Source organism: Pholis gunnellus (assembly GCF_910591455.1).
Source record: "Pholis gunnellus genome assembly, chromosome: 16".
Classification (NCBI taxonomy): domain Eukaryota; kingdom Metazoa; phylum Chordata; class Actinopteri; order Perciformes; family Pholidae; genus Pholis; species Pholis gunnellus.
This window is the reverse complement of record NC_136543.1, coordinates 17,837,476-17,981,654: the sequence shown is the minus strand read 5'-3', so window position 1 is coordinate 17,981,654 and position 144,179 is coordinate 17,837,476. Positions and strand designations below refer to the sequence as shown.

At 42.3% G+C, this 144,179-nt stretch overlaps 5 protein-coding genes across 8 annotated transcripts; 4 read left to right on the top strand and 1 right to left on the bottom strand.

Annotated features, from left to right (window-relative positions):
• Positions 1–26,159: 26,159 nt before the first annotated feature.
• LOC306708285 (CMP-N-acetylneuraminate-beta-galactosamide-alpha-2,3-sialyltransferase 1-like) lies at positions 26,160–45,121 on the top strand (the record flags this gene model as incomplete). The annotated part of the gene is made up of 6 exons (XM_079176087.1): positions 26,160–26,450; positions 28,637–28,830; positions 40,409–40,588; positions 42,651–42,696; positions 43,552–43,671; positions 43,887–45,121. 6 exons carry the CDS (start codon positions 26,160–26,162, stop codon positions 44,058–44,060), a joined length of 1,005 nt encoding a protein of 334 aa, XP_079032213.1. The 3' UTR covers positions 44,061–45,121.
• A 4,078-nt stretch (positions 45,122–49,199) lies between these two features.
• Positions 49,200–57,224, top strand: parp10 (poly(ADP-ribose) polymerase family member 10). The gene is made up of 11 exons (XM_079176384.1): positions 49,200–49,306; positions 50,166–50,341; positions 50,680–50,928; positions 51,036–51,266; positions 51,358–52,385; positions 52,517–52,729; positions 54,234–54,360; positions 54,433–55,434; positions 55,893–56,026; positions 56,104–56,278; positions 56,371–57,224. Exons 2-11 carry the CDS (start codon positions 50,167–50,169, stop codon positions 56,667–56,669), a joined length of 3,633 nt encoding a protein of 1,210 aa, XP_079032510.1. The 5' UTR covers positions 49,200–49,306; position 50,166; the 3' UTR covers positions 56,670–57,224.
• Positions 57,225–58,329: 1,105 nt separating this feature from the next.
• cpsf1 (cleavage and polyadenylation specific factor 1) lies at positions 58,330–69,612 on the top strand. Of its 2 annotated transcripts, none has more exons than XM_079175974.1 (38): positions 58,330–58,469; positions 59,186–59,351; positions 59,444–59,471; positions 59,581–59,714; positions 59,810–59,890; positions 59,995–60,146; positions 60,404–60,550; positions 60,656–60,795; positions 60,910–61,020; positions 61,133–61,226; positions 61,314–61,401; positions 61,738–61,884; positions 62,029–62,080; positions 62,172–62,245; positions 62,334–62,408; positions 62,497–62,577; positions 62,875–62,970; positions 63,054–63,254; positions 63,419–63,560; positions 63,666–63,844; positions 64,263–64,405; positions 64,508–64,682; positions 64,795–65,001; positions 65,090–65,179; positions 65,267–65,413; positions 65,516–65,668; positions 65,862–65,978; positions 66,264–66,354; positions 66,807–66,891; positions 67,141–67,282; positions 67,526–67,678; positions 67,767–67,943; positions 68,088–68,154; positions 68,234–68,281; positions 68,363–68,518; positions 68,913–69,042; positions 69,140–69,278; positions 69,356–69,612. In XM_079175974.1, exons 2-38 carry the CDS (start codon positions 59,208–59,210, stop codon positions 69,401–69,403), a joined length of 4,434 nt encoding a protein of 1,477 aa, XP_079032100.1. In that variant the 5' UTR covers positions 58,330–58,469; positions 59,186–59,207; the 3' UTR covers positions 69,404–69,612. The 2 variants fall into 2 exon arrangements, with proteins under 2 accessions (XP_079032100.1, XP_079032101.1); XM_079175975.1 differs by having other exon boundaries at positions 58,341–58,381.
• On the bottom strand, positions 69,606–76,081 carry adck5 (aarF domain containing kinase 5). Of its 2 annotated transcripts, XM_079175977.1 has the most exons (15): positions 75,962–76,081; positions 74,679–74,770; positions 74,448–74,597; positions 73,980–74,055; positions 73,449–73,649; positions 73,219–73,359; positions 72,929–73,042; positions 72,663–72,794; positions 72,485–72,568; positions 72,294–72,375; positions 71,723–71,801; positions 71,551–71,642; positions 71,217–71,469; positions 70,455–70,571; positions 69,606–70,373 (listed from the first exon to the last, which is right to left on the bottom strand). In XM_079175977.1, the coding sequence occupies exons 1-15, from the start codon at positions 75,983–75,985 to the stop codon at positions 70,271–70,273; spliced, it is 1,740 nt and encodes a 579-aa protein (XP_079032103.1). In that variant the 5' UTR covers positions 75,986–76,081; the 3' UTR covers positions 69,606–70,270. The 2 variants fall into 2 exon arrangements, with proteins under 2 accessions (XP_079032103.1, XP_079032104.1); XM_079175978.1 differs by lacking the exons at positions 74,679–74,770; positions 75,962–76,081 and having other exon boundaries at positions 73,449–73,644; positions 74,448–74,485.
• Positions 76,082–78,243: 2,162 nt separating this feature from the next.
• ctdp1 (CTD (carboxy-terminal domain, RNA polymerase II, polypeptide A) phosphatase, subunit 1) lies at positions 78,244–129,074 on the top strand. Of its 2 annotated transcripts, none has more exons than XM_079176453.1 (13): positions 78,244–78,450; positions 79,512–79,595; positions 80,331–80,424; positions 80,828–80,956; positions 81,436–81,586; positions 82,953–83,043; positions 83,484–83,650; positions 87,920–88,981; positions 90,741–90,882; positions 91,002–91,217; positions 93,587–93,740; positions 103,723–103,937; positions 127,338–129,074. In XM_079176453.1, the coding sequence occupies exons 2-13, from the start codon at positions 79,555–79,557 to the stop codon at positions 127,528–127,530; spliced, it is 2,655 nt and encodes an 884-aa protein (XP_079032579.1). In that variant the 5' UTR covers positions 78,244–78,450; positions 79,512–79,554; the 3' UTR covers positions 127,531–129,074. The 2 variants fall into 2 exon arrangements, with proteins under 2 accessions (XP_079032579.1, XP_079032578.1); XM_079176452.1 differs by having other exon boundaries at positions 78,341–78,450; positions 87,923–88,981.
• Positions 129,075–144,179: the final 15,105 nt, after the last annotated feature.

The following is a 144,179-nucleotide window of genomic DNA, read 5'->3' as shown; positions in this document are numbered from 1 at the left end:
GTTGGCTTCTATAATGGTTATGAATAATTACCGTCTTCAGTAATTCTGTAATCAGCATTGGAAGTACATCTGGCTGGCGTCTGTGTGGATACACCATGAATATCAGAAGTCTACAGGCTCTGTCTAATTTTCTACTTGTTATTGCCTCGAAGGCTGAAATGAAAACCTATTAAATCAAACTTGATTTTTTTTTTCCTTCGTTTGGATTTGCCAAAGTAATGAGCTAAAGGTAATAATGACAGCAGCTAATTTCTGACAATCTATTAAAAATGAAAAATGAAACCTCGCTGCACCTTTTGCTTCGATAACAACTGCGACCTTATTGGATAAGTTTCTACTATCTGAGTACATCTGAATCTAGGATTTGTCCCCAGTTGCGCTCTTCAGACTGAGCGGGTTTCTCTATGCACACTTCTCTTTGGATCAATCCACAGAGTTTGTACCAATGTAAAAGTCCACGATAAAGTAGAGTTGTTTAGATACCAATACCAGTATCGGGAATACCTCCCAACACATTCTAAAATGCTGGATTGGCACCGATTTCAATATCACGTTATCATGTAATCTTATCTGCTCATTCATGCCACACAGGAACAACATGTATCACCAGATTCCTGCACCCAGACCGATCGCTACTGCACATGCGCGACTCTCAACAGAGATGAGAAATATGCGACCGATCGCCCGTTAGCTACTTCCATCAGCACATCCACAGTACTGATCGTGTTGGCGGAGAGTGTAACGTCAGCAGAATGTCAGCAATTTGTCAATATTTTACATACAGTTAAAGGAAAGTTCTAAGGCATTCATTCTCTGTATGTATTTGTTGATGTTTGACAAAAGGTTTAACCAGAGCCAGGCCATATAACAATGGCAGCAATCATATCACATCCATACAGCTGTAAATAATAGATAGATAGATAGATATTTTTTTTTTTCCAATGCACAAATAAAGGTATTGAAATCGGTATCGGGAAGAAAAAAAATAGTATCAGAACATCTCCAGGATAACCTTTTGTCTCAGTTGGTGGTTGCTTCGGCCGTTGGCTTTGGTCCGCTGTCAAGTTGAAAGATTGGAATTCTTCTTTGACTTGAACATTGTGTTTTTGTTCCAGAGGGCAGTGGATTTTTCCCCCAAAATATCTTGGTATTTGGATCCATTTATCTTCCCCTCTATCCCGACCACAGCCCCTGCCCAGCCTTGTAGCACGATACAGCACCAGCACACTTAATGAATACCAGTGTCATTTACAGTTAGTGATCGATTACTGGAGCCTTTTCTTTCCCCCAATAATTATGCAATGCATGCTATTTTTGAATCTCTATTAGTTCTGCATGTAATCGTTCATTTGTTAGCCCACCCACCTATTCACTCACTTTGCAAGGATTGTGTCCTTAGGGGTCATTTGGCATTGAAACTTCTTCATGCCACACTGGACCGGGATCCTTCACTCAGCTCCTCTTTGCAACACTGCTGAGCTGTGCAGGGTGATTGGTGTCAGTGGCATTGTGTGTCCTTGTTTAAACATGTCTTCATTTATCATTATGCAGTAGCTTCAGAGCCAGAGTATCTGTTTCCAGTCTTTATACTACTAGTTAATGTTAACATGCTTTCTTGTTATTTATTCTCATACTGTATCTGAAAATACCTATTCACCCTCTGTCTGACACGCTCCGTACGAGCCGTGTGTATTTCTACACGGATCGAGCTTCTTGATACTTTAACAGTATTTATATTAGCACTCACTTTTTACAAATATGTTAAATCAGGACTCCAGAGCTGTGAAGCAGTCAGACGTGGCACTGTGTGAAGCTAACGCTAACGTTAGCCCCAGCAGCAACTTATCAGCAGGATTTTAATAGAATAATAGTAATAGAATGATACATTATAAAATGGAAAACAATCAATTCAAAAACTCAATTTAAATCGCAGTATTGGCTCCATATCAAATCCTTCGGAAATTAAAACCAGAAAGTTCAAACTAGTCCGACCCAACACGCCTTTCCGTGTCAGTTCGAGATGCCGAGTGCACCTTCTTTTATAATTAAGATGTACTGGATTTTATTTTTAGGGAGTCTGTCTTGCCACCTGACCGCACAGCCCAGAAACCATGCAAACATATAAATGAGCTTTTATATCCACAGAGTGGGAAGACTCCAGCACACAGTGCGTACTGCGGTTGTTAATATTGCTGCTGGCCTCTTTGCTTCCCCGGTGAGCTGCTCTCTGCAGTCATTCATCTCAGATGAACCTCCTGATCTCGCTGAGATCCTGCTGCTGTATCACCTCCAGTGTGTGATTACAGTTTTCATTGTGTTTCAGGCTGTGTTAACTGACTGGGAATCTTCTTATTTCCCCTCTTTTAATCTTAGCCTTTTCAATCACAGCATATTTAAAATTTATGAAGCCCTAATTTTAATTAACAAATGTAGGACCAACAGTTAAGAACCACAAATTACAGTGTAATTTTGGTGTACTTTAAAGAGGTACCATAAATTACTAATGAGCCCCAGTAAAAAACAAAGAAGAGCTACAGTGGATTTAGAGGTACATGACACTATCATTACCTGGATGAATAAGAGAGACCGCTCAAATGTTTCTCCTCGCCAAACACCCACCGTATATCACAATAATGTAGTTATTGTGGTTTTCTTTATTCAAAATGTACTACTTCAAATACAGGGTACCTGATAAATGACTGGGTTAAAGACATGAAAACATGAAGCCTTGGCTAGACTGGAAAATGTAAAAAGTTATGTTTTACATATAGTAACATTTACCTTAACACTGAGGCACAATAATGTAGTTTTGAGGTGCAATATTTAGAAGTACTATACATTCTCAAATACTACATGCCATTTATTTACCTCACCTCGCCTAACTGCAGAGAGAACCAGGTGTTGGTTTGAACACAATCTCATATTAGAAGTCCAATTTCTCCAAGTACATCTCATCTTATTTTATTAAGAGGCCTCACTGCTCTCTGATCTGCTCCTGTTTTAATTTCCTGTTGATGCTTTTTTGTCTTTTATTTTTGATAAATTAAAGATAATGTACTGACAGCACTAATTCCAACACTAAATGTAAAAGCAGATAAGTGAGTGAAAACAGTGTTTTTAATAAAAAAGAGAACCTCAGAGCAGCACGCTGTTGAATTCATGGCCGGCTCAACCTGTCCAACACATTCTCACTCCCAACTTTTCAAATACTGCAGCTTGGTCAGAGCTCCTGAGCTTGAGCCTATGAGGCTCCACAAACCCGTGTCAATATAGACGCTTGTTACGTGCATGCACATGTCTTTCCAAAATAAACCTCCTTCTTCACAGGAAGTTAGTTTAGGCAACAAAACTACTTTCACGTCAACAGGTCGGATCCTTATGCGGGACGAGTTAGTTGAAAGCGCAGTGCATTGCGTACAGACACTTAAGGGTGCTTCCATGCGTCTGTATCAGACACCAAGGGGTGCTGACCAAGATCTGTTTTTCATAATAATGATAATAATCATAAACTATATTTGTATTGCACCTTTCACATAAAGAAATGCAGCACAACGTGCTTTAAAATAAAGGAAAACTTCAGACTTACTAAACGTAAAGTTGACGTTAAATTTAAAGTTTGACGTCTTACGCACAATTGAATCAAACACAGACACCTAACCATTTCCAGCTGGGCGCAAATTCAGTCCAGGTCTCGATTACACTGAAATAAGCATTTTCCAGCCATTGGAACGTCTTCCCGGGGGCGTAACCTCACAGCAGGTCTTAGCTGTGTCGAGTACAGACAGAAAATTGCCCCAGCAACAAACCACCAGTGTGACGCTGTGGGGATTCTCAGAACACAAGACTTGAAGGGTTGGGAGTGAGAACGAGTTGACCTTTCACACAATGTCTACACAGCAAGCGTATACTGAAGGCAGCACATTAGTAGAACAGTATAGCAGCTTCAGTGCTCCGTCCGTTTCTACACAGGACGCCAAGAAACTGTGCTGCTGGCCCCCTTTTGAACCCCCCCCCCCACCTGAAACAGAGCAATGTGTAATAACAGTCCCCTTTAATAACTCCATATTCCCAGCACAGCACTTGTTGCATGTCAAATTAAATGTTATGAATACCTCATTAATAATGTATAATACAGACAAAGCATGAGGTAATAATGCAGGATATTGAACTTTAGTGGTGCAAATTCTCCCCCATAAACAGCTGCTGCCTTTATTTGCTTGTTCCGGACACAAACAAATGAAGGGCATCCCTAAGACTCTGCTGAGCATTTTAAGTTGTCCACACGAAATACAACTTAATCAAAATCAAATGTGGAATCAATATTACTTAGTGAGAGGTTTAGCATATTTATCATGTAAATGCCGGCGGTATACGGGCTGGATGTGTGGAGATTGAGAATACTGTTGGAAGTCCAGTTTTTCACCATAAAACCTGAATCCAGTGAGTGAAGGGTTAAATTTGCTGCTGGTGATGTTCCTCCACCTTTGATTCACCGCCACACTCACCCATGGAGCTTCACAGCGTGACAAACTTCATCTCATTTCTTACAAATGGAAGCAAAAACTAGTGCTTTTCAGACAAGTTTTCATTTTCATTGATCAAACCGCTGGATTTGTCTGTGAAGCTGGTGTTACAGATGTAGCTATCAAAGCGGTGCTGCCGAACAGGAACACAGAGGGAAGGAAATGAAACAGACCTCACCTCACCTCCAGGTAATCAAATGACCCGAGTCCTGAGGAGAGAAAACTGTTTCTTCCCTGTTGGATCCAGTAAAGATGTGAATTGTACACATAACTTTCTCATCATTCAAGTAAACACACAAACCCTTTGTCAGATTAGGCCTCGCCATCTCATAGGGGCTAGTAATCATCTTAAAGGATAATACCACCATTATGGAGTTTTTCCTCATCTCCGGTGACTAGTGACGATTGAACCTATTTCATTTTATTGCTCCCATCGCCTCCCGAGCCCATCAAAGGACACTGTGGAGACGAAATATTCTGTACATATCCACCAGAGTGATTGTGATGAAAGTAAGCACAATGGGAATTACCAGTCAGTGGAGCTTTTCCTGACCGCGCAGCGCTGATATTCTCAGATAGGGTGAGTTGCTGTTTCATGATATATAATGATAACTGTGACAATTAATCCATTGACCTTGATGGAATCAGTCCCGCATCGACATGCAGAAGATGCATGGGGCTGGCTGAATCAAAAGAATTTCTTTTGTTCAATGCAGATAAAAAAAATCCCTGAAAAGTGCTACATATTTTATATCCGCTCATATTGTGGATAAATAAAAGCCTCTAATACATGAGTGCTTATCTATGAGCACCTTCTGCTCCCATCAGGTTTCCCCTCTTTTAAATCTTAGATTTCCCCTCTTTTGATTAATCCCCCCGTCTGTGATTGACTCTTACGATGCTGGTTGTAATATCTTCTATCAAAACACAAAGCTAATATAAAACAAAGCTGTCCCTCGAGGTTCAATTCCAATTCAAGGTCAGAAATTTGGGTCAGCTGTCCTGTTGTCAGAGCAGTTCTGCAATATGATTTCCCACATGGCCAAAATATTGTCCAACTTTTTTTTATTAACTGTAGCCACATTCTTCAGGGGTTCTAGTTGCCAAACCCTATTTATCTTAATAACCCTAATTTCCATACTTAAACCATCCCATAACCATGTACAGACGTTTTCTCGTCCGGCCATATGGTTGTAAGTGAAGTTAATTTTAGCAGCTTTCATAGAGCCAGATCAAAAAGTGCTTCACAAGAATACAAATGATAAAAAAAGACCATAAAACAGTTTAAGAAACAAACAATAACACATAAGCAACAACAGTCCTTAAAAACACTCACAACAAACACACGTGCAGCACAAGACAAAGGACAGATTAGAAAAGTGAGTCATAATTAGCTTTTTAAAGCAGCAACCCATCGAACGTTCCCGCGGTGCCGGAGCCACCGCTTCAAAGGCACCTTTAGTTTTCAGTCGAGCTCGAGGGTTCAACCAGTAAGCCCGGTCAGAAGACCGAAGTGACCCGCCGGTGATTTATGGATGGAGCAGGTCAGAGATGTACACAGTTTCCTCTCCATGCAGGACTCTGTATGTGAAAACAAAATCCTTAAAATCAATCCTGAACTTGATGGGAAGCCAGCTTAAAAAGGATAGAAATGCATTATGCGAGTAGTGAACTATAGTGAGCTTCTATGAATATTATTGGATTTCACATGCATTATTATACATGTTGTGGCAGACTGCTGTGATACAAATACAGCTGAAATTGCTGCAGAATGGACTTCCTTGTCTGTGTCTGTCCAACATCTTTTAGGTCTAGTTTTCTTTTTTTTCCTCTTGTATTCCGTTCAAAAAAGGATTGCTGCGCTCTTCTTTGTCTCGACAATGTTTTTGTTGAATAATCAATGCACAAAATCAGTGGTTCCGTGTTTACGTTCAGTACAAGCATAGAACAATTAACATCATTGTCCTTGCAGAAAGGGTGATTAAAACGTGCAGTGAGTTAAACAATAAGGCTCGCAATATTCCGTAATTTCATTTTTCATCATTATATTACAACAATGAGAAGACCAAAACATTGTTGCGTCAGTCTGTCAATACTTTCCGACTTTCCCAGCATGCCTTTGGTTCTCAGTCCAAAGCCCATTGTTTCCTACTCAAGATGTAAATCATTAAGAAAAGTCACAAATATATGGTTGTTGTTTTTTTGTCCTAAAACAGTGAGACATACATAGTAAATATACAGTATACATAGGGCTGATTTTAAAAAGTGTGTGTGTGTGTGTGTGTGTGTGTGTGTGTGTGTGTGTGTGTGTGTGTCCAGGTAATAAAGGAACTTGTCGCAGTGCAACTAGTGGCTCATTTCAAAGGTTTTTTGGCACGGAGGAATGAGGTTTTGGATACACAATACTTTATATTACCCAACTTGTCCAGTGTACACGGTGAATAAAAGGGCCTGTCTATAGATGTTGTGTTCCATTATTTATTTTTTTAAATGTATTTTAGTGTAATTTAAAACAAACACAAATCGAGTGCCGCTAATCAACGCAGGGTGGTTGGATGTTCAGGCAAGAGCAAGAATCACTCATCAAGATTCAACCTCTTCGTCTTTGATGCCAGAGACAGAGAAACTAAAATGTAATTGATTAACTTACTTGGCCAGAAAATAAATTGCTTCTACACATTCTCATTAATACAGAGTGTCTTAACTAATGAACAGCGTAGTCATCCATCAGAATCTCTCAAATGTTCCTGTCGCCGCTGGCCACAAGGCGAGCGTTAACGATGCTCAGACACACACTACTGTTTTGATCCTTTATTTTCACACGCATGAGGCATGATCACAAACATCGCTCCGTGATCAAAGCCTGTCAAATGCTCCCTTTGGCCCATGTCGTCTTATTGATCAGTGGTACGGGATGTGCATGGCTGCACGCACCGAGTGGTTTGAAGTGTGTGAACCTTTTCTGGCTGATTCACAATGTAAAATCACAGTAAACGTCATTGTGGTTGATATTTTAGGAGGACAGGATTTCTGACAAGGGAACTAAAACGTAGAAGGTACACATATTATTTTTAACTTTTTCGCACCGGCATGTATCACTGTGAAGCTTAGGCTGCTCGGGACTGAAAACCTATACATACAAACAAACAGTAGACGTTACATTCAAAAAGTATCCCCAGTTCCTTTTGGAGCTGTATGAAAAGTTAATGCGAGTGGAAGGGTAGGCTGAGAGGCAGGCTATTCTTCAAAAAACTGGAGAGCAGCCTCAGAGGGTTCCTGTTGGAACCTTCAGAGGCCCCCAAGAAAACCTTTGAAGTGCCCTAAAGGCACCCTATACTTATTTAGAGTACACTGAGGGGTCCGTTGACTCAGAATACGAGCTCCAGGAAGGTACGGCATGTCAAACAGAGATTGCCGACAGAAAATGGAAAATACATTTCCCTGCTAAATATTAAAACCGTCTTCTCCAGAGGATGAGACCTGCACTTGGAGCTGATATTATGTCACGGAAAAGAAATTCCCCTGTGTAGCTCAAAGGTAGATTATGTAAGATTTATGTGAAATAGCACCCCCTGCAGGCAGAGCACAGAGTGACGAATCAAAATCAAAACCAAGACGGCCTCCCACTCTGTGCTCTACATTTATCTCAAGGACAGGACGCAGGAGCTGAGATCTCTTAACACGTTAGTCTGCATGTCCCTCGGCATCACTTTCTACCTCTATGTTCAGAGCCCTCAGACTTTAAGACGACCAAGCTTTATACTATTTGTGTGATCTTTATCTGTTATCTGGAGTTTTGTTTGGGTTTTTCTGTTTGTTGTGTGTTATTCCTTTTCTCATGTTATTAATTTATGTTAAGTCTTCACTCCTCGTGTGTTTTACTTCTCTTTGTGTGTTTCCCGCCTCTTTGATTTTCCACAACGGCCGTCATTTACTCACCTGCCCCTGATTTTGCCGTTAGTCTACCCTGTTTATATACTCCCTCGTTTTCCATGTTCCTCTGCCAGAGTGTCTTTTTTTCATCCCTGTGTGTTCATCGCTTTCCCAGTGTTGGTTTTTTGGTATATGGAGTCTAGCTTTGTCTTCTGGTTTTTGGGTCATTGCCATCTCCTTTCCTGTTTTTGTTTGCTGTTTGTAACTGATTACCTGTTTGACCACCTGCCTCCAGTGAGGATCTGGCCTTTTTTTGACCTTGTGTCCTGTGTCTGCTATTTAGTCTCTGTTCAACCCAGACGTTTTACGGGTTTTGCAGTAAATACGTGGTCATAAAGTCATAAAACACCTCCTAAACATTAACGCAACTTTAAAAAATAGACTTTTCATGTTGCAAAATCAGGTCGAATACCTGCCAAACATAAGGACATTCCCATCAGCCTCTACTGTACTCTTGTGTTTCCTGCTGAGTAGTTTGCATTTCTAGCACGCTAACACACTAAACCAATGTGAACATTTTAGTACACCTGCTACACACCAGCCTGTTACCACTGTCACTGTGAGCATGTTACCATGCTTACATTAGCATTTAGCTATACAGCTAAATGCTAAATGAGGTATTTTTTGATATCCGGGGCTGGAGGAAAAGCATAATAGAACTGCCTTGTGAAGTCAACTCTGTGCACTGTTGTAATGAAGGTGACGTGTGTTCCATACATGCACTAAATCAATAAATAATATCAATAATAATAAATAAATGTCAACAACATTTGGTACACAAGAAGGTAATTACCCAGAGGGGATTAGAGCAGTGCTTATTAGTCTGTTTGATAAGACAGGGGAATTGAAAAAGCAGTATTGTAGTTATTGTAAATAACAGACACATGTAGTTTATATATGTATGTTTTGATTATGATTGACATTTACAGCCAGTCTACAGTGTTAGCAAGCTCATCGTAACAATGCAGTACTCATTTATTATGAACACAGTTTAGATATACAGTTGATTTATAATATTTCACAATCATTTGTCAGCTTTCATAAGCATACAGAACAGAATACCCTTTCATCTGGATGGAAGATTTTAATGTTTTTAAACCTATTTGAGAATTTTATTTGAGGAAAAAGTACACAGTGTCATCATAAAGCTCTGCTCTGAACTGAGCACTTTGAAATATTAAAAGAACGAGAAAAGTGAATCAAGGATATAAAAGCAGACATATTACTTAGTCAAAACCAAGTAACACGAACAAACTCGCTGTTCGTCATGAATAATTTTGTGAGCCAAAGTAATGGGACATTTGTGCAATAAGTAAAAGGAGTGTGTTGGATAGAAGTGTGTAAAAAGCGCGCTGGTCTTCTGCACATGAAACATTTAAATGACCTTTTTTAAGGTATCAGCCCAGTCCTGATCTCCCATTTTAGGAGAGATGTGTCTGCCAAAAAAAGAGCTCTGGAGAAATCAAACGAGTATAAATGTATCCTGTAACCTCCGCTCACAGTCCCATAGCTCAGCCAAAAAAAGTGTTCTGTTTGCACATTTCCTTGTGCTGCGGAATGAAATACATTTATTTGACTTTTGGTTTGACATTTATGCAAAGTGGTCTGTCTGAGCCGACTGGAGGTTTCAGGAAATTTAGGAGAAAAGAGAAGGCAGAAATATTCCTCCTCTCCACACGGGCTGAAGTGTCTCACTTTGTGGCACTTGCTTGTTATTCTTCTAATCGGTAGTTATTGATAAGATGGTCTTAGTACCAGAAGTGCTTCCAACTTCCTAATGGTATGAAATGTCACACCAGCTCCTTTTAGATTTGAGAATTTTTAATGTTTTTATTAAAAGTGTGAAATTTCTTCGTCGCTTATTGATGACAAAGCTATTAATCGGGTTTGTGTTTCACAGCATTTGATCAAATATGAATCCAGTATTGAATGTCAACACATTGGAATTCTTTTGAATTTGTTATCAAATCCATGTAGGTTCAGCTCTCAACATGGGTGTGTTGTAGCTGTCCTTGTGTTGACAAAACATGTGCTTGATGATGCACAGCAGTGCAGGCGACCAGTGAAAATACCTGGAATTTAATTTAGTTCTTGGAACTCGTCTCCAAAGCGAGTGGAAAACCATAGAAACAAACCCAGAAAGCATGAAAACGGCTACACATTTTATTGTGTTAGGTTTCTGCAGTGGAGAAGGAGCTATGATTGATTTCAATTGCAAAGCTGTACCGAAGGAAAGCTGAAGGTATCAAATATCAGTGTATTGGAACAAAAGAAAATGTGCAGAAAACGTATTGGTTGTGAAGTTTTATGATGTAAACAGAGGAAAAAGAAACAGTGTGCAAGCCAGCTGTATCGAGTCCTTCAGTAGATTTATACAAACACAGCATTGGATTAGTGGGAATCAATGTGATTTCTAATCCATTGACTTGATTCTCTAATGGGTTCATGTAATTGATGTAAAGGTCTGAAAGGACGAAGCAGCTAGAAAAGCAGCTTTCCCAAGAATTGATCTTCTTTTATTTACACATTTATTTTAGTATTTGTATCTGATCCTTGTGTGATAAGATGACGACACAATATTTATTTTGTACGTATAGTGAGTTGCATAAATCAAAAGGGTAAAAAATTGCATTGATGTGTGAATATTGTGAATATAATTAGGAACGCACCGATCCGACGTTTTCCATCCCGATACAGATACCCGAGCCTATACAGACTACCTACTTTACTAACTTTTTAAAACAAAAAATAACAAATACATACATAGATATAAATGTACCGAATAATTCTTTATTAAAATGATGGTATCTAATACCAGATAGACCGATTATCGCCAGTACCCGATCCAGCTATTTGGGTCAGCTTTGGGCTGACATCTGTATCGGGCGCATCTCTAATTACAATGGAATGCTTACTCTAATTAAGCTAATCAGATAAAGACATCTAAATGTAACATTGCTGCTCTTCCTTTATCAGGTTAGCATTGATTATTTGAGTGTGCGTAAATCCACTCAGTGACTGTAGAATAGTGGTGCATTTCTCCAGGACCATGCCAGACCCCTCTTGAGACTCTCTCTGGACCCCCCCCCCCCCCCCCCCCCCCCCGCCAGTTTGCCTTCCAGGCTCGTCCCCACGTTGCTCCACAGTTCTTCCTCCCATTAAGATGACTGTGATAGCACTGCGCGGATCATTTTGGTTTCTCCCTGTGCCTCTAACAGCATACGGCTGCTGTGCAGGGGGATAAGCCGTGGGCGATGCAGGTGGATGTTCCTGCAGTGAGCTGGATTACAGGCTATCTTGCCAACGGGGGGGGGGGGGGCAGTTGGCACCATTCCAGGGGCCACCTCACAGCGCTGTCCGGTTATCTCTTCTTTGTCTTCTTATCTCCGGTTTGTCTTCTTATCACCTTGTCCTGCCTTAAAGACAGACACCGGAGAAGCCTCACATACAGGACATGACAGTAATGAGAACAATAGTGACTTCATGAGACATCTTGTGTATATTCATATTCGCCCTCCAGGTTGCACGATGTCAAAACAGTTTGAACCAATCCATTGAAGCGGTAATTAAATGTTTGACTGTCTTCTTTAATGTCTGCTGTCTGTGGGATTCCTCTGCATATGTCTCTGAGGTGGCACCAAGCCTCCTGATAAGAGAACACGTTTGAGGAAGGAGTCACTTTGTAGAGACCAAGTGACTTCTCACTCAATATTTGAGTTGCCGTTTGGAAAGAAACCTCAATGGTGAAGCAGCGTTGTAAGCAGCAGACAGAGGATGTCACAGCTCTGCCCTAACGTGCATACATAGCGGAGTATTTACTTAGACTCTACTGACCTTTTTTGGGCAGTGAAGCGTCGGATTGCATTTGTCTTTATTTACTTGAGGACCACAGAGATGTTTTGCGCCAGCAAAATGAAAGAAAATCGGCACTCAAAACTGTGCTTGCAATACATATTTCGAGGCGTTGTTGTTCAGAGGCACAAAATATGAAAGGTGGGTAAATGCATCACAGTGTACCCAGCCACCGCACCGCATGTATCACCGCAGGCTGAACACTGTCGGAAAATTGTACGACTGAGAGAAGCAGGTGTAAATATCTGTTGTTGTATGAAATATACTTAGGGAGAAAATAATATTCTGAAATAGTGTGAGAGACAACAGCAACAATCTCGTCAAAGGAGTTTAAAGGTTTCACCAAAAGAAATTTCTCAAATACAGTATAACCTTGAGTTTCGTTGCTTTATGTCTCTTTGTAGGTGTTTTGTGTCTTTGTGGTTGTTTTATTTCCCTTTGTTTTCCTTCTGTTTTGTAGTTTTGTTTCTTTTTGTTTGTTTCTCGTGTCTTTGTAGGCGTTCACATCTTTTTTTTACATTTTTCGGCGTATCTCAGTGGTCTCTTTGTGGCTTTGCCTTTTTAACTAAGCTCTTTCCTACAAGAAATGTTAACAGCAGCAACAGTGTCTGATACAACCCGGCATCAGGTCTTCTTTAATAGCCCTGCGGCTGGGCATCTTAAGTCTGACAAACTTATTTGAAAAAATTGTAGAAACACAAAAGCCCCTCACTGTAATTTCTGACAAGCTTAGTAATTACCCCCCATTGTCGGAGTTAAAGAGCTAGTAGTTAAAAGATGCTTCTGCATGTCAGCTTCAACATATACTAAACCCCCAGAGGGTCCTAATCATGCTCATTATCGACTTTTATCCTCTGGCTTTACACATGCAGCAGGGTAATAATTAACGCACTTATTACACGTTTCAATTGGTCCTCCCCTAACACCAAATATTCTACTTGCGCTGCAACTGTGGATTTTCACTGAGGCCAGAGTACTTCAGGCAGAATCACTTTTTATTTTATCGATTTGAGGGCATTTTTGATGTGTCAGGAGTTTGAGTTTGATTGCCAAATACCTGGAGAGGCTTTACGAATTTTTATACGTGTAAGCACAATATGGTTTGAGGCTGTAGTGAAGAGGTGAGAGTTTGTGTAGTTTGGAGAAACTTTTTGTATTTTTCAAACTGCATCAGTGAAGGCTATTCCATGCTATGCCAGTGTAGAGATGCATTTGTTTCTCACGTCTTCTTTAATGATGCAGGAAATTATTCATTATTCATCACTGAAATTATGAATGACAAGAAACCTACATTAGCCTTTACATTTAAGAGCCTTTGGCATGAGCCACTTTTAATAAATCTTACTTCATTCATCGTCCAGTTTACATCTAAGCTACTGACTTTGAGAAGTAAGTCTTATTCTGGGAAACATGTACTCATCTATAGTATAAAATGACCGTAACATGTCAGTGGTGGGTTATTAAGTTTATTGATCAATATCAAGAGTTCATTTGTATAGACTGATCCGCTGAATGCATGTGTTGTGCCATTACTGCTATGGCGACATGAGCACCTTTTCTCTAACAAAGCAGAGATGGTTGGTTTGCCACCTCTGAAAGATATGTGAATGTGGAAGTACTTCGCTCACATTAGTGTGGATTTAGTTATCACACAGGCCTCGTGGGGGAAATAACAGTGCAGAAGTGGAAGTGCTGTGGAGTTATTAGAGGAATGAATGAGCAGCAACTAGAGGACCACAATAGAAATAAGTTATCCTTTAACTTCAGTGTGTTATCCTCGACATATTAAATGTGTATATATGTTGCTGTGTATGATGTTTTATATAAATATATATATATAAATAGATATATAGATAGATAGATATGTCAAATAAATCATGGAGGAATTATTTTCTTTCAATGCAATTAATGATTTTTTGTATTTTCATTGGATGAAATACAAATTCATTAAGAATCTGAACATTTACTCAAGTTTGCTACTTAAGAACAATGTTGAGGTACATTACTGTCATGTGTGATGAAGAAACTAAGCACATATTCTCCATTTAGTTTTCAATCAAGACTATTGTTAGAGCAGCTGATTAACAGCACAGCCTATCACAACTGGACTAAATTCAGAAATACATTTTCTAGATTATAATTCATAGTTACTAACATTTTTTTACAGTCAAATGGCGTGCAATGACTATATTATCAAGATAACATAATCCTTTGTTAGATGTACAGCGGGGACATTTGCAGGATTACAGTAGCAAAGTGGCCAGTGCAACAACAGTAAAAAATAAAAACAAAACAAGTATAATAAGTATCAAACAGTAGAGATATAATAAATAAAATAGAATATAATCAGACTGAGTGGTTGGATACACATTATTGCAAATATGAGGTAGGAAATATGAAGTGTTATATAACATCCTGGACATCTTATTATCCAGACAAATGTGTTGGCGTAAAAAGTGAAATCCTTTGCATACATTGCAGTTGTGTAACATTGAAATGCCACCGCAACAATGCCAGCTTGTTTACTTCCTCCTCAACCCAGAGTGGTTTAAAGGGTGGGGGGGGGGGGGAAGATGCTATATTGTTGCTGTCGATAAAAATGCCACACTAATGTAGTTAATGCAGTGTTCATCAGATCCTGACTAACAGACTGTATTACTTACTGACACAGACGGATCCCACCACTTACTGCTCCCAGCACTGCCGCCATGCTGGGACTGAAACAAACTAGCTGTTGGTTCATTTCGGACACACCGCCAGAAGGCTCCGAGTCCGTCCAACAGCCCACATGGCGGCCCCGCTCACGACTACTTGGGGGGGTGTTCACATTATTAACAACCTGCAGTGGTCCGATAACACTGTGGCAATAGATTAAACTGGGCACTGCTGGCTGTTCTTAGTGAGCATGGCTCACGTTATTTAATGCAGCCTGTCTTAATCCCACACACTGTCACTGAAAAGTAGGCCAAAAAGTCCATCTGGTCCCTACACATTTACACTTCTTATACTTGTACTTCTTCAATGTATTAAGTTCTGGAACTTTTAAAAACGTTTTTTGAGGTCCTTTTGACGGGGTGAGTGAAAAAAAGAGCATAAAAAAAAATATCTAATGTGCCTCTTTTGAGAATAAGCAACAATCAGTTGAACGTGATTTCTCAAGACATATAGTAGATCTTAATTGGCCCCTTAACCATTGTATGGTTTTTATCAATTTCTCTTGGGGACCAGTAATTTGTAACAGCACTGATTGAAAATATCTCCTCCCACTCAAGCCTCTACGCTGTCTCCCCCGTCCCTCCCTCCTCTGTTCCTGGCACACATCACGCATTTTCATGACAAGAGACGAGGACGCCAGTTAACAGGCCGAACGTTCTAGCGAACAGCATGCAAAGTACTGCGACTGTAATAGCAATTGCATTTTTTGGTTCAAGAGCTTGGACACGCACACCTATTTCTATAAATCCATAAGTGATAGAAAGTCTGTGATTTTAAGTAGCTGCTCCCTACAGCAAGTTCTCGAATCGAAAAACTGGCATTTCACTTGAGGCAATGTTCTACGAGGGAATATTTGAGTGAGAAGCCAAAACGTTTTTTTGCATGCGCTCCAATTTGGCATTTCAAATTGCTTTTGCCGCCGTTGTCGCTCATGCAAACTCGTCTGTTTCACATTAAAAGCTGTTCAGCTGGCAGAATACTTTCCCTGGTCTTTTGTTGTGAAACATACGCAGGAAGTGTTGCAGCTATACCCATTAACACATTATGGCAACATTTAATTGGTTAGAGTTTGTAAATCATGAGGTAGAAAATTATATCGGTGTTAAAAAAGCAAATGTAGCTTTCAGTTTCAATTTTCAATTTTATTTGCAGAGCCCGATGTCACGGCCAATCTGTCAACATATGACATCCTCTATCTTTGGCCCCTCACACTGGTTATGTAAAAGCCCCTCTCCCATGATGGGCAGAAGAAGTGCAATAGATGTCATATGTACAGAATGATTTATTCCCTTATTTACTCCTCAACTTTTACACACGGCCAGCCTGCATTTTCTCAAGCCCATAATAGTCAATATTTCAGCCTGGATTAAAGAGGTGGACCGACCTATGGACGGACCGACATTTCCATCCCCAGAGCCACACCTCTAGCGGGGCTGAAAAAAAAATAACAAATCAAAGGTCGAATGCGTGGCTGAAAGCTGCACAGAGGTGTAGATTGGTGTGGGTAATTGGGTTCAGTAGTATTAGCAACCCTTTCACATTGCATGATTCAATATCAGTATAAAAGGTAGATCTTTCACCATTACGGCTCAGATGCGCTGCTCACTTATGGCACCGTCTTCCACTGCAGAGCTGCGTGTAGGTTGGGAGAGAAGATTGGGATCATTGGGGGCAGGTATTCTTTGTTCCAGAACAGAGCACAAGCCAGAAAGTGAGCTGTGAAAGCCAGAAATGTCAGCGTCGTCGAGTCATTGGTATTGATCAGCAAAGATATCAATACCCTGCAGATATTATGGTCAGAGGGCTGATTGTATCTGTAACTGTCAGCTGAAGCCTTTCGAGGTTGCTTTCCTGATAAGCTTGTTCACCCGACCAACAAAATAGACAGTTCAATTCGTGAGCTTTTTTTTTTCTGATCTGCTGTCCCTGTGGTTCGGCTTTGGGTACGTTCAGGCAACAAAAACTTCCTGGTTAAGGTTATAAGGGCAAATCATGGTCATGGTTCAAAGACACCATTAATGAGTGTTTGTAGAAGACGTGATGCAAACACTTTGTACCAGCCACCCAGATCCAGACACTCTTAATTGTCCTACCACTATAAGGACATCCCACCACTTCCTGCTGCCGCTCAGTACCACATGTAAACATAGCTCCTTTTAAGTTGGAACAAACAACCAATGCTGTCGTTCTCGGGAGAGGACGGTCTGCTTTTCATGTTTTTCTTGACAGAAGTGGGTTTTTTTCTTTTTTTCAAAATGCAGAAGTGGATCTGGAACAAGATCAGATACGGACTTGAACTCCTCAGTGGATCTGACTGACATTGGTGGGAAATTCATTCAGCACAGCAGAAAGGATGATGTACTGTAGTGACAGATCCGCCATCCCGGCAGATGTCAGAATAATGATTGTCAGAAATTGAACAAAGAGAGTGTCCTTATGCCATGTAGTCGAATAAGACCGCTTGCACAAGGAAACGATTGTCTCCTAGTTGTGTGCTAAATCTGTGAAATCCTTGGAGGATCCTTTCACACTGAAAGCCATGTTGTTGCCATGTGTAGTCACCCTTCAGTGCACAAGCAGCTTTGCCCCTCTGATCTCCATAGCTCATATTTTCACATCTGCATAAAGAAGAAAATCGCTCCGGTGTAAAAACTGCTACAAAAAACCTGAAAGTAAAGAATCATCAGCATCACGGTAGACATATTTATGTCGACGAAATGCAAATGGACTGTTTTATTTCATTCGAGGTTTCCCAAACCTTCCCCCGGTGCTCATGATTAATGGGGCCGACGCTGCCTTTTTGGATGGAAAACTTCCCTGACAAAACACATTAATACTATAAAGACCTGTTTTACATTCTCTTCCTGGCTACAGCTAGCTATCAGTGGAAGTGCAGGAAAAAACATTTGTCTGCATGCAAAATGACCTCATCACAAAATGGAGACAGAGATGAAGAAACTGAAGAGAAAAAGAAAATCGCCAGCATCACGGGAACACGGATTCTGTGCTGACAAATGCGCAAATGGACTACCCATTTCATTTCATCGGAGGCATCCCACATCTTCCGCTTTGTTAATGATTAATGGGACAGACGTCTCATTTTGGACGGGGAACGTGCCTGACAACGCACATCAATAATCAGAGCTGCTTAACATTCTGTTCACCTTGCTATCCGTGCAAGTGCAGGAAAGAAAACATTTGACTTCATGCGGAATGGTTGGGGGTTTTCCAGTCCAAAGAAAACATCAAAACCAATTTTCAGGGGAGGCTGGAGCTGCAAGCTACCTGTTAGTTTGATTTTATTACATCGGGGGCTTTTCCTATCTGAAAATCTGATACTGAGCTGGGAAGAGCAATTGGTTTGTACAAACTGTGCCGTTTACCTCCATTCATGTGTGGTGGTTTCATTACCATATTCATGTATTTTGTTCTGTTTTTTGCTGTAGGCCTGAACAATATAAGGAAAATATCTAACTATGATTTTTTCGGGCTGATGTTGCCATTTCACTTGCAATAATTTGTTTTATGATTTAGGCCGGTAGTTGTAGTCAACATTGTATTAAGCATGATATGATTCATATCCAATATTATCACAAGCTCTTCCTGCAGAATCAGATGAACTATAGCGCATGGAAAACAAGCAAACTCGCCTTTTAGTTTTTATTAGCAAAACTAACCAAATTAGCGCACGTTAAATATATATCATTAGTGGTATAATCAGTAATATACAAATATAACATGACAACCAGAAGTGGTGTTATATATGTATTGATAACAGCCATTTGGCAGGTTATAAAGGTTGGTAAGTCACATCTAAATGCTTTGATATGGCTGACGACAAAATGATCTTGTTTATATTTAAGAGGTCAGACTTTTAAAATGTTATTACTGTAAAATGTGTCTGTCATACCCTGAAAGGAGAATTTTTCCAACTCCAAAGAACACATAGTATCACACAGCCATGAAATAGGGGAAGAGGGCAACGGTTTCTTCCACAATAAAAGTACCTCATGATACATTTGACAGCTCTGCAGACGGACTGCACCATGAAGGTCCAAATTCAGAGTTTTCAGGGTGAAAAGCTTAAAACAGTAAAATATGAGATGCTTAAGTTTAACTGGAAGATTCCAACATTTACGCTCCTCAACTGCCGACATCTGTATTTTCACTGAATCTCAATCTGTCGTCAACACCTGTGCTACGAATGATGGCCTATTGTTGAGATCATCATCATTATCATACATTCAAATCCAAAAAAAGATCTTTTGCAGCAGGCCGCAAATTTGCAAAAGACATGATAAGCACATTTTCAACATGTCGATTCTTGTAAATACTGATCAGATTAAAAAAACCAAATAGAGGAGAAAGGACAAAGCCCTGCAGTGAGCCATACAAATTGATTCAGATACTCAACTATTTATAACTACTGTCTGAGTCCTGGTAGTGAGAAATCTACTAATCCATCATTCTGATGAGTTGATAATCTAAATGGAAATAAGATGCACCGGATTTGCATTGAGGTTGCATTGTCCTCAAAAAGAAGTCAACAAAAAGTAATCCTACAAATGTGCTGTTTTGTTCTAAATGTTCACGTACAGAGTTCAGAATAATATAGCTGACACACAAATAGAGAGCTGGTTCAGTTAAATCCATAATTTTTGATTCAACAATTTTCTGCAGAGTTTTCATTACTAGTGATGTTAATGCTATGGGCCGCAAGTCATTGAGGATTTTAGGTTTACTGATCTTCGGTATTGGAATGATGTTAAAATTCTTCCTCGGAGTCTAAGGAGAGCTGGAATAGTCTTTGAAATGCATCACTCAGATCATCAGCACAGTCTCCTAATGTCCTTCCACATATTCCATCTGGTCCTTTAGCTTTGTTCACTTTGATCCCTTTCGATTTGATTTGATAGTGAGTCAGAGCTGGGGGGAATTGTTCGGCATCATAGTGGGAAGGTTCATCTCAGACTGCGGTGCTCTGTGCTCGTATTCAGTGAATCCAGTCGGATGTGAATAAGAAGCTTCACGGGGAGTCAACACACCGGGGAAACTTTATTGCTCCTGGCAACTGCAGGTACATGGATGGGCGTGACAGACGTGACAAATAAGAGTCCGCGGTAATCAGTGGAAAACATGATGAGAGAACGTCTAAGTGGGTGGATTATACAATTTAGCAATAACAAAGTTGGAGATATAATAAGCTGCTGAGGACGAGGACACGGAGAGCATTTCTTCCCCCACACATGTTGCCATGCACTAGTGACTAATGGATGAGTGTGTCATCAAAGTCCACATGAGATTACATGTCCAACACATGCTATGGACATGCAGTCAAACTATTTTCCATCCATGAACGTCCATGAAATTTAACACACACATTCGTGTTCCCCTCAGGATGAATTGTAATGACTTTTGTGATGATGGTGTACATGGTGAACATTACACCTCCTTAACATCTGCATGTTAGCATGCTAACATCTGCATGTTAGCATGCTAACATCAGTATTGGGCTGAGAGTATAGCGCTGTGCCTGAGTACAGCCTCAAAGGGCCACTAGCTTGGCTTAAGACTCGCCTCATTCGAGAACTGGATAGGGAAGGCGGGGTGATTTTAATCCTGTCCGAAGCACAAATGCGGGTAATCTTTCACCCCATCACTATTAATTACAGCCGCAATTACCTACTAGACTCACTGGCTCTCCTTCAATTGTATCCCTTTTTTCTGCATGAAGAGCCGCTTGTTCTTCTTCTTTGCTTCTCTTTTTTTAAATCAGCTCGGTGTTCATTTTTTTGTGTGGAATTTAAGTAACCAGAAATGTTTTTTCTCAATGGTCTCTCAATACCTATACTAAAAACCAAAATCTTTGGGGGGGGGGGGGGGGGGGGGGGGGGACTATTTTCAGCTGCGGATTAATACACATTTAGTGCACTGGTCAGTATTTACAGCAGCGGTTAATTGGTGTACGTGCAATTAACTTAAAATAAAGTACAGTGTCCATGTTCATCGTAATGAATGCAACCTGCTTAACCTTACCATGTTAGCGCTGTCATTGTGAACGTGTTGCAGGCTAGCGTTAGCATTAAGCTCAAATAACCACTGTGCAAAGTAAGAGACAATACTGCTGTTTGGTCTTCTCAAGGGATTTATTGACAATAAGAAACATATCTTACTCTTTAACAAATAGAAGGTTAGAGTGCCTGCAGTGGTTTCCAGCCTTCATGTCAAAAGCAAATGGTGACTTTTGTTCAGTCAGTGTTTTTGATGATAAAGGGCAGCTTGTTCTCTCTGATGACCTGTGTGAGGATGCTGGTCACATACTCAAATCAGGACGTATAAACATCAATTGCTAGAAAAGCACATGCCAGTTTGAAAAAAATGTATAAATAACACATTGCTGCCGGGCAAAAATGAACCCGCTCACCTTCAAAATGTCAGGACACGGAGAAAACCGCTACATTTTAAATTTGACCACTCTGCATCTCCTATTTTGTCCTCTGGATTTTGAAAAGGTTTCATGAAACCAGGGGTCACACGCTGTTTCCAGCCCTCTGAGAACCATGTATAAAAGCATAAAAATCAAAAGACTGATGTTTGATGTTTTCTTTTTACTGTTACCATGGTTTTAGCTTCTCAATTTGAAGAGCACATAAAGTACTGGTGGATACTGTGTTTTCATATAATCCACCTTCAGTTTAATAAACTACATCTGACGACTGACGATCGGTGAACTGACTTTGGAGACCTTCCTCCATATATTTAAATCTTGTGAGAAGACCTCGCCCCCACCCCTTTCAATCTCTCAATGAGCCTAGAATCCTCTTTATGTGCTCGAGCAAGAACTGAAAGTCAATATCTGTGAAAATGAAAAACTCTCCGTCAAAGCCAGAGACTAGATTCATAGATGTGATGCCATCGAATGTGAAATCTGGAGCTTTTTCATTTTTTATTCCCTGAGTGATATTTTTAGTTATGGAGAGGAAATTTCACAGAAAGTCCCTCTGGATTTCGTGTGTGTTGCCTTTAACATCTCTTCTTATTCATCCCGTCTGGTGCAGTTTCAGCTATAAAAGAGATTCTTTGACATAATATTCTTCATGTTAAGAAAGTGGACTGTTAATCTCCTTTAATTTTACATGAATGGTTTCTAAGGCCCTTTTTTTTTACACAGAATACGTCACATGTCTGGCTATCATCTGTCTCAGTAATGTCTATTTTGTTACACCAGTGCACAAGCTCTGGGTAGACTTTAAACTGGGACTCTCATTTGCTCACATGCTGCATGTAAAGTATTTTTTTGATATTCCTAAATTCATTCATGAATGACCATTTAAATAAAAAAGGAGGGAGACCACTGGTCTTATTATTCATGCAAGGTCTCTTTTTACTTTTTGCGTCTTTTGCTTTACACAAGGGAAAACTATTTTAAATAGACCGATCTAACAAGAGAAGATGATCCTCAACCACTTAAAATGGGCTCACTCGTGCTCTGTGGTGCATTACTGATTTTAGTTTAATAGATGATAATTGGGACGTACGTTAATAGAGTGTTCTTGACAACAAGCCGTGCATTTAATTTCTCTCTGTGCGTGTTTTACCTCGTGCTGCTGCCGTCGTGACTTTTAAGCAAAAGTTACTCAGGCGCTTATGAAGACGTGACGCTGACATGTTGAATCGCCGTCTCATCTGTGTACTGAGGGGCATGTTTGTGTCAAGTGTCAGCGTTATTTCTTGGAGAGCATGCTCTCTCGGCTCAGCGGAGATACCTTTATCAGGCTGTATAATGCAAGTACATAGGAGTCTTCAAAACTGCAGAATTTTATTTCTTAAATTGCTCTCAAGAAGCACAGCTAAGCCGGGGAGAAAAACAATTTCCACACAACAGAAAAAAGGAAAACACTGTAACTACACTACTGCAAAGTTGATGACTGCTCAAAACTGAAGATTACAGGGTGAAAATCACAGCTCACACACTGCTGCTTGCCACCCCCTCTCTTTCTCCCTCCCTCCCTCCCCTCTGAAGTGTGAACAGACGCTTTGCTGTCTCAGTTTAGCGAACTTTGATCAGCGCGGGGTTGCCAGCCTTCACTCGGACAAGGTCGCGGGGAACGAGATGATGGCCGGCGCGTTGTCAAAAGTGGGGAGTCGCCACCTGTTTGAGAATATATTCTGCTCGCCCTCACAGCTACCTGAACCCTTAATGCCACGGGGCTTCACGATGATTGAGTCAACAGCCTTCTGTATAGACATAGGCCTATTCATTGAAGTGTCTATTATAAGTGTCCCCAGGTGTTCTTGTCAACCTTCCTGCAGACAATAACCAACCTTGGGCTGCATGCAAATCCGCTGTGAGTTACGGAGCTCCAAACAGCAGACGGGATCCCTCATAAGCCTTCCTGCGCATTGGCCTGTGTCAGTGCTGCTGATAAACGGCTGTCCGGTTTGTTTTTCTGCTCTGATAGGGAGAATGAAATCAACAGCAAGCTTTGTCGCTGCGCAGTCTTTCTCAGTCTTAACTCCAATCCTCTTTGCTTCCCTCCAGGGTGGAATTTGAATGACCTGATCAATTTCTAATCAGGAAAGACTCACAGCCTCTCTCTCATAGTAATGGACCTTCCCACAAATCTGTTATATGGAGGGCTCACTCAGAAATTGTTGAGAGCAAAGGGGCAGGTATGCTTGTTCATATTTCCTCACGTGTGGCGATAATAGCACTTTACCTCCAGCGTGGATCTGCCCTTAGCTAAATATATAGAAGTATTTGTGGAATCCTAAACACAGCTGCACATCAGAATGAAACCGGGCCCTGTTTAAAGGCAGCGAGAGGTGGCCTTTTCATGTTGAAAATGAAACCCCGGGAGGTCCGCCTGCTTTGTCAGTCATGAAAAGCCGGTGTCTGAATGAAAAATAACACTCCCCTGCTCTGTTTTATTCTGGGAATTTTGTCTCCAGCGGGTTACTGACTAACCGTAAATATGCTCTGTGGTCGTCGAACATGGTTTAAAGCAGTGGTTCCCGACTTCTTTTGTCAGACGTCACATGAACTCAAGTACATCGCAGACGTTATGTTCCAAATGTCTATTTTCAACTGGTTTCAAACTGGATGCTATTTAACACCATTTAATATATACAAGTGGATATTGTTGCAGTAATCTTTTCATACAGTTAGACTGTCAGTGTTAAGGTTGGTCAAGTTTGCATTTACTGCCTTGGAGTTGCAGAAGCGGAACGTTTCTTTAAGTAGTATACAGCGTTCAGTATCCATCGCTTTTAGACGGGGCGTGGCCGGAGGTATTATGTTTTTGGTTTGTCCGTCTGGTCTATTCTCATTAACATATATCTCAGGGACACCTGGAGAGAATTTCTTCTAATTTGGCACAAACATCCGCTTCCTCTCAAGGATGAACTGATAGATGTTGGTGTTCAAAGGTCACCGTGACCTCACAAAACAGGTTTTCTCACAATAATTTATATGCTAATTATGACAATGTCACACAAATGTCTGATTGGATAAAAGGATGAAGTGATGACATTTTAAACAGGCACGGCTGTAAACTGCAACTTGGCAGAGGCATACAACCACGAGCGGAAAGTGTGTTCACACTGAATAAGCAGCCAGTGTCGGGAAAATAACATTAGCAAGATATCTCAATACCGCTTTATCCAGAATTCAAAATGAGTAAAATAAGAGCTGACAGAAAGCAAGAACATGAATGAGATCATAGCGACTACAGTTCACAACATCTCGCCTCATAGACACTCATCATTGATCAAATTAATTCACAAAAAAACGTTGCAAAAGGTATCATGTGATATTGTAATATATTGTTAGGCTGTGTGTAAGTTGCCCACAGGCCTTATTTGTGGCCAATAACTTGAATGTGGTAATAGTCTAAAGTGTTAAAGAAATGTTTTGGATTATATGTTTTTAGTTGTTACACACCACGCCCTTCATTATGGAAATGACTTTTACGAGAACAAAACTTTTATTTCCATGCAAGGTCATCGTATTCAACCTGTTGCATGGGTAAATAATGCAAATGTGATGAAAACATTTTTTACCCTCGATTTTCACTCCAAAGTACGCCTGACCTCATCTAGCGGTTAATCATTAAAATGTTAGCTCAGCATACCTTTAGGGGTCAAAGTTACCCTCCACAAACATTAAAAAGGTTCATATTAAACGCTCGCTAGAGAGGTAGAATAACAGCTTTTTCCAAGTTCCACCAGTGAAACACACAAAAAAGTTAAATAAATGAATAAAAACTCTTTTAAATGAACCGTTTTTACATTTTAATTGGATGCATATGAAGTGTAAACTATTTCTCTATAATGTGCACTTATAAGAATGAATTTGAGTTTGACACAATGACTCACTCTGGTGTGGTCAATGACTTGTGCATTTAGACTCTCATTTTATCTCACTTAAAAGCTGTTTCTAGTTATTGACATTTCCTGAACATGGGAGGGCTGTCGCTTGTTCTTTCTTTCCAGGAGAACTGCAATCATTTCCACAATCAATCCATACAATTGTGTGCGTTTGATTGTGGTTATAAGAGCTTAGAGACTTCAACACGTCCTGTGTAATTTGGCTTGAAGAAAAACAGAGCAATAAACAAAGCTCTAATAGCGACACAGTCCATGGTGATGCGCAGAAAATAGTAGTGTGATGTTACAGAAACATAAACAGTTTCATCTTGGAGCTGCTCGTACTGTGAAAATACAAGACTAGTGTTAGAATTTACACTCCCTTTTGTATTTAAAGTTAAACCGTTTTTGAGCCACAAGCTGTTTATTTTCTGTCTCTCACAGCATGTGTGTCATAAAAAACGTCCTTTTATTTGCATTCCAGGTGGATCATTAAAGAATGGAGGTCACACGAGTCACTCACTTCTCCGAGTCAACATCTGAGCAGTCAGTAAAAACTGTCTGCATCTGCATCTAACCGGGAGCCGTCAAACCGACAGAATCCGTGGATTTACCTTCCTTTTGGATTTTGCAAAGAAGCCACATCGATGAATTTCATTATGGACATTCATGAACCCGATCCTGTGTTGTCTGCATAAGAACAGGATATGCTCATCGGACAGCAGTGATATATTTGATCCCGGCCCATTGATTTTGACTGTGACAAACATGTCTCTCCCCAAGCGGAGGAAAATCAGGACTTTTGCGCTGCTGTTTTGCATCATTACATTTACAACATTCCTGTTCAGTTACACTTTCAGGGACCCGTCGGTCTACTTCTTCAAGCACGCTTTTCGCCTGTCGGATAACTTTTTCTCCAAAGGACTTTGTGCCTGCCAGCAGTGCATGACGGAGGTGGAGGACGACCCCTGGTTTGCTGAGCGCTTCAATCAGTCCAACCACCCTCTGATGACCAGGGAGAACAGCGTCCTCTCTGACGAAACCTTTAAATGGTGGCAGGTAAGACTCTGGGGATGTGTTCGGGGGGATTTGAGTTGCTATTCCACAGAAGATTAAAAGAAAGGAAAAAAAAAAACATGCACATTCAGCTTCTGAGAGCAGACGAGGTGCTGAAAAGTCAGATCATGAATAAAGAACAGAGATCACACGCTGCTGTACTGCTCCTAAGAAGTGTTTGTTTTCTCCACATCGATTGTTTTGAATCCAAAGGATCTCAACCACGATCAAGTTGTGAAGGAAACTCCCACGCACAATTTGTTCTCATTTAACAAGGGAGATGGTGGAAATGGAAAGTGTTGTTTACTCTCCCCATCTTTTCCCACATCTATAGACCAACAGAGATATTTTCCATCATGACTTGAAGCAATTGGTGTATAAGCATAGATGTTACCATAACTATTTACTATCGTTCTTCCTGAATTAATGTAACTACGCTGCAAACATGATGCAAATATGCCCCTTCTGCTTATTATGCGATTACAAAGAGTAGGTGTGGATATGTTATAACAGCCTCTGGATTTCACGTGACTAGCGTTTGATTGCAACCAGAGGAGTCGCCCCCTGCTGGCTCTTAGAAAGAATGCAGGTTTAAGGCACTTCCCGCATTGGCTTCCCTCTTCAGGTTGCCGTCTGGTATGAATAGTTTTGATGCGAAATATTCTCAGGCGAGTATTTCAAAGTTTCCCTTATTCATCAAGCACCCGTTGTGTGTGAAGGCCGTTATGCATTTATGCTAGATATGGAGCTATATGTCCAGCGTGGTATTAGCTTATTTTAGCATAAAGACCTGTCCAAAGGGAGCAAAATACACTTATCAGCATTCTAGACTAATGTCCATCTATAAACTCCAATCGTGACACTGCAGTCGGGGGAGGAATTGTTGTTCAGTTGTCTCTTCTTCTTTCATGATGGATTTGGTCACCGGTGTGATTAATAGCTGCTCGGGTGAAAAACATTTGGATTCAAAGTGACTGACGCAAAACACCTGGTATCTACTTTTCTAACACATTTCCTCTTATCTAACTCGCTCCACTGGAGACATCTTAATGGATGTAATGACACCTGCAGTTGGCCAATCATCCACAGGGACCATAACACACTACCAACATAAAAAACCAATCCAGAAGTATTAAATACAATAGCTGTTTAAGTGTTTTATGGAAGCTTCCATGTTCCAATCCACTGATGTAAATTGAATTCACGTCAGCTGTATAATTTATTACGTATAGCCTTAATTTAATTCTCTCTCTCTATATATATACTGTACTTTCTGTACGCCCCATTATTAGAGAACAGCTCTATAAATTAGAAAAGCCTATTCATAAAATTTATGTCACACAATTATCCTACCTTTGTCTGGAAGGCATCCAGTGCCTTAGGCTTTCCCACATTCGCCTCACACCATGTCCAATTAGAGGCAAGAACAGAAAAATTACTGCAAGGTTGCCTCTTGTCACTGCTCATTTCAGGAGATGCTTCTCACCAGCAGCTTGATGAGGCAAGTGTCACATATCAACGGTTGCCCGGCCAGATGGTTCGGGCAGCGTTGCTGCCAGGCAAGGGCATGACCTCCAGGCGGACCCGGGTTCTTTCCTCCGAGGGGATGTCGGGGCTTACGTGCCACACGGCTAAATGTAATTTCCGTAGAGGAGAGTTTCGAATTAGGCAGAAAATGTTATTGGGTAATATTGGTTTTTTTTGAAGATTTATACAAAAGTAGAGTTTAGCCTCACGATTGAAAGTCATATTTCTATAAATGATATCTTATTGCCCATAATTAGTGCGGAAGCAAATGAAAAAAATCTTCCCCAGAATTGTATTGTCAAGGAGAAAACCCCTTCACTGTCGTACTTAACGCATGAGTCACTAAAACTCTGCATTGAAACTCACGAGAGATTGCAGAACATTCTGTATCCGTTCAGCGTCTCCAGCTGCCACAGCACAATATATAACAGTCTACAGTGCACACACACATTCCTGCATTTATTTTCTGTCTCTCCGAGTTGAAAGCCACCAGAAGAAGGCCATGCCAAAAGAGCCCCCGCAGACGGAGCTAAGCCGCCCCTGAGGTTATTTCAGAAATGTGCTCGGTGTCTCGGGCTCCGCTGCCCTTGTTCAATCACTTCAACTTAAAGTGGCCCTGGAGCCGTGGCTCTCTCTGAGGTCTGTCTCTGCTGTGTCACCAGTGGTTGCAGTCAGAGAGGCAGCCGGCCAACTTCTCTGACGTCGTGGAGGAGCTGTTCCAAGTCATCCCTGATGAGGTGCTGTACATGGACGCCAGCCCCAAGCGCTGCAGGACCTGCGCCGTGGTGGGGAACTCCGGGAACCTGAAGGGGGCCCAGTACGGCAGCCTCATCGACCACTGTGATTTCATCATACGGTCAGTTAACACTCTCCCTGAGCGTTCAGACCATCGCTCAGGGAGATTTACAAAAAAACACAGTTGCACCGTTACATGAATACAGAAAAATTGGAGAAATCTCAGTCAAAAATGTCTGTGGTTGGGGTTGACCTCAGCATTTCTAAAATCCTGGATATGGTCCTGCTCTCATGTTCCAGGGAAAAATGTGTGTGTACACAACTACAGCAAGCACAGCAGGTCAAAAGTGAACTTGAAAATAGTTCTGTAAACGGTGATACATGTTTACAATACATGTTGAGCACCTTCAACCTGGAGTTTATAGAAAAATAAGACCCAATTGGTTAAAACCGCACATGCAACTACTGATTATTTTCATTATTGATTGATCTGCTGATGAGATTATTTGATTAATCATTCAGCATATCCAATGTCAGGTGTATAGTGAAAAATGGTAGAACTCAACCTGACATGAAATACTTGTTCTATTGGAACTACAAACCACAACACAACGATATTCAGTTTACTGTCTCAAAATTGTGGAAAAAAAGCAAATATTAACGTTTAAGCAATTTTAGCATTTTTTGGCTTTACTTTCTGAAACAATTAATAGACCTGAATTAGAGAGAGAGGGGGACTGACATGCAACATTGTCCCCGGGACACTGTTATCACAGTGCATGCATCTTAACCACTACGCCACTTGATACTGAGCTTCAAGTGACTGGACTCATTCTTCACTCATAAGCTTTAACTTGAAAGTTTAAGGTGCTTTTATTTTTTTCCGTCTCCTGCAGCACTGATCGGTTCTGAAACAAATACGTGAACAAATCAGCTGCAACGTTTCCATCACATTATATGCATTCAGCAATGTTTATTGATCGGCAGACAAACGCAGAAAAAAATAATCTTTTTCCCTGAATGTTGCTCACTGTGTAGCATCCACGTCTCTGTTCTCCACTCTCATTGATTTCTGCCACTCCACAGCATGCGCTCAGACATTCACACTCGATACAACATTTTGAAAATTATGTTGACAAAGAAATGGATAAAAACAACAGAGTTTGAGTATTCAAATGTCGGTGCCTTAGGGCAGCAGGGAACAAGAGAGGAGTGTGTAGCTCCCTGTAATCTGTTACACCAATTGCAGCTCTGCAGAGAATGAATTGGAAAAGATGGAAAACACGACAAGGAGATTTTCTGAAGGGGTGGTGGTTGTGCTCTCTGCTGCAGATTAAAGCCGTTGGCTTTATGATAAAAAAATTAAGCTAATTTGGACCTCAAAGGGTAAACAAGCATTCTCGCTCAGACTTTTATCCAATACCTCCAAGTCACAGATTTGAGTCTTGGCCGTCTTTTTGCAGGTTTAGTCTGAATAAATACTGATCTGCAGGGGTGGAATATGCAAATTCCTAAAGACGGGATTGGTATTGTTCTTTGAATATTATATAATTTTGGACAATGTTACTGTCTGCTGTCGTAAATAAAAATCACAGCAGCCTCCTAACATTATTTCTGCACAGAATGGATGATGTAAATGCTTGAAGAAGATGGACGATAGAAAATAACACTCATTTTTAAGCTAAATGTATTAAGTCAATGACAGTGATAGGCTATCAGTTCAGAAATGACATGGGAACACAGTCTGGTGAGTGTGTACAGAGACTGAAAACCAATGCCTTTCATACATCCATAATGCAATTCGCCCAGAATCCTCTAAAGCCTCCTTTTTAGACCATTATGAATATTAAATGGCATCGGCCTATCAGCTAAAGCCTCTTGTTTGCTCAGCAGATTGCAGTGGTAAAATAGATTTGAATCATAAAGAGAGCCTTTTCATCCGCCTGACAAAAATAAGCTTGATGGAATTTTCATAATGATGTTTCAATATTGTTTGAAGCACTTATAAAACAAAGTCATCATAAATTAGATTTGAATTATGCTTTAGTTCTTCTCGGACATACTCATTGACAAGCGGGGAAACTTAAAAGTACACATCATAACCATTTACAGTTTGTATTTGATTGCAGATAATAAAAAAAAGTTCATTTTAGACACTGATGCTTTTATCTACTAAATGTGAAAATATGTGCAGCTAACTTTTTATGGAGTTGAAGGCACAGAGGTAGTGGATTCACACTTCATCTCTCCTGTAGTTCGGACACACAGGGGAGATAAGGAAGAACAGTTTGGTCTAAACAACAAACACAACTGGCCACGTAGGCGCTGGTCTCGCATCGTGATCAATTAAGTGTAATGGAAAGTGCAACTTCAAGGCGAGGGGCATAATAAAACTATAATTGTGTGTAAATATGTCATGAATAACACAGCAGAAACACATTTGATTTGATTTAAATGATGCAACTTAATGGAAAAGACAAAAACAACAAAGATGTGAGCGCTAAGTGGCACAGATAATATTTATAATAAAACCGCATTTGGATGATGTTAAAAAGTGTTACTTTCGTTTAGGAAAACTATAATGGAAAATGTTCATTGACGGGCTTATTTTTCACATTGAAAACGAGATCAACTGAGTAATAAGTAACCTTTGACTACGGGAATTAGCATGAAATATAACATCGCCTTGTTAAATAGTAAATGGTAGCCGCCGATCTTCTGATTGGAAGACGACCCGGTCTACCTCTAAGCCACAGCTGCCCCATTAGGCTTCGTTACATAACATTTTTAACCAAACCACCATTTTTTTTCTTAACCTAACCAAGTAGTTTAAATTGATGACGTGTGTTGAAAACTCATTAAATCACTTTTTCGCGAGCAGTAATTTCAGACATCTAATAAAAGCGTGTGCATTGTGGGATTGTTAGCAGAAAGTTGTGTTTGTGCCACGGACACAGCTTTTTCCCGTTCCATTGTGGGAATTTTAAAAGGTAACGAAGGTGTTGCTTAAAGATCACAGTGAAATAATTCCCCACTCTCTCTCGGACACAGTGGCGGAGGGAGGGGTTAAAACGTCAAAACCAGGCGCTAAGTTGACACTGGATACCGTAGTTTGAGTCTGAGGGTGTGGGAGCTGAGACTGTCACTGTAGCCTAACCTTTTTTTCCGAGTGACAGAAGATTCTGTTCAGATTGATGACAAATGGGCTTCATGGTGAAGCGACTGACACGAATATCTTATCAAGAGAGTAACCTGAGCGCGACTTAAATATCCGAAAGCAAATTCCACGCAGTATTCTTGCATGGCTCTTATTTCATCACAGCGTGGCTCTTGTCAACCTGCTGTGATATGTTGCCTCTGTACAAAGCCACATTACTGCACTTATCTCCTCGCCAGCCCCCCCACCCCTCCCGCTGTGACAGCAGCATGCCATTGTCTACCAATTCAATTACGGGATGGCAGGAGACAAGAGTTATTCTTTGCCATTAGCAGAATAGTTTCCTGCAGGAACATGGTTGGAAATATGCCGTATTCGTTTTTATTTATTCCAGCCTGAGCATCACATTTGGAGTCATAGTCTTGAGCGAAAAGGTCACTCTAGCTTCGCCGAAACAAGCAGTGGAACACTACGGTGAATGCATATTTCACAAAACAAAAGGCCAGCTCTCCAGAATACATCTTTATAAAAAAAAAAACGCTGGTCCCTCCAAAATCCAGAAAAATCTTGCATAATCACTCACATCTCTTTTGAACACATGATCACACTCTCTCAGTGCCTGTTGTTTGCTCCGTGGCACAACAGCATATTTTATTTGAAAAAGGAGGAGGCTGTCTCGGATATGTGATTGTCTCATCATTCATATTTACTCTGTTGAATTGAGGATCAGCCAAGCTTATATTCTATGCTATGATGTAAGCCCTTGCAAAAGACTTCATTAAGATGGATCTTAAAGCCAGCAGGTGTAATCGGTAGGCACATCATATTTGTGACTCAAAAATCCCTGTTTGAAATTGGCTCTGAAGCCGAGATTTTCACACAACTAATACGCACGCTTTCTAGCTTTACCTGTCTTTTTAATTTGCCTCGTAACTGGTAATGGTGTTCCGTTTCTCTGTGAGTGTGTTATTACCACACCTCCTGAGGGCCCACGGATGACCAGAACACTCCTCACAACAAGTGCCTCTTACCCATCAACAACCTCTGACTGAGGACACAAAAGCTGCACTTTGTGATCATCAGCGCCCAAAAGCTTAAGCAGAGCTTGCGTATTGAAAGCTTGTTTTTGCATTATTCCTGCTTGTTGTTTTAGTATAGTGCTTTCAACGATCCATCATCACTAAAATGTCCAATTAAGACTTCATTTTTTCTGTGTGTTCAATCCACTCTGCAATCAATGCCGTCCTTTGTTCAGCGAACCTATTTGTTATTGTGACACAAATAGCAAATGGAGTTCAGGGGCTTGATTGCCACTTGGGCTACCTAAGCTATGAATGAGTGTCAGGGCGCTGCAAGGGACTTAAGAGCATCAATCAAATGCCTATTTTGTGACATGAATTCGGATGCCTGCCATTTTTATTTGTAGGTTGTTTGTGCAGTCTATTGTCTAGAATGTAACTTGGCTCTTTGTCTGAATGCCCTAGTACAGATCATTTTTATTTCTTCTTATTGTTGATGGGGGGACAGAGTGAAATGTTGTGTGCATAAAAGATTTTTTTTTCAAACCACACAGAGTGAAACAAGAATAAAACCTTGACGTTATTGGCAGTGAATGATTCCTCCTGCAGCAAATTTCATTATTTCAACTGTTTGGAATGTGACGAGCTGGATTCCGAGGGTTAACGGGGGTCCCGGCATATTTACAAACGCCATGAGTTTTGATTTGTAGTTCACTAGACACATGTATTGTAGAGAGCGACAGTCGCTGCAAGCAGAAGGTTTGCAGAAATGGCTTTTGTTAGACGTGTAATACTGAAGAGGACGAGATAGCTGAGCTTTTCTCCAACCTGCTTCATGTTGTCTTTACTGTGCACAATCTGCAAAAGCGTTTGAAAGTTGTTGAAAGGCATGCTAGCATCAATAACTCTGGCTGCTTTGATAAGCCTGATTCCTTGCAAACGCAACATTTCAGAAGTCAACTATTTGCTCAAGAAAAATGTACTCAAACTGGGCCGAATAGCTTTTGTTCAGCTTTGGCATTCATTCCTCCTTTCAGGTCTACCGAAGAAAACAATAAACCATCTACAATTCATTTCAAATTCTGCTGCCCGAGTAACTAAGACCAAAAGGAGAGTACATATTACATTTTAACATTTACATATGTCAAATCTTTACGCCGGTTACCTGTTAGTTTTCGTATTGATTTTAAAGTCCTTGTACTAGTTCATTAGGCACTACATGGCCTTGCACCAGACTACCTCTCAGAGATGCTTTCAGTTTATGAACCAGTGAGGCTCCTCACATCCTCTGGTGTGAGGGGCCTGAGAGGAGCTGAAAATATGTTTTAAATAATATTTTTAAACAGAAACTCCATTCATTCAGTCTTACTTTTATGTAGTGTTTTATAATTTAATGTTTTTTTTATTATTGTTGTTTATTATGTCTGATTTTATACGGTGTCTTTTTTATGCTGTGGTTTTAGTATGAATACATTCAATTTATTTCTTTATTTCTTTACTTTTTCACTGTTTTACCATGATCCATTTATTCAGTCTTGTATTATATTTATTTATTTATTTATTTTTATTAATTTGGTGTGCATTAGTCTCCTCCTCTTCTCTAGACTTCTCGTCTTCATATCGTCACTCATCTGTAAAGCACCTTGAACTGCGTTTGATTAGTTTGAAAGGAGCTATTTCAATTAAACTTGTTTGATTGATTGTTTTTTTTTAAATACCAAAGTTTAGCCAATTTACAATAATAATGTTTTCATTCATACTTTTAAGTCAAACCAAAGAGGAGAGCACAAACTGTGTGCGTGCACAATTACCCACCTGCTCGTTAAGTAAATGCTTAACGAGTGTGATGCAGAAGATAACGAGCCTGAGCACTCGCTACATGCCCCCTCATTGTGCCCGATGAGGGCTCCTTTAAGCCGTGGTGAGGGTTTGGCATGTGCGTTTTAATTAAGACACTTCTGCATTGGCTTCACTTTTCAGAACTGAAGGTTGCTGCCTGGGTTTGCTCTCCCAACTCTTCACTATTAGATCAATAATTGATATTTACCTACAGGACTACGGAGCTAGGCTGCTGGTATTTCAACAGTCTGCACATACAAACCCGGATGGATAATGTCAGCGGTTCGTTTCAGGACAACTGCAAGCCATCTAAAGCTTCATGGCAGAGTACCACGCTGTTCTCAAAACAACCTTGAGTGCCACATTGCAAGTTCAGTATTCGCCTTCTTATAATTACAAAGCCCGGAGCTTTAAAACCCCACCTGAGACTCTGTGCCTTCATCTCGTTTGGTGATGTTGCCTCATTCTGGCCCCACTGCCTCACCTACCTAATACAAAATGTACAGAGTGTTCATTCCTCATCATGATTATTAGTCAGCTGGAACTGCAAAGGCTTTTTGAAAATGTACACACACTCGGGCTTACACAGGAGAGCAGCGAACTAGTGAGACTGTGAAAGAAATGAGACAGTGCTGAAATGCCGCTGACCTTTAAAGTGTTAGATGGCTATTACACGCTGCGTGAGCCGGCTGCACCTTGAAGCATGGGTACAGCTTTAACCATTTTGAGGACAAATGAATAATAATTAGACAATGTCCAACTGCCTGCTGGCAGACAAACAGCCTTGACATTAAATATGCCATTAATCAAGTATCAGCATCACAGTCTAACTTTTTTCACTTTTCAAGAAGAAGACAAAAAAGATGAGACTTTCCCAGAGAGTTTGCCATTTTGCTTCTTTGCATCAAAATATGTTTCCATCGGTGGCGGACTTGTTGGACCGCGCAAACACAGCCTCCCTTTTTCATTCCTTTAACCACCTTCTTTTAAAGGTCGGGCGTTGCGATGTTTTCACATATACAAAAAAACCTGCTGATATCCGAGTCCTTCACTATGCTTTAAAGTAGGTGTGTTTCTCCTTTCAAACAGAAATGTGGGCTTTATTTTTGGGCATTCATCTTTACTTCAGTGTTGCAAACTATTGGTTATTGGATTTTGTACAACGCACAGAGCTGGTCGTAAACAGGAAAGAGGCCTTGTGTTGCAAAGTGCCATAAAAAAGACGCATATTCCGAATGCGCTGTATACATGTCCAGAGAATGCTCCTAAAACCAGAATAATATCGGCATGTCGCACATTAATTGGAAAATGCTCCATTCGGAATAATACTTTAAAATATCCAAACTGAATATGATCTTTACATGAGCCATATCAAATTCAGAATATTATCATATTCAGAATAATAGTGGAATATGAGCGTGTAAACAAAGTCATTGTTAGTGGAAGAGGTGTTTCTCTTCTAAACGTTTGTGTGTGGTCGTGAACAGTAAGGTCAGTTAGTCATCCGTTAGTGCTCACAGCAGCAGCATGCATTTAAAACTACTTATCACGACATTGGAGTTTAATTAGATTTTAATTGTTCTTGTAACATTCACCAGAGCATTAGAAATGCTTTGGAGATAATGGTTGATCATTTTTCACATTTTTGAGACTTCCCCAAACACAAACTTTTGTTGTTTTTTCGGGGGAAACCCAGGTCTTTACTTAAGGGCTCCCCTGTAATTTTGAACTCCGTTTTATGTTATCTGTAAATAACGAAGCACGGCGAGGCCTGATGCCAGCGCAATCAACCAAGAATCGCTTAGACATCCCAGCAGCAGCCCATAATTAGGCCCACGGCAGCCTGTTACACAAGTGATACATTGATGTGGAATCTGATAAACAAATAAAATACCTGCCTCTGTGATGTTTCATTCGTGCATTTTCTTCAGTTACCTGAAGTGGAGTCATTGATGTTTTTTTGGTGGAGTCCATCATGCAGAGTCCTGCTCACTCACTGATGTTCAGACAAAGCAGTGCACCTGTTTGCAGTGAAAAGCTTCAACAAAAAATCTCATTCATCAATCAATCAATGCTGTTCAACTTTGCTCATTTCAGCCCGTTGATTGATGCAGAAAGTTCTGGCACTTTATACGTGTGGCCTCCCTGCAGCCGTGCTACAAATTCACTTGTCAAGATATCTGCCATCGGTAAAAAGACCTCCACTCTGAATTTCACTGAGCCATCTGCTCTGGTTTCATGGTTTCCCTGGGAAGGTGCTGCAGACCCTTTATGATTTGTTTTTCACACCTATTATCACAGATAAGAGAGCCACATCAAAATCTTTACGTGAGCTTGTATTTGACATGCACAACATATCGATCCTAATAATCCCACTAAATGTCCAAATCATTCCTCATCTCACATTCCTGGCTATTTGCAAAAAAGCCTGTGTTTCCAGCGCATGAGCAAACCATCTTGTTGTTGAGATGGGCTTTTCAAACGCTCAATACATCTGCCCCAGTTTGTTTCAAGTCCATCTGGTACACATTTGCAGCGCCAGGGACGAGTTACAGCAGAAGTTGAATATTGATTAGGCCAATCTGAAATATTCGCCGCCTTAGAACAGTTGACACCGCACGCCCCCGCAAGATTAAGTGAAGGAGCAGCCCACTGAATCCACTTAACAACCAGAGTTTACTTCTTGAGTGCCCTTACAGACTTGCATTTTTATAGCGTTGACCCCTGCAGTGAGTAATTGCAAGAGCCATGCAGTTTGGTACAGATCCCCTGGGGAGCTTTTGAGGAACACGAAAAAATGGGTAAAATATTCAAAGGCTGTGAATGACAATTTTGAGCTGTTCAACGTTAGAAAAGTGCCCTACATTTTTTAAGTTGCTGTGTAAGATGTCAAATGGGACATAGTTTGGTCATAAGTCACAGTCGAAGAAGATAATAAGGTATATTGTTGTTTTGCTGAGAAGATTGCGTAAAGCTCAAGACCAAAGGTAACAAAGACAAGTAACAAAGTAACGTGGTGTTAAAGTAGGTTATCTCTGAATGTGCTGAGGATGCAGTCTGTGTTTTTTAATGGTAGTTTTTCTTCCCCATAATGCTCACAGTAGCCTGCTGGGGCATCAGGAAGTTCAGGAAGACTCCCAAACAGCCGATCCTTTCCAGGCAGAACCAGCCATTAGTCTCAGAGTTTATATTTGATCATTTCTGATGTCAGTAGTTACTGTATGGGGCTCCGATAACTTGAGAACCGTTCATGCGATTTACTTCAGACTTAGCATACACTTGCTGGAGACTTAAAAGATATGCAGTGAGGAAGTTGGTGCAATTTGGACACGCGACACGTCCAATATTAAGATATTTCTAGTAAACGAGCGGTGGCGCTCTGGGCAACAGCGGGGGCTGAGTGGAGGATGTGTGTGGTCTCACACTCGATGGGCAGCTATCATTGGAGAAACATTGATCATATAGTTAAGACAATGAAGGAACATTAGAGGAAGAGGAATATTGTGCATTAGAAGAAGTCGTCATGTGTAGTATTTTACCGGACTTTTGTTTGTCTTGAAAATGTCCTGAAAGAGATTGCTATGTGTTACATGCCTTGTTTTATAGGTTGTGTTTTGTGATGTGTAGGCACCAGAAAAAGTAGCTGCTACCTTCGAGGCAGCTAGCGGGGATCCAAATAAAGAATGTGCTGCAGAAGTGATGAATTCTGCACATTATGCTCTTTGATATGTGGCATGGTGTTCCTCTGCGCTCGCTGCTGTCCTTTTTCATCCGCCCTGGACGACAGGGATCCATTTGGTGTGCAATTCTTGAATTCCCAGAAGCTATAGTTACCATTTAGAGAGAAATCCACCATCGTAGTCCTGTCAAAAACTGTTCTTTTCTATTGAGATATTGCACCATAAACCCTCTTGCCAATACTTCTCTTCATCCATACGTTGCAGTTTTAGTCTAAAGCAACACGCAGCAGTGGCAAAACCTGGTTCTTCTTTCCTGAACAGTTTACGGAGAAATTGTTATTAACTGTAAACTCATATCTCATAGTCATGGACTATTTATTGCCTTTATACGCGCACTGTGAATATAGAAGTCAAGTATCGAAAGCTTTATAAAGACACAAAGGTTGAATATCCTGTACAATTGGTTTGGCTGCAAAATATTTACTCAGATGAAGATTTTCTTTTAAGACGTTTAGAACATATTTTGCCTCCTGTGTAAAATCCTCAGATATATTAATAGTGCTTAGTGTTGACAATGCAAATAGTGAACGATGATAGTCACGTCAGCTCTGATCGTGGGCGTGCCAAGTTACAAAATTTCGGAGGTGCACGACGCGCAGGCCGTGAAACGTCATTACGTTTGTGATGTGTTTACATATTTATATTTATATGTATTACTTATTTTAAGCATAACCATTATGTTTTATCCTAAAAACTAATGTTTGTTTTGTTGCAGCAAGTCATTTTACACGTTATGTGACAAACACGTAATGCACCGTTTGGATGTCGTGGTCATTTCACATATTTCTGTGTGATCACCTTGATATATCAGTGTAGTGTTTAAAAAAAAGAAAGAAAATGCAGGTTCAATAAGCACTTGGTAAAATATAACTATATGGAGTCTTTTCTTATCCAAACCCAGTCCAAGGAGAGAGGGTGTCGCAAATTAACGACACATTTAAAAACTATTTTTTTGACTTGATTGATGAAATACAACCATATCTTCCTTCTTATTATTTGATGTAACTCAATGGTTTATCTCATGGCGCAAGAGCTGCAAAAAGTTGTTTATCATTAGCATGAAGCACAACAGTCAACCCTAGAGTTCTTCCCCCATTTCCCCCAAAACCAGATCCATTTAAATCTCATTTCACTTTGATTTTATTTGCCCGAGTCTGTCTTTTAGTTTCAGTTTTCTGTCCAAATGCGCAAGGTCATCTTAACCCAAGAGGCGACATCTTATACATCATTATATATCTCACACGTTGCAACATGAAATAGCACCAAAAAAAATCTCATCAGCTGTGAGACAGCCCAGACACAAAGTGCTTCTTGCAGGAGGTTGTTTGTGAGTCTCGACAGGCTGAAAATGTCAAGTTGTTATATATCTGTCATCTCAATCAGTAATGAGGAGTGTGGTATTGCTCAGACTGGAGCGCCCCAAACAGATGATGCTAGTCACATGGGGGGGGGGGGTCCGCTTCATGGTTTCTCTTCTCTGTGTCACTTCCTTCCGCTGACCGACACCAACTGCCACTGTCAAGCCACTGTATATTGCAGCCAATTACTGCTCCCGAGTGTGTATTGTTGGACATAATAATAGGGACGCCTTGCCTATAGCTTGCCAAGCGGTAATTGTTGAGCTCTAAATGGACACTGGATTGTTCTGAATTGCTGTTTGTATTTCCAAAAACATGTTGAAGGAGGACACATTGGGCTTTTTGTCTTTGTACGTTTTTGTATTTATATTTTTATCTCCAAATTGTAATCATGGCTGGTTTCCCGTGGTCTCGGTGCCATGTGGATTAGTACAACAAAAGGCCAGATGTTTCCCATCTTTGTAACATGTGGGTGAAATAAACCTCAGTTTGAACTTCCCTGGAAAGGATAAAGATAGATAGAGAAGATTTTTTCTTTTTAAAAAGCTTGGAAACATAACAATCTCTGTTTCTTTTGTCCCCGCAGAATGAACCAGGGGCCCACCTCTGGTTTTGAAGAGGATGTGGGCACCAGAACAACACACCATGTCATGTATCCAGAAAGTGCCATAGACCTGGACAACACCACCAGTCTGGTGCTGATCCCCTTCAAGACTCTGGATCTGCAGTGGATCATTAGTGCTCTGACCACGGGCACCATTAAACAGTAAGAGTACTTATCGGTTGTTAAAGCGGCACTAATCAATATTTTTATATGAAGAATGGATGAAATGACTGTGTAATGTGAAAGGGGATGAATCCGCAAAGAATTATCACTCGAGTCTGCAGTTCCCCTAAGCCCTACGGAGCTTTTTAGCGTTTTTTTGCTCATTATTTTGGTTTAATGGCCCGCAATTCATTAACCTCATTTCAAGCCACAACAGACAGCTGTTTTCAGCAAAAAAATATCTATCTATCCACCGTACGCTATAGCTTCCCAGTACCAAACTAAAGAAGTGAGCAACTAGCTGGTGAAACAGTCTTAAAAGAAAAATGAATATTGGACTTTGCTCTGTGTCTGCTGAATGTGTAAAAAGCAACTTAGATCATATTGCATCAACCTAATGAGGTGATTATGTGTCAATGTTGTTACAGCTCAGTAAAAAATGCTAAAAAATTACATTTTATGAAAAAGGCAAATATTTTACCATAGACATTTAAGGAAATAACACAGGCAAGAAGTAAAATATGAAAAGAAAAGACAACAACATTATTAAAGGAATGGTTTGATGCCTGAAGTCCAAAATTCATAGCAATGTATTAAGACATCTATTATTCCACGGTGTTAATTTTTCTTTTTTACTTACCCGACACAGATCTCAAACAAGATGCTCTTTCATTTTTATTTAATTACTTCCAAATAAATAAAATTAAAATATACATGCTTCATTTACCGCATCATTTCTCAATTAAATCAGAGTTCAATAACTGTCCTAGAAATGTAAGAGGCTTGAACGCATTACGATGCATCATGTGTTGCGCTCCCTAATCCATTTACTCTCTCCAAATACCGGATTGTCACAACAACACTCCCTCAGTATTCCTATTTGTCAGATTGCCACAACATGGATAATCACTCAAAGTTAATCTTCCAGTAAATTTCACCTTCAGCTGCTTCATTCTCAATGACCCATAATCATTAGTTTCATTACTGGACAGCCCCAAAAAAAAAAGGAAAGAAAAGAAATGAAGCTGCTGCCAAGAACTCGAACAAGCCAACGTGTTGGAAAGTAGAAGGACGAGTAGATCCAAACAAATGTTTCTGTTGTCTTCCAACTCTGCCAAAGCAAATCATTCTGCATCATTACATTTCTCTTCGCTGGCAGTAATGTCAGCATTAGCCCAGCCGATCTTAACTGAGTGTTGGAAATCATTCTGTTACATTTTCTATTCTTGTTAAATAGAACGAGGCTCACAGGACCGACCGAAATCCTGAAATTTAAGCACTTCTCTGAGCAAAAATGCCAAGCCTGTGTGTGTTGAACGGTGCACATTTGAACATTATGGTGTATAATGTTGTGTGTAGTACAATGCCACAGACACAAGCTAGGCCATTTTCATATTCACTCACCACAAAATGTAGAGGAATTGGCTGGACTGCTATATTGTACATATTTCCAAACGGCATTAAAACCTCTGCATAATCTTTGAATTTTAATGAGCCACAGTGCTGCGATGGCAATAGCCTTGATAAAAAAAAAAAAACATACTTTAATTGGAAACATTTGTCTGGATTGTATCTCACAGTGTAATTATTACTTTTCACTTCAGTCATTAGTATGCCATCCCTTTGCATTTCCTACAAAGGCGGCACAGGCGCGGTGTAGAATTTACCTTGACTTTGTTTGATTGTTTTTACAGCTTCTTCCTTCAGTTTTGCCGATGAAAATGTTCATATGCAAACCGAATGTGGACACAAAGAGCCTCCCCCATTTTCATGTTGTAATTCTGCAGCGTCTTCAACACCCTGGAACGACAAACAAGCGATGAACGATGCAAAATTGCAAAAGTTTGACAGCGAGCATACGCATGTGTTACTGTGATGACGCCGGGCATTTGCTTTTAGACATTAAATCAAACCCACGGACGCTCATACTGTGATTGTGGATTTGATAACAGTGATTGCAGACAAATAAGCAGAGTAGTGTTTAGCAAAAACAACATTTGAGGGATTTTCAAGGCAACACAAAGCCCATAATTTAAGTTCCTGTTTTGTTCTTGTGTTACAGCACATATACAGCTGTTGTGTCCAGGATAAAGGCAAACAAAGATAAGGTGAGTCATACAGAGGGTTTTAACACTTACACTGACTGTGATTTTTGAAAATCTCATTCCTAATTACTGTGTACTGACGCCAGTCTTGTGGGTATTTCCAGGTGTGGAAGGTAGCTAAGTACATTTACTCAAGTATTGTACATGACAATTTAGAGGTACTTGTTCTTTTTACTACTACTAGTTACTCTTCAGATTAAGATTTTACATGAAAAACATGGGATGAACTTTTAGAATATGACGCCGTGCAACTCACCGACAGCATGCAGATTACAAAGTGAAGTAATATTATCCAATAAATCAATGTATTATTAATAGTGTACTCTGAAATGAATACTTTTACTTTGCTACTTGAGTACATTTTGCAGGTAACACTTTCATCCTTTAACTAGAGTAACATTTGTGAAGGACTTCTACTTGTAATGGACTTTTTAGATTGTGATATTTGTACTGTTACTTGAGAGAAGGATCTGTGTACTTTCACCACCGTGTTTTTCTCTTCGCCGAGTGGTATGCACAGTATACCGCACAGCGGCCAGTGACACATTGCTTTAATGTGCCATGAGGGGGGTCAAATAAGATCGACATACCATTAGTCAAAGTGACTTTTCACAAAGAATCAGCTTGTAAAAAACAAGAGTGGTACACCATTGGTATATGCTGGTGAAAAGTGGTATCTGCCAGTGAGCAGGAGTGTCATAGTGTTTTTAAGTGCCATTAGAACAGCCGCAGAGCAGTGACATACCACTTACAATTGGTGTTTGCCACTAAAACAAGATACAATACAGAGTTATAATCTTTTTCTCCCCTTTCACTAAATTACAAATGAGTAAAGAAATCCGTCCGACTTTCTTGCAGGTGTTGATTTACAGTCCAACGTTTTTGAAATACGTCTACGAGTCTTGGCTTGAAGGTCATGGACGATATCCTTCCACTGGCTTCCTCAGCTTAATGCTGGCTATCCACATATGTGATGAAGTAAGTTGAGCCACTGTACTACGAACACAACCGTGACAAACAAGAGCCGCTTGAATTTCCTCAGTAGAGTGAGATGACTTTCTACATCGCTCTTCCAGAACACTGCAATGTGTTTGGAAAAAAATAAGGAATCTGAACTGATATGAAAAATCAAACAAAATCCCGCGCGGTTGATGTTTTTCTGACATGGTGCTTTTGTTCCTCGTCTGCTCCAGGTCAGTGTGTTTGGATTCGGTGCAGACCAGTACGGAAACTGGCACCACTACTGGGAGGAGAACCATTTGGCTGGAGCTTTCCGGCACACGGGAGTCCATGATGGAGATCACGAATATAATGTCACCCTGCAGCTGGCAGACAAGCACAAGATCCAAATGTTTAGAGGCAGATGATACCGAGCCCATGTGTGCAGAGGGATGACCACCAAACAAACCTCAGCAGCCGTTCAAATGTTTATTTTTCATTCGCCTCACGCTGGAACAAGAGTGCTTTTGTCATGATTGAGAAAGACGTTGACACATGAACTCTTCTGGTCCGCCCCGTTTCCTTTACGTCCCCCGATTGAAATGCTATTGACAGATTGATTGATAGAGCTTCACTCTCTGCTCCGTGTGCCCAGATGAAGACAATGAGCAGGCCATGAACAAGACAAAAGCGCCGCCGTTTGTTTACGTTACCCCCGAATGAAACGTGTCATGTGTCATGCTGTACATGAACAGCTTTTGTACTATTGTATGTGCATACTCTTTGAGTTATTGGCTATTTACTAGCATTGTGGTCCCCTTAAGCTTTGTATGTTTATGGTCACTGACAATAGATAGGATCTGCTGACAGCAAGACAAAGTGCCATGGAAACTCTGTCGCTGTATAGACAAAGCAAAGAAGTATTTTGGAAGCCGTTTACATCCATGTTTACAGATAACAAAAACGTAAAGGCATTTTAATTATCCTCTTGACTATACTGTAAATATCACTTCATGTTAACTTTCCACCATAATGGCAGATATAACAATCAGCTCTTTTGTTGTCAGGCTGAATGAATCTGACTAAATTCTCCTAAACTACCTGCACTACAGAACCGCCACCTCCACTTTGAAATTTGAAAAAACATATGAAAAGTTATTCAAATTGTCATATTTCATTTATTCAGGGGTTTGTTCTATTATATTTCTGTGCATTTTATTTCTCAACATTATGGTCAGAAATTTTTCTTTACTTTTTTTTGTTCACCTACAATATACTGAGTCTAAAAATACTGAAATCAGACCATCTAAAACACACCTTGCATACATTTAAGTGTGTCAGTATTATTAACTTGTTTATTCAATAATCCAAAATTCAATAGAAAAATCAAATTGTTTTTTTTGTCGATGCTAACTTTCGTGGTTGGGCTTCAAAAAAAGTGTCATTACTGCAGCACTCTACTGGGACACAGCCTGCTAGATCTTTTTTTGTGACCTACTAAATAGTATAGGTATTGGAACTTGGTCTTGTATTAAATTGTTGAATTTAAAATCCCTCCACAAATGTCCCAGAAAAAGCGTTGAGGTCATGCTCTAAACAACCTCAGTACTGCCCTAATTACCAATGAGCCTCCAGTATTACTACAGCAGAACATACGAACTGCAGCCGCAGCGATCAGCACTGTGTGGAAGCAGTGTCAAAGGTCGCATTCAAGAAATGTAGGATCACAGATTACTTATGTTGACATCATTTTAACAACATGGCTCGTTACATAGTAAAACATTGTTTTGGGGCTGATTGTTGGAATGTCCACTAGCCCTAAAGGGCTCTATTACTGGAGACCTGCAGCAAGAGATGGCTTAATCAGTGTTGTATAGGTGTCACACAAACACCAGGTTCTTTGTTGAACAACAAGTTATTGTCGAAGCTTTAAACGTTCATCATTTATCACGAAAACTAGACATGTGATACAGCCTATACAGGGGTGCCTTATCATTAAAATCCATTCTGCACATTTCTGATGTACATTGTGACATATTATTAATAAAAAGTAGGTTTTAAGTGCCTTTAATGGGAGGTTTTTACCATCACAATGCACTGTATTTTCATTATTTTCATTTGTATTACTAAATTTCTTTGCAACCTTTAAAAGTGTGTTATTATTGTGTATATAGTGTCAATTTTAAAGGAACAGTGTGTATCATTTAGAAATGTAGAAGAGTATGCTTTTCTTTAGCGTGTGATCACCTGAAAAAAAGAATCGTTGTGTTTTCCTTAGAACGAGCCGTTTATATTCCCATACGAAGCGGGTCCTCTTCCCGGAGCTGGTCACCATGTTCTACAGTAGCCCAGAAGGGACAAACCAAACGCTGGCTCTCAATAGGGCCATTTTCAAATGTTCTCGTCGTCCACCTTAGTTTTTCTACACGCTTGGTAGGCGGGAGGACAATCAGTTGGTTGCAGTCTGCAACCTCACCTTTAGCTGCCACCAAATCCTGCACACTGCATCTTTAAAGCGTCATACGCATGAAACATAACATATAACCACTTCAGTAATTGTCAGTAGGATTGTATAGCATGTGCCACAGAACAAAATGTTGGGTTGGCAACGTATCTGGCTCTGCAGTTTTGACGAAACACAGCTATGATTGTCCAGGCTTTGAATCATTAGCTGCATTTGCGGCTGTAGATGTGTGAATGAAAAGTGTTGTAGATGTGTGAATGCTTCATTACTTATACTTTTCACCCAAGAATCTCTGATCTGAAACATTGTAACTCTTGTCAGGAATTCAGCTTGGTGTGAGCCGTGATTTGCTCCGTGTGCCTTGAAACATAATGGGACATTTGCCGCGTTCAGTGTCTTTATGATGTTTTTCCTCTCCATGTGAGAGCAGACTGATGCCACAATATTTGTTCAATTCAAATTTGACAGCCACCTTAGACGACAGTGAGTGGCGTACATCTGTTCTGCAGGGGACACTGTCACCTAGTGGACAAGATCATGTATCAGCATTAACGTCACTTGATTTGTCCATTATAAGACCGATGCGATGCTAAAGCAATAACAGACACTTTTAAAACTTCAAACATTACAGTCTGTCACACACCTGTGTCTGATCTTCAATTCCATCCAGTTGAGGTTTACATTGTTGTATAGTTATATAAAACCCAACCAAGCAGCACCTTTTATAAAAATTAACATTTTTATTTCCGTTGTGTAATTTCTCACTTTCAGGTCATTGATACTAACTTGTGTGGGAGGGAGGGATAATGAAAAACATGCATTGTTCAGTTATTCAGTTGTCAGTGAACTCCCACAATACAGAAACACATCAATTGAGTTTTTTGCAAAAATATTTTAAAAGGACAGGGAGACTTATTAATAGATAATAATACAACATCTAAATATATATATATATATATATATGCATACACACGTGTTGTGGGAAGCTGTAATAAAGATGGCTGTAGCTTGTACAGTATTCAGACTGGTATACACAGACCCAATTATTTAATTTGATGATTTAATAAAAGAGAAATACAAATGACATAACATTTCAGTGGTTCTCAACAGCATAATAATTGTTTATAAACATCAATATGTTTTGCCTTCGGGCAACCACTTTGAACTCATTTCTCTTTCTGCTGTTGGGAATATTGTGTTTCCTCTTCTCGATATTCATGTCATCTCCATCATTTAAACTGTGTTCGTTTAAAGGATGAAATCAGAAACATGTTCATTTGTCCACTATAATTAGAGAGGCGGTGTCGAGTGCCCCCCTCTATGTGGTAAGTTTCTTTCATCCACCATTACACACTACAACTAATAGACTTGTAATAGAAATGTGTGAATACCAGCAGGTTCTTGTGGTTAATTTCTCTTATTCCCATTTAATATTCATGATTTCTTTATTTTTCAGAAATAATCTATATTAAACACATGATGAGATACCATGGGGATGTAACACGAAATATAAATAGTGAATGGTAAACTGTGCTTCAGCAGGATGTTTGACTTTTAAATTGAAAGCTTAAATGAGATTAACATTTTAAGTTGTTATCCCTGCAGACTTGGCCCTGCGTGCTGCTACACACTTCTTTGCTGTTTTTGCTTCATTATGAAGCAGCTCAGCGTAGCACAGCTTGACTTCACAGTACAGCTGTTTTGAGGCTGCTGTGGGAGAAACGTGTTCCTTTTCACAAATTAGTATAATTAGTGCGGTTGCTGAATCAGAGATCAGACTTCTTATTAATTCTTTATCCTTTTTTTTCAATTTTTAATCCGCTAGATATATTTATATAGTTGAGTAGACAGCACAAACTTTTTTCTAACATGAAAACTTATAATGATGACAAGTTAAAGAACGCATTGAAGGCTATATGGAGTTCCATTGACTCACGCTGTTGAAGCTCAGCCTTTATGTACACGTTGCATTAACATTTCAAAATGCTCAGCTTGGCCTACTGATTATGTATAAGCTCATAACAATGGCATGGAAAGATAATGAAAGCATTGACTTATATGGAGGCTGCTCAGCCACTATTTTATTTATATCTCAGCTCGTGTTTTAGAACACACTCCATACTCCGCGTGGCACATGAATCAATCATACACAGGCCAATTACTTATTTTCAACAGAACAGGACATTCCCTGACATCACACCTCAGAATAAAGAAATAAATAACTTGCTTCAGTGTGATTGGTGGTTTTACATACTTCCAATTCACAGTTATGTTCTTGGCACTCAATAAAGGTACCTCCAGTACCTCTGTTATGTGCCATATATCTCCTTATGCAGATCTTAACCAAAATGACAATGAATCTAAGCGGACTTCCACTTCTTTCATTTTCAATTTGTTCTTTAATTAACACTTTTCCAGAACCCTTGAATAAATCCCATATCCCTAAAGACTGTACATACGCCACTTATAATGAAAACATTTATAATTTATGAGATATAATAGTTGCATTACAGCATATATATTGGGTCTCATTCAGTCTGAGAACTCACTCATAAGATACACAATGCAAACTCTATTGAAGTTAACATTCAGTATGGAGAACTCATCATCATCAAGCACGTATAAGCTCATAATCAAATGCTGTATGATGTCGTGCATGGAAGTCTATTGGACTTGCAGCCATAATTATATAGAAAGTCAAATAAACCCCTCACAGACTTTGAGGCGTGCTCCTGCAAAGTCCGTGAGGGTTTAGGGCTGTCCCACTGTCAAATCGTCGAGTGTTTGAGGACTTTGTGAACCCTTTTTGTAAGTCCACATTTTTGCAGACTTTGCCCTCGTGAACTACCCACAATTCATAGCAATGTGACCTTAAATATAGGGCTTTAGGGGATGACATTTGGGATTGGACCAACCATTTACCAGGTGACCCTGAGGGTTCAAGGTTTAAGGCTTTAGGGGGTGACATCGGGATTGGGCCAACGATTTACCAGGTGACCCCAGAAAGTCCCTGAGGGTTCAGGGTTTAAGGCCTTTGGGGGGTACATTGTGATCGGGAACCTTGAATATCGGTGCGTTCCCCTTTAAATCGAGCCGCCAATGACGTCATCGTCTGCCCGACAAGCAGCACAACACGGAAGTCCTCCGCCTCTCGTTCTACCCGTTTGTCGCGGAACGACTTTATGAGCCAATGTTTTCCTTGTAGCCCAAGTAAGTAATGCTCCAACAAACCTTGCATATCGTTAGCGAGATGTATATTATTATTCAGAGAATAAATATCATGTGTGGACAAACGCACAAGAGCTTCCGTGTTTTAAAACATGGCAGCTGTAGCTACTAGCTAACTTTCTAGTTTCACTTTCTAGCTTAACGATAGCAAAGAGCAGACGCGAGCTTCGGGCAAACTACACGCAGTAGAAGAACAATAGACGAAGAATAGGTGACTCTATTTGGTAAACAGTTGAAGTGGAATGTATCTTCAATGCACCACCATTACATGCTACATGTCATAGTGTGACGTTAGCTGTTGTAGAGGCCGAGCTTCCTGTCGTGTGCGTGTGTGTGTGTGTGTGTGTGTGTGTGTGTGTGTGTATGTGTGTGTGCCTTAATCTATCACAACAGGTTTAACTCTGTCCCCTTAAACACATTTAAAAATGGAAATGTGTTTGTTGCTTGTTGAAATGTTGTTTTGCTGTAAATTTGTTTTAAATGGTAACATTCTGTTTAACTGCTTATAGATAACACAGAAACTTACTTATACTCTTGTGTGGCAGTCTATACGAATGTTATAAAGTTCATTTGAGTCAAATGCAATGTCTTATTATTTATTACAAAATAAAACACCTAATTTTCCAAATATATATTTCCTAAATGTATTATAAAATACAGTATTGATATATATAAGATGATGACTTGACCTGGATATTCGTTGTATCACCTTTACACCTGAGATATTGGCAGTTGTCCCCAGAGGCCACATTGTCGTCAGACAGATGTGTTCCAGGATTGGTCTGACCCAAACCCAAAGATGATAAACGATGTGTTTACATGCGTTTCATATTTTTTTCAGAATGCCTGTTGAAAGCCCGGAGGAGCGGACGGTGGAGGTGCTGGCGCTGCCGGCAGTCGTGGATGAGGAGCTGCTGTTTCTGTACTTTGAGAATAAGCGGCGCTCTGGGGGGGGTCCACTCGTCTCTGTGGAGAAGAACGGTGACCGCGCCATACTGCTGTTTGAAGAGGCAGAAGGCAAGTGGCAACATAAGGGTATTTGTCGGGGGAATTTTTAGCAAATATGTGCATAAATATTTGTGATTTGATGACATTAGCTGCTTCAAAATGTCCAATTTCTAACAAAGTAACATCAACAAACAATATCACAGTCAACACTGGTAGTCTGCACTTGTGAAAGGTAGAATATTTACAGTATCACAACTTCTTTATACAGCCTTAAGGAGAAACAAAGCATGACTGTGCGAATAAGAAGTTCTAATTCTAGACGATTAATGGAAACCGTGTCTCAATTTGTCATTAAAGCACCGTATGCTAATTCTGCCTTTTTATTTCTGTTGGGATCACGTTGACAGCTGCAGCCAGAGTGCTGTCTAAAGGGCACCACGTTCTGCACAATGTCGAGCTGAGTGTGAGAAAGCCGGCCTCGAGGGACCGATGTAGACTGCTGCTGCTGCTGCGGGGGATCAACCCCAACACCAGCACGGAGATGATCGAGCTTTATGTGGAGAACATGATGGGCTTGAACATGCCTGACTACACCCTGTATCCCTCGCCCGGGAGAGATTTCATCCTCATTCAGCTCAGTCAACCCCTCTCAAAAGGTGTACTAAACACACACGGTTTCCTTTTTGCTTCTGTGCTTCCAAATATTCAGGTTGTCATCTTCTTTCATTGCATTGTTTAATATGTTTTATTTTGTTTTTGGTAGATTTCCAAAACCTTAGTGCTAGAATCTCCAAGAGGAAACTTGATGGGGCCGAGGTAACTCTCGAAGAGACCGAGCCGACTGACTCCGTGTTAGTGGAGAACCTGCAACCCAGCACATCTCCAGACCTGCTCACTTTGTACTTTGAGAGCGTCCGAGGTGGGAATCAGAAGGTGAAGGACGTCACGATGCTTTCAGCTGGTACAGCCAAGGTGTCCTTTGTCAATTATGAATGTAAGTTTGTATTATACAACCTTTTTAAAACTCTTTTTGTTTCGTCATAGTTTTCTTTAATAACCAAAATGTCTGTATTTCCTTCTAACAGCGGTGGGCCCTACTCTTGACCACCCGCACAAGCTGGACGATGCTGATCTCGTCGTGAGACCGTACTTCGACTTCCTCTTACCCACAGAAAGTTTAGCGTCACAGGACTCTGGAACTGGAAGCCAAGATATGACTGAGAGAAACTCTGAGGATATTCAGATGCAGACCAGTCCTCCCATGGTGGTCCATGCAGACAGCCAGTCCTCCTCTCATGTGGCCTCAACGCCTCTTGCTGCCCCTGAAGCAGTAGAGGAGGAGGCGGCGGCGGCGGCAGAGGAAGTCATGGAGGAGCAAACGGAGGAGGAAGAAACACCATCGAGCCATATTCCTATTGCTGACCCAGTAAAGCTTGCTTTGTTTCAACTTAGCACCTTTCGACGAGACACTGAACATGCTCACCCGAATCTCACCATCCAAATCCAAGACAATGGCGTGCACATTGCGGGGACCGACAGACAAAAGGTCGAGCAGATAAGACACGCCATCTTGGACTGTTTTGTCAAAATGGCTAAGACTCGTCTCACCCTCGAGCCAGAACAGGCTCAGCTCCTCGCAAGAGAAGACGTAAAACAGCATCTACTGCAAACTATGACTCGAACTGGGTCACCTGCCATGTACACCGTATCAGACTGTAACGTTGTTTTAACCTCCCTATGCCAGAACTCTGCCGACCAGGCGTGTAGCTTTTTAAAATCCCAGCTGTGTCACCTCAGCATACCGGTGGACGCGGAGTACGAGTGCATGTTGTACTGCAGGGAGTGGTCCGAGTTCCTGCAGGCTCTGGGTTTCTCCACCGTAAAGGTGTCGGAACAAGCCGGGAATATTGATGTGTTCACTCTGAAGGGGATGGAGAGCGAGAAGCAGATGGCAATCATGGAGTTTCTTACGACACCCATCGAAAGGGAGACGGTCATCAATATGGAGCCGGGCATGCTGAAATACATCCAGATCCATTGTCATCAGCTGTTGGCTGACATGGACCAGGTGTCTATTTTTCCTCTGGAAGCAGAGGACGTTTGTGGGTTAAAGGTATGCGATGCACCAGTATCACATGTCCAAGCAGAGTAAGCAGCAGTGGTTTGATGCCACTGGTGATTGCTCTTCAAGCTACTGTCTCCTTCATTTCTGTTGCCGTTTTAACGTTGTTTTTCACCCGATAGCTCCATGGCCACGCTACTGCTTGTCAAATGGCCGAGGAGGTGCTGCGAGGTGTCGTGTCCTCTATCTGCACCAGAACCATCACAGTAAATGTCCCAGGAGTGACCAGGTTTTTAAACGAGAAGGAGTGCAAGAGCATCCTGAAGGAGATGGAGACAAAGTTTACGGTCTATATCAACCCAAAGCACGTGCCCTGGGAATACCTGCCGCACCAGGTAACGTAACGATGGAGCAGAGCGGAGCTTTTCCTCGTGTGTTGTGTCCTGTTTTATTCATATACCTCCACACTTCCTCTCAGTTAGCCAGTCAAACCAGTTGTCAGTCATCTTGACACGCAGACTTGAGGCCAGGTGCAGCACAGCCTGAGGCTGAGTTTACAGCATACACAAGGCAGAAGTGAACCACTGATGTTTGAGGTCTTACTGCTCGTTGCCAGCCTCGGCTCAGTTGTCACACACACACGTATGAAAAACAATGTTTGTGTTCAAAATGTTTTGTTAAGATCAGGCTAACTGGTGCGATTAAGTCATTACTGCACATCCGAGGCAAACATCAGATAGTGTGTTACATGCTGTGTTATATAAATTAAAAAAACATACTTGTAGTTTCAGACCATTAACTGCACTACTGCTGGCTATTCTCCAAAGCACAACCATTTGTAAGATTGATGGATTGATGCATTTTCGGACGCTCCAGTCATGAGAATTTTGCTTTGAAACAATTTGCTTTAGAGAGCACAGAGTTTGGTTTTCCTTTGTCACAGTAATAACATGAGGAGTGGTGACTGGTGGGGGGGTAACCACCATATTTACATAATGTTTTTCCATTTTTGCTTATTGTTTCTGGGATTGATTGTTCTGCCAATGTGATGCTTTTCTGCAGCTTAGCCTCCAGTCTTATCATAGCTTGACAGATGTTCCTTGCAATCACCAACAAGGGAGAATTTTCAGAACACTTCCTTCTTACCACACAATGAAAATGTAAATTTGATAAAAGTTAGTGTTGGGGATGCCGCCAGCCAATAAACAAGCTTGAGAACGGTGACAATCAGCGGGAAGGTAGAAATGAACCCTAAAACTTGGTCATAAATTATGAAGTAAAGTATTCTCAGTTAGATATGTTAATTTCTACCGTACAGAAATATTGTATAATGCAGGTATGGTTAGTATCGAGTCAGAATGTTAACTATAACTTAATAAAAGGGTCAATTTGCCACCTTTTTATGTGGATATCCATTCAGTGCTGATGGTAATTGTAATCCACTGAATAGATAAATTCCCGTGTGTGTGTGTGTGTGTGTGTGTGTGTGTGTGTGTGTGTGTGTGTGTGTGTGTGTGTGTGTGTGTGTGTGTGTGTGTGTGTGTGTGTGTGTGTGTGTGTGTGTGTGTGTGTGTGTGTGTGTGTGTGTGTGTGTGTTATATTGACTGATCTGAAAGCAGTGATTTCGCTACGTCGAATAAATAAACAGAATAAACTCTCAAAACGTTAATGAAGGAAATATTGAGGTAGATAAGAACAAGGACGTTTTTGAACGCCATTGATCCCCACAGAACGAACACACTTTGCAGCTGCGCCCCAGAGACACCGAGAACATCTGTAACAACTGGAGGCGTTCTTCACACTATACAGTATACCGAACTCGGATCAGTAGAGATAGTGTAGAAGTGTGAATTATTTCAGGTTTCCTGCTACAGAAATAATGTATTTGTTTTATTCCAGGACATTTTTCAAACTGCATGGAACATGATGTCCCACAGCAACTTCCAGAAAAGTCCTGTGGATGATTCTCCACAGGACTTAAAATCTGATTCAATGCAGACTGATCATAATGGAACTGCAGACAAAGGTAATATCTCTGTCTGCTTTTATGTCCCGTATTTCTGTGCAGCTTTAAACAGTCTGTTGACCTCTTTCGTAGGCCTTTTAGAGGAGGCGAAGAGAATCGTCTCAGCCGTCGATGAAGGAATCGAGAAGGGGGCGACCAATTCCGACCGACCCGATGACATGGACGACGTGGACCTGTACACAGCAGAGGGACCTACCAGCCTGACGGACCAGGACTCTTCTGTGATGGTCGTGGATGACTCCCAGCTCTCGGCTGAAGGGAACACCACAAGTGGGTCACTCCCGCTGAACGACGGAGCGCTCGGCCTTTCTAGCGCCCTCGAAGAAGAGGCCCAAATGTCTCTAGCCATCCAGTACTCCATGGAGTCCAGTCATTGGTCCCAGGAGGAGGAGGAGGAACAACTGCAGCAAGCCTTGGAGCTATCCAAGACAATGATCCAACACAAGGCCTCTTCTAGCAGTGACAAGAGCCCCAAGGTGGCGAAGGGCGCAGATGTTTCCTTACAGGACGCCATCAAGGCAGCCAACACCATACAGATGCTCGTGTACGCCGGCTATAACTGCGACCTGATTCGGGTGGACATAGCCTTCGGGAAGAAGGTCAGCCAGAGGCAGGTCGAGGAGAAACTGGAGCACAGGTGTGTGAAGAACATGTCCGAGTACCACAGGAAGTGCCTGGAGATGATCAAGAGGAAGCACGCAGTCGAGATCCAAATTCAGGGCACCATCATCGCCGTTTCCGGCTTCAAGGACTACGTGACCGGAGGAGTGTGTGACTTGAAGCTGCTGCTGGAGAAAATGTCCAGTTCCATATCCGACCGGGACATCCTGAGGACGGTCCAGTGGGTGTATCACGACCCGGCCTCTTCAGACACGACGCCCTATTCGCCCGATGCCACCGTGTTCATCGAGAACGCTTTGAGGATGAGGCTGAAAACGGTCGACATCTTGCTGGACAATCAGCCCCACATCATCAACTTTGAGAAGATGCAGGAGTACAACATAGCTTCAGGGAAAGCTGTGAAAGTGTCCAGGAAGCTGCCCGAATTAGGGGATTTGGATGCTGATGTACCAGGTAAAGAGAACTCTACAGTGTTCTTGTGCTTTATGGAGGATTCTTCTGTGTATTTATTTAACAAGATTATGAGACAAGAATATATCTGAATGCACCATTATGTTAAAGAAAGCTAACGCAGACAGCATGCTTCTACCTTCACAACGGTATTTTTGTTTTTGATTGCAAGTCTCTTGCATCTTGAATAATTGTGTCCTTGACATTTTGTGTCATTTAGTGATTTCTCTCTAAACTTGCCAGCTGAATTTGTTGCTCTCATCTAGCTCGCTGCTCCATTTTATTTATTTAAATAACAGTATCATTTCTTAATGTATTCAGTTATATTTTTCACCCGTAGGATCATCTTTTACTGCTTTTTTTCTAAATGTCTCTGTGGATAATTCATATGAATTATAAAATTAACAAAATCTAATCCAACAACTCAATTCAGTGATGATGTCTAAACCCTTTTTTATCAGAAGAGGAATATTCTCTGCTGTCACATCTGCCCGAAGCGACCAAAGTCGACGAGGAATCCGACGAATTTCAGAACGTGGTGAAGAGTTTCTATGAGACCATACAGGAATACCACAGCAAAATCAGAATCATAAAGGTGATTTAAAAAAAAAAAAAAACAGCATCTTTTGCAACACATAGTTTGTCTGTAATAACACTAACATCCCCCACCAGGTGGAGAAGCTCATGAATCGACTGCTGTACAATCAGTACAAGTTGAAGAAGGCGAGCGTGCTGCAGCGCGCCACGTATCCGCAGGTTGAACAGACTCTCTATCACGGCACAAGTGAGACGTGTGTGAAAGAGATCTGCGTTCACGGGTTCAACAGAAGCTTCTGTGGAAAGAACGGTATGTTTGTGATGCCGCTGTTCTCTTGTCTGACCCACTTTTAGCTCGTCTCGGGTGTCGATTTCTGACGTCTTTGTTTTTCTTCCACGCAGCCACCGTCTTCGGTCAGGGCGTGTATTTTGCTGTCAACTCGGCGCTGTCTGTCCAGGAGCAGTATTCCCCCCCAAATGCGGACGGGTACAAGTACATCTTTGTGTCAAAGGTTCTAACGGGAGACTACACCAAAGGCTGCCATTCGATGAAGACGGCCCCGCTGAAGGAGACGGACGGCATCCCCCTCCGATACGACAGCGTGACCGACGACATCACCAAGCCGGGGATGTTCGTCATCTTCAACGATACGCAAGCGTTTCCTGAATATCTCATTACGTGCCAGAGAATCCACCGCTGAGGAAACGGACGAGTCGTCATTTTATAACCATAAATCTGGTTTATAAAGGGCTAATTATTATTATAATTATAGTGACTTCTTTTTCATGTTTGAAATGTCATCAAGCACTGCTTTTGAATGTTTGATGAGTGGCTCCGCCTTCAGTTCTTCAGTTTAGTCAAGTCTGATCAAGAGAAGCTCATTTTAATTAATTAACAATTAATTTGGTACCACACACTCAAATGATGGTTCTCTTTGCTTAGACTCGCAAGCATCCAAAATATGTTGTATTTATGATTTAGAAATCTAACATTAATGATTTGCCGCACGATTTTCCTTCATACAGAAAATGCGGATCAAACAAAGGTTTGGATATGTAATTCTTTAGTCTGCTGACAACGCTGGATGTGCTGCTGTGTAACCGTTTCCACCAATGCTAATTCTTTCCCCCAATCATTAGTTTGTGCACATAAAAAGTTTGATACAAACAAAATTATGATATGTATTGTTTTGGGGTTTCTGGGGTTTGAGTTTCCCTGAAGTTACTCTGAAGTGTTCAGGTTATTCTTAGTTATATGAGAAGAGATTCAAGTCCACTGCTGCACCTAAAACAAAATGTGATTACAAATCAATAACCATGTTTACAAAAAGATCAATTAGGCCTTGTTGAAAATTACTACAATTATATATATTTTTTTCTAAGCTACTTATACATGTTGTAAATGTTAAGCCTTACATAACTGTCAGTCTAGCCCACTGCACTTAAGAGACATATGTATTCTTATTTAAATAAAACAGAATAATCTGAGTTAGTACATGTGATGGGTCTTGATGCCCTGTTCCTTACTGCGGTAAACCGGCTGCATTTGCTGCCATCATTTGATTTGATGAATGTGCCTTTTTGACTCCGTTTGTATTAGTGAAGCGCTTTGATCATAAATCTTTGAGTATTGTTATGTCTGTGTGACTTCTGCCGGGCAGTATATTTACCAAAGATCTTTTCTTTTTTTTTATTACAAATTCTGTAAAATCATTTTGTTTTTTAGAAAACAAAGACATTGCAGTCTAAAGAAAGATCATTATTATTTTAAAGAAAAATAAAGCTTCTTCTAATGAGATACAATTAGGTGTTTCTTTGGGGGGAAATTTAGGGATCAGACATTTGTGAGCTTTAACTAAATGAAAACACACTAAATCTCTGACTAGGATTTTGGTTTGGTTAAACATTTTAATTAATCACTAGATGTCCATATATATAATTCTTTATACTTACTTTGTATTAATTTGCATCACCCTGTTAATTGTTTTCTATATGTAGAATTGTAACTGATTCTTAAAAGGATTGTAACAGAAGAGACAGTGAAATGTATCATTTAAAGAGTAATTTCTGTATGTTTTTTTCCTTTTGCTAAATTGCAGCAAACAACCAGAGATTAAACTACATTTTACTAAAAACATGCCAATAATTTGTGTGACCTGAGACTATCCTAATGTCGCCTTCTTATTTTAAAGATATTGGAAGAAATTAATATCGATTCCCTTTCTTTAAAATGGGCAATCATCAACTGATGGAGTTCAGCGCCTGAACTGTAGGGAGCAGCAGTACACCTCGGAGCAGCTAGTCTGCCGGAAATGAAAGGGATGAAGAAGACTGCGACACCATAACGACAACTAACTGACCCAACCATCCAACTAACGGCTAGCGTACCTGGCTCTTGGACAAGCTAGCTTAAGTTAGTAAACCCACAAACTATGACACCCTAAATGTTAACAGAAGAAGGGACAATAAAGCTTCAGAATCTTATAACGTGTTTGATATAGGTACGTTGACTAGTTTGATTCACGATTTGCAAAAAAAAACATGCCAAAAAAAAAATATTGTCAGGTGCACGCGCTGTGCTATGCTAGCTAATATTCTAGCTAGAAATGGGAAACATTCGCGCGTTGCTAACATAGCTAACGAATTTTACGTTACATTCGTTATCAAAGGATAACTTGGTGGAGGCACGCTGGTCACAACAAGTAACAGCATGGCTGAATGGGCTAACGCTACTAGCATGCGTCATTAAATAGACGTTAGCTATCAGGGGAAGCTAATTATCTAAGCTAGCTGCCAAAACTTAGCGCTTCCTTTTTGTTAATTATTCGCTACCTAGCGTTTGTTTATGATGGGAGCAAATCTTCACATTAATGGTATGGATTCATATAGAAGTACTGTGTTAAATAACCCCAGATAAAACCATTAAATGTAGATATATATGCAGTCTCAGAGGGACGATAACGTAAATTACAACCATGCATTGACTACAAAATAAAGCACTACTTTATTGATGGGGGCGTGTAATATTACATTTTGCATGTAGGTCATTTAAAGCAAAATATCAGTATCAGCCATTGTTTCACGCTGCTAGCCAGTTTCATTTGGAGGGTTGGAGCACAAATGTTGGGTTTATATTGTAAATATGGGTTTATTTATTGGACAGGGGCTCTCAAAAGTGATGTTAAGAGATCTTAACATGCCTGTTCTCACCTGTCAGATGCTGAGGTAATCCTTTCAGGATGTATGCTGTGTACAGACAAGCACACACACCCACTGCAGTGGAGTTCTCCGTCTACTGCAACTTTATATCCAGCAAGGAGAAGAATTTAGTTGTTGCTGGGACATCTCAACTTTACGTCTACAGGATTATTCACGATGTGGAGGTAACTATAAGTCTGTTTCATTGTGCCACGTTTTTAAATACAAGCATTAACAGCTTTTTGTGATGTGTGTAACATCTATGTCGTCATTTCAGAGCACGTCGAAGGCTGACAAGTCTTCAGGTATGTGTAGACGTCACACTCAAAGTACACATTTTACTGTGAATTCATGATATCAACTTAAATGAGTGCATTTTTGGTCCAACGGCATTCTCTCCTCCTCCTCCTACAGATTCTAAATCTCGTAAGGAGAAGCTGGAGCAGGTGGCATCCTTTTCTCTCTTCGGCAATATTATGTCCATGGCCAGTGTGCAGCTTGTGGGAGCCAACAGAGACGCTCTCCTTCTCAGTTTCAAAGATGCCAAGGTATCATTGTCGAAGCAGCGCACTGCCCAACAACATTTTAAAACTGCTTAAAGTTGTGTTTGAGTTAATTGTGGTTGTGTTTGTTCCCTTACCAGTTGTCTGTAGTGGAGTACGACCCCGGCACACACGACCTCAAGACTCTGTCCCTCCATTACTTTGAGGAGCCAGAGCTCAGAGTATGTGCGGCAGCATTATCTGTCTAAATTGGAGTTAATGTTGACATACACAAGTGAACTAATTGTTAAGCTAATTTTCAACTCTTTTTTTTTTACACTTTCAGGATGGTTTTGTACAGAATGTACATATTCCCATTGTCCGTGTAGATCCAGAGAATCGCTGTGCTGTAATGCTCGTTTATGGCACCCAGCTCGTGGTGCTGCCATTCAGGAAGGACACTCTGACTGATGAACAGGAGGGTGGAGTTGGAGAAGGGTACGCCTGCTGTCCACTATACATTCTGCTCATGAATGTCTTCTAGAGTCTGGTTGGCCCTTGTGTCACAAAACCTAAACATAAACTGCTATTTGATTAAAAAAAGTCCACCGTAATCTTGCTGCTGTTAAAGTTTACACAGACCGTAGTTATCTAACCATATCTGACATGAATGGATATTGTTTTAATTATTACTACACACGTGTATGTGTAATGGTCTAACTGCGAGCACTTCTGTCTTTGTATCTCATCTACAGACCTAAATCCAGCTTCCTACCCAGCTACATAATTGACGTCCGCGAGCTGGACGAGAAGCTGCTCAACATCGTCGACATGAAGTTCCTCCACGGCTACTACGAGCCCACGTTGCTCATCCTGTTTGAGCCCAACCAGACATGGCCCGGGTCAGTCCACCACGTTATCAGCTTTAACCACCACTTTTATGTTGTTTTACTCAACCAGTTGCTGTTTGCTATAAATATGGCCATGTTTTGTTTTGATTCTGCCAGGCGCGTGGCTGTGCGCCAGGACACTTGTAGCATCGTTGCCATCTCCCTCAACATAATGCAGAAGGTGCATCCTGTCATCTGGTCCCTCAGTAATCTGCCTTTTGACTGTACGCAGGTCATGCCTGTTCCCAAGCCAATCGGTGAGCTCAGGGAATTCTCTCTTTTGTCACTGTTTATGAATAGTGTGGTCACTTAAGTGTACACTCTAGTGTTGGCGTTGTAGCGTCTTTGCTCACATATCAAATCTTTCCCAGGTGGTGTGGTGGTGTTTGCTGTGAATTCATTGCTGTATCTGAACCAGAGCGTTCCACCATATGGAGTTTCTCTCAACTCTCAGACGAATGGGACCACAGCGTTCCCTCTGCGTAAGCATTACCACACGTATACTTGTGACTCTTGATATCTGGCCTCGTTACGTTGCATATCACTTGATACTCTGTGAAGCTCATCCCTGGATGACGTGTGTTGGTTTCCCAGGTGTACAGGATGAAGTGAAGATCTCACTAGACTGCTCCCAGTCTGACTTTATTGCCTACGACAAGATGGTCATCTCTTTGAAAGGAGGAGAAATGTGAGTCATTGTAATCGCCACAAGAATGAACATAAACAATGGTGTCAGTTGACGATTCTTCACTGACTGACTGTTGTCGTCTTGCAGTTACGTGTTGACCCTCATAACCGACGGCATGAGAAGTGTCCGGGCTTTCCACTTTGACAAAGCTGCTGCTAGCGTCCTGACAACCTGCGTAAGTTCTGCCCGTAACTCTTCCACAGTGGTCTGAGACAGGAAGTATCTTAAACAAATAGTCTTTTATGTTTCTGTGGACAAACACAACACAAAAGGCTGGAGGGATTATGGTTTGACTGACAGGGTTTGGAAAACTAAGACCAGCACTTTAAAGATTAAAGCTGCCAAATGCCACAGAATAACTTCAGACTTTACCCAAAACCCGCAGGTAGTTTCTTATCTCTGGCTGACCTTTTAGGGTGTGAAGTAAATCCTGAATATCTCTTAGTCTGTCAGTCTTCAGGGGATTTAGAATAGAAACTGATATTTCACGCTCCCGGCTCGCCTCCTCCAGATGGTGACCATGGAGCCCGGCTACATTTTCCTGGGTTCCCGCCTCGGCAACTCGCTGCTCCTGAAGTACACGGAGAAACTTCAGGAGACGCCACCGGAGGAGGGCAACGATGACCTGGAAAGAGAAGAGAAGGATCAAGATAAACCGGTACGTTTGTGAGTTTGACAAAGCCTTTTGTCATAAAGTATCGTTGAAATGCCATCTTTCTTTTCACTTGAGTTATGTTTGTGTAGCTGCAGCTACTTCGGTGTCGTCTCGTCTATAAACTAAATCACCGCTGATAATTTCCAGGAAGAACCACCAAGCAAAAAGAAGAGAGTAGAATCTTCCACCAACTGGACGGGTATGTTCCAAATAGATTTTTCATTTGTGCCAGAAATATATATGTGTGTGTCTGAAAATCTGTGTTTCACTGAACTTCTGTGTTTTGTCAGATGAGGTGGATGAGATTGAAGTGTACGGAAGTGAGGCCCAGTCAGGCACCCAGCTGGCCACATACTCCTTTGAGGTAAAAAGGGGAAAAATAAAAGCTTAAATTGCTTTTTCTATAAAAGCTTGTCTGTGTGGAGGATGATTGATTATCTGTGTACATGCAGGTGTGTGATAGCATACTCAACATTGGACCTTGTGCAAATGCCTCCATGGGTGAACCTGCATTCTTGTCTGAAGAGGTATGCACATCAAAACACTTTCTAGCGTTCCTCATTGGTAGATGTGTTTCGTGTTTAGTGGTTTCTGACTCGGATGTTCATATTACAGTTCCAGAACAACCCGGAGCCTGACCTGGAGGTCGTGGTGTGCTCTGGCTACGGCAAGAACGGTGCGCTGTCTGTACTCCAGGTAAGTTCTCCCCCTGATGTCATGTGTTGTTTCAAAGCATGTGCACCTGGTCAGGTGTAAGCACGATGGATGTTACTGCCTCAGGTCCAGTGATGGTGCTACAGTGGAGTCTCAGATCAGATCACAGCTCTTAAATGCTTTTGGGATTCATAGCACCAGCATGTGTGGTATATGTATATATATATATATATATATATATGTATATGTGTGTGTGTGTGTGTGTGTGTGTGTGTGTGTGTGTATGGATACCGTATACTATCTGCTTACATCTGCTGCTTACTTCCATTCTGTTCTCAGAGGAGCATCCGACCCCAGGTAGTCACTACGTTTGAGCTGCCGGGTTGCCACGACATGTGGACGGTCATCTCAAATGAAGTCAAGGAAGACAAAAAAGTACGTTTCTTTTCTGCTGAACAGCCGCACGTTTTCAATGTTTATGTTCTGTTACAGTAAGATGTTTCTTGCTCCTCTCTCAGGCAGCAAAAAGCGACGGATCCGAGGACGGGGCAGAGACCGAGACCGGCGAGGATGGTGAAGAGGGAGAAAAGGACAAGGAAGAGAAGGAGGATGAGGAGGAGAAAGAGGAGAAAGAGGAGGAGGAGAAGACAGAGCCTCCTCTGGAGGATGATACGAAGAAGCACGGCTTTCTCATTCTGAGCAGAGAGGATTCGACCATGGTGAGAAACACACGTCATTACACGTCTTAATGTCCAGCCATTTTCTTTTGAACAGATGCAGAGATATACGTTTTCAATAGAAATAAGATGTTACGGGGAAAACAAAACCTATTTATTATGCAATTTGGATGATAGCTTATGTAACTCGATGTGTTTTTGTGCAGATCCTCCAGACAGGTCAGGAGATCATGGAGCTGGACACCAGTGGCTTTGCTACCCAAGGACCGACTGTGTTTGCTGGAAACATCGGAGACAACAAGTACATCATTCAAGTCTCCCCCATGGGTATCCGGCTACTGGAAGGAGGTAACAAAGGATAAGAACGTTAGGTTGTTGCAGTAGCAAACTGGTGTAAAGTAGTAAACTAAATCCTGTTTTCACTGACACATTCTCTGTCAATTGTGCTTTCAGTGACACAGCTCCACTTCATCCCTGTGGACTTGGGCTCTCCCATAGTGCATTGCTCCGTGGCGGACCCTTTCGTGGTCATCATGACTGCAGACGGGGTTGTCACCATGTTTGCACTGAAGACCGACACATACATGGGGAAGACTCACCGCCTGGCCCTGCAGAAACCACAGATCCCCACTGTGAGTAAATCCTCCTCATCAGTCAAATACACACCCTGGTGGACAGACTGCAGCTGTTGGGGTAGAGCATAAATCCCGTTCCTTCCATGTTAGCGGATGGGAGCTGGGCCAAACAGATATAATGCTTAGTTGTTGTTTCTTTCTAGCCAAACTGCTACCGTGGGCGCTAACGTAGCAGCTAAGTGGCTCACACTAACAAGCTGTAGTCATGTGACTTGCTCAGGCAGATGTTTGGATGGGCCTCTGATACTTTATACTCAGTCTATGTGCTAAAGTCTCTGGTGCTGCAGTTTCACTAGTATCACTCGGTTCACTTCTGAGCAACATGCAAATGCACAGCAGTATTACACTCCATCATTTAGAAACTACAGTCATGAAACACTCATTAACATGTTTAAAACCGCCTCCCAATCAACAGCAATCACGCGTGATCGCGCTGTGTGCTTACCGAGACGTGAGCGGGATGTTCACCACAGAAAACAAAGTGAGCAGCTCCTTCGTCAAAGAGGACGCCGTCATCAGCAATCAGTCTGAAGCAGAGACCGTCATCCATGACCTCAGGTAAGAGCGTCGCCTCCAAGCTGAAACATCCAACCAGTCGCTATACGTCCTATTTATCCATGGATCGATGCACGTTATATATATGTGTGTGTGTGTATGTAGTAACACAGTGGACGATGAGGAGGAAATGCTGTACGGAGACTCAAACGCCAGCGCAGCGCATGGACGGGATGAAATGGGCCGCAGCTACGGGGCTCAAGGGCTTTTTGACGGAAGCTCGAGCAAATCGGAGCCCAGCCACTGGTGCATCATCATCAGGGAGAATGGTGTCATGGAGGTACGGGGTGTATGTTACACCACAGGAATACAAACACTGTATTAGTCCGGACGTTAATGCTGCTGTTTAGACTTCCTTTTTCCCCCACGGTCTTTGTATTTTGTTTTGACAGATTTACCAGCTCCCAGACTGGCGCTTGGTGTTCCTGGTGAAGAACTTCCCGGTTGGTCAGAGGGTGCTGGTGGACAGCTCGTCTGGCCAGTCAGCAGCACAGGGGGAGGGTAAAAAAGAAGAAGTAACGCGCCAAGGAGAGATCCCACTAGTCAAAGAAGTGTCTTTGGTTTCACTCGGCTACAACTACAGCAGACCCTATTTACTGGTGAGCGTTTGTGTGTTTCACTCCATAAGAATACAAACATACCATGGAATGAAAACAGGGTTCAACAAGAAGTGTCCTCATGTTCTAGGTCCACGTGGAACAGGAGCTTCTGATCTACGAAGCGTTCCCGTACGACCAACAGCAGCCACAGAACAACCTGAAAGTGCGCTTCAAAAAGGTAAGAGCCGAGACCGATGACGACGAATCGACACGAGTGAAATATGAATGAGGTGAATCTTAACTGTGCCGCTCGCACCACGCACAGGTGCCCCACAACATCAACTTCAGAGAAAAGAAATCCAAGGTGAAGAAAGATAAGAAGGCAGACAGCGGTGCCGCCGAGGAGAGTGCAGCTGTGAAAAGTCGGATTGCCAGATTCAGATACTTTGAAGACATCTCTGGATACTCGGGGGTGAGGAAGCCATTCTTTTAGAGCTTCACGTTGTTGTGAAGCGTTGCATCCCGTCACGTGCTCTTGTGATTAACCACATAAAACATTTCCTGGTTTTCACAGGTGTTCATCTGTGGTCCGTCTCCCCACTGGATGCTGGTCACCTCTCGTGGGGCCATCAGGCTTCACCCCATGACCATCGATGGCTCCATCGAGTCCTTCTCACCATTCCATAACATCAACTGCCCCAAAGGTTTCCTCTACTTCAACAAACAGGTACACAGAGGACGCACTCTCACTTTAATAGTGTAGCTGTTTGTAGAGTTCTCTTCTGTCAACTCCACTATGAAGGGAATCTAGAGACAGTGAAACACTTTTTTTCTGCAAAACAGTTTTATTATTCTTTCATCTAGTTTCTAGAAACATTTTCAGTGCGTGTGTGTGTGTGTGTGTGTCTTCCTTCCTGCAGGGCGAGCTGAGGATCAGTGTCCTGCCCACCTATCTGTCCTACGATGCTCCTTGGCCGGTCAGGAAGATCCCGCTGAGGTGCACCGTCCACTACGTCTCCTACCACGTGGAATCCAAGGCAAGGCTCCTCTCACTGTGCCCACACAGCACCGCAGGCAGCGACACGAAGCGGCGACATGACACAGATTCAAGCTGAAACACATTCCCCAGACTCTCACACCTCCGCTCGCATAACGTCGTGCAAAATAAAAACGTATTGATCGAGCCGCTTTGAAAAGTTTGAGATGAAAGCCCTCTGGCCTTAAAGTCTTCTTCTTACTGCGAGAGGGAAAATAAAATCAATGAGGGTGACTTTGAGGGGATTAGTCTTTGATGTGAACTTTCTGGCTTTGTTCCCTCTTAGGTGTACGCGATATGCACCAGTGTGAAGGAGACCTGCACACGCATCCCCAGGATGACGGGAGAGGAGAAGGAGTTTGAAACCATAGATCGAGGTCAGACATGAACACACACACACACACACACACACACAGAACAATATGAAAACTTCATGTCACGATTATCACATATTCCCAAAATAGAATAAAACATTGGAGATGAGAAATAACTCCTGCAGTCAGTCTTCATTTTAGTTCAACAGTTTCCACATATTCAATTTCTTATAGCCTTTATTTCATCTCTTTATTTATCATTATAGCTAAATATTTCAACTGTGTATCAATTATTTTGAGCTACTACTCATTTATAGCCACTTCTTTTAGCCAACTCGTTGAACTATTTGTAAATGACTTCAGTGATCGCTGACTGCTTTTCACACTCTTTGAATCTCAGTCAGCCTCCTGTAGCCGCTACTGATGTTTACTGAGATTGTGACTCGGCTGTTTATTTTCCTCCTTAACACAAACATGTGGATCCATTACTGTTGTTTCTCCTGTTGTCACTGCAGATGACCGTTACATTAACCCTCAGCAGGAGAAGTTCTCCATCCAGCTCATCTCTCCAGTCAGCTGGGAGACCATTCCCAACACGCGGTAAAAGAAGTTCTCTTAGAGGTTTAGCAGTTCGCAAAGACTAATGTAGACAATTTATTTATTCTCAGTGAGGTTCAGATGGAAATGTCTGGTCTGCATGTAACAAAAGAAAAGGGGGGCGTGCAGCATGAGGTCAACAAATCTGTGGCAATGACGGAATGTATAATCTGTAATTATCAGACAGGAGCACCGAAGTAGTAAACACTGAACAGCTGTGTGAATGTGCCTTCTCTCTCCGGCTCTCACCAGGTACGACCTGGATGAGTGGGAACACGTGACCTGCATGAAGACGGTGGCTCTGAGGAGTCAGGAGACCGTGTCCGGGCTCAAGGGCTACGTCGCCGCCGGGACCTGCCTGATGCAGGGGGAGGAGGTCACCTGCAGGGGCCGGGTGAGCAGCTCACACCTTTACCACCAAAAAAAAAGTCCTTCTCGCTATAACCCACATGGTGATCAAAATAAAGCCTCATAGGGGTCGGGACACGTGTAGCACACAACAGGACACGTTCTCACCGACTGGAAATGGTCTTTGGGGCGGCACAGCTCTTCTGAGTGCGGCGTCGTGGTTCATGTGAGGAAGAGGAGGAATGAAAACATCTGCTGACGGCTTCTTGTTTTGATTTCCTTTGTTCAGATCGTGATCCTGGATGTGATTGAAGTGGTGCCAGAGCCCGGCCAGCCGCTCACCAAGAACAAGTTCAAAGTGCTGTATGAGAAGGAGCAGAAGGGGCCGGTGACGGCTCTGTGTCACTGCCATGGCTACCTGGTGTCGGCCATCGGACAGAAGGTCTCACATCACAACTTCAGGAGTTCACACAGCTGGAATCATATAACATGTAAATGTGAAGGTTTTAAGCTCCTCCGTGTTCCTGCAGATCTTCCTGTGGGTCCTGAAGGACAACGACCTGACGGGCATGGCCTTCATCGACACCCAGCTGTACATCCACCAGATGTTCAGCATCAAGAACTTCATCCTGGCTGCCGATCTGATGAAGAGCGTCTCGCTGCTCCGCTACCAGCAGGAGAGCAAGACGCTGTCGCTCGTCAGCAGGGTGAGAAATACTTTCCTCGGTGTCTGATGTAGCAAAGATCATTGATTCAGAGGTACCAGTGAGTATTGATGGGGTGTCTCTGGAAGAGGGACTGAAGCTGCCTTTGACGGGATTTAACAGTTTGTCTTTTCTTTTTGGCCACAGGACGCGAAGCCCCTGGAGGTTTACAGCATCGAGTTCATCGTGGACAACAACCAGCTCGGATTATTGGGTAATGTTTGTAACGCCCTCATGAAGCAAATTCAATTAAAAGTTCCCGTGTTCTCATGAGCCTTTTCTTTTCCTTATAGTTTCCGATCGAGACAAGAACCTCAGCGTGTACATGTATTTACCTGAAGGTATGCAATGTTGACAATGTGCAAAAGTATTTCGGTTTTTCGTTCACATCCAGTCGTGTGATGAGCGCTCTGTGGTTGCAGCTAAAGAGAGCTTTGGAGGAATGCGCCTGCTGAGGCGAGCCGACTTCAACGCCGGAGCCAACATCAACACCTTCTGGCGGATGCCGTGCAGAGGCGCCCTGGACACCGGCAGCAAGAAGGCTCTGACCTATGACAACAAGCACATCACATGGTTCGGTAAGTGGCCACAATGTCAGAGCCAACGGAAGGATTAGAATCAGTCAGCCAGCGAGTCTCTGACGGAAAACAGATCAGGCGACTTCTATGATTGGACGTAAATCTGAGTGTCACTGGTGTTAAATCTAGCGACGCTGACAGACTCGTGAATATATAAAAAAATACTAAAAAGTTGCAAATATAAACTTAAAGAGGGAAAATAAATTGTTTTTTCGTAGACTTTTCAGGCATTGATGGATCTAATTTACAAAAATACATAAAAAGTATCTAAATAGATAATAAAGAAAGCACTACTACTGCTCCATTCAGCTTTACTGTCACGTTAACATTATAGGATTAAAATCCAAGTATAAAAATGTGGACTAAACCTTGTTTTTTTTATGTGTTCCCACAGCGACCCTGGACGGAGGAGTCGGGCTGCTCCTCCCCATGCAGGAGAAGACGTATCGCCGTCTGCTGATGTTGCAAAATGCTCTGAACTCCATGCTGCCTCATCACGCTGGTCTCAACCCAAAAGCCTTCAGGTGCTCGTCACGCTTTAGAAACCACTCAGTGTTTCGGGTTACAGGGATGCAAAGGGAGTTGGGTTGAGCTGTGTGATGAACCTTTTGTATCTTCCAGAATGCTGCAGAGCGACAGACGAACGCTGCAGAACGCTGTGAGAAACATCCTGGACGGAGAACTCCTCAACAAGTACCTGTACCTCAGTGCGATGGAGCGCAGCGAGCTGGCCAAGAAGATCGGCACCACTCAAGACATCGTGAGTGTGCACTAACGGGATGTCAGTGAGGTCGCTTCTCTTGTTCTAACTCTCCTTCTCGTCTCCTTCCTCCCTAGATCCTGGATGACCTTCTGGAGGTCGACAGAGTAACGGCTCATTTCTGAGACTCACATTCCTACGCCTCGTACGCTGAACGCCGTTTTATATTGAATGGAAAAAACGTTTTGTTACGGCCATCTTTGTGCAAACCTGATTTGTTTTTCTTACTTGTTGGACGAAAAAAAAAAAAAAAAAGAGGGCAGCCATGTTTTCTTAGGATATTTTGTATAAAAAAAATTAAAGAAAAACAGTACTGTGAAAGTAATTTACACAAGGCTTGTGTGTGTTTATTGAGCAGGAAGCCATAAAGACTGATGCCTTAAAGAAGGAGGTAGAACATGTTATTTACATTGTTAAAATAATTTAACAACATTTGTTAGCTGGCACTGGACTGAGTGGACTCAGAAGAAATGAAGCCAAACCACCAACAGCGAAGCTTCCATCCGTGTAACACAGAACAGAAACGGTTAGTCCAACACAGACCATGATGAACCTAGAATCTGTATTGCTGTCATCAAAGCTGCAGTTTCCCACACTTTGAGCACCGAAATATTTATTATAATACAATCGACTGCTGAGTATTTCTTTAAACATAATCTGCAGTTTTAAGTGTTTCAATTGCTATGATTACACAAAAACTAAATTTAAAGAAAAGCAAAAATATGATTGATTTCAAAGCCTTACGATAGGCTGTAAAGTTCTGGCCTCTGGGAGGCCTCACTGGAGTGGGTCTGGGTCTTCAGTCCAGTCTCACCCGTTCTAAAAGGAGTCATGTCTGACACCAGAGTCCCGGCTGATTTGGTGTTGAATCTGCCATTACTAGCAGCGTTTAGAGCTGCTGCAGTAGTGGAAATAGCTCCTTGCTGTTGGATCAACTTGGGCTTGGAATAGTTCCCTTTTTCTCTGTTCCTTCGCGGCGAGACATCTGCGCACTACCTCAGGTACTCGTACACGTCTGCGTCCAGAGATACGAGACCGACGTAGGACAGCAGGCCCAGGAAGGAGCGCGTCAGACTCATCGCTGCCATCTCCCACCTGTAACGGAGTCACATCGTTCACATCTGGCGGCTCACAATCACGAACTTCATCATTGACTAAACTAAAACGAGTCTTTACCTTAAAGCCAGTTCGAACTTGAGGCCCTCCCATGTCGTCCTCACCCAGCGGAAGACCCAGAGCCTGGGCAGCACCCCCGTCCTCGCTGCCTGGATGTTCCCCCAGCCTCGCACCGCACTAGAAGACAATAGGGACCAAGACGCTTGAGACACTCAGCAACACAACCATTACCGAGCATAAAACAATGCAAGTTAAGGGGCTTGGAGTCCAATCAGCTGTCAGTCTTTATCTGCAGGGCTGCAGCCTGGGTTTAAAACAAAAATAAAAAAAAGCTATGGTTTGTTAGTTTGCTTCATGTCTGAACATGACGGTCTATATTTAGTTTCTCCACGCTGGATAAATGCTGCTAGCTTTATTTTGTTGGCCTATAAGTCATTAACTGTTGGAAGCTGCTTGGTGTGTTTAGAACACCGATAACATTGGCAACACTTACTCAGCGGAAACACTTACTCAGCAAACAACAGAAGTCAAAGGGCCTGTTAAAAAGGACACAGAGTGCAACTTAAATGGCTAACTTTGTTTTCTTTAAGAAGGTCACAATGCCATCCCAAAAGGACACCGAGTCCTACAAGTTGAAAACGTCAACATGTAGAAAAGTCACCATTAGCTGTGTCCCAATCCAGCGGCTGTCCCATTTCAAAGACTCCTCCAAATGCAGCCTTCTTCTCCCACATAGGCACAGCTGATGGATCATTCGCGGCCCAACATATCCCAAGATGCATTGCATGCCGATGAAGATTGTGATTTTAAATCGACACTGACCTCTTGGCCATGACAAAGTAGCGGTCCACCGGCGCTCCCAGGCTGATGTTGATGCTTCGGACCGTGTTGATGTTCCGGAACACGAGCAGCATGGGCCGGGGCATCGACTTCAGCACGCGCATGATGCTGTCGAAGCGCTCGCTGGCCATCTCGCGCATGTAGGACGTCTCCTCTCGGCTCAGGATGTTGGACAGACCCAGCTCACGCATGTTGATGGGCCGCTGCAGCAGCATCTCGCAGAAGAGGAAGTACTCTGCACAGCAAGTTAGATACCAAATGTAATTCATGTTTTATGAGTAACTAGATTTTAATAGCCAAACAGACGTGCGCTCACCTTTGACACCAAGTGCTTTGGAGTGCTCCTCCATTGCTGCCTCGTCTCTCAGGACTACGGACCGCCACAGTTTACAGAGGGCCACTCGGTCACTAAAGGTATAGAAAGAGTTAAGAGTTAGAGTTAGAGGCTAAATATTCTCAGGTCGTCATACGAAGCAGACCGATCTTACCGCTGGCTGAGGTGTTCGTACAAGCCGTGGTCCAAGAGGACCAACTGTGCCTTGTTGTCAGGACCTCTTCTCACTAGAACTGCAAACAAAGAATTCATCAGACACACACACACACACACAGACACACACTTCTGATGAGGATCCCCTTAAATCAGTGTGAAGTTATTGTGACAGATTTGAACTGAGCAGGATTTTTCACAGTTGAACAGTTATCTCGTCAGTGCTCTCTGGTGGATAAACTATAGAAAAGCAGTTTCTTAATTACCTTTGAACATATTTTTAGGATTTCTGTAATTATGTATTCACCGACCTATATACACCGCTACTGATGAGCAATAAGCTAATATTAGCTAATCCGATATCGCCTGTTCTCTTCTAGCTTACTTCTCCAATAAAAGCCTGCCTCTGTGGTTCAGTCAGAGATTGACCCAGAGGTGTTGCAGTTCATACAAGACTGACAGAAACACAAAAGCACTAGTTGTTGTTGTTGTTGTTGTTGTTGTTGTTGTTGCTGCTGAATACGAGTAATGATCTTCTCTGTCGTGGTCCAACGTGTGCTCGGTGAACTCACCGTTTCCCGGGTGCGGGTCGGCGTGGATGAAACCGGTGTAGAATATTTGCTCAGCAAATGTTCGGATCAGCTTATCTGCGGCCTGCAAAGCAAACATTTGATGAGGCGTTTTTTTTTTTTTTAAAAGATGGCCTTTCAACTGTAACACTCCACTCTGGACATCAGCTGCCGTGTCGAGTGCATCGACTCACGTCTTTCAAACTCAACCCTTGTCTTTTAAGTTCTTCCACGTCGTTGATTTTGCAGCCGTCGCAGAACTCTGCCGTCATCACTCTCTTTGAATTGGAGAGGAAAAAAAAGGAGAAAAAGGTTTAGCCAAAGGAAAGGTTGGACATCCAGTTATTTTTCTACCACTGATGATGACCTCACCTTACTGGTTTGCTCCCAGAACACTTTGGGTACGACAACAAAACTGAAGTGTTTCAGCTCCTCCGCGCACCTCTCAGAATTCTTGGCCTCGTTCTCAAAATCCAGCTCTTGACCCAACGTCCCCTTCAAGTCCTAGATGAAGTAGAATAGAATCAATAACCGATATATTATATATATATATATATATATATATATATATATATATATATATATATATATATATATATTTAAATATGGTTAAGCAGGAAATAGAACCGTTTTCTGACCTTAAGAACCCATCGGAATCCAAAGCTGGGGTGCATGAACTTCACGACATCCAGCAGGATCTCCAATGTTCTGATATCGCCGTCAAACCGATCCCTGAGGTCAATGTACTGCACCTGTGGGCAACAGAATAAAAACAGTTTGGATTGTCCACCTCCCAAAAATAGCAAGATGGGAGACGTTGGATGCTAAAGCGCGTAGCGTTACTCGATCAGAATGGTCTGATTCTGCACTCTGTGCTCTTCCATGTGACCGTTTTACCGTCTGTGCCTGAGAGTAACTCGGCGCTCACCTTCACGGCGACGGGCGTCCCGTCAAACAGCTCCGCCTTATGAACCTGGGCCAAGCTGGCAGCAGCGATGGGCTCATAGTCGAACTCTTTAAAAAGCTGCTTCGGGGTTTTGTTGAAGTCTTCCTGGAAGAGAGCGTCCACCTGGAGCAGACACAATGCTGAGACATTTCAGGCCGTCCCTTTTGTTCTTTCACTGAACCACGTGTCTTTGTTAGCGCTGCAGTTCTCACCTCTTTGTACCTCCGGTTCAAGGCCTTGTCTTCCAGTATTTGCAGGGTGCGGATGTACTCGGGGGGCAGCAGGTGGTTGAAGGAACACAGACCTTGGCCGAGTTTGATGTATATTCCTCCGTTGCTCAGGGCTCCTTCCACCATCCACTCGGCTGCCCGTTGGTGGCAGGCCGACATCATTGCCAGGCAGGATGGGCTGCTCTAGCAGGGGAGGACAGCGGTAAGACAGGACTCTCCACACAATGAATGCAAGTAAATCTGTGACCAACAACCCACGATGAAACCAATTTCATATTTACTAAGTGTATTGTTTGTGTGGCATTTTTTCCCCCGTGGACAGATATGAGTGGAGGATGTGTTACGCGACCTCGTAGACGCCCGTCATCTTCCTCTCTAAGCCTTCATCTGTGTTCTGTATTGTGATACCTCAGAAACCACTGAGGAGTGCAAGTGATTATTGCCGTGACTGTTTTTTTCTTTGGGGGGGATCACCTGCTCAGACGGATCCTATTTCTGTATTTGAGAACTTACCTCATCTTGGCCGCGTAGAGCCATGTTAGTGGTCCACCAGTAATCCACAGAGATCACGAGTCCCACAGAGAGACATCTGAGGACATACAGACGAAGAGGGTCGATGGGACTTCAAGGTGACATGAACCAGAATGTGAATGGCTCATAATGTCACATGTGGCAACATCTCCAATAAATAAGGAGAAAGCGACCAGAATTAAAGTGAGACTATGTAACTTTTGAAAGAAGAAGCATGTTCCTCCTCCTACAAATGTAAAGGTCATAAGGTCTAGTAGCTTATGTGTGGCTAATCTTAGCTAACTTTAAGTAGGATTGCTGACGTCACAGAGTCATTTCAAGTGATGACTGCTGCAGAACTGTAACACGATGTCATCCGCTTGTAGCCACAGTGGATGCTGTGCTGCTGCAAAAGCCACGTAGTCTCACTTTGAACATAAGCACGACCGGTTTATGGGTTTCATCTCAAACCTGCAGAAGCGACCAAATCCTTCAATCAGAATCTTCATCCTCCTCCTGTCTCTGGGTTCGGACACAGCATACCGGACCCCCACGGCCACGGGCACGCCGACAGAGACGCCAACAAGTGTCTTCCATAACAGCCCCCGGCGCTTGCCTTCCCTTACAACGCAGGAAGAAAAACAGAAACGTTACCGTGGGTAGAAGTTGATCTGCGACGATGGCCCGGCCGCTGTTTGGTACCTTAGTGAGCTGAAGGGTCTATTTCTTTGGAGCGATGCGGCGGGATGTGGGGGTCTTCGGAGCAGAGCCATGTGATGGAGACACAACCGTAACTAAAGAGAAAAACATACCGGTCGTCTGATTGTTAACCATGGAACTGTGTGCTCCGTTAATGGAATTGGGACACGTGAACTCTGGCTCATTGAGTCTGGTGTTGGTTTTTTTTTGTTTTTCACTGCTGGCAGTGTCAGTACAAAGTACACCATGATAAACCACAATGAGCGGGCAGAAATGAAACCATGAAATGAAAACTCCATTTGCAATAGCTGCAGATTCTCCAGTGGGCATGTCGGCAGCAACAGTGTTTCACTTTTGAGTAAAATTGTGACATTGTTCCGATACTCTGAATTGCACCCTTGTATTATTAAAAAACAAAGAATGGGAATGGTTATAAAAAGATGAAAGGTGACTGAAGATCTGACTCATATATACAGATCAAGCTCGATTGAAGCATCTGATACACTGATGGTGTGTATTTGTGTGCGTGCGTGCGTGCGTGCGTGTGTGTGTGCGTGTGTGTGTGCGTGTGTGTGTGTGTGTGTGTGTGTGTGTGTGTGTGTGTGTGTGTGTGTGTGTGTGTGTGTGTGTGTTGGGAAGGAGAGGGGGGTTAGATCAAGGCCAATAAGACCATTCGGGATACTTTAGTTTGTTTTTTGTTCTACAGCTGAGGGACAGAATGTTTCCAGTGCTGACAAATTGATGTTGAGATTAGTTTTTTATCTCAGGGACCTGAACACTGAAACGTCAACAAACCCTCCGTCACTCATACACGGAGTGTTTGCGTCACCACAACAGTGAGAGGTTACGTCTCATCTGAGCCCCACACTTATACCGTTAAGAGTGTGCGCCAGTAACGTAGCTGATAATTGTGATTTTCTTTTTTTTTTTTTTTTTAATATAGAGGCGCATCTTTGCTTTATGTTAAAATACGTTAAATCACAGCTGCAAATAGTAACGGAATATTACGAAAGACTGACACACAGTTCTTTGAATAACTACACCCACGTGTCCAGTGTGTCTTTTGCACAAACAAACAGATACAGCTTCTACTCTTAAACACGTTGCATCGGTTTGTTGATTTATGTTGCGAGCGTGAGCAGTAACGCTGGTGTTACAGTAACGCTGACGTTACAGTTAGGTTGGCGTTACAGTTAACGTGGCTGTTGTGCAACTAGCTGCTAACTTTAGCTAATGCTATTATTAAACCAAGCTAAACAAAACATGTATACATATCGTTGACTTACCGCTCGGGTGGTCTCTCCTGCCATGGTTCCTGGAATAGTAAAAGAGCTCTGCTCTCAGAGAGTATTTATCTTCCAAAGTGCCCTTCCCTTCTGGGGCCACCTCCATATTTAACCGGCAGCTAGCATGCCAAAGAGTAAAGGCGAGAGCGGGAGGGGGCACTCCCCCGTACTCACTTCCGGTTTCGCTTTAATCCTGTTCATTAGACTTCATTGGCATCTTTATTTTGCTCATCGGTCTATTTTCTCTCAAGTCTCAAATGTGAAAGTGTCTCTGTGTCCTCGTGTCCTTGTGTCCCCATGTCCTCATGTCCTTGTGTCCCTGTGTCCTCTTGTCCCTGTGTCCTCATGTCCTTGTGTCCTCTTGTCTCCGTGTCCCCTTGTCCTCATGTCTTTGTGTCCCTGTGTCCTTGTGTCCTCTTGTCCCTGTGTCCTTATGTCCTTGTGTCCTCTTGTCCCTGTGTCCTCTTGTCCCTGTGTCATTGTGTCCTCATGTATTTGTGTACTTGTATCCCTGTGCCCTCATGTCATTGTGTCCTCTTGTCCCTGTGTCATTGTGTCCTCATGTATTTGTGTACTTGTATCCCTGTGCCCTCATGTCATTGTGTCCTCTTGTCCCCATATCCTCATGTGTTCTTTTGTCCCTGTGTCCTCATGTCTCTTTGTCCTCATGTCATTGTGTCCTCTTGTCCCCATATCCTCATGTGTTCTTTTGTCCCTGTGTCCTCATGTCTCTTTGTCCTCATGTCCCTGTGTCCTCTTGTCCCCATGTCCTCATGTGTTCTGTTGTCCCTGTGTCCTCATGTCCCTGTGTCCCCTTGTCCTTGTGTCCTCTGTGTCCTCATGTCCTCATGTCCCTGTGTCCTCATGTCGTCATGTCCTCATGTCTCTGTGTCCCCTTGTCCTTGTGTCCTCTGTGTCCTCATGTCCCTGTGTCCTCCTGTTTCTGTGTCCTCATGTCCCTGTGTCCCCGTGTCCTCTGTGTCCTCATGTCCTCATATCTCTGTGTCCCCTTGTCCTCGTGTCCTCTGTGTCCTCTGTGTCCTCATGTCTCTGTGACCTCATGTCCTCATGTCTGGGTATTCCCTGGCCAAATGATTGCCTCTGTCTGTTTGAAGGAGCACAACAAATGTTTGGTGAAGTTTGTTAAATATCGCGCGTGGACCTGTGTGGACATGCAGGGCAGATAGTCATCTTGATGTTGGACTCTCTGGTAGGAGGGACCGCTACGATACGATTATACGGATTAGTTCAAAGACTGCCCTTGTGTCCTCTTATTGATATTCATTAAGTCTCCTACATCTCCTCCATATGCCCAGACTTCACCCTAATAAGTTAATCACTGAAAGTAGCATATAGGACACAAGAACAATTAATAATTACAAGACTGTGATGTAGTTAAAGCAACCTGTACAGTATGATATTTTTCAATAACAGGAAAATAACTGAAAGCTGATAGTGACAAGAGACAGGTTTAGTATTATTATATTTATGTTAAATCAGGTAGTTATAGGTCTCTGTGGGTTCAAAAGTTCTCATCTCAAAGTGTATTGAAAATAAAGACAAAACAAGTAAAGAGCTACGATGGCTTGAGTGGATTTTTGTCATTTTTAATAGATCTTGTTGGGATGTATCTTTATAATAGTTTTTTGTAATGTTGTTGTTTTGTTGTCCCTCTTTCTGTCAATAGCAACATTTAGCCAGAATTAACCGGAAACGTAGATTGGCCTTCAAAAGAAAGGTTGTAACATTGTTCACTTACACAAAAAAGAAACAGATATGCGGGCAATACAATACCCACAAATAAACACTCAAAATAACTACAGACATATATACATTTTAGTTCTTAAAACGTTTCAATAAACCACAAAACGCTTGCTTTTGATTTGGGTGTTTTATTTTGAAAAATGCGGAAATTTGGTTGCATGGTCTACCGGAAGCTGTAGCGACCCGTAGTGTCGCTGCAGTGTTGCGCTTTTCCTGTTTACGGGCGGGAAGAGCGAACGTAGCTGACTGGAAGGCGACTGTGTTTAAAATCGACAGCACGTTTTAGTTTTAAATTATCCTCAATGCTCACGGTTTGCAGGTTTTAAATGATACACGGGGCATTGGATACGTTTTAAGTGGGACCGTTGCTGGAAAACTATAGGGATATATTCTTTGGAGAGTGCAGAACAGATGGAGGATCCTCCTGCAGATTCTGGTGGTGGTGGTGGTGGAGGTGGTGGAGGAGGAGCGGAGGGCCCCACGGTGCAGGTAGCAGATATCTGCTGGCCGAAGGGGGCTCTCCCTCTGCGGCTCCTGGAGTGGAAAGTCAAACCCGGGTCTCTTGTGAACCTGGACTCCGTGCTCGCTCTCTGCGCTCCCATACCCCCGGAGGAGAAGAAGAAGGGGGCACAGGCGGCCAGGCTGCCAGAGAGAAAGGTGAAGTCGGACCGTGCTGGAGTAGTCAAGGAGCTATGTTGTCAACTTGGGCAAGTCATACCCCCCGGGTGAGTCAGTTTGTGGAACGGCTGCAGGTCCAACATGTCTGCTGTAGTGACTCCACCTGTAGTGTGACGCTAGCTAGCTAACGAGCTAACATTGCTACGCGTGCTAAGTAACGTTAGCTTGTTTGCTAGCAGTACCAACACTCACATCTGCTCGTATCAAGTCAGTCAACATAAACAAGCAAACGTTTGGCCAAAACTTTCAAAATAAATTACTGTTGTTTTTAGATAGTTTGTCTCTGCACATTTCTAGTCGTTGCAGTTATAGTGGGCATGGAAACCAGCTGTAAGCAAACATTACATGCGGTCTTAATTGTCAGTCCGATAAACTTACAATCACGCCTACAGCCAAAATATTTATATGCTTTTATTTTGAAGGCGTAATCACGTGAAGCTTTGTTTGCCTTGACGCAACCGTCCCTCGCGAGGGGTAGTTTGACAGGTAGAGAGAACTGGCGCGAGGCAGCTGCTGTCCCACTGAGTTTGAACTGAATACCAGCATATGTACTATTTAGAAGCTCCTTTTTAAACATTCATCTAATATCAGTTAACATTTTACATCTCTTGATTCAAAACTTTTGGTGTTACGCCTGTGTAAAAGAAGTGGTGCCTTCAGGTGCCCCTTGTAAACTTCTACTCCTGGCTGTGAAAGTCCCTGCTGCTTGTATAGTATAATAATAATAGTGTATAATATGTATAGTAATATGAAAACAGTGTCAAAAGTGCCTGTCTGTGGTGTCTTAATCACAAAGCAAAGCAAATGTGCACCAAGCTCTTCATTATTGTAAATTTGGACATTATTAGTTGACTTGATTTACAGCTTGTTCTCAAAGTAAAAACATTTCCCTGTCACTCTAAGCAAATCGTTAACTTCTAGTTTTAAGGCTCACGGCTAATCTATGATAAATCTAATCTAATAAACTGAATTTACACCAAGGCCTTGCATGTTATGAAGCAAATGTTAATATACTGAGAATCCTGTTAACAGACGGGACTATTGAATGCACTATTACTGGTTTATTGAAAAGTACGTATTTACACTAACATTTCTTTTCTTTTCTCAGAGGTGTCGTCGTCCGAATTGAAGAATGCAGCCATCCAATAGTAATGAAGGGTTTATGTGCCGAGTGTGGCCAGGACCTGACTCAGTAAGGAAATCCAAAAACACAATATCTTTTCAATTTCGGGTTTAATGTTCAGATAATACATGTTTTGCTCACACTATGACCCTGATTGCAAAAACATCCCTACCAAAAGAATGTAAAAGTTAATTCTTACATTTTCACACACATCACCTGACATTCAATTTTGAGCTAATTAATAATTGATCTTTTTAAGGATGTTATGTTCCTGTGCATCTAAACTAACTAACTGACTGTATCTGACCCAAAGTATTTCGTGGTGACTTCTGTATTATTTGATACCATCAGGTGGCACCAGAGATCACACTCTCTCTGTGTGATCTCTGGTGAATACAACTGAGGTCATAAATCAAGTACTCCTAGTCTGCTCTCTCCGTGCTTGTCAGTTAGATAAAGACTGAACATGGTACAGCTGTCGGTTAGAGTCTGAGAGAAGCTGCATTTGTTGTTGTTTTTATTGATGTAGAGAGCCAGTAGGCTGTTGACTGTGAGGGAAATGTTGTTTTTGAACGTTTGCATCATACATTACACATGCTGAGAATGACACTGAAATATTTGACTGAAGGGATGACGTGTTTTATATATTAATAGACAAACAATCAACCAAAACCACTTGCTAACTTGTGCTAGCTGCTGCTAAATAGTTTGTGGAAGCCCCTATATGTTCACAGACCTGAGAGATACTCAAACCACAAAATCACTCCCACTCTTTCTTCTTCTTCTTCTTCTTCTTCTTCTCAGGCTGCAGGGCACGAATGGGAACCAGCAAACTCCCATCTCCACGGCAACTGTCTCCATGGTGCACAGTGTCCCCGAGCTGATGGTCAGCTCGGAGGTGAGTCATGTGATGTAGATGCACATATATATATGTATATATATCTCATAGTCATGCCATTATTAGATCTTTGGAAGCACTGTGCCCTCAATCCTTGAAATATTTTTCCAAGAAATGATATACGGACTGTTTTTCCAATCGTGCTTTAATTTTGTATTCTCAAATTTAACAAATTCTCACAAATTTCCTGGTGAATTTAAAGAAATTCAGGGTGGAAAGTCTTGTTGCAGTATTCAGAACACAGCTGAAACAAACGATAACAACACAGTCATGGACGAGAGTCTGTTCAGGTCTCAGTTTGTACCGATGTCAAGTTTAAAATATGCAGTTAATACGTCATCAAACACCTGAACACAGTGGTGTGGTGGTTGCTCATTCATTATCTTCATTCACTCCCAAAAAGCAAGCAGAACAGCTGGGCAGAGAAGACCAGCAGAGACTCCACCGGAACAAGAAGCTGGTCCTGATGGTGGATCTGGACCAGACGCTGATCCACACCACTGAACAGCACTGCCAGCGTATGTCCAATAAGGTATTACTCCGTCACGCCACTCTTCTGCACTGCCTTCTCTGTGATGGAGAGGGCACACAGGCTCGACTTTTGTGCTCCTAACTTTGTAAAATATAAAGTTCAATTTATTTATGTGAACAACTGGGTGCAACAATGTAAACGCCTTCTAGGAGAGTCGACGTCGTCCCCATATTTATAGTTTTGTGTCTCTCCCTCTCTATGACAAAACATAAAGACTTTGGTTTCAAGAGCTACATCACTGTCGTGGCAAAGCCTCAATAGAAATGAATGTCATGCTGTAAACTGCACACTTTTTGGGTCACTCTCCATTTAGCATTATAAACAAGATCAAGTGGTAATTTCTTGAAGCTACTTTGGGTTGACAGTTTTCATCCTGTCAGCATTATTTTAACCGAAGTTCGTATTCAAAAATCTTCCTTTTAAGAGCAGACGTTGAGGCATTGCGTCATAGTTAACACTCTTTCTTTTATTCCCTTCAGGGTATTTTCCACTTCCAGCTCGGGCGAGGAGAGCCGATGCTCCACACACGACTGCGCCCACACTGCAAGACCTTCCTGGAAAAAATTGCCAAACTCTATGAGTTGCACGTCTTCACGTTCGGGAGCCGCCTTTATGCACACACCATTGCCGGTAATAGACTCCTTCTTTTACATTTTACCGAACTTTGTCAGCGCCGGTTACACGAATCCACAGTTTCATTTGGTATGAAAATGTGACGATGTGGTCTTTTACTTGTACTGCCCGTCGCTGTCCATAAGAGGGAAGTGTCCGCTCATGTTTTGTGTTTTTAGCTGACGGTATGCTGGATCACTGTTGGGCATCTAATGTCTCTGTGTGTCATCTGCAAGCACTTTGAACCACTTAATAATGTAGCAGTGGTGCTACTCTTTAACATGCACGTTAACATTTTTGGCTGGTTACATGGTAAATTAGCAGGTTACACGAGACAACCCTTCCTAGTCCATTCTAGTTGTAGCAGCGTATGTCTGGTATCTGATTAATGTTGGTTTCCTTCTAGATGAAAATATTCCGGTTTATGATTTAAGGCTGGATTACCTTGAAGTGACGGTAGTTTGTTTATATGCTCTTTTTTGGTATTCAGGGTGCACTCCTTCATCATACTGTATTTAATAGAAGCAGCCTTGGCCCAGCACTGTTCTGCCTCCACATAATGAATGTTTAATGCATTTTGAATTGGATTGCACGACTGGCCCTGATTGCATTGTTCAGACCAGTGTTCCAGCTGTTGACAACTCCTTTAGTGATTATAGCACAGGCTGTTTTAGAATATAGACGTAGTCTCCGGGACGTCACCCATAGGTCTCTGAAAAGCCGCTGTGGAGCTCAAAGTGGATCGCTGCGTCAGTCGACATCTTTTGCGGTGACGACACAACCTTGAGTCGGGCCACCTTTCACTCAAAGTGCCCTCATTCGTGCCTAACTTTGAGCCTTAATATGATTTAAATAGGTTTTGAGCAGTTAAATTAAATAAATATAAATCCTGCACAGTTGTCCTGAACGGAGGAATTAGCTTTTGAGACTAAACCGGTTCTTTGTACCAGGCTGTAAACATGTTTAAATAAAGCATTTTAACATGGGGCTCGATGGGGATGCCCAAAAGCGAGTCAGTTGCCATTTCTCAGCTCTTCCCCATTGGCTTCATTTCTCAGCGCTGAAGGTTGCTGCTTGGGTTAAAGGAGCGGCAGGTCTCCATCCATAGCCGAGGCCGAATCAGTCTGCGTGTTTCTTTAGACGCGGCGATGAAAAGCCTGAGAATGTTTTCGATGCCGGGGGAAAGGTAGTGGCGAGGTTAACGTGGGGGGGAAGGCTTTTCTCTTTGTGAGAGGATGGTTTTGTTGCAAGTGCTGTAGAATTTGTATCTTTGCAATACAAATGAAATACCCACTGTGACCTTGGAGAGGATGTTTGCGGATACCGTTGAATGTGCACTCACCTTTTCTTCATATCGCCCCTTAATCTTCCCTTTTTTTTTTAGGCTTTCTGGATCCTGAAAAGAAGCTGTTCTCTCATCGGATCCTTTCCAGAGATGAATGCATCGACCCTTTCTCCAAGACGGGGAATCTTAGGTACTAGATGAATTTGCTGTGTCATCTGTTGAAGCACAAAGAGACTCTAAAGCTCACAGCATGTCTCGTTTGGTAACGATGGAACAGTTGGTGGATGATCCACACTGCTTGTTGGCAGCAGTGACTTTATCCAAATTGTTTCCTCGCTTCTGTAATCGTTGTCGTGGACATTCTGTCCATATTGTCTGTGATTGTCGACGAGAGTAGAGATCTATTATTCTCTCTCCGTGTCGCTGCAGAACGGCTGTCAATGACATCTCCTTGCAAATAAAATAAAGAACAATTGTGCGGATGGTGTAAGAAACATTGAAGTGCCTCTTATTTTGATTCATAGCGAAACACAGTCTCGGTCACTGCAAGCTCACTACAGCCAAAGAGAGACAGATAACCGCCTCACCGTGTTCATCTGGATTCAGTTTGTGCTGTGATCTTCCTCACAGGAATCTGTTCCCGTGTGGCGACTCCATGGTCTCCATAATCGACGACCGAGAGGACGTGTGGAAGTTTGCGCCTAACCTCATCACCGTGAAGAAATACATCTACTTCCAGGGCACGGGGGACATCAACGCTCCGCCCGGATCACGGGAAGCTCAGATGGCAAAGAAAGGTACAGTGTCCACTCGTCTTTGGGTGCTTTCACACCTGTAGTGAGGTTCATTTGGTCCGGGAACAAGGGGAATAAAATATATACTTCGTTGCATTTCAGTTCTGGTCCGGTTCCTGTTCACACTGCCTCTTTGTTTCTTCTTTTATACAAACCCAGAGGAGCAAACATGAAGCTATAACAGAGTTGCGGATAACTTTTTCAACTGCTTTTGGCAAATGTCCGTTGGCTGACAGAAGTTTGTGCAGCACTTGAATGCTTCTGATCTCTGTATCTATGTTCTTTGGTGTCACAAGAAGCTAATGGAGAAATAACTCGTCATAAGCATCATTAATATTATTAGACTGCAAATCGACCGCGTGTCGTGGGACAGAACGGCACAAAAGTGTGCATGAGGCGTCTCCACATACGCCGCCACAAACCTTCTAATGGACTGAATGAACTGACAAAGTGGTCTGATGCTTCACAGCAGTTTTAACTGCATCCTTTCAGACGGGCTCCGTTCGGTTTGTTGGTCTTCGCCACGATTTCCATTGACAGCTTTCACATCGTTAAAATGGACCACACGGGTTCACGACCTTTTGATAGCATGATGCATTTGTTGAAAGACCCGTTGAGGACAAAGTTGCTGACGGTTTATGCAACACTAAGTGGTACCAGTACTCCCAGTACTGTGCACACTTCCCTGTGAGAGGCACTTTTTTAGCTGAAGTTAACAAGCAAGTCGGTCCAGTGGCTTCGCCGATCTCTTATAGGCTCAATGCTGAATGTTACACAGTCCAGGACAGAGTCGGCAACAGAGGCACAGAGTTTACTTCACTGCGTCTCACTGACATTGAGACATTGCAACAGGAAGACTATTCTGAGCACGCTGTTGAAAGATTCAATGCAATTTATGACGCTTTAATTGGTGATGCATTGGGGCCTTGTTTATTGCCTCAGTGCTGTTAAAAATTAGATTTTGGAGAACACTCATAATTTAAGACCCACTTGGATATCGGATATTATTTATTTTGATTGTGATGTAAAATATGCTTATTAATGTTAGCTGCCATGTGAGTGAATATGGCCTGAATATCTGGTTGATGCTTCGGATTTCTTCGTTTCAAATGATATATTATGTAAATTAGGGATCTTAGTAATTAACTCTTACAATAATAATTAAAAACAATAGTTTAACAGTTAAAAGAAATATAAAAAAGCTGAAAGAAGAATAGCTGAACCACCTTAAAGTCTGTGTGAGTCTGAGCTGGATTCGTTGCTAACTTCGGGGGCTAACCCTCTTAGCTTAAACCAGCAGGTGTTAAACAAGATACCGGAGCTCGTCTTTGGTCCTAAAGAGTTGTAGACTTTAATCACCGACTAAATAAACGGTGTACTCCCACTGCGCTGCTGTGTTCACAGGTACAACGTTACTATAACGCTAAACTAACTGGTGCGGTGGACACTTACTGGGAAAGTGGCTGCATGTTTCCAGGACAGTGCACACAACGCTGTAACGCCCACACTGCAGCTGCTGGTAAACGATGGATTTAACGTGTTAGTGCATCAGCTTGTGAGTCTTCAACCACAGCGCTCCTGCATGCAAGGCAGCGGCACTAATCGCTTAATGATTGGTTAAACAAGGGTCGGCTGTCAGTCATAAAAAATTGGCATCCTTACTGTAAATATTTATTAACAAATATTGACATAGTTCAACATTTGTTTTTGTCAGTATAATGTATTTAGCATTACTTTTGTTTTATACCATGGCCACTGAGAATTCCCAATGAGTCACCTGTTTGTCTATCTGGCAAACTGCATGAGGGTTTCTACCAGTGTATTTGCAAGTACGCCGTAACATTAAAACTAGTAATTGTTTTGTTATCGGTACATTAAAATTAACCGTTTGGAATCTACATACGGAGCCAGCGGCCGTGTTTCTACAGTAGCCCAAAACGGACAAACCAAACACTGTCTCTAGATGGATAGATGGATGCCTAAAACACTGGAGAAGTTTCAGTTGGTGGCAATCTGCAATCTCACCGCTAGAAGTCGCCAAATCCCACAAACTGCACATTGAAGAATTTAGTTTAATGAGATGAATAACAGTGGAACACAGTTACTTAAGTGTATTATTTTATGTGTGACTTTGCATACATTAATATATATATATAGATATATAACAAATATTTTTAAAAAGCCACCAGTTTGCTCCATGAAGTTTGCAGTAACTCCTTCAAATTGTTATCTCGGTGCTTAACGTAATATAATCTGTTTATTACTGTTCACTTACACACTGGATGAAGAGTTACTCTGGTTAAACCGAATCCCCTTTATACTCTCCTGTCATAATCCCAAATAATCCCAGCACTAACACGTTCATGTTCAGAGACTCTCTCTATATTAATGAAATGATAACTCTATTCTTGGTCACATCATTTTATCATAGAGTCACTCAGGCTGGACCCAGACAACAAATAGTCATCAACGCTGCACCACCTGCTCCCTGAGTTTACATGATGAGCGTCCACACCTCTATCCACCAGCCTCCTCCTGAATCACACGTACCTGTCAATAAACACGGACAGACCTTTCGCCTCTGTACGTCCCTCTGCGCTGAACTCGCAGTGTGATTCTCTTCATTATCATCGCAGGAAACGAGCTGCTTGGAGCCAGCCAGTGCGTCTCCTTGGGGACTTTTGTAGGAGCCCTTCATTTACACCCACTCTCAGGCTGTTACATCAGTTACTCGTGGTTGTACTCATCCCATGTAACAACAATCTGCCCGGCTCAGCAATGGGCCCTTATGTTGTTGATGCTCTGAAAAGAGACTGGAGGGTTGGTCGTGTGGTTAAAACACCAGCTTCAATTTGCCCAAAGCAGATTTAGTCCAATGCAAATACCAAACTGCTGGAATATGACGTGTTTTGCCTCTCTCGCTGCTTTGCAAGTCAAATAGTTTAGGTCTGTAATCTCTGTCACATAAACAACACATTTACATAAAGGATATGACTAAATCAGCAATTCTCTTGATGACAGCTACTTTATTTTTTTTTTTTTACTGTATTTGTATTTCTAAAACAAATACAAAACTTTCATCCATTGATGGGATGTGGAGTTTGTAAATTAAGACAGAAATATACATTTTGAAGTAATGAATGATTTTTGTTCAGGAAGTGAAGCATCTTTCAACAAAGCAGGATTAGGTATGTGCTTGATTCTTTATTTTATAAATGCATTATTACATTTTATTTTGTGGCCAAACTGGTGCAGCACAAGAGGCTTTAAACACAATATTGACTTATGAAAAGTTGAGAGCAGCGAGTGAATCAAAACTGTCAAGTTTGAGCCGTTAAAAAAACAAACCGCTGAGCTGAAATGTACTAAAACGTTTCATAGAATAATCACCCGACTCAGCCGTTCCCTTCAGCTCTGTGTGCGTTCATCACTGCAAGCGACCCCGCATCACCGTACACAGGACGATGTTGGTTGGTGTCCACCGGCCCCTGTCTGCTCTCGCGTGTCCTGCCTCCTCACATTATCTAGCTGTCCTCTCCATCCATCCATCCCTGTGGTACCAAATTATACAGCACACTTATTATCAGTGATGGAAGTGTCTGTTATGCAGACTTAACTGTTTCTATCTCATTTATAAATGAGAGGATACTCCAAATAAAGCAGTTTTTTTGTCAGGTTTGACTGTCACAGTACCAGTGTCTTGTGGATTACTCTGTGTTGTCGACAGGCTGCCGCTTGAGAGTTTTATTTCACGCTCAAATAGAGTCACTTGCACTGGAGTGACTCCGTGTACCCAGAGGACTCTACAGCAAGAGTCGTCTGCCAAACACGGGCAGCCAGAGCAGCTCAAATCTGGGTTGTTACTTTGGTGGAATGCACTCGAGTGAAATGTTAGGACGGTTATTACTAAGAGGGCTCTAATCACAAGCTCACAGACCTCCCAGAATGCATTAGTGCCAAGCACATGATTTAAAAGGGCCACCACGGTCACTGCTAGTGAGGTTTTATTGTGTCAAATGGTTTGTGAAATCTAAACTAAACTGTGCTGCACTCGTCATATCAGGTCATTTAAAATATGCTGATGTAAAATGACTCAGCAGAATCCAGGTTTATGGTGTCTGTTGCTTGTTTATTCTGTATTTCTTTGCACTAGAACTGAGCTACCATGCTTTACCAAACAATTACCATTTACTAGTGAAGTGTCTTGTATCTGCAGCTGTTCATACTTCTACCTCACCTATTGGTTACGTGATTTGCTTTGTCTTGTTCCAGCAGGAGGCCCGTCGAGTCGACCAGCAGAGAGCACAGAACCGGTAGTGACGCCGAACGCCGACGAGCAGAATAATGGCCCCAGGAAAAGGGCGAAAGACCCCAGCTTTTCTGGGAAGGAAGAGTCCACGACATCTCCGTCTTCTCAGGGAGTACCAGCGAATGAACGGACGCACCCGACAGGGGTCGTGGAGGATGAATCGGGACCCGGTAAAGGGTCAGAGGCCGAGGCGGAGTGTGGGGCGGCGGCGGCGAGGGAAACTCAGGTGGGCGACGGTAAGAATGTTAAGGAAGAGGATAGCAACAGGACACTGGTGACACGAGAGGCGCAGGACGGCGCAAACTCCTCGGCACCGAGCCAGGAGTCCAACAACCTCGACTTTGATCTTTCTAGTGACAGTGACAATGACTCCATTACAGAAAAGCCTCCCTCATCAGAGAGCGATGTTGAAGCCAAGTCGTGCCGGGCAAAGAAATCTGGGCAGGAAGGAGTCGCACCTGGCGATGGGGAAGCGGACAGCAAAGGCCAGGGCGAAGGAGAAACCAGCGCCGACACGGCAGAACCGTCAGGAGTTGTCCTCCCAGACCCCGAGCTGGGAAACGGCTGCTCAGACCGGAGAGAGCCAGAAACAGAGTCGCAGAATAGCGAACAATCCGGGGTCACCGTGGGGGGGGAGCTGCTGGACCAGAGCATGGAGGAAGAGGAAGAAGAGGAGGAGGAGGAGGAGGACGACGATGAAGCCGATATCGACCAGGACGATCACCTGATCTACCTGGAGGAAGTGCTGGAAAGGATCCACGCGGAGTACTACGCACGCTACGGGGCCTACCTGAGGAAGGAGGCCCCCGAGACGCCGGACATGCGCAAGATTGCCCCGGAGCTGAAAAGCAAGACGCTGGCAGGCACCACGATAGTGTTCAGCGGCCTGTACCCGACCAACTACCCCATGGAGAGGACCCGCGAGTACTACCACGCCAAAGCACTGGGGGCCAAGATCGGCAAGAATCTGGTTTTTAACTCCCAAGATGCCGGTCGGACAACGCATCTCATCGCAGCAAGAGCCGGTACGTAGAAAATGTATGTTTGCTGTTGAACAAGCATGCAGTAGTAGAATTATCTGTTATATTTGATAATGAATTTATCTTTTCATGGTAATTATTCTCAAACATAGTTTTATAAAATATGTTTTAAACACAAGTTCCTTTTAGAGCCCGACTGATGGATTTTGAGGACTTTTCAGAGTCACCTTTAGTACTCTTGTCTCACCGGAGTATTTTCATAGTTAAGGGTTCTTTAGTAGCCGTGTGCTGGAACTTTTTTGTAATTGGTGCCAAGTTATGGTTCGCTAATGAGGCTAGAATTCAAGAAGGGTCATGTAAGGATTGTTTAAATGCCAGATATACTGATATATTGGCAGATTTGTGTGTCTCAGTCCTTGTTAGAATAAGCAGAGATAATTGAGATGGAACACACTGTCATTAGGGTCAGCCATTCCAGCAGCGATTGCCTTACACTGCCATGGGTTCAAGAAAAAGTCAGTCTATTATTAAGATAAGTCACAGGCCTGTTTAAAGGTGAAGGCTCTATCTATCTCTGTGCCTCTCACCTGTGGGCATGTTTTTCTCCTGCTCACTGGTGGCCAACAATGAATGAATGCAGCTTTAAATAATAAAGCTTCCAATTGATTTACGCGGTTTCTTGAGGCTGCTGCGTCTCTGTAATTAGACCCGCGTGATTGACAGAAGCACAGCTCGCTGCATTTCTGTCATTCGATTACCATTTGAAGGCTGGAGGCTGTTTGTGTTTCTGTCCCCCATGAATGTAATCTACGGAGGCTAGTTTTGCATTTTCAGGCTAAGATTATGCAGAAGTGATGTACTGACTGGCAAAATGTCCTGTTTTGCTGTGTTGATACGGTACGGATGAAGTTCAGCGCTGCAGTCAGACTTTTTCTGGTAGTTCACAAGTTTCAATCAATACAACTAAGGACTCAGCTTCTCGCCTGCAATTCTGTCTGAAGAGCACCAGAAGCTGATTCACGCCGGTATTGCTACCAAATCCAGTTTACCTTCTGCAAAACAAGCACATGAGGAGGTGGCCCCGAGGCCTCGGCTCTCCGCTGTGAGCAGCACTCGGCAATCACTCGTCTTGTGCGTCAGACGGAGAGAAAAATCAGCCGAAGATGGAAGCGGGGTCAATACGAGCAGTAGGTCGGTTAATGTGGAAGGAGCTGCTGAAAAGCAGCATGTTTGACACATATTTCTCTTAAAAACTCTCAGATTTATATGTTCTCTTTACTATTATGTCTTTCACCAGATATTCATACGATGAGTTGTTACAGATGTAAGAAGGCTTTTTGAAAAAAGCAGCAATTTAGGTGGTGGACGATATTGCTTTTAAATGATTTCATCATCAATACTATAACGTTGATAGAGAATTGCCGGTAAATTTTCTTCATCTACCAGCCAGGTTAGCCGGTAAGACAAAAGGTTCCTTTTGGACCGTGTATGTAATCGTGTAAAAACAACCTTCTTTCAAGGATTCAATTTAGTGTCTTTGTCTCTAACGTCAATGAGACTTATTCAAGCAGAAACACTACTCTCTGTGGATTTAACCAAACACAACACGGCTCAGTGGATTCCTAAGAACACTATTGAGTTGGCTGAAAAGTGAAAAGAAAGTGACTTCAAAAGAGACATTTTCCTTGTTATCTTTCCAATAATATTGACCGGGCAATTATTTTCTGTGTCTGTGTGTGTTTTCGGTAATTGATTGTCAGGTCGAAACCTGTTCTCATTTTCCTCTTTCCTTCCTGTCACGCAGGCACCGAGAAGGTCCGTCAGGCTCAAGGCTGCAAGCACCTCCATGTTGTGAACCCCGACTGGCTGTGGAGCTGTCTGGAGCGCTGGGAGAGGGTGGAGGAGCAGCTGTACCCGCTGAAGGAGGAGTGCTCCAAGATGCCACGGTAAAGGACTCAGAATGAGGCTGTGGTCTTACGGGCCACATCAAACCCAGTACATGACCTGGAAAATACTTCAACAATGCATAAAAATCTGATTTTTTTCCCTTTCTTGTCTGTTCAAGGAGCAACAGTCCGGCAGGATTCCCTGACATTCAGGGTTCTCTGCAGGCGCACGTTTTCCACCCGGCTCCCATCCACCACAGACCTCCGCCTCCAGCCCCCGAGGTTCGAACCTACGACCCCGTCACGGGGAAGCTGATCCGCAGGGGCCCTCAGGTGCCACGGCCGCCGTCCTACCTCCAGGCACCGGGGCCTCACGGAGAGCAGTCTTGTCTCAGGTAAGATGCGGAAGTGGAACCGTGCAATAAAATGATAAGATACCGATGTACAACTTTCTTCTTCAACAGGCAAACGGCAGGATTTTTAGATATTTGCTAATGTTACTTTATTATGCTCACGTATGTGTGGGGAGACATCTGTGCTTCTAACTGATGGTGGTTTGGGACATGCGCAGGTCTTTTCTTACTACTTGATAGAGCTGATTTGTGTTTGTGTAACCACTGCATGTAACTGGAATTACACGAGTCATAGCTAGAGCTGACCGATGTCTGTTAAAGGAGCACCGCCACTGCAGAAACGCACGGTGACGCATGCTCGTTCAACGGCTGCACCAGAGTTTGTTTTAACCGAAAATCAAGCAGGTGAGGCGCGAAAGCGTCTTAAGATATCCTGACTTTTAGGCCATTGCACGGGTCAAGCATCCAGCACACTTCCACAGAACTCCCATCATGCAAATTGAAAGCATTTTCAGTTTGATAGTAAATGCTCACGTCTTTCAAACTTCGCTTGTAGTCTTCGAGCCCGAGCTGAGATGACCCGGATGACATAACGGAGCTCCTCTGGAGCCACATAAGACGTTACACAACAGTCTTCACGGGGCGGCGGCGGGGGGGGGGGGGGGGGGGGGGGGTGGGGGGGGGGGGGGGGTGCGCTCCTCAGTAGTGTTGTCACGATACTTGACACAACATTGAGGGCACACAATTTTAGATCCTTATTAAAAGATAAATAGCAGCGTGTTTGTCAACTCTCTGTCGCAGGGAAGAGAGAACAGAAAGTGCAGCTGGTACCCGAGTGTGTGTGTTTTTATTTATATATATATATATATATATATATATATATATATATATATATATATATACTGCGGAAAATAAGTTTTGAAACCGCAGTCTGGCTGTGCTGTGTCAGACTTACAGTATATTTTAGCGGTTAATAATCACAGGCCATTGTTTTAAAAGCTCACAGCTGATGTTATTTTTCATTTAGCAGTTAATTGAACATGCTGCTAACATGTAAACTAATGCTTTAGTTAAAAAAGAAGAAGAAGAAGAGCGTCACACTGTGAAACAGGGATATTGTTATTGTACCGTGACAATTTCATTACATTATAACTATGTATCCAATGTATTTGACAACACTACTCCTCAGTGATGGGTAAACTGATGATTGATTGTATCATTGGTGCAGTGTTTGCCCTCGACAATACACAGAAATAGTAGACAATAGACATCATGTTCCACTGCAACCAGGAAAAAAAACCTTGTGGGTAGCGCAGAACTCCAGCGTGTAAATAAATAAAGATAAAAGATGTGAGTTATGCTATTGATGGTTCTCTGTTATGTATTGACTGCAGAATGGCTTCTAATAGATCTTAAATGTATTGATTTGTCCTCTGGGCCTCATTTCCATCGCTCCCTTCTCTGTGAAGTAAAGCAGTTGTCGGCGCAGCGCGATTCTACTTTATGAATTACTCTCAGTGGAGATGAGACGGCAGCGTCTTCAGCTATCCACTGAGGCACAATAACCCCCCCCCCCCAACAGATCATTGTAGGGGTGGTTTATAACGTCGGGTTTTTTTTTCTGCACTTTGGGTCGTAAATAACATCCTAATTAAATTCAGGTCACTTTATACGACGAGGGCGAAAGACTCAGCCACGGTGTAAAATACTAATCTTCAAAAATGTTTTATGCTCATCCACTGATATATATATTTATTTGATTTTTCAGTCATGTCCTCATTTAATTTTCACCAACAGTTTGACAATAATGATGTGGCAAGAAAGTCACCTCTGTGACTCCGTTTGTCAATCATCTGTCAGTCACTGATGCTAAATGTTCCTTCTCTGTGTGTATCGTACAGTTTTTTCACACAACTCCAGAGGATTAAAAGCTAAACCAACCATCGTGACAGTCACGGTCACTTGGATATGTCTTATGATGACACTAATTAATAATCGCACGCATGAAATATAACTGGCGCACATAATTCATGGATTAGAGGCACTGCAGAGTTTTCAGCAAGTTGCATAAACTTGGATTTAATCATCAAAGAAGATCTGATCAATTAAGCGCCGCCAGGAGGAAACCTTCTTCTCCCCACTTGCATAAGATTTGCATCTAATGGGCCCCCGTTTCAGAGGGAGAGCCTTCACATTGCCCATCGTTGGTTTCCAGCCTCAACCAGCGCTCTTTCACGTCGCACTCCGCATCTGCATATAGTCTGTGTTGTATGTTAAACATATACAATTCATCTTTCTGTCTATTTAAGCATCTAGCTTATTAGTCCGTTTATTTAGCCGCCCTGAAGCGGTTCACAATCATCCTGTTTTTGAATTTGTTTTAAGCTCATCTGTCCGTCATGTTACCACAGGGGAACTTCACAGAGCCAGCAAGACGAGGCGGCTGGGTCGAGCCAGGACGACGAGCAGCCGGGACCGTCCCGTCGGAAACGACAGCCGAGCATGTCGGAATCTATGCCTCTATACACGCTCTGCAAGGAGGATCTAGAGAGCATGGACAAAGAGGTACGTCAGCCCTCACAAACAAACAAACAAAAAACGCCTAAAAAGGCTAGAGAGCCTGTTACATGTACAATTTGATTATGTCTTCATACTGTTGTACTTTCTCTTATTGCTATGCGCCAATCACTAAGTCACATTCCTCGTATGTGCAATCAATGCTTGACACGGATTACCTGCTGGTCTGTAAGAAAGACTGCGAGAGGCTTTTATATACGGTTACCAAGACATACTCTTGTCTCAGCACAGCAGTGACTCTGCGTGGTTTTTCGAGAGTCACATTTGCATCGCAGCCTCACAGCAGGGGTTTAAGTGCATCCACCTGCATTATTATTGCCGCGCGCCGGAGGGCCAAGCGGTGCCAGTCCCCGCAATCAACGAGCTTTGTCGATGTCGCCACGAGCACCTGGATTGTCGGAGGACTTGCTGTGTTTCTCTTTGAGTCCTCGGGACGTTTCTTCCACTCCGACTTAACTTGAGCTGATGTGAGCCTTCTGGTCTGCTCGCTTTTGGTGGTCAGTCTACTTTATATGATGGAGGATATTTGTGTAGTCGGGCAGCGAGGGCTTTCCTCGTAAGGTTTTTGTGTCCTTGCATCATTTTGTGGTGATGTTTCAGGTCGACTACCTGTGTCTCTGGTCTTGTCATTCGTTTGTACTCTATGTCTATTATTGTTGCATCTTCCTTACGTTTTTCCGCCGTGCCACCTATTCTGATATTCAAATCCTCACATCAGTCCACGCTCTGCGTTTGGTATCGGCAGGTGAAGTGATTACGAACGTCTGAGTGCTCTGAACCTCCCAATTTGATAATACTCTTTAATGGAGTCTGGATTCTGCTAATGCATCAGCGGGGGAAAAATGTGCAAAGTGGGTCCTTGAGATCTGTCAAGGGCCACTCGGCGAGTGATTATTCTGAAGAAAGAGCTTCATAGCTTGTTCACGTGGGACATGACATGTGACGAGCCACGTTTGAGGTGAAGTCACGTGTTGGTCGGTGGTAATTATTTACTTTCAAAAGTTAACAGTATGCAACGTTCTGTTATATAAAGTGCTGTTTATTATTATGAATCTGATTTACTATATATTAAAGCCATCTTAAAGCTACACAAATTGATATTGACAAGGGATGAAATGACTGCGTGTAAAATAGAGATTCAGCGATATCGTATACGTATCAGGGCCGATACTGGCTCATACAGCAGGATCAGTGACAGTGGGATCTATGTATAATTAAAACTATAGCCATGTATATGCTAAACTTTGATTAAGAAATAACGAATGAATACATTTCCTCATGACAAAGTAGCCTTTCCTCTCCTTAAACCTTTAGGGGGAACACAGGTTATAGATCCCGCTAGGAAACGCTACCTTAAGTTAAATTGAATTGAATAATCAGGACGTCGGTGTGATTGGTCATGCTTTAAATGACGGACCGAATCCTGTTATTGGGATGCAAAACAGCCGGCCCGGTTATTAACTCTGAAGTTAAGTGACTCTGTAGCTGCAGGCGACGGCTCAGCCTGAGAACTGCTGTGCGTTGCCTTTTCTGGAAATAGACTTTTTTTCTCCTGCACTTATGTTTGAAGAAGATGCAAATATAGTGACATAGAAAAACAGCCAAAGCAAACCGCTGTTTAACGTTTCTCTTTTTATTTTGTATCCATACCTCCAGGCTTTCAAGAGGCTGATGATACAAATGTCTTTGTGTTTGAGGTTGAAGCTTCGACATACTCTTTTGATTTAATATAAATGTTGATTTATAGATGGATATTAGTCTTTGCTTATTATTTTATGTTGTTTTTGTGTCTTGGAAAGACTAAAGAAAGTCACCATCCGTCCAATGGGGACGTTAGCTGTTAGCTCTGTATTTATCCAAACACGACTGTGCTGCCCACCGGCTGCTAACGTAACTTAGCTCTCTACCTGCAGAGTTCAACACGGATTTGTTGTTCACGATGTTGCATTATCGTCTCCGGAACAATGGGACAACGTTAGTCTCAAAGTCATAAATCAAATTTATTCATTTTAAAACTGTAATTAGATTATCAAAAAAGAGTTCATGGAGCCTTACCTTGCATGGCTGCTCGTGAGGTCACAAGATCACACGAGTAATGTGTTTGCATTGCCGGTGCCCGCCCAATCGCCGTCCTGAGAGGAGCTACTGACCGCTATGGGCGTGGCTTAGGTGTGTAAGGAACAACACAGAGAAGCGTCCGTTTGTTCCAAAAACAATAATGGCGGCTCCTAAAGAGGTTAGCGTAGATGATGCAACAGCGTCAGTTATATCAGAACTGGACAGTATTTCTTTATTAAAAGAAGAGAGAAGAACAGCACGGACTTTTCTCGATGGAAGGGATGTTTTCGCTCTTCTTCTTACTGACTTTAGGATGAGTTTCATGAACAGCTGGTTCATCCAATCCCCTGCCAAGTATTATTTTTTAAGCTACCTGCCCTTTTCCAAACAGTTTCCAGTGACATTTACTCAGACGGTTCTGTGTAACAAACCGTCTGGCCGGTCAGGTTAATGGTGACTTGGTGGTCCTCCCTTTCTCAAAGGCAGATGAAACAATCATCCTGGAGGTAATTGTTCTCTGTGCAGCTCCATTTGTCCATCATCTACAGCAGCTAAGGCAAAAAAAAGCAGAGCGCATTTTCAAAGACCACGTCTGTGTTTGTGCCCATTAGACATGATGACGACTGCAGCAGGAAGCAGACTGGAAATTGTGTTTCTATTATTAATCTGGAAATGGTGCATTATGTCAGCGGTCGGGTCGGGTCAAGCTTGTCGGGTTGTGTTTGAGCTGAGGTGGTTAGACTGAAAAAGGTTCTCTCTGTTCCCTTTATTTATCGGCCTAATGCAAATGTTATCAACGTGTTGTGGTAAAGAACGTCTTTGAGTCATTGGTGACCACGTGGATGAATTGAATGTGTGAGGGTTTTATGGATTAATAATGGATCTCAAATCGATTTTGTCCCCACTTATGATTTGTGTTGTTTTATCACGAACTTATGGAGGTCTCCTCTTATGAAGAGTTTGAGAGTTAATGCCACTAATGTGGTAATCTATCTACTGAACGGGGGACGGCTGTGGCTCCTGGGATGGAGCGGGTTTGTGGTTCGATCCCCAGCTCCTCCTGTCCTCACGTCAAAGTGTCCTTAAGTGGATCAGCCCACTGCTCCTAAATGCTCAGGATGGGTTGAAAGCAGAGTTTCGTCTATGTGACGATTGAAATATTGTTACATATATGACATAATACTGTGTTTTGTTCTCTTCTGAACTATTGTGGCTTCTCGTGGTGGCATGGACATTCATTTTCAATTTTAATTAAAGGCCAACCTCTTTTTAATTTAGCACGATGGAGCTGGTTAATGAGGTGTTTTGGTGCTCACACCGGCCATTGTTCCCCAAACACCAGCAGCACTTATTGTGTTAATGTGACATTTAGAACGCTTCAGCGTAAAGCGGAGTGAAGATTTCATCATGTTTTGTCTCTTCTGTTTTTGTTTGTACCAAAAACAAAGGCACCACCCCTCTAATGGTTCAGGAAAAGCTGCTTTTAATTTCATAATATATCAAAAATGAAAATGTCAGGGGCTCATTTTAAATGTATTAATTGATCTGAGTGTGAAAGGGAAACACACACTTGACATGTACCCTTTAAGACCCGACCGGAATGAACTCAACTGGTACAGACAACTTCCAGACCAGAAACCGACCACAGGCTATAGATTTACTTATATTATCTATTTCGAACAATTAGCTCACCAGGCGCATTCTTCCTTCTTACCGATGGCCATCGCATATCTACTGCCAACACATGGACCCGAAAAAGAGAGAAGGAAATAACGTACAGCTATTCTAGCCAACAGTTAACTGTATTGTAAAAATATGGCCAATTTATTAAATGACGCCATTGGCAGGCGATCAAATAAAACAAACTGTTATCTTGTTTAATATTATTTACTTCTCTAGGTTTGAAAAAATGTTGGAAAGATTTAAGATAATTTAACTCAACATTTATATAATAGGTTGTTGTTGATGTTAAGTATACATTTTTTAAAGTAAAATTCATGGGCAAATATCGTCCGAGATAACAACAAAAAGGTGGTGAATTAACACGGAGAGAAAACTTCAAGCCCTAAGACTACTGCTGCATAATGACCAGCGTAGTGCTCAAATTTCTGTCAAACATGAAACCCAATTTTAAATGCACTAAACGGCGATGAAACGCTGCTCGATAATGTCAGATCTTTGAGGCTGACATTACCCATTTAAAGCCGCAGGCCCAAACAGATTTTGATGTACCTGAATAAAGATAAGTGACTAAGCCTTTAGCGGCCTTTTTATCGGGCAAAGTCTGTCTGTAGTACAACATGGTTCATAAATTTGTGATTTGGGACGCTTGCCACCACCAAGGCTTAGAAATTTCTGTCATAATTTACTTCTTGTAAGCATAATTAAATCCTTCTGTACTGTATAAAATGTAAAGGAATTGACTCCAAGGAAGGGTCCTTTTGTAGATACACTGTATTTCAAATGTCACCCTCCTCAGACTGCCTCAGCTAAAGGGCAGTCTGTGATGTTTCAAACACTCTAGGTCTTCAGGGGCAAAGTGAAAGATCCTGTCTTAATTGGCCGGAGCAAAGTGCACATCTGAGTCAGGCAGACAGCCTTGCGTTTAAATGTCACCAGTGGTGACATGCTGGTATGTGTCAGTTTACCTGGAGCAACATGCGCACGAGTTGGCCGGCAAAGAATCCCGACGGTGTACCAACTGGGTGACCTTTCTATGAAATTGCTGCTCTCTTGTTGGCTGCATTGGCTTCCATCTTCTGCTTTCACTTACACCGTAGTGCACCGTACGGACCATCGGTCATCCGTTAGATGTTATTAGTCAGGAAAGGTTGCTCTGTGTAGTCGTCTTTTCATTCAAGACAAATTAGAATGAATATATAATTTATTCAAATTCATTTGAACTCAACCCGTGTAGCCTAAAACTAAAAAGCTGACATTACTCAGCAGAGCGTTTCCCTTTATCCACCAATTATCCATCCATGATGTTGAATCCAAAATGCTTCCACGTATTCCTGCTTAATCGGTTGCTGTGATTGTAGTGTCAGCCCGGCTACAGTAGCTAGTGTTCTCCATTAAGGGTCAGCAAACAGAACAATAGTTTAGTTTACAGGACAACATGGCATACGAACCTATGCAATATTTAACCATAACTACCGTCTACTTTACCAAACCTCAGCTGTACAGACGCTACAAAGCACAAAAAACCTGATCAGCGTGCCCCGTCTTCAGAAAGACGTTGAGACTCAACCGTTCAGACGGGAAACCAAAATCAGTGAACTAAAACCAGCTGACAGCTCTAGACCGTGGTGATTAAAGCCAGTGGGATTAGCAACCCTGACAGGGAAAACTGCCTAATGAAGCTTTTAATGACACTTTAGCTTCTTTTAGAAGTGAACCATGTGAGATGAACAGCTATAGCTCTTGTTCCACTTGTACAAAAAATGCCTCCCAGATGCTCTTAGAGTTTGAATTGCTGTCCTTTTGATTTGAAGACAACATTGCCTTGTGGGTGTATTGCATTGTGGGCTTCTTCGTTAATGTCTTTCTCCCTCTACTTGCATTTAACACAAGCACTAAGGGACATGTAGACCAAAAAACAGAAATGTATAATAGATGGTGTTAAAATTTCTCATAAATGTAATATTAGCGAACTCTAAAATGAGAAATCTAGACCACCAAACAACACGATTATACTGCATTGATTTATGTGATTAATGTTGGTTGTCATTGCCATTAGACCGTTGTCTAGTCTGATGTTTGCATATTGATTACTCTAATAATCCAGCGTATGTCTGATTCAGTATTTACAAAATCTGTCAGAACTCAAATATTCACTCTCCTTAGAGCTTTGTTGTGGTCTCCACCAGCTCCCGAGGAGAATAAAACTGAAACGTTACGGGTCGTAAAACAAAGGCGTTGAGCAGAAACGCGCTCAAAAGCTCCACAGAGTGGTTCATTAGGCCTGGGATCATAGGAGATTTAGCTCGGTCATCAGTCACAGTGATCTCAGCTCTCCCTCTCCGCCTTCAGGTATTGATCTCCCACATCCATGGTGAGATAGAATCCTCAGGAGGTGCTGGAGAGGACAAGCTTCTGCATGAGTCTGCAGAATATACAGGCTTATTAGGGAATCGTTTTTATATTATTAAGATATAGTATCGCAGACTACGTTTTTTAATTCATAAATGAGTTAAATATGAAAATATTCTTCATGTATCCTTTGGTCCATAAGATGTAAGAATACAATAGAAAGTTCCCATCTCAGGGTCACATTTTCAGATTGCTTGAAAGCAGCATTTTAAAACCCAAAGATATTTTGGGTTTAATATCATATTTGAGAAAAACAACCAGCAAATCGTTACATATGAGAAGCTGGATTTAATTCACCTTTTGGCATTTTTTGCTAATGAAAATGACAAAAACGATTCAATAGCCCAGAATGCAACAGTAACGGTGAAGTCATCGTTCTGTCGCAGTAAAGCAGAGTGTGCGGTGCTGTCCGTGGTCCTGAAAATGTGAACTCATTTCACAGCCACAGTTTCAAAGAAAGCAGTGAGTTAGAAGACATCAAACCAGTGCTACAGAGTCAGGTTCAGTCAGCCGTCGTGCTGACACAACCAGCAAATTACTGCTCCCAGACAAGCCGCTGCATAATCCAAACCAGACTCAATCGCCGGTCCCTAAAGCGGGAGCGCTATGAATATTCCCCCCCTGCTCTTGTTTCCATCTGCTCACAGTCCCTGACAGAAATATCTTCAGTACTGTGGCCAGATGTCCAGTTTGGGTCCTAAACCTTCCATTCTATCAGGAGCAATTCAGTCAGGACGTTTATCTAAGCCGTACAGAATGAGAAAAGTACACCAGAATTAACTCTCTGAAGTATTTCACGTCTGAGCCTGTTCCTTTCCAAAGTAATGTTTTTCAGTGCAGCGTTATGTAACCAGCCCTGACTAACCTTTTGTGAAATGATGGTGAAAAGAAGCCGATATCTTCACGTTTGCAGAGCCGCTGAAGAATTCTTGTCCTCAAAAGATGCTGCAGTTCTTCCCACAGGTGCAGTAAAGCTGTGAATTCTATGGCTGTATGGCATTCGGCCTTTGATGCATGTGACTACAGGTATAAACGAAGTGGCATCGGAGGCTTTTTGTGCTCCTGTTTTCACCGACTTCACCACTTTTTATGTGACTCTTCTTTTGTTGGTTGATTTATGATAAATGCAGTTTGCATTCGCTTCGTTTTTGCCCGGTCCTCCGGGTGAGCTTTTCTCTATAAACGTGAATCCCTTATCTTCCTCTGGGCCCACATTAAATGACCACTCAATGGTTGTTACAGAGAGTGAAGCTTGTATAAGCGCCCGTCAGCAGGAATCCGCTTTTTTTCATCCCTGTGCGGCGTCAGACCGGTGAAGACGTGAGCTCCTTGTATAATAACACAGAAAACGGAAATTCAGGACAATGAGCGCTGATTGACTGGCTGCATGGAAATGTGTCGAGTTTCTGCCTCACCTATTCTGCTGCTGATTTCTACTGGCAGGTATTCTACTGTGTCTCTTCCAAGTTATGTTAATGTTCTTTGAGATTAATATTTTTCTTTTAAAGTCAGACCTAAGGGGAACCCGTGCTTTTGAAAAAAACTTTATCCGTTGCTTGCCTGAAACTTGCCTAACTTGCAGGGCCGGGTATTAGTACTCGAACGAACTCAGTGACAAGAAGTATCAAAACTAAATAGCGTCGACACACATTGTGTAGTGGACGTTTCCCCATTCTCTGATATGTCATGGGCAAAACTACTAATGAGTTAAATGAGAAAATAATCAGCAGATGAATTGATAATGAAAACAATTGGTAGATGCTCTACCTTTGTACGTAAAGTAAGACACTGGTTCATACAACATTTTTATTTAACTCGTGTATGGCAATAAATTGGGATGAAATTACAAAAATGTGTAGATTTTGAGGCACTAACTTGTCGAGGTGTAACAGACATTTAGTACGGAGTAAGATGCAGCAGGAGCTCGATCAAATTCTCTTTCAGTTGGCCCCGGCTGCAGCTGAAACTCATTGCTCTGGGCATCAGCAGTTCACTGCTCCCACAGTCACGGCTCCTCCTAATTGCCGGCTTTCATTTAAAATGAATGACTGCCGGCTGCTTTTGTCGCACATGAATCTTTCAGTAAAAGTAAGACCTCAGATAGTTTAACTTCACATTCAAACAGCCTTTTAGAAGGGAAATCGTGATAGTTTTGCTGGACAGGAAACATCTAATCTGCTTTCGTCTTTATTGATGCGTTCATGTCCGACCAATTATATTCAGCCTTTTGTGCATAATTGGCATATGATGAAACGATAATCAGCATCTTTTGGAGTGCAGAAAAAAAACACCGTCCTCTCTTTCATGTTTGCTGTTCCGTCCTCTAACGGGGCTAAATCCAAAGTTCCGAGCTTATCAAGTGCCTACACGTGGTCCCCAACATGGCAACGGCCGAGCCACCGGCTCCCAGCTAACGGCGCTAACAGCGCAAATAACGGCAACAGTGCTGACAGAGCTGATAGTGTTTACTGTTGGTCGGGACGGCTTTAATCAGCTGTTCCATTACTCTACTATATCTTTACATAGATAATAGTTCTTTGCTGCTATAGTGTTTCCCTGAATGTTGCATTGAGATCCTTTTAGCAACTGAAGCGTTGTGCTAAAAATGTATTCCATGCGCTGGAAGCACACATACTAAACTCTGCAGTGATGAGACCAATAACCTGACTGTAAAGTAGCTGTGAGTGGGTGCCATGCTGTGCTTTGAATAGTTTCACGGTGGTCTCTTTTCTTGGCCTTTGATTACACCCAGGAAAAGGATGCTGATGGCTGTGGTTTGTTGATGCACCCATACTCAACTTCACATTTTATTTAAAGGGTTGTGATCGGAAGCAAAAATTGCTCCTCTGCCCAGATAGTGTACGGTGTGTACTTCTCTGATGCATACACAGAACTTGGGAAGTGTTTTGCCCTTTTATATATATTTTGTGCTCAGAAAGTACTTTATACCACTCTGGGGGGAAAAGTGTCAGAGAATATTTTGTTCTGCACATAAAAAGCCCTGTTTGCTCAAAAGTATGTCAGAGAAGTATTCTTAACAATTTCAACTTTCATACTTTTGTACTTTAATGATACTGCAGCTACGAGGCACATTTTCTTTCCTGTTTACCATTAAAGCTATTTTTTAGGAAATGTTCATGCCAACAGTGTCTAAGCAACAAGCCTCTGATTGGGCGTTGTCCATGGCATCGGTTGACTGACATTTGGGAATTGACGTTTTGAGGGAGGAGCGTCTAATTTGTATCCTACCCTGTAATTTGTTGGTGCCCTGCAGGGTCATTTTCTCATTCAGATGGAATTGGAGGACAACCACCACTAACCCACTGTGCCTTTATTCACCTCAGATAAATAATTCTGAGAAGGAAACCCAGTTTCCAGATTTCATTTGATGATTAGCTGGAAGGGAACAGGCTAAAGCACACAGTGATACTTTAATGAAATGTATTTAATGAATAATATCTACTTTGTTTCTCTTTTATGATAGCTTACAAATAAGTGATAGTTTGGCTCTAATTTGGTGGATTTCTTTCACAAAATAATGAAAGGACTCATTTGTATTCAGTGGAATTAGAGAAAGTAATTAATCTTATCTGCACTTCTGAGTGGCCCATATGCAAAGTGTGAGGATATTTTTGGCAGTTATGATATAAATGTATGCATGCTGAAATTGTTAATATATCAGCGACACATCCATAAAGTAGAAAGAGGAATTGACTGTTTTGGTGCACAATATGCTGTTTGACACATTAGTCCTGTCCAAAGCTTAGAACAATATCTCACAAAAGCTCCCTTTAAAAAAAAAAAAAAAAAACAACAACAGGTGGACGACATGTTGGGCGAGGAGAGCGACAACGAAAGTGAAGGCCCAGGGAAGGAGAAGCCAGGCAATGAGGAGGTGGAGGATGAAGGGGAGCAGCAGCAGCAGTCAGGAGCTGGACGGATAGCAGCAGCAGCAGCAGGAGGAGAGCTCGGTCCTCAGGCGATGAACGTGGAGGAGAAGATCCAGACACCACCCAGTGAGGACGGTGTTACAAGGTGAGACACAGAACACCATCTCAAAATCCATCCGTCTCGACACTCCGAGTCCTGTTTGTGTCTCGACCTCGGCTTCCCCTCTTAACGTGCCGGTGAAACAGACGTCTGAGTCCTATAAAACCAAAACGGAAGCTAAAGATCTTGCATAAATACGTTTGAGAATCCTCGCAAATGTACTGTATAGTTCCAGGTCTTGCATCTACTTTGACTATTATCATAACACAGCACTCCCATCAGCTGTGCGGATGCCAGACGGTCTGGTCCGTTGCGATGGAGACAAATTTGAAACAGACAGCAGGCAGCCGGAGAGCTGTGAACACATCGGAGAGTGTCTCACTGCTGAAGGGGTTAGGCCTGAGTTGAGCACAGCTGACGGGTCATTTCATTGTCTTTTCTGCATCCTTAGCCTCTAATATTTGCCCGTGCATTCATTAGACATGTTGTGCAGTGTCTTTCAACATTCAGTAAGTAATCTCCTTTCGTCCAGACCAAAGTAAAGCACCGTGTCACAGCTACATTCACATCTCACCTAAATGTGCCGACGTCGCACAATCCCCTGACACACATTTCTAAGTGCATTTCTACAGTTACTGCTTCCGGTGTAACATTGCAACTCTGCATAAGTTCCATACTTTCCAGACTCACCTTTACACCTGTGGTGGCTTTATGGAGGACGGATCTCTCTGTCGGGTTATCTAGTTATCTGAATAGGCAAGGTTATGCAGTTGTGTTTCTCTCTGAAGAGAAGTGGAATACAGAGTTAGTTGGTCATCGGGGAAAATGACTTCTCCCCCTCCTTAGTTATTAATATGTACAATGATATAAGGTCCTCTCTCCACACCTGAACATGTGAGGAAGGGTGAACACGCTGTCCCGCTCTCGTCTTTTCTTCACTGTCAATCTCCTACTTTATATCTCTTTGAATACCTCTTGCTAACCTGAATCTTAATAGACTTTGTTGCTTGCATCGGCGTTTTCTCGTTTCTTTCATGCTCTTGAATGAATCACAATTCTGAAAATGTGTCCAGAATAACTCATTCACTCATTAGCATGTAAATGAATGTAATAGACGCTTAATTATTTACTCTATAGCGAACAATAACGTGATTTGTGTTATTTACATTACATTAACGATTGCTCCGTCCCAGCAGCCACTGCACCGCACCGCAGCAGTTAAACATGTCTTTAGTTACACCTGTGTGGAAACGATCTATTCAGCTTTAACTCAACGTTTCACTGGAGAGTAGATGGAGGATAGGAGCCATCATACAAACAAAAAGTCACAGCCTGTAGTCCTCAGGTCCAAATGTTGAGCCACTGCACCTCTTAAGGGTTGATTTGATTTGGGTTTCATGTCTGTAACTCCATGTTCAGCCTCACTGCTCTGATTGCTAGAGCTTAAAAAAAAAAAAAAGCCTCAACAGGCGGCAGCATGATGCTTCTTTTCCCTCGTTTCCCTCTTTTGAGTCCCGGTCCGACACCTTTGGTTGCTGCTAATGAGTCAAGCCTGAAATATCCGTTATCTGTGTCGCTCGGTTGCTGTCTGGAGGCCTCTGGATGTCCACCTCCAGTCAGTGCGGTGGTGCAGAGGAGCTGCGCATTGATCGGGCAGCCTGACACACCGGGGGGAGAGTGTGAGTTTGATTCTGAAAGCTGAGGGGAAGTTAGCAGGCAGGTCTTGTCCAGTGACATGGTCTAATAATATCACAGCTCCCCTCTGGCTTTCTCTTATATCTATATGATGCCCTGACATGCTATATAAACATCAAGCCTGCCCGACCAGTTTATACTTCCTTCTGTCTTTTTCTTTTCTTTTTAGTATATCTCATGGGAACAAAAAACATGTTGAATTTCTGAATAAGAAACTGTTAACGTGCACTCTTATCTCTGCTCTACCTCACATATTCCTATAGGACCGCTGTACACACCGCAAAAAGAACCAACGTCCGTAGATGCTATAAGAGCAACAGAAAAATTAAAGATTCAAAAGCAGGAAAGACGTGCTCGCTGAGCTATGTTGTACAGTTATGAAATGTATGAACCACAAAGTTTGCTTAAAGGCCTACTCGAACTAAAAACATAATTTCCTGATCCGTTGTGCATCCTTATAACTAGACTGAAGGACAAGTTAGAGCACACAGCGGTAGAAGTCTTTTAACGGTCTCCTCCAGCTAGTAAGTATTGCTCTTCCATAAAGTTGCAGGACTCACGAGGGGCAGATCAAAAATACAATGTTCAAGTTCCCAGAAGTGGAAGCCAAGATATTCTGACTTTTGTCTTTAGCATGAGTGAAGCTCCAGAAACTCTGAATATCCCATAATTCTACTGAATAGCATCTTTCTTCAGGAATAGTCTCCCATAGAGCTGAATGGAGGATTTAGATTCTTAGCCATGATGTCGTGAGCCAGGTCTAGTTACTACCGGCTATGAGAATGTGAAACGATTGTATATATATATATATATATATATGTATATATATATTATATGTATATGCTGCTGTAGAAACCACCAGTCTGTGTGATATTAAGACAAAAAATGTCAAATACTACAGTACGCTGCCTACAATCCTCAGTGTAACGCCGACTTCTCTGACTGGTTTACTGGTTTCTGCTCCCGGATTTACAACCAGACCGACAAACTTCGGGGGTATCCAGAGGTAGTGAGTCTTGTACCTTTTTTAAAGGTTTTTTTCCGTTCTGTTCTTCTTCTTTTTTAATTTTGTAGTTCGTTGGCTTAGTTCTATGCTTAACATATTTTATATAAGGATTTTCTGAAATATCAACGGAGTGAGTGAATGGAAAATTCACTTTTGGGGAATCTGGGACGTTCAAAGAGTGGGCGGTCCGTGAGCCCAACACCTCTCGAAGCGCGAGCTGCAATAACCCCGATGACATCATCAGGGTTATGGTAATGTTGCCCACGATGAAGTTGTTGTGTAAAATTGCAGGAGTGTCTCTTTTTTTAACAACAGCAGAACTAATATCCTTTGAATGTTTCGTAGATTTCCAAACGCATGCATCTTCACTACAACATTAGCAGGTAAAAGCCTTTAACGTTTCTGTGCGTCTAACTTGAGTGAGAACCCACCTTTTTAATGCAGGAAGTATCAGGTGAATCATTGTGTACGGTGACAGTGATGTTCTGTAGAGACGGAGTCTGCTTCGGGGTAATTCTCCTGTCTGTCTTGTTGCCCAGTGGGCCATTAGAGGCCGTGTGAGACTTCACAGAAGACGGCTTCCCGATTCAGACGTGACTCTGTGGGACCTCCACTCCTTCGGGAGCCGTCTTAATAGTTGCCTTTCTGTCGTTCTCCATCCCCGGCTCCCCCACTTTCTTATATTTGGCACAAAATAGACATACATCTGTTGCTAAGATACCGCAGTGATGTGAATGTCTCTGTTTTGTTCTCGCCATCGTTCAGTGTCGGCTCCTGACTTTCTTTCTTGTAGAAGCAACGTTGCTCCTATTCCTGCTCTGTCTCTGTGTTTTCTGTTCTGTTAGGCAGCTAACAGCATGCAGATAATGATGTCTTTCTTATTTATTTTATTGTTTATTGTCTTATTCTTTCCTAATCGAGATCCCCGCAGTTAAAGCAAGTAAACCGTTAAGCAGTGCTGCGTTTCCCAACGGCCCGGCGTTTTGAGTCAGATCAAAATAATTGGCTTCAACAAAGGAGATCCAAAGATGATTTGTATCCCTGCACATCGTTCTCTCAGACAGTTCCTTTCACGACATTGTTCGTCACGGTATGTCCCATAAATCTGTTCACTCGGATCATTACGTGCTCGGTCTTTATTCTTAAGACCCGTGAATGCATGATGGGTGTGCATGAATCTGCATCAGGCGGATTCCACAACTGCCTGACGTTTTTTGTTTGTTTGCCAATTTATAGTCATTCATTTATTTATAAAATATATTTTATAGGGGGGGTGATGCAATCTTTTCCTCTGATCTTGTGTTGTAACGTTGACAGTTTAAGGGCAGATAGTTGGAAGATTACCAGACAAAGCTAAACTATCACAAAAGTTCAAAACACTACAGTACTTCAGAAAAGAGGATTTCCTAATGTTTAATGTTTAAAACCAGAGTTTGTTATTTTTAAAGGCCATATCTTCTTTAAATGTGTACTAATGGGATTAAACGGGACTTTGTGTCTTTCTTGGTTCTGGAATAGGACCGTCTTTGTTGGCTTGAGTCTCACTTGAATGAAGGATTTCATGCAAATTGTGAACAAAAGCTCCCAAAAATTTGGTATGCAAGGTTTTGTTTAATACAGGCGAACACTTTTGGGTTGTATTTAATGTATAATGTGGAGCATGCTGCTTGAAAGCTCTTCCCGATCGATGTGCTTGTTTTGTTAGAACCTCTGTTCTTCATCCTGTTTCTGCAAACATTTGTGTTCATTTATTTATGCAAATCAAAAGGATTAATGAATATTTTTGGTTTCATGTAATCAGGATTCTTTGTGTTGTAGCAGAAATCCTTCCGATGCGAGTGAGATGCGTTCTCTGTAAACTCCTGTGTGTGTGTGTGTGCGTTGGAGGTCATTAACTGTTAGTCTGGATTGATGTGAATGATTTATGGTGAGCAGTGGCTCTCAGGGCTCTTAACATATTTAAGATTTAACGAGCAGGTTGAAGGGTGAGGGGGACGAACCTTCAGCTCCCACCAGCTCACAGTTCCAGGCCGCTGCTGGAGGGAAGTCGTCAGGCTGAAGTCGTTTGATTACTGTGCCTCACTTAAAGGGTATCAGTCAGTGGAACAGGAGGAAAATATAAGTTCTCCGAAGTGACGTTAATCTTAAAGAGATATGAACAGTATGAATGACGGGTATTCCTCTCTGGTTAGAACTGCAACACTGAATGGCACATGTAACAAAGCAAAGGGTTCTTAGTGAAGGCTGGGTCCAATGTTGGGGGTTTTGAACATTTCTGGTCTCGCTGTCTCTCTCTCTCTCTCTGTCTCTCTCTCTCTTAGTTGAAAATGGCACTTTTCCGGAAATGTCACCACTTTGTGATATTGCAAATATATACAATTTGCAATACTTTCCTCAATCACCCCTGTGTTGCCTCATTCGGCCATGAATAGTGAATTAACAGGCATTCATTTCAATGAGATCGTAAACATTGCCACGTTAAAGGTGCAATAAACGACATTCAGAGAATTAATGTGGCAGCAATCCACTATTTGATGATGACGATAAAGTGGAGGAAACCTGATCAGAGAATGAAGTCACTGTCCCTCTGTGTGTGTGTTGGTATCCAAGCTTCTCCTTGCTTTGTTTCCTGAGCCAGCCGCGTGTGTTTTTTAGTGCATGTGAGCGAGCTCACGGCCTCCGCTCTGCACTTCTGACACCCACTATCCGGTTCCCCCTTCAGCAAACACGGTTGGCTCTGTCTGCACTTTGGCCTTATTTGCACTGTTGCCACCGTTCGCCTCAAGCTGCGTCGCCATCATGAGAGCCCTAAAGAGGCAATAGAAATGCTCCCAATCTCGTATTATGCACCTTTTAAAGATTCAGGGTTAGCCCACTGATCACTCGTTGTGTCATCTACGCAGTGATTGCATTTATGTATTTACTCCATTTGTTTTTCTGCAATGTGACATTATGTGGGATGATGTAGCACCATGCTCGGTTAATGAGGAGAGACTTCTGAGACCGCAGACAGTGAACGGAGGCTTCCAGCTGAGGATTAGTGGAGGAACTGTTGGTGCCAAGTGATGCATGGCTCAGGGATTTACTCCTAACTACTGCTACACTTTCACAATCGAAAGTATCCTTAAAACATGTTTGCATATGCATGTTTGTAGTGTTTCAGTGGCTGTCCGTGTCTACAGATTCGGTTGATTGAGTGATTTTGTTCTCTTAATTGGTAAAGATGAAGGACAGAAATAGACGGGGCTTCTTCAGAAATCGTTGGACACAATTAGCTGCCGTGCTCTAGTCTTTTGAACACAATGAAGGTACCTGATTAACTAGGTACCAGAGTGTTGGCTTCAACGTGCCAATTATTGGGACTGTAGCGTTTTTAGTCCGTCACAATATGGACGTACGGTTTGTGTTGGATGTCAGATGCTGAGGTATCCGGGACGACAAACACAACGCGTGTTACTTGCTGCACACATTGTTCTGTCAGGACTTCTGCAGCGATTCGGCCCAGTTCGATGCTCAAACACATCTGCGGTCATCAGTTCTCCTCACTTTTAATTTCCCGTCCGTCAAGGTGAGACGCATCTATTCAGGTGCTCCATCACACAGTGTTTCTCTGGAGCGTGTTTATTTCAGAGTGAAAATGAAAGTGTGAAACTTGTCAGCCTGAGTGAGCACGTTATTACGACATCGCCGGAGCGGAGGTGATGAAGGAGGCAAATGGGGGTTGTAAAGTTTTCCATTCAGGATGACAAATTCAAAATGCGTTTCATCTTTTTCTGACCCCTGTTCGTTGGATGTGTTTCAAACTCTGTGTTCTCCGGTTCTCCCATGTATTTCTTGTGTGTGTAACACAGAAGATGAAAAGGCTGCTGTGTTCTTCATCAACCACACACGCATATATGTGGAACACAAACATATGTTCCGGTCTTCAGTCTGGGAAGTGTGACAAAAATGACTTTACAGTGGAGCCGTGCCATGTTTATGTTTACTCTAGCACATTCTTTTCAGAGAGGCTGTTCTTTAATCATTTAGACAAAATGTGAACCACATTTTTCATACGTATAAAATTGCAATTTTGGGAGCCGAAAGAAAGACGCTGTCGTCTAAATCAAATTGCCACATAGTATAACTTAAGAGCTTCTAGAAATATTATTTCAAACGTTAAAAATAGATTTTTTTTACTGACTTCAAGTCAAACGTTGTCCGTCTCATGTTTGATGCTGAGCGAGTAGTGTACAGTCGGCTGCTGCTGTTACATTGTTTTGTTTTGACAAATTTCTACAAAAACGCATATTAGAAATGAAAACCGGTGCCTTTCACAGCGCGGGAACTTGAAACTTGTGCTCTGGTTTAAAATATTCAAACATTCAGGAAGGTAATTGACGACAGAACGACCAGCAGAGCATGAAGTCACGTCGTCTTTTTGACTGTTATCAAAGAGGCGCAATTAATGCTGTTAATGAAACACGGAGCAGCAAAACGCCCCGGGTCTCCCGAGAATAACTTTTGTTTCTCACTATGTTACTTCCCTGCCTGTTAGTCACTCATTGTCCACTTTTCTTTTGTGGCAAGCCAGACTTAAGTATAAACCTTTTGAATAGATGTTTGACCCCCAGTGAAGGATAAAAGCTAATTATGCTCCACTTTGTCACAATTTAAAGATTAATAGTCCTGATTTGCACTCTTTTATCCCCATTAGCAAGTTTTTGGTAAGCCGAGGAGGGCTGTCTGTAGGTCCAGTGGGATCGAGGCTGTGGATTGCCAGATGTTGAGAAAAGGGATTTTATTGTTAATTATTTTATCATAAAGCCATTAACGGTGTAGTCACAGACCTGCAGGCTTCTGATAATGAGCCTGTTGCAACGTCTCTCTCATTCTCCAATCTTTTCTCCTGCGATGCCTCAGATATTACCCTTTGGGATTACTTAAATTAATTTGGCATAAGATATACTCAGACTTCACTTATGTTATCACGTGAGTGTTTACGTTGTGTCTGTAAGCTGTGGCTGTGAGAGAAGCTGAGGAATGTGAGAAGGCTCTTAAGTTCTCTTGCAGACGTCCCATTAGGTTTACAACATAAGATTGGGCAGAATGAAATGGAAAAGATATCGAATTACAATTTTGCTGACCACAGTTTTTTTGCAATTTAGATTATTTTCTGTGATTTAAAACGCCTGGCCTAGAGAGTATTACACATGATCTATCCTGTGATTGAAGTGATAAATGTAACCATGAAATGTTCTGTTCAATACATTAAATGACAGGAAGAGTGAAAGATGCACCAATTGCAATTTTCGTGGCCAATAATAAACTCTGACCTGCTGGTTTTCTTTCAAGAACTACAAGTGACAGAGAGGCTCCAGGCAAACGTTTAACCGCCTCCAGACGTCGGTCCAAACCATCAAAACTAATCCATCTACAGTGGTTATTTGCATTAAAACATCTAAAAGTAAAACTATCACATCACAGCTGTGGCATCACAGTGTGTATATGTGAACAAATTGGAAATACGAGACTGGTTTCCATTTGCAGACGATCAAACATCTCTGTGCCCGTCACACTGTTTTGACTTAAACGCTCACTCCGTCTAACAGTTCAAATCTAAAAGATGTTTAGTTTATTAAAACTGAGTAAAGCAGCAAATCTGCATATTTTGGAACCTTAAAAAACAATGAGTGCTTAATAAACTACTCAACTTATCAAATGTTTCTTTTGTAATTTTCTCTCGATTGATTGTTTCACCAGTATTGACATTACTCAGTATGTATAGTTCATAAATACCCATTACATTCAAATAAGTGTGAATATACTGTATATATCACAAACTGCTTCACTTGGATGGGCTTAGTTCAACACAGCTGGAGCTATTTGTCATCATAGCCTTAAGGTCAGCAACTCAAATATGTTCACCACTTACAGCTTAAGACATTCAAATGTAGTGAATTGTCACAATGAAGTGTCACAATTAGGAATTTAAGCTCTACTTCGACACGGCGTATAACTGCCCTGCTTGCATATTATTTTACTCCCCTATTTGTCCCCTCTTGGGTTGTAAGTTAACGGTTGTTTGACGCTCGTCAACATTAATATTTCATTCTCATGAATCTGACTCAGAGCAAGGTTTCTGCTTTCACAAAATAAAGCAAAGAAAGCAACGTTTTCTCCAGAGACCACAGGTCTGAGTGACCGTGCCGTCTGAAGCAGAAGGTGCTTAGTCAGCTTGTCCTTAAGTTACATGTTGTTTGGCCTAATGGTGCATGGCCACTCTCTCTGTGGATGTTGTTGGTGCCACAGCAATAAGCCGGAGGCACATTTTTTAAAAATGAGCCGCTGTCGGTAAACTCAAAGGAAAACAGCACACCTTAGCAGATTTTGAGCCATTCGTTGTTTGTGCTGATTTAGCAACATGTGTAGATGAATTATCAAAGCTTTTACATCGGTGTTTCTACATGCATCCGTTAGTAGCCGGGAGACTTCTCGTGGCCTGACGCTCTCTAGGGCGATGTGCTTTTCTTTCATTCAAATACCTCCAGAAGCTTTAGCTTTTTCAGAGCGGTTGAACTGGTCTCCAAGCAGTGCAGAACAGCATTGCCTTTTTGGCCCTGCTGTCTTGCTTTTCTGCCAAACTTTGGCCGGTATGATCATGAAAAAAGTATTAGACTGCATTCTGTGTGTTTCTGTATTGAAAAGTTTAATTTGGTGAAGACTGCAGAAATACTGTGTTTTTTGCGTACTGGACACAGCTGTAGTCTCTTCTAGAAGTGTAGGCTCGAGGACGGCTGCCACTCATGTACATTTTACCAAATGTTGCACCTTAAATTGGTGGTCACACTTAATATGACCGCTGTCTAAGTTGTATAAGACTCGTCTCATTGGCAACTGGTGCACCGCGGTGCTAACCCCTATGAACAGATTCTGCATTCACGCGGCAGAGCTCTGGCTTGCAGCACACCTTGATGAATGGTGGCCCATGGTGTGAAAAGTAATTTCTCTCTTCCGTATCTGTGAACCAGAATAACCGTGCTCTCCCACCAGTTCGGCTTCTCGGGATTAATTTGTCATCTCTCTCACGCTGGCATCATCTCTTCATTTCTTGGGTCGGGGGGTTGTATTTCCAGCAGCACGTTGCAGCCTGTTGTTCTTGGCACCCGAGATTCATTAGAGGGAAATTGCTTGAAACATTGGGCAGCTTGTCAGGAGCGTCGAGAAAATAACACTTTATAAATGCAGAAATAGTTTCGCTGTATTACATGGAAGCTACTGCTGCTCACATAAAGAGGAGGCAGCAGTCCAATCAAAGCCCCCGATACACACATAGAGCCTATGCGTCCCCGTCTACACACTAAAACTCATTTTCAACCAAATCCACCTTATCCTTAGCACTGCTTTCAGATGTCCCTTGTTCCAAAGGAAAGCCAATTCATTGTGCAGACACCACACGGCACCACTTTCTTGTTCTTTGTTCGATAAAGTGCAAATTGTCTTCCCAGGGGAAAATGTTTCACCTCTTATGTTCTCCTGACGGCTCGGGTTATTCCGGCTCCACACCTCCGTCCTGGTGATGATTTGGACCCGACGAAACCATTCCGGCTGATTGCACCACTGTTTCGTGCGGTCATGTCGGTACAGGACCCACACAATTCGATTTGCAAGAGTGTTGAACTGACGACTCCCGAGAACTGAAATCATCCGGTGTGACGTCAGTAAGCTGGTTACAACATGCTCTCATGTCTGCCAACCCGGCCGGTCTGTGACGCTTCATGCAACAGCAAAAGAAAAGCCGCTGTGAGAACAGAGGCAGAAGATCCAACAGTCTAACAGGACAGAGCACTTTGTCATTCTCTGTGCAGGAGACATTTGTATTCTCTACATGTGATTTCTGGTCAAATAAGGCAAATTTACAGGATCTCAGTGAGGGTGAAATGGACAAGTAAGAATTGTAATTTAGGCCAAAAAGAGTTGTGTATTCACATCAATCTCTATACATCTCTTTACATGATCTGTGGTGTTTTTCCAACTAATAATGACACAGAGCTACTACAATAGTGGCATCAGTTCTTCATTTCTTATTGCAATTGCATAGAATTATGCAAAAATGGGACTAAAGGTTGATCAGGAGTCATATTGGGACATTTTTACTGTCAGTCACAGTAGACTGTATGTAGACAGTTGGTGTCTCAAAATTATGCAACACTTACCAAGCTGCACTTTAAGTCTAGATCCCTTGTTGATGTCCTTAAAATGAATGCCCAATGAAAACCCACTCCCTGAATCTCACTGCAGTCTTGCTGACTGTCAGTTATGACTTGTTTGTTTGTTTGTAGTGAACCTTGACCGCCCACCGGAACTCAAATATCCCTAATTAAATAATGGATGCTTTCACACCGTGGAAGTTCTCCAGTGTCAACTTTTCTCAATAAACACTACGTGCAGCCACAGTAAATTACCATACTTGACATTCATCATCTCATCAAATTGCAATGCAGCGGCCCCCTCACAGCTTAGCCGATATGACTTCAGCTCATTCTGTTGTGGCCTGCTCATAAGTGGCACTTAAAATAAGACAAAATGAGCTTTCCACATTCTGTGCAAAATCTATTCTTTGAGATTTTATTTGAAAAATGGGCTAAACCAGAAACACACACTCTGTGATTGCTTGCATCGCATTCATGATGTTTACAGCTGCTCTCGCTCGGTAATGGCGTGGTTACATAACACGGATGAGCCGGGTTTCGATTTTTTGTATCCCTCCACATGTGTAAGTAAACATCCATAATTGCATCTGAGGGAGAGCATACCGCTGATAACCTAATCAACTCTATTAGAGGGAAGATAAATTTCACCCGCATCTTAAAACGTTCCGCCGTCGTTTCGGCATAAAATGCTGTCGAACCATCGAAAAACCTGATTATTTAAATCCCACGGCTTATCTTCTTCCTCTGCAAACAGCAGAGCAGAAGAAACGACGTGGTCCGGGCGGTTGCTCTCATCAGCATTTGCCGCCTTTTGTTCACTGTGTGCTTTGACCGAGATAAAAGGGGGAAATAAAAGTATAGCCCATCTGGCTCTCTCGCTTTCTTCCGTTGCTCTTTTCTCCCACCCCGTGTACCTTTTATATGTTATTCATATTCTCCTGTTTTATTGTGTTCTTCTTCTCCAGCGATAGTTTTCTGTGTGGAGCTGGTTATGTAGCGTAGCACCATGACCTCATACCGGGGATTAACAGAAAGCCTTGTATATGGACTGCATGTTCTCATGAAATGTCCTTATTTTACTGCTTTTAATCATTCAGTGTGAAATCTCAAATCCTTGGCAGAGCCCGTTATGTAATTATTGTTCGTTTTAATCTTTCCTGTATTTCTCAGGTTATTTGTAGGCATCAAAACAATTACCTTTCTACAGTATGAAGGCTGAAAACAATTCCAATGTATTAAACATTCTTATTATTGGCTTTCTTTGCAAAGGGTTATTTTTTTTTCCCCTACTGAGTTGATTTAACAAAGCAACAATCTACACATCTAGTTTTTTGAGACCTTCTTCCAACAGTGACTGCTCAATTTGAATTCGCCGTGCAGATAAGCGGTGAGAGCTTCTGCCAGTTAACGCGGGAGCTGGAAGCGCGTTGGCTGAGCTCCGCTGCTGATAGCATCGTTCGGTGCCTTCTGTCACTGTTATCCTCTGTCAATGTGTTCTTGGTCTTAACACAACACGCACTAATCGTTGCTGAATAAGTCAGCCCAGAAAAAAAAAAAAAAAAAATGTCTTAATTCACAATTTCCTCTCATGTACTTTTCAAAATCTCAGCTTGTTTTTTTGCTTCCTAGACTAAATACAGGCTGCACTATCACTTTCTTGGTAGAGATGAATAAAGGCTGGAACAAGTATTTCTACCCTCTTCTAAATGGGATTTAATAATCCAGTCATTTAGCGTTATAAAGCACATTCTAATATATTTGCAAGCAAATCAATATACTTTTTTCATAAACTTTGTTAGATGTAAATAAATCGCGGATAAACACTGAGAGGTTCATTGTGATGTTCATTACGTTTTGAGTACCCGGTGTGTGAAACGGCTCACTCCTCAATTTCTAATGGAGAAGATGATGGGGGGGGAGTAAAAAAAGGAAAATAAGACTGTTATCTAAAAGCCTGCACAGCAAGTTAGACTCCGTGAGCGTTCCAATTAGAACGTCTGTACCCGAGGGCCATGTTGTGGGTAATTGTTTTTAAGAATTAGACCCCTTAAGGCTGCTGTAATAGCACTTCATCGCTCCAGTATGGCCTCAAATTATTCTATTTGCATTCATGAGCGCTGTTTCCAACTCATAGATAGGCGTGACTTTGTTGTCCCACAGCTTCTTCTTCTTTATTTTATTTTTAATCGCTCTCTCTCTGTGAAGACGGAGCTCCCGTATCTGTCCCCCGCTGCAGGGCACGTTGCTTGCTGCAGATTAATTAAATGTACGTCATTAGAGCTGGAATTTATGCAGGTGTCGGACGGTGTGAAGCAAACAGCCTAATTGAATTTAGCTTGTCATTTAAAACAGTGTTTCCTCGTCCATCTGATTTATGTCTAAACAAAGCTGGCTGCACTGTTTAGCTGTGTGCGATGCGGTGGGAGCTGCTTCTGGTACGCTGGGCTCTGTGATTATGTGATTTGTCAGGTACGGACACTATTCGGCAGCCGTTGCCTGCGCCGCTGTTTCAGTGAACAAAGCCTCCATTTCCTTCTGCCGTGTATTCAGACAAACTGGAAAGGTGGATTTGCAGTTTGTTGGAGTCGCTTTAAGGTCAGCTGTCAGGTTTGTTGAGGGGGGTGAGTTGTGTGAGTGTGCACAGTGGTTCCCCAAGACATCAACCGTTACAGGACTGTAGAGCAGGGGGGGTTGGTGCTGGATGGCTGAAAACTGGAACTCTGCTACAGCAGATGTTGCCCATTAACGCCCTACTAACACATCTGCATCGTGGAACTATTTAAGCTGATCACAGGTATATCTGTGACGACTTTGCAGTACAGAAATGTTTGAGGTAATTTAGAAACTACTGATTACGAACAGCAAGGTTAACAAAATCTTCTACCACAGGGTCACATTGTTGCATCGTAGCAGACAGGTGAGGGTTAGAGTTCAGGTGTTCATATATACATCTGTGTTACAAAAGAAGGAGAAATGTTTTCATCCACAGAGATTTTTAGGATATTCTAAAGTGACAAAAGTACAATAGCAGCACCTTGAGCAAGCCTCCGAACTCCCGACTGCTCATGTGGTCGACTGATGATTTTATAGATAATACATATCGCCTTTAAAATGGTTACAAAGTGCTTTACAATGAGGCAAATACACATGTAGATAAATAACTGTCTACGAGGAGTAATTGGTGGCATTTTGAACAACAATGGATGTAAACTGGAACGTGTCTGTTTGGCGGAGGCATACAGCCCCGAGGCTGAAACTCGAGCTGTAAAGTTATTCAGTGCTCTCAGTCTCGATCAAATATGTGAAACTGTTCTTTCTGCTCCTCAGCTGTTGTTTCCTGCTCTACCATTATGTTTTCCTGACAGCTCCCGGAGTTGTAAGTCACATAAAACACAACTATAAGTGACCGTATTTGTGCTCCCATTTCACAGGTCATCGGTGTGGCGTGTAAGCGCTGCAACTAAAAGCCTTCAAGGTATTCATAAGTACTGTGTGAGCAAACCGTGTGAATGTGTTGGGAGCGATCAGTCCATCAATCTGGCTCACGGGACATTCTGTCTGGCGACACACGGCCGTCCTGTTAAACTGCCAAATGAAGCCTGACACCTCTGTCCCGACGGGTGCCTTGAAAAGATGCCACATGTAACATGGGTTTAAAAGACACCGACGGCGGTCCGCTTAGCTCGGCTTCCCCTTGCGAGCACTCTGAGTCCAACAGTATGTGTTTTTTTTCCAGCGGAGCAACACGGAGAAACGGCACAATGATCCCGGGCGCTCCCTAATAAACAAAGCTCAGCGGTGCGAGAGAGGCGGCAAGGCTGTGTGGGATAGGAATGCTTACTCAGGCTTTTCATATATTTGAAAAGAGGAGGAAGGAGGAATACATAAGTAGAAAAAAAATAAATAAAACTGCAAGTAATCTGACCCACTTTCCTGCAGGCTCGTGGCTCCAACCTGGTGATGCAGGCAGTTTTTCTATTTATGCTCCTGGTTCGGATTGATCTCGCTATGAAGCAAAGAGATGCATCTCAGGGGGAATGCTGGCCCGTTAATACCATTGTTTATCACACGGGCGTAAGCTATTATTCCTCACACACAGACGTGCGTACAGTATCAGCTTTTGCTCTGCTTGTGAGGACCTTTATTCTCCAACTTTATGCGCCTCTGTCACATGTTACCAGGTTATGTACACAGAGCATATGAAGGGTTATTTTGTGAGAAAATGTAGTTTTTTCTGTATGCGCACTAAGTCAACCTGCCCTCACGACTGGGCGCTGCACCTATCATCCAAAAGACTATATATATATATATATATATATATATATATATACATATATACACATACATACCATGACTACGATGAGTGTGAGTCAGAAACATACCCCACAGCATTAACAGTGCCGCATTGTGCACCATTGTTGTTTTGTGTTGAAACGACACAAGGAGGCTGCGTTGGTGTGGGCTTCAGGTACCAATGAGACATACATACAGTGACGCATACATGGGGTTGGAGGCTTAAGGGCTTGCAAAACTTTGCTTCGATTTTAATTCATTTAAATGTCATCCCCACGATTATCGGATTGGTTTGCAGAGGCGCAGTCTGTACGCACAGTTCTGTTTGGCTTTGACTTCATATTCGTTGAACTTTTGCACCGTTGACCAACAGCAAGCCTTTATGTTTTATTTTACTTTCGGAGTGTTTAACGACTTCATCGATGGCACAAAGACGTCTTGTGAACAAACTGTGTGAACTCATTGTGACGTATTGTTCTGGTAATTCTATAGTCATCAGAGAAGTTAAATGTTTTCTCCAACCTCTAATTACATCCTGTTCTAACCTTAATCATGCTCTTTAAGTGAGGCCCAGTCAAAACAACCTGACTTCACAAAACAAAAGCCTCATTCTGAACGTCAAAAATTCAAATCTTCACCCACCGCTGATTTGAGGCCCTGAGTTTGGGAGCATTGAGCTCATTATGGAGGAATAAATGACCCGTACCTTCGTCAATAGACGGCCGCCAACAACAGAGCGTGAACAGAGGAGTACCTCATTAGGTGCCACCTCGTCATAGCCGGGAAATTAGGAACGGGGAGGACGTTCTTTGTGCTCAGCGCTCTCCGCCCCGCTGCATGTACTGATGAGGAGAACACGGGCCGTGGGAGTATCAAAGTCGTCGTGGTTTTAAGGCCGCTCTGCAGCTTTGTTCTAAAACCTTCATGTTAACGTCCAAAATCTGTGGATTATATTTGAGCTCTGATGCCAGTGTTCATAATGCAGCATGTAGCTCTTCTTAATTAGTCTCGGTAAAGTGAACCTTATATATCAAGATCCTTGAAGAGATCCAAGATCCAAGATCCATCCAAGTTTTATGCCTCAGCAGAGAGCGGAGCCCAGTATTTCAGCTTTGAATCAACATTATAATCACCTCAGACTCACTGTATGAACTCAAGGAAAACCACACAGAGACAGTGTTTCTTTTCTTTAATATATATGTGTAGGGACTGGGTATCTAGCAATGCACCAACATGTTGATATCTAGATTTTAACACCGTTAATTTGGCTAATGCTCTCACTTTGAAAGGCCACAATAATTTTTGTTTTGTGTCTTAAATTCAGATATTAAGCTGCACTGAAGGTTTATGTTTATAGGTACAATCAAGGATCATTCTGATCAGCTCCATTTCACTGTGTTTGCTCACATAGCACTCTTAGAATAACAGTTTAGACAATTTGGGAAATCTGCTTATTTGCTTTGTTGCCGAGAGTCGGATGAGAAAAACGATACCGACACACGCATCTAACTCTAGAGCTATCTCCACCATCTCGCCCGCTCAGTCTCTACATAACAGACGCACAATAGTTTACTCAAAAATGAGATTTCAGACATTTTTTCTCATTTATAGAAACCTACTTTTTAGTCATTATTCTGAATTGTAGTATTTACTGTTTTTATTTGAGACCATAAGTCAGGATATCTCGAGCTCTGCGTGTCGTCTCTGTGGTGAAGTGCTGAATTGATGGAGTATATCGATGAACTTCGTCATCTGTCTCCTACCAGTCACCACCGTTTTGCCGCCTGGATTCTTGACACAACCCCTGAACATAGATTAACTGAACATATGGAACGCTCCCCGGTGAAAGAACAAACATGTGAATCAAGTGAAGCGCGCTGATACACATTGATTATTTCATGCGAGTGTCCGTCGCCACCAAAGGGCACGTTCAGAGCTGTCCGAGCTTCGGATAGAGCCGTTGTAGTCTTCTCTCCTCAGTCTTAACCCGTCATTGTCTGCTCGCTTTAATATTTATGAGATATGTGAGAGACGAAGCAGACAGCCGGGGTAACGGGGTTGTTTGCATACTTCCAGTAAAGTCTAGCGATGGAAAGCCCCAAAGCAAAAGAACAATATGAGCATACGGATGAATAAAGCAGCTTTGGAGCTGGCTCAAACAGCACTTCCTTTGACATTTTATTGTTGTTTATTTGCGCATTAACCGCGCCGTCACAGGGATCTACTAGTTTACGGGATGTACGTCTACGACTTATGTCCCACCGTGCCAGCCTGTAAAAAAGTAGGCCGGCGGTTCTTTTCTTTTGCTGCTCTTTGAAGCAGCTGCAGGGGTCAAGAGCTCCGAGTCCAAATCCGTCTCCAGCTCCTGTGGAAAGATGCCCGCCGCCTTGTCAAAGCCGGTGATGCCAGTAACACAGAGAAAAGAAGCGTCTCATATGAAAGGACGCCCGGGAGCTTTAATGTGATCCTGCTGCCGGTGGCTGAGCCAGAGATGGTGGTTTGATGCAGACATGGGTGACTGGGGAGATATAAATGACACTGACAGTGAATCACACAGTTGACAAGCTGCATCACACCTTTGTCACACTCGTTGCTCTGGGACGTTACCTTGGCAAGGGTGGTTTTTTCCCTGCGTGTGTGGTCTACAGTCTAGTGAATATAACCCTAATTTACCTTTTTATTTGAAGTCAAATGTTAATATCCTACTTAATACTGGTTTATATGCAATACAGCACGTATCTAGTCTAGTGTTGAAGCACAGCTTCACAATGTCTCCAGTCGGTCCTAAATCAATATTAACGTCCTCATATGTACAGAAACGGATATTGCTTGCTGTAATGATTTCAAGAGATGCCTTCCTTATGCACTTCCAAATTATGGGCAACAAAAATCTACCGTCTCTATTAAACTGAACCCAATATCAAGCGTCTGCGTTTGGCATTAGATCCCCTCTGTGTGCAGCGCTGAGTCACAGCAGAGGGATCGTAACACAAAGAGGGAATTCTGCTTTAAAAAGACCAACTTTTGGAATACATCCACTTTATTTTTGTAGCTCACACTGCTGAAGCCTCATAGAACTTCACCTGACATTCACAATCAGTGTGCGAAATGCCCGGCGGCAATCGATGGGGGGGTCTTGTCAAAAGGCACTGGATCAAATATATCCAAAAAGGGTCCATTCACACTGCCAGAGCTGCTGAAGATCCGTTTACTACATGTGCTGTAAAACATCTGGCATCCCGTTGTTTTCTGACACAAGCACATCAAATCTCTTCCATCGGCATCCTGTCTCAAATCTTTGTATTTTTCACAAGTTGGCCTTAAAAAGCTTTTGGCCTTAAAAGCTTGTTGTTGCACCGTCGTGCATTTCCGCCTCTCATTTCCTTGCAACGCCGTTGAACGTCTGCTTGTTTTTGAAACCTCGTAAAGCAAAACTGACACGTCCCTCGTGAAGAAGGAAAAAAAACAACAACGGCGCTCGTCCTTTTGTCCTCCTTGTTTGTCAGTTTTCATAGTAAGATAATCTAATTCAGGAGCAGGGGGAGATAAGCGCCGATCGTTTCACTGCACCGCTTATCAGCTCGCTGCATACGGAGCTGTTAAAAGCATGAGGGACGGGAGTGGATGCATCTAACTACAACTATATTTGACACATCTGCTGTCTTATGATATGAGATAATGGGGGGGAGTGATGATGCGGGAGGTGACCTGGAGTATCCCTTCTGCCCTTGTTAGACTACTTTTTAATAACTCGCTAACAACGCCTTTTTGAGGCGGCTGTTACAGAGACAGCAGCTGCTTTTGTCACTAATTACTTCATATGAACGGAAAACAATTGAGAAGTGTGAAAAGATGTTGCACTGATCTTCCTCGTGGGGAGTTACTCGTGTCCTTGTTTCAGTGAGATCTCTTGATCTTGATGAGGTCTGTGCATGTTGACCCTCCTACACCAGAGGAAACTCTGCAGGGGAACCCAGACGATCAGAGTCCCAAAAGTTCATTATTTAGTTCATTACCTCCACTCGCCCATGCTCCGTTTCCTCCTATTTCACACTTTATTTCCTCCGTTTGTCTCTTTTACTCCCTCTCTCTCCCTCAGCCCCTCCTTCCCTTCTTGCTGTAAGCAGAGTTGTCAGAAGCGTTTGAAGTCTCTTTTTGCAGGGCTTCCTCCTCTCCTCGTCTTCCTCTGCCTCCTTCCTCAACCTCGACTTCAACTTGGGTAGAGTTCACAGCCTCAGACTTCAGAAAGAGCTCACTTGTGATAGATACTCGCTGCAACAGGATTAAGTCTAGCCCGATATGTAAAGTCTTTGCTCATCGTAGCCCTTCAGAACGCTCCCCTGCTGTCTGGACCTAAACACACAGTCTGGTAGAAAATGTAATGTATCTCGACTCGGGGGCGTCTGCCGTGTTCCCTGACTTATATCGGTCATTTTATATCACTTACGCGTCTCTAACGATGCGTTTAGGCGGCTGTAGCTGCGGGCTGTTTGTCCTCTCGTCACCCCTTAACGCAATCACACTCCCATCGCACAAAGAGATAATAACATCTCCAAGTGATGACCTTAACATCCCTGTCTATAGTAACCGACACCTTATTACCTTTATTGCCCCCACAAAAAGGACATTTGTGCCATAATTTCGAAAACCATCTGGAGAGAGCTGGAGATGTGACATGTCACCAATAAATCAGTAGATCTGGTCCTCCGTTTTCACCCAAATTGAGCTCCTAATAGTTGCATAAATAACCAGAAGTCCACTTGATGATTACTTCCTGACAGCTCGGCCTGCTGGGCCTCTTGTGTCGTTGACAGCAGCTTGATTTAAAGTGCTCTCTCAGGGCTCGGGGCCATCCTTCCTCTTGACTCGTTTCATTCAACGTTTTTTAACAACTTCCGGACAGGCCCAGTGTTTCTGTATCGTTAATAGTAAGTGGACTTGTACCGGCGTAGCACTTTTCTAGTCTTCCGACCATTAAAGCGCTTTAACACTTCATGTCATTATTCACCCATTCATACACTGATGACGGGGGCTACCATGCAAATTGCCACCCAAGTGTCTTCACCCATCGACGTGGACTATTGGAGCCGGGAATCGATCCTGAAGAGCGGCCCTGCTCTACGCTGAGCCCCAGCTTTATAATCTCTCACTGAGAAATATCCCTTAACACTTACAACAGTACATTGTTGTAGGGCTGTTTTCTTTTTATTTGTTTATCGATTAAACAAACATGTATATTGTAAATTTGTTCGATGATCAGAAAAATCCTGGACCTTAAATTCAAAAGGGTTGCTGTGACTCACAGATTAATTTAATCGCTGTACGTCATAGAAACTCTTAAAATGGTTTTGGCATGGATTGATTTTTGGAGTAATATGCAGTTAAAACATTTAATGGCGTCATTGTGGGACAAGTGAAACGATTTAGAGGCTGTAACAAGAGTCTGTACCGTTAGTTCTCAAGATAAATCTACGAGTTGCCCCAGACCTACAATTGCAGCTACTTGCTAAATTTGTGATGGCAGATTGTTCTTGACAGCCCCATTTTTATCTTCAACTCCTTCTATTACTGCGCAAAGCGCTTCTGGAAGCATCGGCTTCCGCTGGTTTTGCCTCTCCAGCTTGTGAACCGTTTCACTTTCATCTCCCCAAAGTTGGTTTGTGACTCAGACGCTTAAAACAACAGGACTGTATCGTGTGAAGAGGGAGTATTGAACTACACTGGCAGCTTACAAAAGTATCTGTCGCAATGCCGATTCAGTGGTTTTGAAAGGGTGTGTCCCTAATTCTCACCAGAATTAGGATAAAACCTCTTCATCTTCTCGCTTCTCCTCCTGCAGTATTTTCATCTATTCTTTAACCATTTATTGCCCGAACTATTACTATTTAGTATCTAAATGAAAATGTAAGTCGTAAAAGTCAGATTTGAAGTCAAAACAAGAGCATTCGTCGTAGATTATTCTATCTAAAGTGTGTTTGTTAACCCCCCCCCTCTTGTAGCATTGTAATTTAACAGCATGTAAAAACCAGCACAGATCTACTACTACCAGCTCACGTGGTGGAAGTGTCTGTTTGTTTCCGTGGGCGGTTGGATTAATAGACGAGGATTTAGATTGGATGAAATGATGCGAGGCAGAAAGCATCGGAGGAACGCGTCCCCGCGTCCGTCCCCCCGCTGTCTCAACTGTTAATATTTGGAGCGAGCTGGTGGGTTTTTACTCATCCTCTCCATGTGTGTGTATATATACACTCACACTGCAATGACTCATAGTGTGGTGTCGGGGCAGTGTCGGTGATTGCGGCGCATCGGGGGATTGCCCTCATTTTCTCACATTGTTGCCAAATACATAATCATTAATCGCTCGCCCTCTCCCAGCCTCACATTACCCTCTGACCGGAGCCTCGGTCTTTGCGGCTCTGAAAATGAAACGTCCAACACAAACTCAACCCGCTCCCTCCCACAAACGCAGCACACAGTCCGCAGGGGTCCGCTGTAACTGTCATGTCTCCGAGCCTCTCCGCTGATGTTAGCCGACATCTGACCTTTTAATGAACACTCAGTCAGCGCCGTGCTGTTGTGGGAGGTTAGCGAGGCCGTCTGACAGCAGTGTGGCCTAATGAGAGAGGCGCTCTCAGCAGAGCCAGTGTGTCAGTCCTCCACAATAGCCACAGAGAAAGGAAAAAAACCTACACGCCTCATTAGCATCATGCTAATAAGCCACTATGCTGAGGATGTCGTGGAGAAGCTGCAGTGGAAAGAGGCATGTTTACAGCAACACGGAATAATTCTTTAGCCACTTTGGAACAACGCGCTTTAATCTCGAACCCAGCAACACAGTCTGTGTGTGATTCTCAAGAGGACATGCCGTGCAGTACAAGTTATTCCCTTTCTTTTCTATTATATTTGTTTTAACTGGGGGGTATACCGTAGTGCTTTCATGTTCATGTGAAACGACTGTTCTTTTGTTTGTTTGTTTTTATTCACTATTAAACCTCTCTAGAGCTCAGTTTTCACTGCCAGGTGGAGAAACACCCACTTTAGTTTAGATTCAGATGCCGTCATCATCGCCTCTGCGAATGTTGAAACCGGGCTCTTTTTGTGTTCTTGCATCGCATTCGTTCAGAAACAGATGTCGGAAGGCGGGTTAGAAAAACATTGATTTCCTGAACGGACACCGTGTATTTTTCCATCAGCACCAATAACAGCTGGTAGAGCTGCAGTCATCCGATCAGGTGTGGGCAGGGATGATGGTCTATCTTCATGGAAAATATGTTGTTTTTCCTCAACATTGGTCTTATTCTCATAGTTGTTCGTCTCATGTTGCGCTCACCCTCCTTGTTGTTGAGATTCGGGGAACATGTTGCGAAGCACAAGTCTCTCAAAGCTCTCCGAGTAAACTTCCGTTCTACAAGGTTGATTTCCAACTTGTTTTAAACGGTCGAATGATGTTAAATCAGTCGACATATTTGTATTTGTACAAGTGTGTTTGCATTATTCTAGGATCAATCTGTTATAATTTGTGAATCTAAACCTGAACCCCAATAAAACCGCAACGTGATTCGGGTTAGAGGTGCCGGGACGGTTTCATAACCGTCAGAACGATGGAAGCTGCGATATCTATTGGTTAAAGAACAAATCTCTGGAGTCACGTAGCCCGCATTCCAGCCTTATGTCCACCAGAAAGTGCCTTAAATTGGCAGGGTGGGAGCATTTGTTGATATCTACAAAATGACCGGGGAGTTGTAGAAGATGGATATCCAATTTGCAAAGCGTGCCGTTGAAAAGTGACCCAACACTTCGAATATGTTCCAACATCTTGGAGTGAATCGTCCGGTCCTCGGGGCCCAAGTTAAGGTAAAAAGCTGCTGTTCTAAGCTGGACCTAAACTCGACCGATCGATGTCACAATGACCAACTGAAGAGGACTGTGGGTGTTTGTCTGTCTCTGTCAGTTTATTCCTGTTTAAACATTATAAATTATTGCTCAGAAGCCAAACGTTACACTATAAAAACTAACTGGATATAGTTTGATGATGATCTCTAAACATAGAGGAACTTTTACGCCGTAATGATTCATCTTTACAGATGCTGGTAAATGTATATGTATCGAAGTATAATGAAAAACATGCAGCATTTTGGTATGGATGTTTTAAATGATGCCTTCATGTTCATCCTGTCTGAGTCAGCAGCAGCGGAGTCCCACAGGTTAAAGCTGTTACACTTCTCTTCTTTAAATCACCTTCTGTGTTTTGTCGTGTAGGGGCCACAAACGTAAGCACGATGAAGCCGCCAAGGAGGAAGAGGACGACATTAAGGAGGAAGAAGAGGAGGAGGCGGCGGGGGAATCTGCCGACGAGTCTTCTAAAGACTCCAACGAGGAGGAAGGAGGAAGCAGCTCGGAGGCGGACGAGATGGCCGCGGCCTTGGAGTTGGAGCTCAACGACTTTATGTGACGTGGAAAATGAAGAGACTCATTCACAGTAAAAGGACAACAACAAACAAAAACAAGTGGTACCTAAAAAAAATCCTATTTTTCTGCTTTTGGAATCGGTGTGCTTAGGATGTATGAGCCATGAATGCGTGCCGTGATGACGATGAATGTCCTGTACAGAAGCGTTGCTGTGTAAATAAAAGGCGTAGGTTGTTTTGTAGCATTGATGTATGGCCTTTTCTGGCAGAAAACATTTTGATGTTTAACATTTTATTGTAAGATAAACAAACCATAGGAGGCATAACATTTGATACTTCTTTTTGTTTGGTTTTCTATCTCAATTTTTATATTGATGAGAAACGGATAAATGAAATGACAAAGTGGTCGTACATGCCAAAGAGTTTGGAATAGGTTTGTCAAGGCGTGCAGCTAAATATTTTACTCTGGAACTTCCAGTTTTACTTTTTCTTTTTTGGCCTCCGCAACAGTTTGTTAGGCTCCTTAAATGCAACCAGCCGATCTAGACGTTTGAATGTGTGAGTCATTTCTTCCTCAGTGTGTTTCTACGTTCGATAACGTTTATGGTAAAGTAAGCTTCTCCACCGCCGTGAACTGGATCACACTTAACTTAAGTTTGTGTCCATTTTCATGCGTTTTTATACGCGTTTGCTCGCCTTCGTCGACCCGTCTCTTCTATTGCTGTCGTACAGTTGAGGACAGGCGCTCTCACTAAGCCTCTGCTTGTGTACACTGGAGCTTAACCCTCGTGAAGCCTCGTTACCAGGAAGGGTAACTTTTCCCAAATTACAAAACACATTTCCTCGCTTACCTTTTAGTTTTATCTTAGTATTCAAACAGTCTTGTTTTAAGGTATTCCCTCTCTGAGATGTCTGACCTAAGAACAAAGTGTGGTAGAAAACAAATAGACGTCAATATGGAACTTAAACTCAACTAAGCGAGCAGATGATTTATTTTTGAGATATAGCTTGAGAGAGAAAATATGTTTTTGGTTATTTGGGTGAGCAAACCCTTTAAACCTGCACGAGGCACGATGCTTATACAGTGCAGAGCTGCGTAAAATGAGCCCCAAAAAAACAATTATTTTCTCCAAAATTGAAGTTTTTTTAGTTGTCTGTCCAAAGGAAGATAACCTCAAAGTAACGAGCAGCAAGCAGAGAGGGGCGTGCTTTGGTTTAAACCAGCCTGGTTGGTAAATATAACCAATGCCGCGTGCACTTTACTAACACCACACATTGCGGGAGTTCTATCAAACGCTTCCATCTCACTGCCATTTGAACCTCCGTGTAGCATTCACCGTTAATGTTTGGCATCTCTACAAAGCTTCCAAACAGTGAAGGATCGTTCTGGCAGCAGAGCAGATGTCTGGTTGAGTCTCTGCCCGATAAACAATTACCTTTACCTTCACTTGCCGCAACCAACAACACATCCAGTTTATCCTCTTACAGTGACAGTCGTCCCGTTTCTCTTTTGTTTGTGTTTGCGGTGTGTTCCAGTTTCAATCAAAACAACTGACTTGTATAGTATTTGTAAAGTCTATTTCCTACTTGACCCTGAGAGAAAAAAATACTTTCATCAAATAAAAATGTTTCTAAGTAACACGACTGAAATTTTTTTTCGGGGACTCTGAAATATATCCAGTATTCCCTGAACACGATCATTAATTTGTACTGCAGATGGAGTCCATTAGCCTGCCTCGTCTGTGCTGGGTTTTTAACATGGAGATCATAATGCGTATGGCTCTATGAGGCTCCCAGCAGGAAATACTCCTCAGTTAATGGGCTCTGTGCATGGATGTTTATAGAGGCTCTGTGTCATGAAAACAATAGCAGACCCATTAGGCGTCGTGCCATATCGCCGCTTAGTTTGATGCATGTGTACCAAATGTGTTGCAACCTGCTTTACAGACGCCACAAGCCGTCCGGTTGCAATTTTAGATGCAAAAAAGTAAAAGACACTTCTGCAGGTTAAAAGCTCAACATTTCATTCTGAACTAAATACAATGGGATTCTGGGTTCAAAATTAGGTCTTTGGTGTACATTTTTCAGGGGCTTGTTTACTCATGTCATCTGCTCCTCCAGTCAAAAGCACCAGGCCTGCAGGTGTGGCGCTGATCACACAGGAAACGGCAGGATAAATCGCAGCCATAAAGTCCATTAAAAGCGTGACTCTGCCCGCTCGGTTGCGCTTCTTTCCCGGAACGCCTGATGAGCCGCTGCCTTTAAAAGCCAAAAGCAAACAGCAATAAACAGGGAGGTGTTTATCCTCTGATGATGAAAGCAAGTACTTTTCCTCCAGGGTGGATTGTTTTCCTCACATTTGCAGAGCCGCAGTGGTCAGCAGTGCTTTGAGTCCACATTTAAATGTAAATTAATTTCAGTTTTGCAGCTGTTTTTTTTTTTTTGATAATTTATGATCCACAGAGTGGATTGAAATGAGACACCGAGGTGCTAAAAGCGACAGGAAGCGAAGCCTGTTACAAAACTGATTTACAAGGTTTTTATAGAACTAATGGAGGGTTAATTTGACCTTTTGTTTAATTACAGATGAGTTCAAAATCAGACACTAAATCAAGATCCACTGGCATGCCACCTTTTTAAGCTGCTAGACTCTAAGCTTACTTGGTGTTAAATGGTTTCAACCTTGAATAATAAATGTACACAAAATGCCTTTTGATCAGGAATAAGAGCACATAACGCACATCCACGCACTGCTTTCATTGCTGACATTTCTGCTCTGGTTCTGTTGGGGAGACTTTTGCTGTAGTTTGGTTTCCTCTGTGAGTTGTGCGTCTCAGCACGGTTTGTTTGTCTAACGAGCCTTTGTTCTAATCTATACTTTTGTATATTTTATGGTTGAGAAACGGTCCCATTAAGAACAAAAGCACTATTTCTTTTTCATGTGACTGTTTACTTCCAATTAACTGGTTTCTCTTTGCTTCTGGTCCTTATTCTTAATGACTCCCGACCTGATCCTCCCTGATAGAAATATCTGATATTCTCATTTTTTATATCGCTGTATTGTCTTTGAATTAGTATATTTATTTTGTTTAGAGTTCCAGATGTCAAAGTGGAACCATGATTTTAAGAAGCGGGAGTGTGACACAAAAAACAGCTTTTACAAACAGGATCTTAATTGAGCCCCGTGGAGTTTTCTGCTTAACGAGTATTTTAGTTGTTAAGCACCAAATTGCATCCTGTATCCTTCCTTCCACATTCCTTCCTTTTAACATTTACAAAGCTGTTTTTATATATACTATACTATATATACTATACTATAAATCCTGCATTTACAATCTAGCGGTCTTCTTCTTCCCCGTCTTTGTTGAATATCTTGCGCTGCGTTCCAAATCACATTATTTTTCTTTTTATGTTTAGTAAATACTGCAGCTGCCTTACAGAGTACGTACTGTTGCATGTAGTATTCAATTGGGACAGACTGCTTCGTCATAACACCTTAAACTTTGACCCTCTCGCTCATGTATCTGCCGCGCAGAGGATTGTGGGTCAGAATAGTCAGAAAGAGCATGCTGGCTTTTAGACAGCAAAATGTGAGCGGATGCAGGAGGACATCCTGGTATTTTTTGGTCTGTTCTGGAGACATACTAAATATTTCTTTGACATGCTTTTAGTTCATGTTCGTGCATGTGAGCGTGCCCCACTGGTTAGCTCACGAACGCCGCTCTGCACTGCTGTCGAATGGAGATTACAGCTAATAACGCCGTCCTGATTGACAGTGTCATCATGCAGTGCCCACCCTCCGGTTCCCCTTCTGGTAAACAGCTCTGTCAGCACTTGTGCTGTACACTGCGCTGTTAGCTATGAGCTTCCAGCTCGTCGTCTACATGTTGAGAGCCATTAAGAAACCACAGAAATGCTCCCAATCTTCAATCTTGCGCCTTTATGTCTTCAAGAAAAGTTTTGGAAAAGCTAGTGAATGGACTTTTAAATTAATTTTGTCAGACTTGCTTGAAGTTGTGTGCTTTTATCATGGATTAACCTACAAACCTCTCGATGTTAAGCTGGAAGCCTGGAAATGCAGATGAGGCTGCACTCTTTTCCCCTGATGTCTTCACCTAAAGATTAGCCAACATGAAGAAAAAAAAAGCTTGTGTTCACTGGTGAGTGACAGCTGCTCCCACTGGTAACTCCCCAACGATTCATACGCCTTCATATCTCTGATCTTCTTCCTTTGCCTTCGTCCTGACGGTAGCGAGTCAGAGATGTGATTGATCAGCCATGAAGCCAACGAGAAGCTTCGGTTTGATTGGCACCTCAGGTCAGATATCTGCTCCGCCTGCAGTCTTGCCACGAGTAGTTCTGCTCAGGGGTTGATAGTGAAGAGACTCAGTCAGTTTGATCTCAAAACATCATCCCGTCATGATTGTGATCCCGGTGTCGTTACATGTTTTTGTGTTTTCTTTGCACACTTGTGAGCCTGTAAAGCCCTTTGAGATGACGTACTGTGATTCGAGGCTCTAGTGAGCTACAATATCGATGAAATCCTTGCTTGTTGTGACCTGCGCAGAGGGCTGAACTGTTACAAAGGAGAACAAATGATGCTTCCCTCAACCCACTGTAGCTGCTGTAGCCGTGAGCCTCACTTTGATGCTGCTGAACCATCAACAGTTTCTCTCCATCTCTCAAACGCTTCGCCAATATTGTCAGTCTCTCTTTTTGATAAGTCCGTCTTCCTGTTTTTGGAGTTGCTTTGCAGTGTATGCAGTTGCTGCCCATGCTGATCCCTGCAGGTACGTCCGTTGTCACATTCAGCATATGAAGGGACGCACATCTGCATTTGTAGAACAGCCAATAGGAACGCCCTCTCTCTGAAATCACCTGCGGTTGTTCAAAGTCTCCCGAAACGGAGCCAAGAGGAGGCGTAGAAGTCTAGTTTTCTTTCACACCATTTTAATTATAATATGCTGAAAAGTTATGAAGGAATTGTCTGCCTGCCCCAGTTTCAAAGGTGAGAGCACCAGTTCTGGTGAATGATGGCTTCCTTTCACACGGGAAGAGAAAGGAGACGGGAACAGAGAGGAACCCTCGGGGTCTGTTCGGCCCTTTATGTGACCTTCTACTGCATCCCACCTTAACAGAGGTGTCAGCTGTGGTGAGATGACTGAACAGCAGCATTACTCTGTGGTGCTGCTTTTACGGTCCTAAGAACTGAGGGAAGACACACAGCAAGAACAACACAAAAGAAGATCGGTCAGGCAGAGCTCTTAAGTAGTTATAAAAACAGGACATAGAGACACAGATTCAAATTATTTGACAATTCGGATGTGAAAATGTATTAAGGTGTTTGTGTTAATAATAGTAGCTGGTTGGTTAGTTAGTGTGCACATACTGTAGTGCCCTCTGGTTTAATTCTACTTTGTGTATTTTGTAATTTAGTTTTGTACCAAATACAATCAGGGACACGTTGTGCTGATCTTAATGAATACAAAGAAAGAACTGTGTAATAATAATCAGAGTAATAATGACAGTCATTATCCTGATCATCATCATCATGACAATTAACGTCTGTGATTGGCATCATCATCATTGCCAAAAACAGACGTAATGGAGACATTTTTAAGGTGCATTCAAGGATATTCTGATGAGGGAATAAATAAAATGAAATGATGAGAAAAGGGAAACAACAAAAAGGGTGTGATACACAGATTTTATTGCCAAATAAATAGTTTTATATCATTTCAAATAAGTGGAGACTTATTCAACCCGGTGTCACTCACAACTCTTACTTGGTAAATTGAGGAATAGATTATGAAATAGTTAGTTAGGTTTAGGCAACAAAAGTACTTGGTAAGTTTAGGTAAAGATGATGCCATGTCATTACTGAAGTACAAAAGGTAGGAGACAAAAACATTAACGTTGACTTCTTGTCTCACGTGTCTCCTGACTGAAAGATCTCCGTTTGTTGGACGCATCCACCTCCACCTCCACCGCCCTGTGTTTGCTTTTGGGGTTCTTTATTCTTCATCATTCGTGATCACCTGGATGATTTACAAAATAATACGGCGCTTTTTCTTTCCGTAGCTTTTGCTACGAATGACGGACGAGACCAGCCTGAACAATAACGTAAACTCACCCTCGTCATTATTTCACGGTCAGAGCAACAGACACAGTGGAAAATAGTCCACGCAGGGCGGGTGGGTCAAATGAACACAGGACTTTCATCCAGGAGGCCGCTGCCTGTGTCCTGAGCTAAAGTGGACATCGACGTTTTGTCACGTCAGTCGAGCAATATATTGTCTTATAATATAATGTAGTTCAATGCAATCCTAAATGTATTGCACATTTTATCAGAGAAGCGGCTAAAATCATGAATCTATTGCAGAAGAAGAGAGCACAACAACTTTTGATCATTGAAAGTGCGCCAATCAAACCTCAAATGAAGAAAAACAATGTGGATAACGTGATAAAATTTTAGATTTTCTGTTTGTTCGTTTGTTTCGTATATCATATTTGAGGAAGGTTACAGTCTCCATTGAACCTTTTCACGTTCAGTTTGTATGAATACACCAACTTTTGCACCTCAGCCAAGCATTTCTGAGATATTTTACATTGTTTTTCACCATTTCCACGAGATGTAACTGTGTGTTTTATGGTGGATGTCTGCATCCTGTGCCATGCGAGTGCATCTCGAAGGTGGAACAAGGTGAAGGAAAATACGGGGGCTCTGATGAAAGGTTGTCCAAACCTTTCTTACCTTTTGATTACCAGAGTGCAGACATGCAGCAGCTGTTAGAGTACAGTATGTAGGGCAGCAGAGGGAGGGGGGGGGGGGGGGCTGTGAGAGCTTCCATAAATAAGTTCATGAAAAGGACTGATTACCTCGACTTTGGCAAGCTATTACAGGACCCCGCGCAGTTATTGCTTCCATCTGTTAAATAAGCGTGACGTGTCATGAAAACAAACGGCGTAAACTTGATCAAACACTCGGGATCAGAGCGTCATTCGTTTTCTTTTAAAAAAATACCGACAACTGCAGTAAGTCCCATCTTCGGTTATCACCGGTTGCAGGAAGCACACTGAAGCCCGTGAGCTTCAAAACCCAGTCTGAGCAGAGGCCCTTTGACTATCGCTGTCTAAACCCTGCATGATACACAGGTTTCCAGACATGTAATCCTTCAAAATCTCTGTCATGGTTTTACTGTAAAGTCCTTGCACAAGGTCCGTGAGCACGCTAATTAGTCGTCCCCCGTGTAAGTTAGTAAGACAGATAACAGCATGAGCTGAGAGCTGCATAATGAAACATGATAAATCAAGTCAGACGTGTCATTTGACTGCTTGAGGGCATGTTCAGAATAACAGATATCCTCTTTTTCCAAGCAACTTTACTTCAAGGCAAAGATTGCAAACTTTTAAAGGTCAATGAAGTTACTGATTAAGTTAGTTTTTAATAAGTTCCAGAAATGAATGAGTGGCACTGTTTTAATAAAATGTGTAAATCTAAGAAAATGTGGAGCTGATAACTGGGCCAGGTCCGCATTGTGTGCCAGCTTCCATTGTAACGCTAACCACGTCCTGCTGGATATAGAGTCCTATTGTTCTCGCTCAATGGGCATGCAGCTGAACATTTTCATTACTTTTGACATTTTTGCTTTTTGCCAAGAGATGGATGAGAAGACGGATACAGCTCTTGTGTCTGTTCACTAAACAATATATCTAGATCTGGAAGAGGATTAGCTTAGCTTAGCATAAAGTCTGGAAGCAAGAGGAAAAAGATATATCTATCATGAGAAGAATCAGTACATAATCCTGGAGTCTGCTGGTTACGTCACAGTCACGAAACTAAAGTGTCTCGGTTAAATCCACATGTGAAACATAATTCGATGAACGAGTTTATTCGGGAACTTTAGAGGTGCTGGTAGTTTTTAACTTAAGAGAGAGCCAGGCTCGCTCTTTCCCTCTGCTTCCAGCCTTTATGCTAAGCTAAGCTAAGCTAATCAACTCCCTGCCCTAGCTTCATATTTAGTGCACAATCTGGCACAATCTCCGTACCTAACTCTCTGCAAGATAGCAATGAAGGGTTTTCCACCATTGCTTTAAATCTTTCACTGCGTAGCTAAATCAGTGTCATAAAAAGGGAAGTCACTGCTAGATTGCAACAAATGATGATGACTAAACGGTTCTCCCTATATCCAGATCAGACGCCTCTCACAGGGTTATCTAGCTTTCATCAGCGAGTAGCTCTCTGGTCATGACTCATTAGTGAAATATTAATCAAAATCCCACACCTCAGCTAATTTCCGCTCCTCCAGAAATACAGCGCTCAGTAATTCCCAGGGTATTTTTGTCCAGTGCCATGTAGTTACTGTGGTTGATTTTTTGTGCTTCTTTTTTGAAAACATCAAGACTTTTATATATCTTTTACTGGCAGATTTCTCCATGGCTCCGTGTGCCATTATGCACTTTTTATGTAACAGAGATTTTCAAAAAACACCACGGGAGCTTTGCAAAGAAACAAAGCTTGACTAAGCTTCCTATAGAGCAAAAATATCCAAATTAGCATGTCAATTTGTCCAGTAATAAGTCTTAAAATATGAAATACGGTCATAATTGGGCGGATTATTAACTGTTTGTAATGCAAATCAGCATTTGTATTTCTTTAGAGGATGTCACTGCATATCGGTTTTGCAAAACAGGTGAAATTGCACTGAAAACTGCTAAGATGGTTTATTCTAACTGACAAAGCTCAATTTCTGCACCAGAACCAAACATGGTGGTTAAATAGCCAAATAAACAGATTTGAAGGAGCGGGACGTGGAGGCGGAGAGACAAAAAAAAAACAATGGTGTCAATGCTTCTTTCAACTATTCAAAGAAAGCCTTCGGTTTAAAAAAACAAACATAATCAGACCGGTCGCTTGACAGCTTTTTGACGAGCCAATTGTATCTTCCGCCGCTCTCCGTCGGTGGGATACGAGGCTCAGCCCGGGATCACTGACTCGTGGCTTCTTCACAGGCTTTTACGAGCCGCTTCCGGATGACCTTTAAATCCAGCGTCTGTATCTAATAAATCAGCAATATCATGACTCATACATATTCCAATCTTTCCTATTCCCATCACTGTCCTAAAAAGCAGTTTGACACTAAAGGGAGCAGCACATGTTCTCTTTTAAATATTTTACTCATCAGATCTGTGTTTCCATGTCTGTCTTTGGTATCAGCAGAGTTTGCTGTGTATGAGTTAACCGCACACCCTTGATGATATAATCAGTCTTTGGCTTGATTAGATGGTTGATATTTAATGAGAAAATTATATTAGAGGTAATATATATATATATATTTTGCAAATTATGATTTCAGACAGCAGCGGGGATGCCGACCTTGACAGCGCTGGGAATTATATCATCGGCCCTTTTAGCGATAGCAAGAGAAGTTGATATTTTATTCATTGTTTTCTCACCAAAAACAGCAGCAGGTACACCACCAGGACAATCCATCCCCGCAGTTCTCCAATAAAAAACGAAACTTTGTGACTTAGTAAAAAACTATATAAAATTCCATTTCAGTACTACTTTGATTTACAGCCCTCATAAAGCCAGCGGCCCCGGGCTTCAGTGGAAGCCACAGTGTGTCCTCTCATGTCTCAGCCATAGATAGCAAAGCGTGCAGACCAGGTTTAATTAATCAGAGAGCGGCTTTTCTTCACCAGGTTATTATTACTCCAGCAATTCAAGTCATGCTCAGTGCTCAGCCCTGATTGCCTTAATGTCTGCAGGGGTTATTGGTTTGCTGTAAAAAGGACATTTTATGACTCTTAAACGCAACTGCTGCAAACCGCCTGGTTGACCACGTGTTCATTACATAGTTCTCGACACCTTGATGGTAATAAGATGCTTTACTGGCCTGTTTTAGCCTTTTAAGATTTGTCAAGTGAAGTAGGAAGGAAAAGAACACGTGAGAAGAAGTATTTCTGCCGTTTGTGCACAAGAACAGACATATTTTATATTTGAACTATTGCGCAGTATCTTCTCGAAAGCACTGGAGCCTCAATGTCATTCTACACGACATCAACTCTGAACAAGGTATTGAATAACAACACTGAGAATCTTCAGCCATGCTGGCTCTTTGAGGATTTTCTGGTGCTTTGAGCTAAACGCTAACATGCTGATGTTAAGCAAGTATAATGTTTACCATATTCTTAGTTTAGCATTTTAGCATGCATACAAAACACAGCTGAGGCTCTTGGGAATGTAATCAGTAGTCAAGTATTTCGTAAACTTCACGGTTTAAAGATCTGAGATTGGGACCATTTCGATTGCCTCTCAACGGCTCTCAACATGTCGACGGTGCGCGGGCAGAGTTAACAGTGTTTACCTGAGGGGACAAATCTTCTGGGACAGGGTTATTCAGACTCTGGAGGAGATTCTATTGCTACAAGATTCCCAGGGACCCCCGGGCTGTGTACCTGGGATTGATACCTGGCGACATAATTCAAAAGAAGGACATCTACCTCTTTAAAATCCTGACACTCAAGTAAAAAGGCCATCACAAGGAGCTGGTTGAAAAGTGACCCCTCCAAGTCCAGGACAGTGGCTGGACATTGCAGAGGAAATATACTCTATGGAGAAATCGACTCTTTCTCTGAGGATCAAAGCAGAGATCCATGATCAACGCTGGAGAAAATGGACTGTATACAAAGGGAAAGATGGGTAGTGTTCTCAGCTGGTCTGAAAAGAATCAAAGGTTGTAAAGAGTTAATGGTGACCCCCCTTTTATTTTATTTTTATTTTATTTTTTACTTTTGTGTCTGTTTTTATTTCTGTCATTGAGGATGTTTTGTTGTGATTTTTGGTCAGTGAAACAAAATACAGCTCCTTTAAGGATTGGATATGAAACACCTTGACCTGATGATGGTGCTAGATGAAAATCTATGAGTTAATCCATCATTTACACAAGTCGTCCTCTGGAGACTGACCGACAGCCCAACATTGCATCCATATGCAGCTAGCATGGGCAATAAAAATCAATGAAAGTGAATCAGTTCGTCATATTTGCAAGTAGGAACATGTTGACATTATGCTAAGATGAAAGCTAGTAATTTCCTAACCCTGGCTCCTTTACATTCAAAAATAGATAAGTAAATTCTTTTTTATAGCCAAAACCTGCTGGAATCTGAGCTGAAGGAGTTTCTGGTGAAACCTGCATGGCAGCTTCGTCTGATCGGACAGTAACAATGAGCAGGGAAGGAGGAGAGGTGGGGGTGGGTGGTGGTGAAGGTAATAGGGGGGTGTAGGCATAAGCAATCCTGAATGTTGCTGTGTGACGAGACAGACATCCACTGACACCCACAGACACAGTCCACCCCATTTATGAGATGTCTCCTGCAGCTGGTGACAGGAGTAACAAATGTGGCAGGCAGTGGCATCCCATGAATCCGCCCCACACGCCTCTCTGTGGCTGGGTGCTGATTGTGTGTGGCAGCGGTGAAGGGCATCGAACACAATTGCTGTGAGAGTCTGGGGGGGGGGGGGGGGGGGGGAGGAAACCCTCCAAGTGACTTTGAGATTCCCAAAACTTTGACTTAAAATATTTCAAACTCTGCTATTATCTCAAAAAGTAGTCAGTTTGTATTTTGAGTCTGCAAGCCACAGTGACTGTGAGGCGTACAGGCACGTACAGTTTAGTTTCACCTACATGCTAACATTCGCTAACTAGCACTAAACAAAGTCCATATGACGCTGGTATTTGGTCATAAAACAAAATATTGAACAAAACTTGTCTTCATGATGGTGCTAGATTATAAGTCTGCAGACTATCAAAGTGATAACAATTCATTCTCTGTTTGCCTTGAATTATTTCTGCAGCAAATTTCATGGTAATCCGTCCAATAGCTGGCGAGGCATTTCACTCAAAACCACAAATCTCTGGTGCTCAAAACACGACTGCTTTGGACCGCCAAAATCAATACATGAAAAGTTCCCGGTAGTAGCTAACGTTTAGTGCTATTTCTAGAGTTTATGTGCTTTACAGAAACGAGCTTTAATTCAATTTTATATTTGGCGGAAAAGGCTCTGCTCTTTGAGGCAGCTCTCAAAGAATCACAACAACAGCAACGAGCATTATGTTCAAGAACTGAGTCGCCTTTAACAAAAAACACATGAACATCAGGTCTTAGTTGAATCAACAACAACAAAAGCTTTGCATATGATGTGTAGGTGGAGGTGACAGATGGAGCTGCAGCAGCATGAAGGCTGAAGGCATAAAGGTATCACCAGAGCAGTAATAGAGAAGTGTCATAAAGGTTGCCATACAAACCTATATGAATGGGATCAGTTGTTATTTTATTTTATCTTGTCTCAAGATGTCGGTGCTCCTGCAACCGGCAACCCATTTTAGTTTCGAGAAAAATAAGTCTGTTTTTGTTGTGTGGGCCAGTATTTGTGTGATCAACACAGCAGTGCAGGTTGTCAGCGGTCAGAGGTTCACGTAGAGATCCGGCTGCTGCTGAGGCTGCTCTCTGATGCTGGCAGGGCTCCTCCGTTTGCTCGCTGTTTGACGAGGGATGTCAGATTCTGCACGCACTTCCCTTTTTTCATCTTTGACTTGTGGGACTGTTGCAAGCTGAAGATGCGCCGGTACAGAACAGCTGATGGAAACCGCGCAGTAAGGGCTGTGTGTGCCCTGTTTGTTGTGCTTCCTTCTCCTGCCCGCCTCTCTCTAAATCAAAGGAAATCAGTCTTGAATCAAATTCGAATTTCCTTCTTTTCTCCCCAAATCAAAGCACTCACGCGATGACGCACAGGTGCATTCAGGCATCATTAAGACGGCCTCTGAGAAGTTCCATCTCTGCTCTTCTGTCTGTGATGGACGGAGAGATTGTTTCATACTCTGTCACTTCAGAACCAGGCTTTGAAAAGATTAGATTTTTCCATCCGAGGAAGACGTGATAATGACGTAGAAGAAGGAGAAAACATGTCACAGTATTGTAGGACGGCGGTTTGTGTGGGAATGTCTTCCCTCTGTTCCGCTCCCCTGTCTTCAATATTGCAGCAGCAGAGCACTTGTCACCCTGATGGGGCCAATGAAGCCATGAGAGAGGAAGAGGAAGACCTGTTCTCTGATGGGATGGGATACCACGAGGAAAGCTCGCCGGGAGATTCAAGCATCATTGACTTTCTGCAACATCAGATGAAACAATCTACACCACGGAGGTTACTTTGAACTGGACTACGCTTCAAATCCGTGTTTTATTTTCTTGCCAAACAAACCCCACAAACAGCTACTCAGAATTCCACATCCTTGCCACTTTGCATGTTACTATCGTTTCCGTGCTTGTCAAATGCTGGGTGAGAACAGCCTGCTTGAATAATATGAATGAATTATTTATAAAAGAAAAAGTTGGGCCCATGAAGAGGACCCTGCAGTGCTCTAATTCATAAGGATGCTATTTGCACAGACTTACAGGATAAAGGCACCTGGCTCCTCTGCTTTTCATCCCTTTAAAGAAATACAGCTTGAGGGTATTTCTTTGAGTAAATAGCCCGTATATTTAAAATGTACAAAACAAACGGACCGTCTGCTTTCACAGCAGGTCTGGCGATGAAAGCTTCTGCTCCCCAAAAGCTTTCCATGGCCTTGAAAGTAAGATAACACTTTCATCTTTCCATTGTTTCAAGGCAGAGGTGTAAAGCATGATTAATCCATGTTGGCCATGAGAAAGCCAGCAAATAACACAACAGTGTCAATACATGTTATCACATTATGGCAGTCAACTCACAAGGGGAAATGCATGTGGGCTGTTGAGCTAGTTGTTGGCAGCTATCGCTAGCTTTGTCTCTCTGTAGATTGGTTCATAAAGCTGGGAGGTATATAACCAAAACAATGAGCTAAAAGGCTCTAAGACGAGAGGAACTGCAGAGTTGGGTGATAATTCTCTGTGGGTTTTATCACTATGAGCCACCTCTTTCACACTACACAGTCATTTGATTCATTGTCACTGCAAGAATATTGATTAGTGCAGCTTCAAATGATAAATAAGAGCATATTAATCACCACGTACAGCCTTGGCTACAGAGATTCAGCACCTTTCTCTCTGTGCGGCCGTTTAGCTACAAGGTCTGGCCTTGGTTGATACTTCCTGAGCCCACCTCCTGTTTAAAGTTGAATGACATTTAAGAATACATTCTATAAAAAGGGGAAAAGTTTCTCAGGTTGAAATGCATTTATGTAATGTATTCAACTCTAAATAGCCTTTTATTTCACCATTATGACTCATTATCTCACAACGATTACGTTCAAGCGTCTGCAGGAGGAGGAATTTATCTTTTCACTTGAAGGAAAATGCAGCAAGAACGGTAAAAGGCTGCGAGGCTGATGTGAGATTAAATGCCATTCAGAGGTGACATTTGGCTTTTCATCCTCTCCGTGTAAGCATTTATTTTCCAGTTTTAGTTCGGCTCAGATCCCCATTAGCTTTTGCCCCAGTGACCACTTTTCTCGCCATGGTGTTCAGAATGGAATGACTCTATTTCATTATGTTTGACAAATTATATCTGCATGTCTATTTGTGATTGGATCTCTGTGTCTCCTCTGTGCTGTATTGTACACGTCCAAATGTGTTCTTTGGTGTGTGCGGCAGTGAAAAATATACACAAGGAATCTGCAAAGTTGAAAGTTTATGTTGTTGGAAATGGGCTCTGGTTTTTAATACTTGGTAGAGTAATGAAATGTTAAATGAACCTGATTTAAAAGTTGAAAAAGTAAAGAAGAGGACTCAACAAAGATGTTTAACACTGGTGCAATGGGATCATAAAGAAAAACGTCATTCAACCTTTAGGTTTCCAATTATTTCTTCCAGGTTTCAAATCAATCCCAACAATTGGAGCCTAGTGCAACATACTTTAATATATATATTAAAGTATGTATAGTATATATATATTAAAGTATATATAGTATATATATACTATATACTGTATATAGATATGAATTTATTTTTTACATTTTTTATGCCACAGCATCCAATAATGTAGCATAAAACATAAGAATTTGAAGAAATGTTTTTGGCAAGATTTTTCAGGTCCGTGCAACTCAAAACTGGAGTACAACAGTAACGAATAATGTGAACCTTATTCACTGGACAGAATTTAAATAAACTTTAATCCAGCCAAGATTGAACAGATAGACATGAACGTCCTCTTTGTTTTAGTCGTGACTGTTAGCATCACTCCTCTGCTCTCCAATGACAGAACAGATGTTTTTATACCCGTAAATACGTTTCCTCTGTTAGTTCCTCTCACTCTTTACAACCGGCACAGCAGCTCTCCTGTTGTTGTCTTACGTAATCAATCTGTTTAAATGAAATTGATTTAATTTGACACAAACCACACACAACTTATGACTTATACCACAATTTGATTGAACCAAATTTGTCTGGTGGGCATTTTCAAACCAGATCGACTTCGCCTGTGAGCTTATAACAACATCAGATGTGCTGATAATATGCAAGGACATGTCCCTCTGAAGACTTTGATTCTTTTTCCCTTCACCTGAAGGTCTCTGCTCTGCCTGATATCAACAAGCTGTGAGCGGAGCCCCAGCGGACCGACGGGTAGATACTCATCAACAGCTTGTGTCATTAATATTGAAGCCCTCTCTGTCGGCCTCGGATCATAACGAGATCGTCCGCAGGGTGAGCATCTCATTACGACAGCGGGTCATAATCACGAGGCCAAAACCTTGTATTGGCTGATACATAATGTGCATTGTGCCGGGAGGCTGTTCGCTCAGGTAGAGAAGCGGTGCCCTTGAAAAACAACCTACTGTGAAGAGACTACGGATCAATATCCCCTCCGGGGGCCAAAACCTTTACAAAGAACTATATATTTAAGCGACCCTGTGAGGAAAGCAATAAGATTAAAAAAGAATAACCTATAACCTGCTTTCAACAACTCAGGCAACAAGAGCTTTAATTAGCAGCATATTCCCCCCATGAGGTACTTCTGCAGTTGCCAGAGAATACGTGAAAAGATGGTAGAGTAGCTCAACTGGCCTAAAAAAAGTTGAAATTACAAACTGATGAGAATATATCTACAGGGTCATCGGTAGCACCGTAGCACCATGTGTTAGGACTTAATGTGTGAAAAGTAATTGGCAAGTGACAAAGCTATGCTGAAGCTAAAGTTGATAAACAGTTCAAGTAACACATTGAAATAGATAGCTAACAGGTGTAGTAGTTATAAAAAAGAAGGTTTACATAGACGGCCTAAATGAACACATAATGATTCACGTAGCTATAAATTGATAAAGTAACTAAAAATAATGAAGAAATGGTTCAAAGAGAGAGCTAACAGTGATGGCTAAAAGTAACAGATAAATAGTCAAAATAGATGGCTGGAGAAAATAGGTCAAATAGCTAAAAGTAATGAAACGTCCAGCTTTTGCCAATCCAAGTGGTACCTCAAAGTACCACAAATGCAAAATGTACATAACCAGCATAAACATTCACAGTTATGTTGTATGAAAAACAATATCTGCTTTTACATCATTGAATACTTCATTTGGAACATGACAGGTCTGAACCACGATGGCCCTGAAATAAAAGCATGGCTAATGATCCTTAAAGAGGGATGCCTATTTTTGCATACATTAGGTGGTGCATGCATCATTAAGCCACTGCAAACAATTGGTAGCCCCGCTTT

Excerpts from the sequence above, each read along its gene's own strand:
- parp10 (XM_079176384.1), top strand. The coding sequence starts at position 50,167 with ATGCCTGTTGAAAGCCCGGAGGAGCGGACGGTGGAGGTGCTGGCGCTG. Across the intron at positions 54,361-54,432 it reads TAATGGAACTGCAGACAAAG|GCCTTTTAGAGGAGGCGAAG; the intron begins GTAATATCTCTG and ends CCTCTTTCGTAG. Across the intron at positions 56,027-56,103 it reads GCAAAATCAGAATCATAAAG|GTGGAGAAGCTCATGAATCG; the intron begins GTGATTTAAAAA and ends ATCCCCCACCAG.
- cpsf1 (XM_079175974.1), top strand. The coding sequence starts at position 59,208 with ATGTATGCTGTGTACAGACAAGCACACACACCCACTGCAGTGGAGTTC. Across the intron at positions 62,246-62,333 it reads TGGCCACATACTCCTTTGAG|GTGTGTGATAGCATACTCAA; the intron begins GTAAAAAGGGGA and ends GTGTACATGCAG. Across the intron at positions 66,355-66,806 it reads GTTTGAAACCATAGATCGAG|ATGACCGTTACATTAACCCT; the intron begins GTCAGACATGAA and ends TTGTCACTGCAG.
- adck5 (XM_079175977.1), bottom strand. The coding sequence starts at position 75,985 with ATGGCAGGAGAGACCACCCGAGCG. Across the intron at positions 72,795-72,928 it reads GATTCCGATGGGTTCTTAAG|GACTTGAAGGGGACGTTGGG; the intron begins GTCAGAAAACGG and ends TACTTCATCTAG. Across the intron at positions 71,802-72,293 it reads CGACCCGCACCCGGGAAACG|TTCTAGTGAGAAGAGGTCCT; the intron begins GTGAGTTCACCG and ends CTTTGTTTGCAG.
- ctdp1 (XM_079176453.1), top strand. The coding sequence starts at position 79,555 with ATGAAGGGTTTATGTGCCGAGTGTGGCCAGGACCTGACTCA. Across the intron at positions 83,651-87,919 it reads AGCTCAGATGGCAAAGAAAG|CAGGAGGCCCGTCGAGTCGA; the intron begins GTACAGTGTCCA and ends GTCTTGTTCCAG. Across the intron at positions 88,982-90,740 it reads TCTCATCGCAGCAAGAGCCG|GCACCGAGAAGGTCCGTCAG; the intron begins GTACGTAGAAAA and ends CCTGTCACGCAG.